The 104,834-nt window shown below is 39.6% G+C and overlaps 1 protein-coding gene across 4 annotated transcripts; it reads left to right on the forward strand.

The window, feature by feature from the left end:
• The first annotated feature begins 15,001 nt into the window (after positions 1-15,001).
• Positions 15,002-100,561, forward strand: FBXO34 (F-box protein 34). 4 transcript variants are annotated; one of them, XM_061180861.1, is made up of 3 exons: positions 15,068-15,150; positions 39,492-39,582; positions 97,332-100,561. In XM_061180861.1, the coding sequence occupies exon 3, from the start codon at positions 97,342-97,344 to the stop codon at positions 99,478-99,480; it is 2,139 nt and encodes a 712-aa protein (XP_061036844.1). In that variant the 5' UTR covers positions 15,068-15,150; positions 39,492-39,582; positions 97,332-97,341; the 3' UTR covers positions 99,481-100,561. The 4 variants fall into 4 exon arrangements, with proteins under 4 accessions (XP_061036843.1, XP_061036844.1, XP_061036845.1 ...); XM_061180862.1 differs by having other exon boundaries at positions 39,492-39,570; XM_061180863.1 differs by lacking the exon at positions 15,068-15,150 and adding an exon at positions 36,229-36,253.
• The last annotated feature ends 4,273 nt before the right edge of the window (positions 100,562-104,834 follow it).

The following is a 104,834-nucleotide window of genomic DNA, read 5'->3' on the forward strand; positions in this document are numbered from 1 at the left end:
GCTTTGTTTGTGTACAGCTCTAGAGGGCATGGAACTAACCAGAAAAGAAGCTGATAGGGACTTCCCTGGTGGCGCAGTGGTTAAGAATCCGCCTGCCAATGCAGGGGACACGGGTTCGAGCCCTGGTCTGGGAAGATCCCACATGCCGTAGAGCAACAAAGTCCATGCACCACAACTACTGAACCTGTGCTCTAGAGCCCCCGAGCCACAACTACTGAGCCCGTGTGCCGCAACTACTGAAGCCCACAGGCCTAGAGCCCATGCTCCACACAAAGGGAAGCCACTGCAATGAGAAGCCCACACACTGCGACGAAGTGTAGCCCCTCTTCGCCGCAACTAGAGAAAGCCCACGTGCAGCAACAAAGACCCAACACAGCCAAAATAAATAAATAAATAAATAAATTTTTAAAAATTAAAAAAAAAAAAAAAGAAGCTGATAGGAGGATGATTTAGGAATGAGAAGAGAACTTTGATACTCTGTCTCACTGCCAATTCTGTGTGTGCTTTTAAACCTCTTTACGGAAGCATTTGCCCCTAGAGTTCACATTCCAGGTGGCTTATAAATGCCTGAGATTTGTTATTGCCTTCTCACTGGAAAAATGAAGCAGTAATGCCAGGGTAAGTAAAGACAGAAATCTTAACTTCACTTCCTCCCCTTAACAAAGAAATATCATTTTTGTACAGTAAGACTTTTACATGTTTCACTAATAGTGTCATAAATACTTTGGGGGAAGAGGGGAAAAAAGAGGAATGAACTGAAGGTTTTTTGCTTTGCATCAATATTACCTATAGGTAATAAGTAAGTTAATTGGTTTTCTTCCCAAGGGTATTCTTCACATCACAACCTCTTCTAAAATTTTCAAGTGAAAATTTTTCATTTACTTGTTACATTTATGAAATACATCTAAGATGCAAAAGAAAAATTCAGAATAATTTTACAAATATCTATGTATTCACCATTTTGATTTTTGCAAATATTAATAGTGAACCACTCATATTTGGTTCAGATATTTTCTTTCTTAAATAAATTAAATGTTCTGATATGATCAAAGTCCCTCTTTGTGCCTCTTTCTAATAGTTTCTTCTCCCTTTCTTCTCAGAAGTAACTATTATTCTGAAGTTGTTTTGGACCCTTCTCATCCATGTCTTTATACTTTTATTGCGATTGTAGCTGTCCATAAACAATACTTAGCATTGTTGTGTGTGTGTTTTATTTGCATGTTTTTAAGATTTGTGTAAATGGTAACGTATAGTGTGTATCCATCTGCAACTTGCTTTTATCACTGAACCAAATGTTTTCTGAGAATTACCGTGTTGATACATATAGATCTAAATGATTTAATTCTAATACTGTTTCTTATTCCATTGTATGAATATATTCCCACATAGTCATCTATCCCCTGTTCATCCAGATCTCCTTTTCTTCTTTTTTTACACCTATAAATAAGAGCAAATTATATATACATGAAAATAATTTACTTTTTCTTAAGTATTTGAAAACAGCTTTCTTCTTCTTCATCCTCGTCTTCTTCTTCCTCCTCCTCCTCCTCTTCCTCCTCTTCCTTTTTCATTAGGTGCTAGTCATTCCTGCCCTGGATTTAAACTTGACTGACTGTTTTATAAAAATGACAAGGGAAAAAGAGAAGGGGGAGCCCAACTGGAATAAAATTTAAAGTTGGCAGGCTCAATTACTGCCTAAATGAATATTAAATTGTGCTTTTAAAACAAATAAGAAAACAACACTTGCCACAAATTCATTAAATTGTAATTTAATAATTTTTTAAAAGATTCAAATAACTCATCTTTGACAACAATGCACAAATTATAGTCCAATACAGGATAAAACCCAATGTTAATTTATAGCATCAGTGTCTCTGGAGAGAACATGTAAGTCATTTTACCTTTGAGAAGGCACTGAGGAAAAATGTGAGCCTTTGGAAGGCCAACAAGCAGCACTTCAGGCATGAAGACAAGTAACCACTCGGGGAAGGATAACAAAGCTATGACCATTGGAGAGGGTCACGTTCTTTAGTTTGGTTCCATTTAGGTAAAATTGACAAGTTTGGCAATTTAAAAAGCATTGCACTTAATGAAAAGATATTTTTACCTCTGAATATTTTGATATAGTCAATAAAAGTGTTCTCGTAGCTCATTCATTCACTGATTCAACAAATCAGTTTATGTCTTTAAAGAGTTCACAGAGGAGAAGGCAAGCTCTATACATAATAAAGTACACTGAAATGTTTTAAGTGAAGTAGCAAAAGTGGAACAAGTTACCATGAAACATAGATTGGGAGGATGACAAATTTTGCTTAGGGATTCAGGGAATGAGTCATCGGAGTCGTGATATTGTAGTAGGTAAATAACATGTTTGTATGAACCACAGCACTTGTGTCTTCTCTGGGCAGCTGGATAGCCACCCTAATGTAAGAGCAATGGCAAAAAGGTAAAAGATGAAGAACACCAGTTTTATTCGTTTTATGCCTCTTAAATGAAGAGTGGCTTAACCAATAATTTTAGAGCTTGAGAAAAAATTTTATTTTCCTGTGATGTTCCAACAAGGCTTTTATCATCAGAGTACAACTTCCTCCGCAAAGCAGGAAATTAAGAATCAGATGTGCCAACATACAGAATGACACATATGTGGAAATATATTTAGGACATTTCAGAGAAGTATTTAATGAACTTAAGAATGAGATTCTTACCACACACATTAACCACACATTGATTTTATTCAGAGAGTGGAGCTCTAGAGCTTTGCCAATACTGGAAATGTGAAAAAAATAATGCATGCAGCCATGCAAAAGTAGCCCCTGAGTAGCAGGGAATGAAGGAAATCACTGAGAAAGAGAGAGGATTCAAACTTACACTCAATATGTAGAGACTCGCATGGTATCATGTATGGACCAACAGGAGTCTTCGTCTCGACTAGCAATGATTATAAAAGTCAAGTCATTTGGTAAGAAAGCCGAGAAATATGGGAGGTATAGTAAGGGCAGAGGCAGAAGAGAGAAGGACAACATACAGAAAGCTGGAGAAGTGCAGCAGTAGTCAAAGGAACAGATGGCAAAGCCACAGGAGCAATGAACGGGGCCTTAAGGAGCACATAATCTGAGTGTGAAAATGGGGGCTCCGAGATAAGAAAGCCAGAGTGGCTCTGAATGAGAGAGATCAGTCAGATGCTCCCACTCTTTTATAAGGTCATTATGCCACTTTGAAGGCACGCTTTGGCTTTGTTGAGAGGAGGGGCACTTAAGAAAGGACAAAACAGGCTCAATTTGCTTTAACAATACATGTATGTATTGTTGATCACATGTGTCTTGCTGAAGGCACACCAAAGCATTACATATAACCCAGCAGTCTTAAGAAGGGGCAAGGAGTGAGGGGTGAAAAATTGGTGGGATTCTCTTAGAGTTAACGGTAAACTCTAATACAGTAGTGTGATGGGGTCCATGTGGTGGTGCATTCAAAAGAAGCCAACCACTGTATACTTTTCCAAGGAAAATATCTAGTTGATTACTTTAATATTAGTACATTATTCATTGATAAAACAAATGATTTAGCAAGGAAATGCTGGTAACTGAGCTCTGTACTTTTTGCAAAGTATCTTTGGTATTTCAAAGTAAGACTTGGCACTAAGAGCATAGTTATGCCTGGTAGAAAATGTCAGCAAAGTCTAAAATTGCAGAATATGTTGGTGGCTTTTTTTTAAAGAACTCACTTTTGAGCAAAATCTATGCCCTGGACCATTTTAGCAAGCTGATGTAACTACGTTACTTTAACCAGGCAGCCTTTCCTTTGCTATAGCAGGTGCCTGTGAATTAGGTGTGCTAGAGCTGAGGAAGAATAAGGACAGGCTGGCTAGTTTTGTGCTAATGCCACAGGCTCCCCCAGATTAAATTTCAATGATTCGAAAATATCATTTTCTTAAAGATTTCAAAGTGTCACGAGTTCCTACTCATTTATTTAAAGAACACAAACGGGGCTTCCCTGGTGGCGCAGTGGTTAAGAATCCACCTGCCAATGCAGGGGACACAGGTTCGATCCCTGGTCCGGGAAGATCCTACATGCCGTGGAGCAACTAAGCCGGTGCACCACAGCTACTGAGCCCACGTGCCACAACTAGTGAAGCCCGCGTGCCTGGAGCCCGTGCTCCTCAAGAAGACAAGCCACTGCAATGAGAAGCCCACGCACTGCAATGAAGAGTTACCCCTGCTCTCCACAACTAGAGAAAGCCCACGCTCAGCAACGAAGACCCAATGCAACCAAAAATAAATAAATAAAATTAATTAATTAAAAAAATAAAAATAAAGAACACAAACATGCATTGACAGACAGAGATTCTTTTCCCACTGGTTTTATCAACTTCTAGTATCATTAGTTTAAGATTATTCCAGAAGCATAGCAAAACAAAATTATTTTATTATTAGGTTATGGTAGCACTTGTACCCAAAGATATAGGTTAGTGTCTCTCCCCACTGATTTATTTTCTATATGACAAACTCCCGCCCACAAATATATATTATATGTATCAGGATGTTTTCAGCTACTTTCAAATTTTTTAGGAAGTCCTATAAATGCCTTAAATAGTAATATAATTTATTATTTCATATAAAAAGAAGTCTCAAGGACTGTTTTAATCAGAAGTTCAACGATGTCATCAAGGATGCAAGTTACTTCCATCTTTCTGCTTTGCCATTCTCTCATGTTCTCTGCAGCTAACAACTCTCATGGTCCCAAGATGGCAGTCATAGCACCAGGCACCGCATGCAGACACAATGACATCTAGCAGCAGATGAGGGACTTTTTCTTCTTGTGTGCTTCTCTCTCTGTCTTATTGTCCCTAAATATAATTTTATTTAGGAAAGTAATGCATTTCAGCCAAAAATGAATGTTTTTTAATTAAGGGTAAGAAAAACCATTTCCAGAAGTATCTCAGTAAACTACCCATTGCATTTTATTAGCTAGATTTGCATCACACACCTGTGCCTGAACCAAACCCTGACAAAGAGTTTGGGACCACACCGATTACTTAAGTGCAGTGTGTCTCAAGCTTAGCACCTTTGGCCTTTGGGGAGGGATAATTCTTTGTGGTGGCAGAGCTGAACTGTACATTGTAGGCTGTTGAGCAGCATCCCTGGCCTCTCCTACTAGATGCCAATAGTACTTCCCCCCGAGTTGTGACAATCAGAAATATCTCCAGGCATTGCTGAATGTCCCTTGGAGGACAAAATCAGTCACCCCACTGAGAACCACTGGCTTAGGTCAATCATTATTCATCCCATGGATCTGGGCCCAGCTCCCCTGAAGCACACAGAAGGTGCCCAAAACCAGGATCCTGTTAGCAAGGAAGAAAAAGGAAATTGCTATTTTATAGACAGTGACTCCCTGCCCCCACCATTTTCTTTCTTGTCATTTTTCAACAAACAGATCAGAGCCTTATTAAAAATATGAAAGATATAAGAATGAGTTACCTGGTATTACCCAGCAAACACTAGTTCCCGTCTAAATGCCAAGTAGATAGTATAAATATACTTACAATCAGTTGGTGAACCAGAAGATTTGATCAAGCGTAATTTGTGTTGAAGCACTAAAATCATGACTGGTTGGTTGGGTTCTGCAGGGTTCAGATGTTCCTACTTTTGGTCATTTTCTTGTACCAATACCTTAGATTCCGACTTTATTCAGGTTCTATTTCTTTTCTTTTTTTTTTTTTTAAAGTATTATTTATTTATTTTTGGCTGTGTTGGGTCTTCGTTTCTGTGCGAGGGCTTTCTCCAGTTGCGGCGAGCGGGGACCACTCTTCATCGCGGTGCGCGGGCCTCTCACTATCGCGGCCTCTCTTGTTGCGGAGCACAGGCTCCAGACGCGCAGGCTCAGTAGTTGTGGCTCACGGTCCCAGTTGCTCCGTGGCATGTGGGATCTTCCCAGACCAGGGCTCGAACCCGTGTCCCCTGCATTGGCAGGCAGATTCTCAACCATGGCGCCACCAGGGAAGCCCTCAGGTTCTATTTCTAATGTACAAGACCTTCTACTCTTGTTGCTTTTATTAGTCATCCATTGGTGATGAACATATGCATCCCGGATTAAGTTGTTTGGTGTGAAAAAGTATGAACATTTAAAATAATTCAACAGATATTTACTGGGCGCCCATTATGTGTCAGGCATGGATACTGTGAAGGAAAGTGACAAGGCTGAAATACTCCATAGGAGAGTTAGAGAAAGCTCTCTGAGGAGGTAACATTTCAGCCAAGACAAGGGGCAGAATGGAGAGAGATTGAGGAAGGGGACATGTCTAATTATAATGTGCTGTAGTAAAGAGTTCCAATTTTATGCTAAGAGCAGGAAGAAGGATTGATGGGCTTGGGGATGGGGTGTGTGTGTGTGTGTGTGTGTGTGTGTGTGTGTGTGTGTGTGTGTGATGAGCTGCTTTCCTTTTGCCTGTTGTATGTTTGATAGAATGCAGCATGATTCTTGAGTGGGTTTAATTTCCTTTGTGCTATAATAATTAGCAGGATATGCAAACCTGCTTTCTCCTTTTTAAAAAAAAATATCTATCTATCTATCTATCTATTCATTTTTGGCTGCGCTGAGTCTTAGTTGTGTCACATGGGATCTTTATTTGCAGCATTTGGGCTAAGAAGCGGCATACGAACGCTTAGTTGCAGCATGCATGTGGGATCTAGTTCCCTGACCAGGGATCGAACCTGGGCCCCCTGCATTGGGAGAGCAGAGTCTTACCCACTTGACCACCAGGGAAGTCCCTGTATTCTCCTTTCGTGATTTTCTTTTCCTTCTGTTTCTTTAGACAGCATTGCGGCTTGGTTTCTAGTCTCTTCCCCGCCCCCCACCCACCATGTGGCATGCAGAACTTCCCCGACTAGGGATCGAACCCATGCCCATTGCATTGGAAGCATAGAGTCTTAACCATGGGGCCACCAGGGAAGTCCAGGCTTCTAGTCTCTTAAGCACAACTGTTCTCCTGGTTCTGTAAGAAGCACCATCTAGCTTCAGACTTGGTGTTCTCACATCAGTGGCTACAGGCTACTGAGTCTATGGTCTTATCTGGACCATCACTTTTGATCTTATTCCACTAGCTGTGGAGAGAATATCTCCTGGGGAAAATCCCACTAGGAAGATTCTTCTAGGAGCAGGAAGATCCTTCTATTTTTTCTACCTCCCTTCAAAAATTTCTACCTCTCATAACTGCAGGAGTTAAGCCATTCTGAATATAGATCACTGCTGTCCTTGCAGAAAAATCTTTCTAGCATTTAAAAAGAAGTCACTCAAACATTACTCACTGAGTACCTTCTAAGTCTCAGACACTGGACTTGGCATTGAGATAGAGCAATGAATAAAACTCAGTCCCTCTACAGGGAGTTATAATAAATAAAAAAGTAGTGTAATTAGTATTATGAAGTTTTGTGAAACAATTTTGTGAAAGAGGGTAATTTGGGAGATGTTACTGAACTCAAGTTCAGTTCCTCACCACTCGAAAGCCAATATTTGAGAGACAAGTGCTGGTAGGAAGAGAGAGGTTACTTTATTCAGGAGGCCAGCAAGGTGGAGAAGGTAGACTCATGTCCCAAAACCAACTCTGAAGATTCTGCTCAACTGTGAAAGTTTTTAAAGGGAGAACCAAAAAAAAAAAAAGGGAGAACCATTTGGGGAAAGGGTAAGGGTCTTTGTTATTTTCCTTATCTTCCATTGTGTGCAGACTTTCTTCTGATTGGTTGGTGGTGAGGTAATAGGGCGGTGCTCCAAGAATCTTGTGCTCAGCCTGAAGTTACCATCCTCCACCTGGGTGGGGCCTTAGCTCCTACAGAAGAACTCAAAGGTATTGTTAATGTACATTCCTTGAAGAGGAACCAGGACCCTGCCCCTTGGCTGCCCTATTGTTTCTTTGTTTTTTTTTTTTTTGGTCATGGGATCTTAGTTCCCAGGGATCTAACCTGTGCCCCCTGCAGTGGAAGCATGGGGTCTTAACCACTGGACCGCCAGGGAAGTCCTGCACTATTGTTTCTTGACTGCTCCTCCTTGTTTCTGCATTCCCTCCCTTCCCTGATAAGCAATTGTTTGAACTTGCACTTTGGAACTCAGGGTAGGTCAAGGAGGCTGAATGAAGCCTATTTCCTACAAACCAGAAAGGGGGTGGGGGGATGGGGGGAGACACAGAAAGGATTTGTACCTGGGAGGGCCCCACAGGGTACTGCTCTCCTTCAGAGAGACTAGATAGGATGGCTAGGGAAGTCATGGCTTGAAGAGGCTATAGCTACCTCCCCATGTGACCCCAAATCAAAATAAAACCTAGGGGAGGGAAGGACTGGGAGATTGGGATTAGCAGATGCAAACTATTATATATAGGATGGATAAACAACAAGGTCCTGCTGTATAGCACAGGGAACTATATTCAATACCCTGTGATAAACCATAATGGAAAAGAATATGAAAAAGAATATATACATGTATAACTGAATCACTTTGCTGTACAGCAGAAAGTTTTCTACAGCACAACATTGTAAATCAACTATACATCAATAAAGTTTAAAAAATATATAAAATCTAAGTAAAAACTGGATTTGCTAGGCAAATGTACTTTAAGCCAAGTTCGCCAGTTCACCTTCCTCTCCCTCCAAGGTCCCTCTTAAATATATAGTGGCACTTCCAATGCTCTGAAGAGCTTTTAAGCCAACATGTAAAGTAGTGTCAGAGCTAACCAGGTGCTGAGAGGGGAAAAGGAGCCCTCCAGGCTGAGGGATGTGTAGTCCCAAAGGCCTTGAGGTGGAACAGAGATTACCTGATTTGATAAAGGAGCTAACAAAATGTTTCTTGCTGAACTACTCTTAGATTTCATTGACAATACAGAGATTTAGAATATAGGAACATCAGGAATGCAGATTGTTGCTTATGCCTTTATTTCTGGTAAAAAGTCAGACATTAGGGAGGGAGACCATTGTGGCAGGGTATCAAATCTACCCAAGTGTTAATTATGATGATAAGAATGTGAAGATTTCTGGAGGGATTCCCTTTTTTTTATGTTATCAAGAAGTGGGATACATATGGAAATTGCTGTGGTGTTGCAATTTGTGTTGCAATTTGTGTTGGTGTTGTAGAAGCCATCATCTGAATGTTGCTGAAAGGTCAAAGGGCACTGACAACAATGGGATCTGTTTTTTTTTAATTTATTTATTTTTGGCTGCTTTGGGTCTTCGTTGCTGTGCAGGCTTTCTCTAGTTGTGGTGAGTGGGAGCTACTCTTTGTTGCAGTGCGCAGGCTTCTCATTGTAGTGGCTTCTCTTGTTGCGGAGCACGGGCTCTAGGCACGCGGGCTTCAGTAGTTGTGGCATGTGGGCTCAGTAGTTGTGGCTCGCGGGCTCTAGAGCACAGGCTCAGTAGTTGTGGTGCATGGGCTTAGTTGCTCCGCGGCATGTGGGATCTTCCTGGGCCAGGGCTCGAACACGTGTCCCCTGCATTGGCAGGTGGATTCTTAACCACTGTGCCACCAGGGAAGCCCAACAATGGGATCTTTTAAGGGCAATACCTTGGAGAAAAGAAGTCCTGAGACCTTGATTTGGTTTTGCCTTGGCATTTCCCTGGAGGAGGCTGTTGTCTTTTACTTCCCTTTATAAGTGTGCAGGTCACCATAAAGCAAGTTGATCTAAGGGACTTTTTTTTTTTAATTTCTTAATTCATTTTTGGCTGTGTTGGGTCTTTGTTGATGAGCACGGGCTTTCTCTCTAGTTGTGGTGAGCCAGGGCTACTCTTCATTGTGGTTCGTGAGCATCTCATTGCAGTGGCTTCTCTTGTCATGGAGCACAGGCTCTAGGCAAGGGCTTCAGTAGTTGTGGCGCAGGGCTCAGTTTCTCCGCGGCATGTGGGATCTTCCCGGACCAGGGCTTGAACCCATGTCCCCTACATTGGCAGGCAGATTCTTAACCACTGCGCCACCAGGGAAGTCCCTTAAGGGACTTAGTTTTTGAATAAATTAAATTTATTTTCAAAATGATTTGTGCATATATCAGTTTTTGTTTTTGTTTTCTCCTGAGAAGACTCCTGGTTGTTAACTTTTATCAGATTTTCACAGGGGCACAAGATCCAAAAAGAAAGATAAGAACTATGATTTTCTGGTATTTTTCTGGTTTCAATACTTATTCAGCTTTCTATCCCTCACAATCCACATCTCAGTTACGAGATATACTCTTCTCTCTTGGCAGTTTGCTGCCTGGTTCTTCTATTTCTCTTTAGTTGCTCTTTTATTTACTGTGAATGAAGCTCTTTCTTGTGGCTGCGTAGCCTCTACCGTCTCCATTCACCACCACCACGTTTCATCCATGCACAGGCCGGGCATAAGCTCAGCGCTTCACACATGCTCCAACGACTTCATTCCAGGCGAAGTTAAGTGCGTGCCTTTGTAAACTTTAAATTTTGGAAAGCACGTTCACTTTTCTCATTTATTTGAGCTTCATGGTAATACAGTTAGTAGGTAGGGAAAGGCATGATCACACCCAGGGCTGTAGTTCTGTAGTAAAGAGACCTAGAGGCAAAGTCCAGTGGAGCCTGCCTCTTGGTTTCCTCTGTCCTGCAGTGGAGGGAGTAGGTTGGGTTAAGGATGAAGAGTTTGGGGGTGGGGAGGAAGATGAGATGGTGTTTTTCCTTTGGAGGTAGGAGTGAGCTATTGAGGAGCAAGTGGTAGGTTCTTAGTTTTTTTCTGAGCTGAGAGTCCCGGTCTATACAAATAAGCCCATTGCACTGGGTTTTAATTTAATGTGATGTTTGCTGGTTTGAGATGACTAAGTTCCAATCATTGATGAAATAACCAAAGTTATATACTATGTATATTTAGAACTTCTCTGTGGCTGTGCCATCTCAGGCCACCTTAATCTGTTCTTCTGTCAGCACCTTATCAGTCCCATGACCTCACCACGCCAGCCACACTGATGCCCAACCCCACCCAAGAGCTCCCTCCCAGGCCTGAGGCACTGCACTGGCTCTACTGGCTTGTTTCAAGGATTATTCCCATTGTACAAATGGAGAAATAGAATCAAAGGAAGGACTTGCCTCAAGTGGTTTCACTGCCTCCAAGTCTGATCCTTCTCCTAGACCAGTGCTATTCGAAGTGTGGCCCACTGGCCAGCTTTAGAGCCAGCCTGTGATAAGAGCAGAAATGAGAGGAAGAGTTTCAGAAACCTTACTAGCAATTTGACTAACTTTCTGTGTGCTGAGTTTAATAATCAAGAATTTGAGCTTTTATTTTTTTTCAAACAATTTCATATTTCTAGTAGTTTCAGTTTTACTATATTTTACAAAATAATCAGTTCGCAATGTATTAAATATTAAAAAAAAACCCACAACTGGCCCTTAACCAGAGATAGTTTGAGAAACACTGCATTAGACCACACAGACTCTTTTTTTTTTTTTAATTTATCTTTTATTTATTTTTGGCTGCGTTGGGTCTACGTTGCTGCACACGGGTTTTCTCTAACTGTGGTGTGTGGGCTTCTCATTGCGGTGGCTTCTCTTGTTGCAGAGCATGGGCTCTAGACGCGCGGGCTTCAGTAGTTGCAGCATGAGGGCTCAGTAGTTGTGGCTCGTGGACTCTAGAGCACAGGCCCAGTAGCTGCGGAGCACGTGCATATTTGCTCTGGGGCATGTGGGATCTTCCCGGGCCAGGGTTCAAACCTGTGTCCCCTGCATTGGCAAGCAGATTCTTAACCACTGTGCCACCAGGGAAGCCCCGTAGACCACACAGACTCTAATGGAACTCTTACAATGAAGATGTGCTGGCCACATGGAAACTATTGTCATTTCATTTTGATGATATTTGTGTTGTGTTTTGTAGTTTCAGTGTCTTTCATCCCTCTGAAATTCCCAGTAACAATACAGTGAGTGATATGGTAAGAATTCTGGGGTCTTTGCTAACTTTGGCTCTAATAATACCTGTTTAATCTTGGTCAAATGGTTTAACTCGTCAAGCCTGGGTTTCCTCATCTGTATGAAAATTTTATATTCCATACATATATACGTATTTTATATTCCATACACATATATATATTCCATACATTCATACTGTGTGGAATTTTATATGGAAAATTTAATATTATATTTTGCTTAAACTGCAGAATATTCATAAGCTCTCAGTAGGTATACTTAGCTTTAAGGTTATACATTTGAAACGAGAGGCAAGGCACAGTACATTTTTTATTCTGCATTGGTTAATGTACAGAATATCCCCACTTCACTTGAGAAACAGTATCATTTCTAAAACACACTTTGATGAACACTGAATATTGAAACATTATATAGTTGTCCCACAGATTCTGAGGGTGATTGGTCCCAGGACCCCTGGTGGGTATCAAAATATACGGATGCTCAAGTACCTTATATAAAATGGTATGGTTATGAAGGACCAACTGTACTTATCTCATAGAGGTGTTTTCTGATTTAATGAGATAATGTATACAAAACAGTTAACATAGAGTCTGGATTATACGTTGTAAATGCAATAAATGGTGGCTATTAACCAACTTCAGAAAATACTGAAAATGCAGATCATATTCATCTATTGTCATGAGAAAAGTGCAGATGATTAACATGGATTTAATTATTAAATGTTTAAGCAATATCAACTGCAAGATGCTTTGGTGGCTACTAGGGTATAATCCTTATTCTCCAGCAGTTTAGAATCTAGTAGGGTGTATTAAATACACATATGCAAGATGTGCATGGAGTAAAATAAGGGCCATAAGGGAAGAGGAATCAATTATTGATTCATTGAAATAATCAGGAGGTTTTGAGGACAGTGTTTGAGATGAACCTGAGAGGATGGATTGAACTTTGAGTCAAATATTGACATAAAGAAGGTTCAAGTGATCATGATACATTGAGCTAATATTGATCATATATTAAATAAGACATATGGTTTAATTCCAGTATGTACAATATGACCCCCTCCAACTTTGATTAAAATTATCTATACAGATAAAAGTCTAGATGGAGGTGTTACGTGGTTATTTCTTGGTGGTGAGATCATAGGAAATATTTATTTTATTTAATTTTTTGATATTTAAGGTTTTATAATATATATTTTAAGAGTAGTTATAGGGCTTCCCTGGTGGCGCAGTGGTTACGAATCCGCCTGCCAATGCAGGGGACACGGGTTTGAGCCCTGGTCTGAGAAGGTCCTATATGCCACGGAGCAACTAAGCCCGTGTGCCACAACTACTGAGCCTGTGCTCTAGAGCCCGTGAGCCACAACTACTGAAGCCCGCGCACCTAGAGCCCGTGCTCTGCAACAAGAGAAGCCACCGCAATGAGAAGCCCGCGCAAGCAACGAAGAGTAGCCCCCGCTCGCCGCATCTAGAGAAGGCCCGCGCACAGCAATGAAGACCCAGTGCAGTCAAAAGATAAATAAATAAGTAAATTTTTAAAAAAAAGAGTAGTTTTATAACTGAACAAAACTACTTTTTAAAAGGGCTGGCTAAAATCAAAGCTGCAGATTTAAATGAAACTTGGTACAACCTTTTAAAATGCATTTTGGCAGTTTGTATTAGTAACTATAAAAGTGGTGATACTCTTCCAACTAGAAATTTCATTTCTGGGTATTTATCTTTAAAAATTTACATTCATGAGAATGTCCTATGGTTTCTTTTCTTTTTTTTTTTTTTTTAAAGAGCTATTCTTTTTTTTTAAATTAATTAATTTTTTTTTTTGGTTGTGTTGGGTCTTCGTTTCTGTGCGAGGGCTTTCTCTAGTTATGGCAAGCAGGGGCCACTCTTCATCGCGGTGCGCGGGCCTCTCACTATCGCGGCCTCTCTTGTTGCGGAGCACAGGCTCCAGACGCGCAGGCTCAGTAGTTGTGGCTCACGGGCCTAGTTGCTCCGCGGCATGTGGGATCTTCCCAGAACCAGGGCTCGAACCCGTGTCCCCTGCATTGGCAGGCAGATTCTCAACCACTGCACCACCAGGGAAGCCCCTATGGTTTCTTTATAACGGCATAAAGGGAAGGAAATAAGTAAGTCCAAGAATAAAGAATTTGGTAAATTTTGTATGTCCGCTTAATATAATTTTATGCAGCTGTTAAAGTGTTTATGAAGCTTATGTAGAAATAGGAGAAATAGTTATGGAAGAAAAAAAAAACCCCTAAAAACCAAAAAAACCCAAAACCCACCAGGATCCAAAATTTTGTGTACACTATGATCACAACATTGTAAAATAAATATGCATGAGAAAAAAGGTCTGAAAGAAAATAAGCTGAATGCTGAGTGGCTGTGTTAGGGTGAAGGATTTTTTTTTCTTTATTGTCCTTATGTTTTATGATGTGGTTAAAATTATTTTTACAGTGAAAGCAATTAGCATTTTACAGGCTGAGTGTAAAAGGGTCCTCACTGGCACTCTGATTTGAAAGTATTAAGTAAAATACTAAAAACTTCTTATACTCATCATTTACAATCTCTTAAACTTCTAAAGATCACATTTTGAGACTGTCAACCTCAAAGTTTATCAGCTTGCTGGTAGATATTCCTGCCATGATTTGCATAGAAAAGAATAACATAAAGGACTCTTTCAACCCCTTCATTTTACAAATGAGAACTCTGAAGCCCAGCCTCCCCAGACAGTAGCAGAAGCAAAATTTGAACCCAGTTCTACTAGGTTATCTAACAGTAATCTAACACCATTTATAGCTCCACATCCACCCATGAGTATTAGTAGACTTGTCATGTCTATTGGCTGTTGAACACTGGCGTTACTACCATTCTGGCTAGCCTGAGGGGTTGATTCCTTTCTCTGCAGGTCTTGCTCGAGCTTTCACTCTTCACCACTTGGGGGCCCGAAGATGCCTCACCCGGTTCTCCCTTTTTAAGTCCCCCACTCTTCGCACCCCCAGCGTCCGAAGTGCCGCAGAATCCCGGCAGGGGCGCTGCGACTCCCTAGCTCCGCAGCCCCTCCCCTGGCCAACCGTCGATTGGGCCGGCGCGTGACGTCACGCCGTTTTAGCCAAACAAATGGGTTTCGGGGCGAGCGTTGGGCTCCGCCGCGCCGCGCTGGGCGCTCGGTACGCCTCAGCGGTGGGGAGCGAGTCAGGCCAACCGCCGCCGCCGCTGTATCGCGGTGTGCAGCCCCGGGCCAGGCCCCGGCCGGGGCAGGAGCACAGGTGGGTCTGGGCCGGGGTGGGGCGTGGCGCGAGAGCGGCGCGGTCGGGGTCTGGCGGCGGCCACCGTGGCCGCTCCCCGCCCCCTCCCGCCGGCCGCCTGCGCTCTCGGGGCGCCGGGCGGGTGGGGGCGGGGGCGCCGCCCGCCGGTCCGGGGCTCGGTCTGGGGCAGGGACCCGGCGGCCCGCACCTCGTCCGGGGGCGTTCTCTGCCCGCACACGGGCCGGGCGCTGAGCGCCCCCGCGGGGCACGGAGGGTCGGGCGGGCCGGCGGGCGGGAGTGGGGTCCCGGGTCAGGGCTGAAGCGGAGGAGATCCGGGATAGGCCGTGGGGAGGCTCCAGGTCGGCTCTCCCACCCCCGGGACCGGCGGCCGGTGAGGAAGTCGGGCCGTGGGTGGGGGTAGCCTCGCCCGGTCGCGCCCGCCGGGGCTCGACCGCTCCGTCCTTCCCCGTCCCAGCGCAGGTGAGCTGCCGCCTGTCCTTAACGTTCTTCGGGGACCTGGCAGGACCGAGGCTCGGAAGCTTCTCTAGCCTCCGGGCTGGCGCAAGTCGACTGCGGTTCCGCCCCAGTCCCGATGAAGTCATAGTGCTGTGGTTCAGTGTGTCTGTGACGTCAGGGGTTTCCAAGAGATGGGCTGTGATGTCACTGCAGACCCCGGCGGGGAGCTTGACACGCGGAAGGGCCGGGAGGACCCGGAGGGGAGAAAAAGGAAGTTAAAGCTTCTGTCAACGCCTAGCATAGCAGAGATTTTGAATCGAAAGTTGTTCGATATCAGCATTTTACAATTTTAATGTAATAGTTGTTAAGTTCTTTAACTTCCATTTCGAACATTGTTAGTACAGTTCAATAAGACCCATTTGATTTAGGAAAATCTCAATCAGGAGGGTTTTTTTTTTTGTGGGGGGTGGATGGGTGGGTGTTTAATGTAAATGCATTTCAGAAAGCTAAACTCATAGTTTGATGGCTTGTGATTGGAATTGCTGGAAAAAATAGAACCAATTCGAGTGCTGATAATTATTTGCCTTACTCTTTTTTGCTAGACAATTTTGAAATCATTTATCTGCCTATTTGCTTTTTTTGTTAGTGGTCTGGAAGAGAGAGGGGATTTTAAGTCAACTTTTTCTTTTATAAAGAGGGGAGGAGGAGTTCTGAATTAATCCAACATTCTTCTTAAATAATAATTACCTGGGGATTTAATTTATCCAGGTTGTCCCTGTCCATGGATAATTGAGGGTTTCCTACGGTTATAGCTCAACAACAAGGATTTTCCTTGTTTTCTTACTAAGACTGGGCTGTAACAGTATAATAACATATACCAGGACTGCTTGCCTGGACAAGTAACTAATATTTCGTCTGTAATGCTTTCACATATGAAACTACAGAATTTTTAAAAATGCCCTGCCTATGAATATTGCTTTTCTTCCAAAAGAGATCAGGCCAGAAGAGAAGCTAGTCACCTGCCATTAATGACTCTCTTCAGGTATTGCAGCATATCAGTACTTTTGCTCATCATTTCTTCCTCTCTATAAAATCATTTAAATAGGATCTAGTTTGAGAGGTAGATGGCTTAAAATTGAAGCATAATTACAATTTAGTGTCTTCAGCAGGAAGCTTGGGTAGGAGTCCTCAGCCCGTCCCCACTGACCTTGACTTGTAATGTTAGGGGTTTTTTGTTGTTAATACTTATTTCTCTCATTTGCTCTTTAAAGGTGATTGATAAGGTATTGTCTGTCTAGATTCTGCATCAACATGCTGGTGGAAGTCATGCTCTGTTACTACGTTTTTTGTAGAAAATGAAAGCAAAAATTTACCCTTGTTAATTACCATTAGATTTGACTGGGAGTTTACAAAACAAGGTGTTCCTGTAAATCTCATTTTAATGCTCACCGTACTTTGGAAATTCTATAGCATTGTGTGCAGTACTTGAAAATTATTTTATATATATATTTATTTTAAGAAATTAGGAATCGTGTGGTGACAGTGTTAAGGCTCTAAAGACAAAATTTGGGTTTTTGGATCCTCAAGATAAGTACCAAATTAACATGAAATTGCTGATTTTGAGGGTGTTAATCAACCTACTCTTTAAAGTGAAAGGATCATGACAAGATATTATGTAATGAAGTTGAAGGAGGTACAGAAAGGACACTTGCATGTGTCTTTTCCAGGGAGCCTTTCTGGGGGAGGCTACGTGGATCTGTGTAAATTAAATGTACTAGGGTATATGGTGAAAGTCAAACTACATGTGAGTTGAAAGACATATAAATGCTGATAATAAAATAGCTTCGCCTTGGCGGTACATCTTTTCCTCCTCTGTGGTGTTTAGCAGTTATGATTTTTTTGTATGAAAAAATGAGTTGATAGGGGCTTCCCTAGTGGTGCAGTGGTTGAGAATCCACCTGCCAATGCAGGGGACACGGGTTTGATCTCTGGTCCGGGAAGATCCCCCATGCCGTGGAGCGACTAAGCCCGTGCACCACAACTGCTGAGCCCGTGTGCCACAGCTACTGAAGCCCATGTGCCTAGAACCCGTGCTCCACAACGAGAGAAGAGAGAAGCCACCGCAGTGAGAAGCCTTCGCACTGCATCGAAGAGTAGCTCCCGCTTGCCGCAACTAGAGAAAGCCCGCGCGCAGCAACGAAGACCCAACACAGCCAAAAAATAAATAAATAAAATAAATAAATTTATTTAAAAAAAATGAGTTGATAGGTGGAGAATAAATGTCTTCATGTATTCTGATATGACCTAGGAACAATGACAGGTGTAAAAAAAACCAGCTTCTTTGTTTAGTTGTATAACCGTTTAACCAGCCGTAACACATAACACTCTGAAACATTTTTACAGTTTGTTTCTACTTTTGGCAGGTTATTTTTCACCCAGGCCTAGCAGTTTTGGGTCTAGGAAGCAGCTTTTACTTCTTATAAATGGAAATTTATTTGAGATCAGTATTATTTTGAAATATTTTGTCATTTTATCCAGTTACAGCATTTAAGGGACTGTATCAGCCAGTCATTAGTGATACAGCATCTTTCTGACAGATAAAAGCAAATGTGAACAATGAAAGTGCTGTATTTTAGAAATTCTTTAGGATATGTTTATTGGATCAATTCTATTAACATAACATCTAGAATTTAAATTCTTGTACAAATTTTCTACTTTATTTTCTAATAAATTTATGCTCAGCCAGTTTAATTTGCACAGTTTTGATACTCTAGTAAACCTTAATCTTGTTTTCATATTTGTTGGGGAGAGAACGTACTAATGGTTAGAAACATCATTCAGTGTTATCTTCCAAAATTTGCAGCTGTTTAGAACCAGATACTTGAGAGAAGCTACTATGGTAGAATGAATGCCTTCCTTGTTAGGTCATGTGTGACAAAGGCAAAATTCAGCAAGTGCATAATCTGCAGTCCTTTGGAAGCTACAGTAACAAAAAGCAAATTAACTCCCAAGTGCATTTAGGTCATTGGAAATTGAATTCATATCAATTCTTACTGTTGCATAATTTATCTTTCCCCCTGTAGTTATGTTTATGGCACTTTGAAGCTGATGAACGTACTGTATTATCTGGGAAAAGCATTAATAATTTAAATGTAGGTGTTTCTTAATGTCAGTTGAAAGAGTTTGTCAACCTTCCGTTTCCAGCTCTGTCTTCTGGTTTGCTCTCCACGGAAGAGGCTCCAGATCTTCCCTTTTTAAATGTTCAACTTCAGAAACTTAGCACACACATTTTCAACCCTCAGCACAATGTAGATTTAAATGTGAAACTAAGCTCTATTTATGTGTGTATTATATTATTATCAGGCATGGGTTTTATTCATCTAACAAACATGTTTTGAGTACCTCTCTGCCTGGTCCTCAGCCAGGGACTGTGTGACCTTTGTTTTAACATTCCCTTGCTGTGGGGGCCATGGGTCTGAAGGGCAAGAATTGGACCAAGAGGATGAACCATTTATGTTATGCAGATTGGCCAGAGGTTTTGTCTAAAGGTCAGTTAAGGAGGTATTAGAAGCTCAGGTGAAAAGAATAGGGAACAGATTATCATAGCCCAAGACAGACAAAGGGGTCAGGCTCCACAGGTTTGGATTGTGCTAGAATGAAGGGAGCTTAGTGAGTGAGCATTTTCTCTCAGGCAAGAGCAAGCATTCAAGGCCAGAACTAGTCTGTATAGGCAGTCTAAGACTAGAGGTAGAGAGAAGAGGAACAATCCAGACATCCCTCTCTCAGAGGCATGTATATATACCTTCCTTTTCTTCTCTAAGGTCAATCCTTTAATTGACAAACTTCTGAAATAATGTGAGCCTCACATTATTTCCACTCTGCTTTTTTCCCCTAACATTTTATCATGAAAATTTCAATCACAGAAAAGTTGCAAGAACTGTTTATACATTGAATATGAATATCTAAATATCCACAATGTAGATTCTGTAATTCTTATTTTGCTCTATTTGCTTATCTATTTATCCATCCATTCTACCCTCTATGTATTTATCAATCCATCTTATATTTTGGTTGTATTTCAAAGTAAGTATACTTTACCAGTAAATACTTTTGCATGCCTATCATGAACTATTTGTTTACTTATTAAATAAGTAAACAAATAGTTTAACTTGTCCCTTAGTTTGGACAAGTTCATACATCTATTTAACCCATAACCCTGTCAAGATACAGAACATTACCATTTCTACGGAAGGTTTCTTTGTTCACCTTCCAAGTCAATTTAATAAAATTTTTAATCTCCTGCAATCTTACTTCCACCCTTCTGAAACTACCTGTTGAAAGGGCCTAGCTGTTAGCAGTGCATTTGGGTGGCATTATGCTGGGTGTTCAGAATATAAAGAAATGAAGAACATAGCCCCTGCTCTCTTTAAGCTTATAATTTAGTTTGGATTTTAATTAGGTGTCTGATAAATAAATGTTACATGAATTCAGAGGAGGCAACTGGGACTGCCAGACAAAGCTTCTTAGGTGTGGGCCTTGGATTGGACGTTTATTTTGGGATCTGGAGAAGAGGTTTTATTTATTTATTTATTTAAAAAAGACTGATTAAAAGTATGGTATTAAAAAAAACAAAAGAAAAAGAAAAAGTTATGGTATGAAGCTGCAGCAGCAGACAAGGGACCCAATTATGGAGGGAGTTTGAGCATTATTTTTTACTCAGAACAATCTTTGAGAAAGGAAGTAATGTGAAAAACGGATCTTTTAGTTAAATTCTTAGCCTATTTGTCATCTTTGGTATTTAGTTGTACAGAAGACATCTTCATTTTTTGAATTCTCTCCTCTCGGTTCTTTGCCTATCTCTGATTTCTTCTGATTTATCAGCTTGGCTGGCAATTCTTTCTCTTCCAGATCCAAACTATCTAAAGCTCTGTTCTCTTTTTTTTTTTTAATTGAAGTATAGTTGCTGTACAATATTATATGTTAACAGGTGTACAATATAGTGATTCACAATTTTTAAAGGTTATAGTCCATTTATAGTTATTATAAAATATTGGCTATATTCCCCACATTGTACAATATATCCTTGTAGCTCATTTTATACCTAATAGTTTACACCTCTTACTCCCCCACCCCCAGTTGGTAGCCACTAGTTTGTTCTCTATATCTTGAGTCTGTCTAAGCTCTGTTCTTGACTCTTTGTTGTGCTCCTTGTAATCTGGCCCTTAGCTCTTAGGGCTTCTCAATTATGATGCTTTCCAGGTCAAGCCTATATCTGTATCCATAAGCTGTTAACTCTTGTTAGGTTTCTAACTGCCAATAGGATACTACTTTTTTTTTTTTTTTGAATTTTTGAAATTTATTTATTATACAGCAGGTTCTTAATTAGTTATCCATTTTATACATATTAGTGTATATATGTCAATCCCAATCTCCAAGTTCATCACACGGATGCTGCTTTTTTTTACATCCATGTTTACTTTGTATTTATTTTTCAAGAATCTGTAGCAAGAGCATTTGCTCTAAGTGGTTGTAGCAAATGGGATTTATTAAGAAAGAGATAGGTAAATGTTGAGTAGGCTGAATGAACAGATTAGACTGAACTTCTAGAACAAACACCACAGAGACACTGTAGAACTTGCCTGATAAGGGAGCTACTGCCATTACGGGCCACCATATGTGGCAGAAATTTTAACTTCCTTGGGCAGTAACATCATTACATGTTACTTTCTGCTCTCTGTATCTTAAGTGGTCTGCTTGGCCACACTTAGGTCTTATGTGAAACCTTAGCTTCAAAGGCATCTGGAAAATGTAGTGTTTAGCTATACAGCTTCTGTAAAATAGGAAGTCCATGTGAGAGTAGATTGGAGTGAGTATTGAGTGAGTCTTCAGCACACTTAGTTTGTGAAAAACTAAACTCATTTTCCCCAGATTCCCTAATGGTGGTAAAGTGAATCCTTTTGTAATTTTGCTGTTGCTATGCCAAGAAATGGGTATTGCTCTGGTTTCCTGAGATAGAAACTATTGCAATCAGCTGTACCATTTAGATATTGAGTGTAGTGAGTATAACAGAACCGAATCAAATTTACTGGCTTGTAGTACTAAAAAGACCAAAGATGAAGGTTGATCCACTTGTACTTAGGTGGTAGAATCTCATCATCTTCTTATTTCCTTTATTTAATAAGCTCTGCTTCCATGGTGTTGTCCCTTTGTGGTTACAGTGTGTTTGTCAGCACCTCAAGCTCTACATCCTTATGCCATCAAATCCAGAGGTGGGGAAGGAGAGTGCTTTTATAGAAGCTGTAGGGCAGGGCTCTTGACAGTTTTTGCTCCATAGACACCTTTGGCAGTCTGAAGCCTATAGGACCCATTTTCTGAGTAGTATTTTTAAATTACATAGGATTACAAAGAAAACCAGTTACATTAAAATACAGTTATCAAAATATTTTTTTAAATTATGAGATAGTAACATGTGCTTCTGTATTAAATAATAAGATTTAGCGTGGGTCTAATAATTTCCAAGTAATGATGAACATTATCACTGTTTGGAGGTGTCTGCAACTTACGATTGTGTGATAGGAAAATATCTATGATTTCTATTACTGACAGTGGCAGATACTGTTAATATTATTGTGGTCTGACTGAATTCCCAATAGAAGGAAATGCTAAATTTCAGTTGGAGGTTACTGAAAGTAAAGATAATTTCCCCCCTCATCTGAGTTTATAGACATCCCAAATTGAGTACTTAGCCACTTAGCACTTTAACACTTCATTGTATACCATTATTTATTACTCTTTGTTTCATGTGTATCAGTCTTCTCTACTAAATTCTAAGCTTTCATATCTTATATCCCAAAATTGTAGACACATAATTGAAGGCTTAGCTTTTTCCCCTTATCTTTAAGGACATACCTGGGCTATTTAAATTTGTGCCTTTAAATTTAAAAAAAATTTTTTTTTTCTATTTTTCTGTTTAACTTAGACACCTTCTAGCAGATTCAGTTATAGGACTTTGTGTATTAAAGTGTTCATTTGCTTCTTGAAAATTAAAAAATTTAAAAATAATGTATTTTAAATAATTAATAATATAAAAATAGTCTAGCTGAAGCTCTGAAATCACTCTTGGAACTACTGTAGGGAATTATTGATTAAGCTGGAGTTTCTGAAGATGAAATTTGAGTTTGGTAAGGAAGTCTCAAAGGATACATTTGGTCTATTGTCCAGGAACCAGGAGAGGCAAGCTTGTTTCCAAAGTAGGGCAAGAGATTTGATTTCAAGTTCAGTCATCAGGATTGTTCTCTGGAGGTTCTAGGTACTTTCTACATACCACTTCAGCCCTTGGGGATAGGTTTCTCTGGTTCAGGCTGTATTCTAGTTGAAGAGCTATACCATCATCACAGTAGTGAAGCTTATTTGGGATACTGCAAGGACTATGAAAAGGGATCCTGAAAAGTCCATAGAAGGTCTATAGCTTTATGCTTTAGGAATCCTATCTTTCATTTGACATTTTCTTTGCCTATGTTTTATTTAACATGCTATGTAGTTAGCTTGATAAAATGGTTATATACCACCATTTTTAACTTGTGGAATTTCAAGGCCTGTGTATTTATTCATCTACTGAAAAAAAGGGTAGCATGTTTTATACTCCAGGCATTACGCTCAGTGCATTAGTTAACCTCTGTCACTTTTTCTCTTAGCACTGTTTACAGATCTATGTATTCTTTGGCAAGTACCAGTCTTAAATTTAAGAATTTATTCTTTTGTCTTTTTATTGTTTCTCTTAACACCTTGTGGGTTCCCCTGCCGTATGGCAGATATCATTAATAGAATTGATTATTAAAGTCCAGATAAATACTAACTTTTCTGGAAAATCCACATTTTTGTTTGTATTAGTAGGAGGTTGTATATTAAAGCATAATTTTACATTCTAGTTGCATATATTTTAAGACTATATAGTATAACATATTTTTGCACTTAAAAATGACAGTATAACACATTTTAAAACTACTGATGATGAAAAAAAAAAAAAAAAACTACTGATGTTTAAAAATTTCATGGCTTTGGAATTTAAGTGAAAACTTTAGCCATGTTAGTTATTGTTTTGTTTCTTTTTTTTTTTTTTTTTTTTTTTTTTGGCATGATGCAAGCTTTTATTTGGTCACCATGGGCAAGTTTTCTGCATTTATTGGTATGTAATACATAATTCAGGTTTATTGTAGTAAAATAGGACACAACAGATAACAAATTGATAAACAAAACAAAACAACAAACAAACCACCTGTAACACCCCTATCTAAAGATTGGGATTGTTAACATTTTGGTATACATATTTCTGAGGTGTATGTGTGGGCCTTTGTGTGTAAAATGTGTATATTAAACATGCATACTATTTTGGAGCTTCCTTTTTTTTACTTAGAACTATATAGAGTTCATTATTATAAGGTAATTATATCAAATAACCATAGAAATTCAGCTTTTTAGTACCGAATCTCAATTGTGTGTTTTTTTAATTGTTTAATAATACTTCCCTAATTCCCTGAGTAAAAAGAAACCTCTCCATCATACATACCTTTCTTGTGGCATTATCTCTTTTTAAATTTAAGTAGATCCCTCTTAGTAACTGTGGTCTCTTAGAGGAGATCTGTACATGATTTATTCTTATGTTTCTTAAATTTTAGCTGCATAATATTTAATAAATGAATAACTGAAATTTAGCAATGGGAATTGAAATCCTGAAACTTTGTGTTTTGATCTTAGAGTTCTGCCTCTGCTTTTAGTTGGTAATTCAGTTTACTCAGGGACAGAAAGAAAATAAAGCAATTTCTCACTTAGCTGGTATGAAGTATGCTGCAGAAGGCAAGACCACATGGCTGAAAACAGTTTCTTAATATTAACCTTTTTGGATGAAGCTCTTTCTGATATACTACAAAGCTTTATTACTTTTTTTAACAAGTGAAACCTTAGAGTAAATGTTTAGAAAATACAAAAAAAGAAAAAACAACCAACCTATAATTCTACTACCCAGAAATAAACCTTATTATTATTTCAAGGCATGCCCTTCTAACTTTCTTCTCTGTGTATTCTTTTTTTTTTTTTTTTTTCACACACACTGTATTTTATTTTTACAAGAGATAAATAGACTGACACCAAGCATTGTACATGGATGACCACAACAAAAGCAACAATGATTGCAATTACCAAACATGAAACACACTCATACTATGTCATAATATTGACATTCAGTCCAGTAATCCTCCACTGCAACAGCTCCTTTACTTTGCAGTGAAAATTGATTTGTATATTCTTTGCCTCTGAGTTCTTGTGGGATTTTTTCTTTTTTTAAATTCAACCAGAAAGTCACAAAAATTATACTCATCCTCATCAGTTCACTCAGTCCCATGTAATTAATTTTTTTTTTTTTCATCTTGATCTTTTGTTAGCACTTTTATGAGCTCATCAGTTTTTCATTAGAGTTCTGAAAATGCTTATTCATTCAGTTCAGCAGTACAATCAGGTACCAGAAACCTGTACTTGTCAGAGTCTTTTCCATGAATTTCCTGAAGATGAAACCCTTTTATAGGAACATATTAACAAAAGCATCAGAGTACACCCAGAACTGTCTGTAAATGACAAAAGACTTAAAAATGACCACGGTTAAAGATTTGATGAAAGTTCATAATAATGCAGTTGACAAGAAAATTAGTTATTTCTGAGATATACATTTTAAAGTAATAACTAGGATTATGACTTACAACATTATACCAGAACATATAAGATTTTTAGAAATTTCGTGTAATGTCTGAAACATTTATATTAACATATTTCCATACAAATAACCCAATGAAAGTTTAGTATTAGTTGTTTTGTTTGTTTGTTTATACTGCAGGTTCTTATTAGTCATCAGTTTTATACACATCAGTGTATACATGTCAATCCCAATCGCCCAGTTCAGCACACCACTATCCCCACCCCACTATTGTTTTGTTTCTGAATCTAACGAATTATTTCCTCTCTTCTTTATTTGATCTAGGGGCTTAGCCTCTGTATTAAAAATGTTCTCAGTTACCTAATATTTTTGTGTATGTTACCAAAAAGTTACTTGATTTTTACTGTAGTTGTTACCTTGTTTTATTTTGTGAATCAACCTTGACTACCTTGTCTATACTGCTTGAATTTTTTTTTTTTTTTTTTTTGGCTGTGCCATGCAGCTTGAAGGATCTTAGTTCCCCGACCAGGGATGGAACCCATGCCCCCTGCAGTGGAAACGCGGAGTTCTAATCACTGGATGGCCAGGGAATTCCCTATTCTGCTTGAATTTTAATTGTTCTATTTTAGTAGAGAATGAGGAGTTGTAAAGCCTTTTTAAAGAATTGTTCCTTTATTAAAATGTCATGGGTTTTCCCTTTTTAGGGGACATGGAAAGAAGGGGACTATGCCTCTTTAAAAGATATGATTAATTTTGGAGATTAAAATTTGCTTGCCAACTCATTTGTTGGGTTACTTAAATATTATGGTTTCATTTTATTAAAGGTCTTTTCATGTGTTCCCAGTGTTTCCAGGCATTTCTTTTACCAAACACCTGTTGAGTCTTTCTCTTGTTAAATGGCTCTGTGGTTACCTCTTGACCACAGTTGATAGTCCAATGGAATTCTTAAGATTTTGGCTTTTTGAGTAAGTCCCTTAAGGACTGGTCTGACAATTACTGATCATTGTTTCCTATAGAATCAAGTAATAATTTGTTAGAATTGAATCTGAGTAACCCCTATCCTTGTGTTTATGCTGTTTATTTCGTATTCTTTGAGAATATTATATGAAATTAATTTGATTGGTCCATTTTTCTTTCCTCCAAATTGATAGTTCAGGAGAAGTTAGGAGGAAATTAGTCTTTACCTTTTCCCTTTCCAATTTTTCAAAAACAATGAGCATAACTTCTCACCTTTCTACTTGTAAAGGATATTAGTGTTACTGGTTTACTAAGGTAATAGCAGTACCACTTTTGAAGATTTCAATTTAATGTTCTTGGCAGATAGCAGATCTGTATTTTCCCCCTTTGGAAAAAGTCAAACCTTCATTAATGAACCTCAGTATAATTACTCAGTTTTTAAGAAATTTGTCATTTGTATGCTTTTAGTGTAGATATCTTATTCAGAGAAGTAAAGCTTAATTTCATTTCCATTTGCATTGTCTTTGTTTCTAAACTGTTAGTGTTCAGTTCACCAAATGTTAATTCTATGCCTACTTTGAGCCTTCTACATTTGAATGTTCATTTAGTCTATGTTGCTGAAATCTTTATAGGATAATACACAGTACTGTATTGGAAAATATAGTCTTTGCCTTCAGAAGGATTTACTTTGAAGGGCTTAATGATTATTGTCTATGCCTACTTGTGTTCCAGAGGCCCCAAGAAATTTCCATAGTAGCTACTAGGAATTTCTAAAGGGTTAGAGATTTTGTTTGTGACCATCCAACCCTGTTAGAAACAATTTAATGTTTTTACTATTATCAACAAGAGCATGTAAATGATGCCTCCTTTTTCTGGGTTTATTTGTATGTATTTGTCACTTAAGAGGTTGTTGGTAATTGGGATCATCAGTAAATGGTTGGTGGCCTCTGACTTAGGATCTGAATAGTCATCTTCTGGAATTAGAGCAAGAGATAGGACTGTCTTACTGAGTTACCTTTTAAAAATAAAATTCCAAAATTTTATGGATTTATAAAGTGAATATTTTTTATTTCATTCAACTTAATTATCATTACATAGAAATAAGTATGTGAAAATGGTATATAAAATATATATACTATCATACACAAAAATACATGAATGTATAGGCCAAGGCTTGGGCAACTGACAAAATTAAATGGTCTATTTAAGAGTAGTAGATTTTCAGTAACTTTTTTTTTTTAAATAAATAATTTATTTATTTAATTTATTTTTGGCTGCGTTGGGTGTTTGTGGCTGCGCACAGACTTTCTCCAGTTGCGGAGAGCGGGCAACCAAGCTACTCTTGGTTGCGGTGCGTGGGCTTCTCATTGCGGTGGCTTCTCTTGTTGCGGAGCACGGGCTCTAGGCGCCCGGGCTTCAGTAGTTGTGGCTCGCGGGCTCTAGAGTGCAGGCTCAGTAGTTGTGGCGCATGGGCTTAGTTGCTCTGCGGCATGTGGGATCTTCCCGGACCAGGGCTCGAACCCGTGTCCCCTGCATTGGCAGGCGGATTCTTAACCACTGCGCCCCCAGGGAAGTCCGAGTAACTCTTTTGTTATTCTGTTTACACCATAAAAACTTAACAGGGTTTATATATACACATTACAAAATAGTGTTGAGAACAGAAAACCACCTGTGGTCAATTTGATAAATTTCTCAGAAATCCTCATTTTATTTCAATTTCTAATCTGATATGGAGACTTTCACATTACTATTTGTAACTCTTCAGAATCTATACTCCTAACAAGAAAGAACCTTTTGTTTGATTCCTTCAGCTAATCAGAGAAAAGCCTTGTTGGCCTTTTTGATTTAGCTAGCTGCTTTTGTTTGTTTTTCATTAAAAGCAGATAATGAGAAATTAAAAGATATATCGTATATATTTCCAGCAGTAGAATGACCCCAGTGCTTCTCTTTTTGGTTAAAATGTTTTCTTGCCGTTTTCCTCAAAAGAAGAGTTCTCAGCACTCTTCTTCCCTTTTTACCCCTTCCAACACTTTTTGTTCTTTTGTCATTTTTGTATCTAGGAGTCTCAGTAATTAAGTTCAGTGTGGGATCATCTTGAAACTAAAGTCAATGTAAGTCTTCAAATCATTAAAATCTGCATATACCAAAATTTCAAAAAAATTAAACGAAATACTTAATTTTGTTTAATAGGATTAAAGAACATTTATTTTTTAAATAGGTAATGTGTTTGCATGGTTCAAAATGTGAAAGGTGCAAAAAGTGAGATATTTTCTTTTCTATTCTGTGCCTTGGGTATACTTTTCCCTCACTAGGGCAACCACTGTTACTAGTTTCTTACATAGTCTTCTGGTGTATAGTCTATTTTCCCTACCTTTAAAAACATAAATGGTAGCATAGGGCTTCCCTGGTGGTGCAGTGGTTAAGAACCCGCCTGCCAATGCAGGGGACACGGGCTCGAGCCCTGGTCCGGGAAGATCCCACATGCCGCGGAGCAACTAAGCCCGTGCGCCACAACTACTGAGCCTGTGCTCTGGAGACCGTGAGCCGCAGCTACTGAAGCCCACCTGCCTAGAGCCTGTGCTCCGCAACAAGAGAAGCCACCGCAATGAGAAGCCCGCGCACCGCAACGAAGAGTAGCCCCCGCTCGCTACAACTAGAGAAAGCCCATGCGCAGCAACAAAGACCCAACGCAGCCAAAAATAATAGATAAATAAAAAATTAAAAAATTTATTTAAAAAAAAATAAATAAATGGTAGCATATTCTACGTAACGTTATCTTGCCTTTTTCACTTGATTTTTTCATTCTTTACATATTGGCATATGAAGAGTGTATTAGTAATACAAAAGCTAAACTAACAGTGGGTTAAACAATGAAGTATTTCTTTCTCTTATGAAAGTTCAGGTAAGTGTTCTAGGGCTGGTATAGCACTCATGGCATTGCTCTTTTCTCTTTCTCTCTTTTTGAGGCATAATAATTACAGTAAAATTCACAGAAACACGTGGATAGTTCGATAAGTTTTGACAGTTGGATGTACCTATGTAAGCAAATGCTGCAGTCAAGATAGCCCTTTAGTCTATTCTCATTCCCCTTGTCCCCTGCCCGTCAGCCCCACCCCCACCCCCGCAGTGATTGCCTGGATTCTTTCTATGCTCTTACTGCTCTGCTGCATGTTGCCCTTGTCCTCATTGACCTAGCTGGATCTCCAACTACTGCAGCCCATTCTGAGCAGCAGGATGCAAGAAAGGGCAAAGGTTTACATGCCAGCCTTTTTACAGGGAGGTTTCTAGAAGCTGCTACGTCAGGACACTTCCAATCATGTTTTGTTAGCCAGAACTTAGTTCACAGCCACATCTGAATGCAAGGGAGGTTGAGAAATGGAGTCTTGCTATCTTTTCCTATTAGAAACAATGTTGTAGCGAATAATTTTCTTCATGGGTTGTCTTTTGGGATAAATTCCCAGAAGTGGAACTGCTGGGTCAAAGAGTATTTGCAGTTTGAGAGTACACCTATTTTTTCATATCCTTGCTGACAGTTTTCATATTTGCTAATCTCATTGGTAAAACATGATGACAGGGTAGCTCTAATATGCCTGATAGGCCATTTAAGTAGAAAGAGACAAAGTACTTCTGCTCTATGTACGATACCTTGAAAACATGGACTACACAGCCAGCTAATGTAATGCTAAGTTGGGTGAAGCATATAACAGCATGTTACCATTTTATTTAGGCCAGTCCTAAGAGGAGACTGATGGTTGAGGTTAGAAGAGAAACGCTTCTAGCCATAAATACTTCAGGAGTGTTTTTCAGGATTTGTGCACTTAATTAAAAAGTAGATTAGGGCATGAGGTTAAAGTGTGCTATTCTTTTTTCTTTTGGTCCTCTGTTTTCTCTTGCATACATGCCTTAATATGTAGAAACATGTTTTCAACTGATCTTAAAATATCTGTTAACATAATTGGGGAAAAATAAAGTAATCAATAAATATATTCCATTTGGTTCCTTTTATATGATATTTCTTGTTGTGGGTCTCTTAACTTTCTACGCTTTTACTCTCTAGTTGCTAAGTGGATCAGATAAATGATATAAAATATATTCTGCTAAGATTGTAATTTTTTATAGTGTAAGGGTTTGTAAAATGTGTTTTCAACTCTGTAAATATAACCTTTTGGTTGGGATTTGAGGGAAAAAAATTCATAGTATTTTTCTTTGCAACTAAGTGGTATTATGAGCTATACTTACTTTTGAAGTAGTAAATAGCATAAAAGATATATAATGCATATGTTTTTCCATACCACATGATGAGGTCTTGGAGAGCAGAGACCTCTTACTTAGCTACCATGGTGCATGGCATATAGCACCTTGTACTTGGTAGATCACGTTTTTTCTATAATTGAAGTGGATCTTGGAAAAGTGTTAGAAAAATTATTAGACTCCCAGTAGCAATGTTTTGGCCTGTTGGAGGCAGGGGGAGAAGATGTTAATATAATATCATTGTTAGTACTTTTGAAATTATCAACTCTTTAGGTGAAGAAACTTAAGGGACCAATATCTATGCTTTAAAGAATAGAGACTTGGAGATACTTTCAGTGTAGGTAGTATCATCCCACCTTATCTGGAGGACAGATTTCTGTAAATCTGCCTTTTTTTTTTTTTTTGAAAAGCAGTGAAGTGAAGGCCCAATAAGCTAAATAACAGAAAAAAAACATATTTCTTACACTTCAGAACTTTGTAGTCAACGTCAGTCCCCTTGCTGAGGTCTTTATAGTTTAGAATAGAAAGTGGTGCATATCATGTGCTCTTCTGTGCCCTTAGCTAAACATTTGTTGAATGAATTAATATAATTTTTTTTTTTTTTTTGGTTTTGCTAGGACAGGTTTTTCTTGGGAGAAGGTGATATTATTAAGAGACAACATTTTTGCTTATTTGTTAGATCGTGGTGATGGTGCTTGCCTTAGGCTGTTACCTGTGCCTAGGTGAATCTTCATGCCTAACTTCCTTACCTCTTCCAAATCTCTTCTTAAGTAGCACCTTCTCAAGGAAGCCTACGCTGACCACCCTGTTTAAAATGGCAACCGCCACTCTCCTCCTGCACTTCCAAGTTCCCTTACCCTAGTCTGTTTTTCCCCCATAATAGTTACCTCCTTGAAACATATACTATAAAATTTACTTATTATGATTATTTATTGTCTTTCTCACCACCAAATGTTAGTTTCTTGAGGGCTTTGATCGTTTGTTCACTGTATTCCAAGAGACTCATAGATGCTCAACAAACGTTTGTTGAATGAATGAAGGTCAGAAAGAAAGTAATGTGAGAAAGCTAGCTATAAAATAATTTACATTAAAATTATTTATTTATTTATTTATTTATTTATTTATTTTTGGGTGTGTTGGGTCTTCGTTTCTGTGCGAGGGTTTTCTCCAGTTCTGGCGAGCGGGGGGCCACTCTTCATCGTGGTGCGCGGGCCTCTCACTATCGCGGCCTCTCTTGTTGCGGAGCACAGGCTCCAGACGCACAGGCTCAGTAGTTGTGGCTCACGGGCCCAGTTGCTCCGCGGCATGTGGGATCTTCCCAGACCAGGGCTTGAACCCGTGTCCCCTGCATTGGCAGGCGGATTCTCAACCACTGCGCCACCAGGGAAGCCCTTCCCTTTCTTTCTTCCTTCTTTTCTTTATTTCTTTTTTTTTTAAATTTTATTTAATTAATTAATTAATTTTTGGCTGCGTTGGGTCTTCGTTGCTGCACGCGGGCTTTCTCTAGTTGCGGCGAGCGGGGGCTACTCTTTGTTGTGGTGCGCGGGTTTCTCATTGCAGTGGCTTCTCTTGTTGTGGAGCACGGGCCCTAGGCGCGCTGGCTTCAGAAGTTGTGGCATGTGGGCTCAGTAGTTGTGGCTTGCGGGCTCTAGAGCGCAGGCTCAGTAGTTGTGGCACACGGGCTAAGTTGCTCCACAGCATGTGGGATCTTCCCGGACCAGGGATTGAACCCGTGTCCCCTGCATTGGCAGGTGGATTCTTAACCACTGCGCCACCAGGGAAGCCCTCTTTATTTCTTTTGACTAGGTCTTATGCCAAACATTTTATGTGTATTTTTCTTTTTTTAATGTGTATTTTTAAAAAAATCTTGGTAACAACTGTATGAGGAAAGTATTTGTGTCCCTTTATTCTTGCAGAAAACTGAGTCTTAACCTGCTGTATAAAAAAATAAATAAAATAAAATTCAAAAATTCCAAAAAAAGAAAACTGAGTCTTAGAGGTTAAGCAGCTTGCCTAGGCAGTATGTTGGAGCTGGATTTCAAACCCACGCAGTCTGACTATAGAGGAACTTCACTACACAAAAAGCCTTCCTAGTGAAGAGCACCTAGGAGTGAAAAAGAAATTAGCAACACCTTAGTGAAACTCTAACTTCACAGAGATCTTTTATTTGCTCCAGCTTCTCAAGAGTTAAGTAGATTGACTGAGACCACTGTGATTGAAGCAGTAATGTTAGGTTAAAGTTAACCAATGCTAATTTAAATAAAGTGTATTTTAAATAAAACCAGAGATAGCTCCTAACCAGATCCTATTTTACTTAGACTTATAGTTTAGCTCAAGAACACTTTAGCTTATCTCTGGGGCAGAATTTGTATGCTCTTCCTTCATTTTCCCTAAAAATTAGATTCAGCAGGAGGGCAAAAGTTATAATGTGGCTGTATAGGAAGTATAATTTAGTGGAGGAGTAGAGGGGTAGACAGTGGGTAGGCTTTGCTGTTCTGGATTTTTAAGAAAAAACTTCCCTGTAATTTGTATAAAATTATACTAAATGGAAATAGTCATGTACTACCTACCTTACAAAATAATTTGTAATTTCAAATTTTGATTAGAAAATTCTGATTCTTTAATGTGAATTACTTTTAGAACCTTAATTAACTGTTTCTCTGTCTTTTTTTTCTTGTAAGATGGCATATTTTATTCCCTTTGCCATAAGAATATTTCTTCTTTGTTCCCATAAATTAATTTTAATTTCACTTTTAAAACACTAGTGATTTAAGGGTAACCTAGAATCTATAATTGCAGGAAATTATGCTTAAGGATACATATTTATATGCTGAAGCCAGTAATGTGCTTTCCATAGAAGTTGTAGGACACTATTGTGTACATAGCTAGTAGAATCATTTTATTGAACAAAACCTCTCCAAAGCAAGACGTGACATACTTTTTTGGAGATACATTAAGACTGTTTTCTGGCTTGAGATGATCATTGGTGAGAGAGTTTCCCTTTTAGGTTTCCAGAACTATGATGAGAGCATTATACTTAATTAGGTACTTTTCTTGATGCTACCATTCAATTTTAGTGGGATGAAAGTACTGAAAAGATTTTTTTCTTGTACACTTCTTTTTTTCCCCTTTAAAGGAGCCAAGAAAGGCTTCTTTCTCAAATGCATGATGGTGGGGGGAAAATGTAATGGTTCAGAAGTGTTTATGGTGAAAACAGTAATCCTCTTGTCCTGTGCCTCCCCAGTTCCTTTCCTGAGGGAACTACTTCAATTGTTTCTCTATTAGATTCTTTTAGTGATAATCCCCCATATTAATGTGCTTTTACTTCCATTTCTTTTTTTAAATTAATTAATTAATTAATTAATTTTGGCTGCGTTGGGTCTTCGTTGCTGCTCATGGGCTTTCTCTAGTTGTGGTGAGCAGGGGCTACTCTTCATTGTGGTGCGCAGGCTTCTCATTGTGGTGGCTTCTCTTGTTGCGGAGCATGGGCTCTAGGCGCATGGGCTTCAGTAGTTGTGGCACTCAGGCTTCAGTAGTTGTGGCGCACGGGCTTAGTTGCTCTGCGGCATGTGGGATCTTCCCGGCCCAGGGCTCGAACCCGTGTCCCCCGCATTGGCAGGCGGATTCTTAACCACTGCGCCACCATGGAAGCCCTACTTCCATTTCTTGATTTGTCAATTTTAAGCATTATCTATTGACTTTCTGGAGTGATAGTCAAGATTTAGCTCCCATTTACCATCTGTCAAGAATTACAAAGGGAACTTCCCTGGTGGCGCAGTGGTTAAGAATCTGCCTGCCAATGTAGGAGACACTGGTTCGAACCCTGGTCCGGGAAGATCCCACATGCCGCGGAGCAGCTAAGCCCGTGTGCCACAACTACTGAACCTGTACTCTAGAGCCCGTGTGCCACAACTACTGAAGCCTGTGCAGCTAGAGCCTGTGCTCCCAACAAGAGAAGCCACCACAATGAGAATCCTGTGCACCACAACGAAGAGTAGCCCCCACTCGCCGCAACCAGGGAAAAGCCCGCGTGCAGCAACGAAGACCCAATGCAGACAAAAAAAAATTAAATAAATAAATAAAATAAAATAAAATAAATAAATTAAAAAACAAAAGAATCCACCCGCCAATGCAGGGGACACGGGTTCGATTCCTGGTCCAGGAAGATCCCACATGCTGCAGAACAACTAAGCCCTGTGCCACAACTACTGAGCTCATGCGCCACAACTACTCAGCCTGTGCTCTAGGGCACAGCTACTGAGCCCGTGTGCTGCAACTACTGAAGCCCGCGCCTGGAGCCCATGCTCTGCAAAAGAGAAGCCACTGTGATGAGAAGCCTGCGCACCGCAGCGAAGAGTAGCCCCTACTCGCCACAACTAGAGAAAGCCCGCACGCAGCAACAAAGACCAAACGCAGCCAAAAAAAAAAGGAATTAGAAAGGATCTGAGGGTTTACTCTACTTGAAGCTAACAAATTAGCCTGCCACAGTTTCATGGATGCTGGTGGAAGGTAAAGACTCCTATTCTGGTAGGAGGCAGAGTCAGAGATGAAGTAGAGTTTATTACTCACAGCTATAGCTGTAGCTAAGGTATCAACATTCATTTGTGCCAGTGTCCTGAGCCACAGTTCCCACAGGGCACTGAGGGGAGGGCCAGATAATACCTGTTCACGTAATGAGTTTTGTTACTGGAGAAAAACTCTGAGTTTAGGGATTGCAAATATTTTATAATGGGCAGTAAGCATGCCTGCTCTTTGCTCCAGAGGGAGACAGTAGTATGCTGGCTCTTTGCTCTGGAGGAAGAGTTTCTGACTTCTAAGGTGGTTTGATATATGAACATCCTTGAGATTATATTCCAGAACAAAGAGCAGACAGCGCCTCGCTTGCAAGACATAGAAACCCATGAAGAATTATATCCCAATGCCACTACCCAATTCCCTACCTTCTTTTTGAAATAGTTATATATCATCATTTTTAGCTCTGGTCACCTTAGTAAATACTGTATGTTTATTTTTATTTCATTAACAATAGGTGGTGTCTTTTGACTTCTGGCTTTGAAAGAGGAGTGTTTTGGTTAAGGATCCTTATAAGTGTTAGAAAACCAGTTCAGTTAGAACTTAAGTGAGAAAGGAAATTGGTTTCCAGAACTGAGAGTCCAGGGGGATAGAATACGATTGGATCCACGTGCTCAAATGTTACTTTGAAGAACTGGTCTCTCACTGTATCTGTGTGCTTTCCTCCTTTGGCTTTATTTTCAGTAACCTCCTACTTCACCTCTCTCCCCCACCAGTACTGATTCTCGGCTCTGTGCTTATTTCTGAACAAGTTGCTATGGCAAGGTGGAGAGAATAGATTAGAGTAGTTAGAGCCTGGTCACATGGCCAGATGGAGATGGGTGTGGAGTCCGCCCCATTTAAAGCACATGTGTTGGGGTGGGGAGAAGGTAGTTCTACAAAGATAAAACAGGGCACCACGACCTCTCCACATCAGAGTTCTCTGTTGTATATTTTTGGAGGGGGGTATTGTTAGCTTTTATAACTGACCTTAATTTTTTCATTTTCTGTAAGATAGAATGAAATTTCTGGTATCTTCCTTTTTCATAGTTACCCCTCTCTTGATGTCCTGTATCTTCTGCTCCAATCTGTTTTATTTAGAACTGCTGCTCAGTGAACGTCCTGTGACTTGCCTTCATTATGCTCATTTCGCATAGAGTCGTCTTTCTTGGTTTATTGCCTTGTTTTGCTGGGGTACATACTAAGGTAAGATGTGTGGGAGGTAAATATTGAGTAATTCCTTGTCTGAAAATGTTTTTATTTTATTCTAAAAATGGAATGTTAGTGTGGCTGGGAGTAGAATTCTAGGTTGAACATAATTTTCTGTCAGAACTTCGAAGGCATTGCTTCATTATTCACTAGTATTCTTCAATATTGATAAGTCTTAGGCCAGTTTGATCCTTTTTTTAAAAATTTATTTTATTGAAATATAGTTGATTTACAGTGTTGTGTTAATTTCTGCTGTACAGCAAAGTGATTCAGTTATACCTATCTGTACATTCTTTTTCATATTCTTTTCCATTATGGTTTATCCAAGGGTATTGAATATAGTTCCCTGTGCTATACAGTAGGACCTTGTTGTCTATCCATTCTATATATAATAGTTTGCATCGGCTAATCACAAATTCCCAACCTCTCCCCCATCCTTGGCAACCACAAGTCTGTTCTCTATGTCTGCGAGTTGGTTTCTGTTTCATAGATAAGTTCATTTGTGTCATATTTTAGATTCCACATATAAGTGATATCATATGGTATTCGTCTTTCTCTTTCTTTTTTTAAATTTAATTTTTATTTTATATTGGAGTATAGTTTATTTACAATGCTGTGTTAGTTTCAGGTGTACAGCAAAGTGATTCAGTTTTACATATACATATATCCATTCTTTTTCAGATTCTTTTCCCATTTAGGTTATCACAGAATATTGAGTAGAGTTCCCTGTGCTATACAGTAGGTCCTTGTTGATTATTTTATTTTATTTTATTTGTTTTTTAAATAAATTTATTTATTTATTTTTGGCTGCATTGGGTCTTTGTTGTTGCGCACAGGCTTTTCTGTAGTTGCGGTGAGTGGGGGCTACTCTTGGTTGCGGTGCACAGGTTTCTCATTGCAGTGGGTTCTCGTTGCAGAGCACGGGCTCTAGGCGCACAGGCTTCTGTAGTTGTGGCACATGGGCTCAGTAGTTGTGGCTCGTGGGCTCTAGAGCACAGGCTCAGTAGCTGTGGCACACGGGCTCAGTTGCTCCATGGCATGTGGGATCTTCCCGGACCAGGGCTCGAACCCATGTCTCCTGCACTGGCAGGCGGATTCTTAATCACTGCGCCACCAGGGAAGTCCCGATTATTTTATATATAGTAGTGTGTGTATGTTCATCCCAAACTCCTAATTTATCCCTCCCCCCCACCTTTCCCCTTTGGTAACCATAGGTTTCTTTTCTATGTCTGTGAGTCTGTTTCTGTTATGTAAATAAGTTCATTTGTATCATTTTTTTTTAGATTCCACATCAAACTGATATCGTATGGTATTTGTCTTTCTCTGTCTGACTTACTTCACTTATTATGATAATCTCTAGGTCCATCCTTTTTTTTTGCCCACGCCATGCAGCATGCGGGATCTTAGTTCCCCGACCAGGGATCAAACCCACACCCCCGGAAGTGGGAGTGCAGAGTCTTAACCACTGGACTGCCAGGGAAGTCCCTAGGTCCATCCACGTTGCTGCAAATGGCATTATTTCATATTTCATTCTTTTTAATGGCTGAGTAATATTTCATTTGTGTGTGTGTGTGTGTGTGTGTGTGTGTGTGTCTAGACACACACACACCCTACATCTTCTTTATCCATTCCTCTGTTGATGGACATTTAGGTTGTTTCCATGTCTTGGCTATTCTAAATAGTGCTGCTGTTAACATTGGGGTGCATGTATCTTTTCAAATTATAGTTCTGTCTGGATATCTGCCCAGGAGTGGAATTGCTGGATCATATGGCAACTCTATTTTTAGTTTTTTGAGGAACCTCCATACTGTTTTCCATAGTGGCTGCACCAATTTACATTCTCACCAACAGTGCAAGGCGTGTTCCCTTTTCTCCACACCTTCTCCAGCATTTGTTATTTGTAGACTTTTTAGTGCTGGCCTTTCTAACCGGTGTGAGGTGGAACCTCATTGTAGTTTTGATTTGCATTTCTCTAATAATTAGCGATCATGAGCATCTTTTCATGTGCTTGTTGGCCATCTGTAAGTCTTTTTTGGAGAAATGTCTATTTAGGTCTTCTGTCCATTTTTCTTTTTTTTTTTTAATTAATTAATTTTATTTTATTTTATTTATTTTTGGCTGTGTTGGGTCTTTGATGCTGTGCATGGGCTTTCTCTAGTTGCGGCGAGGGGGGGGCTACTCTTCGTTACGGTGCACGGGCTTCTCGTTGCGGTGGCTTCTTATTGCAGAGAACAGGCTGTAGGTGTGCAGGCTTCAGTAGTTATGGCTCACAGGCTCAGTAGTTGTGGCTCGTGGGCTCTAGAGAGCAGGCTCAGTAGTTGTGGCACACGGGCTTAGTTGCTCCGCGGCATGTGGGATCTTCCCGGACCAGGGCTCGAACCCGTGTCCCCTGCTTTGGCAGGTGGATTCTTAACCACTGCACCACCAGGGAAGCCCTTCTGCCCATTTTTCGATTGGGTTGTTTGTTTGTTATTGAGTTGTGTGAGCTGTTTGTATTTTTGGAAATTAAGCCCTTGTCAGTTGCATCATTTGCAAGTATTTTCTCCAGTCCGTAGGTTGTCTTTTTGTTTTATTTATGGTTTCCTTTGCTGTATAAAAACTTGTAAGTTTGATTAGGTGCCATTTGTTTATTTTTGGTTTTATTTCTATTGCCGTGGGAGAAGGCCAGTTTGATTCTTGTTCCTCTGCAGATGAGCTGCCTTTTCTCTGGAGGCTTTTTTGTCTTTGTTGTCTGAAATTTCCCAGTGATATAACTTGGTGTGGGTCTTTATTCATTTGAGCACTGAGTGCCCCCTATTAATTGGAAGACTCTATAAATCTATTAGTTTATTAAATCTTTTAGTTGTGGAAAATTTATATTTCTCTGAAAATTTCCTCTCCAAGTTTTTTTTCTTTTCATTCTGGAATTTTTGTTAGTTAAATACTGACCTCCTGGACTGATGCTGTGTGTCGTTCGGTTAATTTCTTGTCTCTGTTTCCTGTTTCTACTTTCTAGGTTTTGTCGCCACCATATGAAACCTTATACTGCCTTTTAAAAAATTTTTTTTTCAGGAGTCTTTTCTTGTACTCTTTTGCCTTTTCACAGCTTCCTGTCTTGCTTTATGAATGCAACATCTTGCCTTTCTGAGGATCTCAGTTAGAGAGCTTTTCACAAGTTCTGTTCTGTTTTATGAATTGTTTATTCCTTTGTGGCATTTCTTTAACTTTTTGTTTCCTTGTCTCTTTCATGTTACAGATGTTTGATTCTGATTTAACCAATCAAATGGAAGAATGAAGCAATATGAAACTGATTGGGATCTCTGTATCTAGACAGGGTTCGTCAGCTGGTGAGCTTTGCATTAGGGTGGGCAGTTAGGGGGCCCTATTAGCCTTGGTCAGTGGTTCTAATGTAATAGCTGCCGTTAATTCTCTCCAGACTCTTTAATTTCATTAAAGAAGGACCTGCCAGAGTTTTTTGGTTTTGTTAGTTTCCTTTGTTTATTTTGTTTTTTTAATAATGTAAAATCTCAAAGGTAACCAGGAATGTGAAGAGGGTCAATGATCAAGGGTCTAGAAATGTTCAAGTGGTCATCTTTCCTGCGCTTCAGGGTGAAAAGTTAGGGTACAGAGTAGTATAGCAGAGAGTAGCCCAAATGTTGGAGCCGGACTGTTTGGGTTCAAGTCTGGTTCTGCCACTTAGTTATAGGAAGCTACTTAACAAGTTACTTAACCTTTCAGTGCCCCACTTTTCTCATTTGTAATTTTTGGACAATAATAGTACCTACCTATTAGGTTGTTAAGAGGACTTAATTAAAAATGCATATTAAATAGTGGCATTTAGTAAAATCTCAGAAAGCGTTAATTTCTTTTTCTCCCTTCCAGTAATAACAATTATGGTGGTGATTGCCCACAGCAGAAATTTTGGGGGGATTAGGTAATTTTAGATTGTGTTTTTCTCTTTAGAACCTCAAAGTAGTATCATTGGTATCATTACTTGAAGTGCTGAGATGTATATGGGCAAATGTTTTCATAAAAGTCTTTCAAAGGTCCTCCTCTTCCCTCCAAAAAAGGATCTCACTCAAGATAACTTGATAAAAGTAGTTTTGGAGCCAGAAAACTAGCAATGAAAAAATACCATTTTCACACCCAGAAACTCTATGTACAATCAGAATCATATGTGCTCAGGGTGTTAGGAAGCTTTGTTTCCATACAAAACACTCACTGACAATCCTACTTCTTGAACTTGAGAAACATTGAAAGTTTCTATATAAATGGATATCTAGGGCAAGACTGGCAGGAGGAAATAATTCTTGAAAAAAAATTTTTTTTTTTCTTTGCTTCGAGTGTTGCCCCAATTATGGTGGAATACTGTGAGATTTTCCTTACCATACCCTCTGCTATTTGTAAAATTCAGGTGAGTTGAAGGAGTAAAACTTCTTTTTTTTTTTGGCTGCGTTGGGTCTTCGTTGCTGTGTTCAGGCTTTCTCTAGCTGCGGAGAGCAGGGGCTACTCTTTGTTGTGGTACGCAGGCTTCTCATCACGATGGCGTCTCTTGTTTCGGAACACCAGCTCTAGGCACGCAGGCTTCAGTAGTTGTGGCACGTGGGCTCAGTTGTGGGCTCACGTGGGCTCTAGAGCTCAGGCTCAGTAGTTGTGGCGCATGGGCTTAACTGCTCTGCGGCATGTGGGATCTTTCCGGGCCACAGGTTCCCGAACCCGTGTCCATTGCATTGGCAGGCAGATTCTTAACCACTGTGCCACCAGGGAAGCCCGGCAGGTGGATTCTTAACCACTGCGCCACCAGGGAAGTCCCAGTAAAACTCTTGTGTAGTGGTTCTTGCCCTCCTCCCCCCAAACTTGACCCTTATCTGAACTAAGATGTTTTAGTTTGGGTTATTTATCTTGTTTTTTTCCTTCTCCCACATAGTGGAGGAAGTTCTTAGAATCTATTATTGTTACTGTTATTATAATCATATTATTTACGTTTTAAAATGGAAATACACACAAAGGTAGAGTCACTGAGCCCCTGTATATGTACCAGTTAGTTTCAATATTTTGCCATACTTGTTTATTCTTGTCCCAATTAAATTTTTTAAAGCAAATTCTAGATATCATGTCATTTTAGCCCTAAATACATCAATATGTGTCTTTAAAAAATGCATTTTCCCCCATAACCACAATACCATTATCCTACCTAACAAAATTAACAGATTGATCTGACACCTAGCTTCTGAATTTTACTCTCCATCTTAGTATCGTAAGATTCCTTTATGTCATCTGAAACCCAGATATGTTCAAGTTATATGTGGTATCATTTTTAAATGACTTGGTTTTCATTTATATAAAAATATTTGCATCTTGCAAATATTTGACTTTCTAACTTGCTATGGAAAATTTTAATCACATAAAAGTAGATGAAATGCATTAGTAAAGCCCCATGTACCGATCACCCAGCTTTGACAGTAATCAAATCATGCCTAATTTTGTTTCATTTATTCCCCCTCTTCTTCCTCCTGGATTATTTTCAAGCACATCCCAGGTATCATTTCATTTGGAGTCTAGTGCATCTTTAAAAGATAAGGACTCTTTAAAAAAAAAAAATCTATCTATCTATCTATCTATCTATCTATCTCACCCCCCTTAAGTTCCTTAATATCATCAGATATCCAGTGTTCAAATGTCTGGTTGTCTCAGATATCATAGTTTGAATCAGTATCCATATAAAGTCCCTAATTTGCAGTTGGTTGGTAATGACTTTTAAGTCCCTTTTAATCTAGAGGTTCCCCGTGCTGCCTCTCTCATTTTCTCTCTCCCTTGAAATCTGTTTATTAAAGAAATCAGGTTTTATGTCCTTTAGAGTTTCTCAGAGTCTGGATTTTAATGACTCTATCCCTGGGGCTTAGCTTAATTAACATGTTCTTATGTCCTCTGTATCTCCTGTAAATTGGTGATTGAATCTGGAGGCATACTTCCTTATAGAATATATAATACATGCAAATGATAAAGGTTTAAAATGGTACAAAAGGGTATATATTGAAAAGTCAGTCATTTTCTCACAGTGTACCTTTAGGTGTCTTCCCCAGAAGCAATTATTGTGTGTAGAGTGAATGATATGTTTTTATTAAGCAGTTATATCACCAGTAAGCATACTAAATATACTAGTAATTCTGAAGATATAAAGATTACTAATTTGTACATTTTAGAATTTGATTTTTTTTAAATTTATTTTTAATTTTGTTGTTGTTGTTTGTTTTATTTGGCTGCATTGGGTCTTAGTTGCGATACGTGGGATCTTCGTTGCGGCATGCGGGATCTTTTGTTGTAGTGTGTGGGCTCCAGAGCACGCGGGCTCAGTAGTTGCGGTGCGCGGGCTTAGTTGCCCTGCGACATGTGGGATCTTAGTTCCCCGACCAGGGATCGAACCCGCGTCCCCTGCATTGGAAGGCGGATTCTTAACCACTGGACCACCGGGGAAGTCCCTAAAATTTTTTTATATTTTATTGAAGTATAGTTGATTTACAATGTTGTGTTAGTTTCTGGTGTACAGCAAAGTGATTCAGTTATACGTATATATTCTTTTTTATATTCTTTTCCATTTTAGGTTATTGCAAGATATTGAACATAGTTTCCTGTACTATACAGTAGGACCTCTTTGTTTCTCTATTTTATATGTAGTGGTTTGTATCTGCTAATCCCAAACTCCTAATTTATCCCTCTCCCCTTTCCCCTTTGGTAACCATAAATTTGTTTTCTGTGTCTGTGAGTCTATTTCTGTTTTGTAAATAAGTTTATTTGTATCATATTTTAGAGCCCACATATAAGTGATATCATATGATATTTGTCTTTCTCTGTCTGACTTACTTCACTTAGTATAATAATCTCTGGGTCTATCCACATTGCTGCAGATGGCATTATTTCATTCTTTTTTATGGCTCAGTAGTATTCCATTGTGTGTGTGGGGGGTGTGTGTGCATGTACCACATCTTCTTTATCCATCTGTGGATGGACATTTAGGTTGCTTCCATGTCTTGGCTATTGTTAATAGCGCTGCTGTGAACATTGAGGTACATGTATGTTTTTGAATTATTATTTTCTCCGGATATATGCCCAGGAGTAGGATTGCTGAATCACATGGTAACTCTAGTTTTTTAAGGAACCTCCATACTGTTTTCCATAGTGGCTGCACCAATTTACATTTCCACCAACCGTGTAGGAGGGTTCCCTTTTCTCCACACCCTCTCCAGCATTTATTGTTTGTGGAGTTTTTAATGATGGCTATTCTGACTGGTGTGAGGTGATGCCTTGATTTGCATTTCTCTAATAATTAGTGATGTTGAGCATCTTTTCATGTGCCTGTTGGCCATCTGTAAGTCTTCTTCAGAGAAATGTCTTTTTATTTTTAAAGAATCCATGATAAACTTTATTTTTAAAAATTTGTTTATTTATTTATTTTTGGCTGTATTGGGTCTTTGTTGCTGCGCGTGGGCTTTCTCTAGTTGGCAGCGAGCGGGGGCTCCTCTTCGTTGTGCTGTGTGTGCTCCTTGTTGCAGTGGCTTCTCTTGCTGTGGACCATGGGCTCTAGGCACGTGGGCTTCAGTAGTTGTGGCTTGCAGGCTCAGTAGTTGTGGCTTGCGGGCTCTAGAGCACAGGCTCAGTAGTTGTGGTGCATGGGCTTAGATGCTCTGCGGCATGTGGGATCTTCCCAGACCAGGGCTCGAACCCATGTCCCCTGCATTGGCAGGCGGATTCTTAACCACTGCACCACCAGGGACGTCCTAGAAATGTAATTTTTTGATTGGGTTGTTTGTTTTTTTGTTATCGAGTTGTATGAGCTGTTTGTATATTTTGGAAATTAGGCCCTTGTCAGTCGCATCACTTGCAAATATTTTCTTCCAATCTGTAGGTTGTCTTTTTGTTTTGTTTATGGATTCCTTTGATGTGCAAAAGCTTGTAAGTTTGATTAGGTCCCATTTGTTTATTTTTGCTTTTATTTCTATTGCCTTGGGAGAGTGAGCTAAGAAAATATTGCTATGATTTGTGTCAGAGAATGTTTTGCCTGTGGTCTCTTCTAGTTTTATGGTGTCCTATCTTATATTTAAGTCTTTAAGCCATTGTGAGTTTGTGTATGGTGTGAGGAATTGTTCTAATTTCATTGATTTACATGCAGCTGTCTAGCTTTCCCAACACAACTTGCTGAAGAGACTGTCTTTTCTCCACTGTATAGTCTTGCCTCCTTTGTCAAAAATAATTGACCATAGGTGTGTGGGTTTATTTCTGGACTCTATTCTGTTCCATTGATCCATATGTCTGTTTTCATGCCAATACCACACTGTTTTGATTACTGTAGCTTTGTAGTATTGTCTGAAGTCTGGGAGGTTTATGCCTTCAGCTTTGTTCTTTTTCTTCAGGATTGCTTTGGCAATTCTGGGTCTTTTGTAGTTCCATATAAATTTTAGGATTATTTGTTCTAGTTATTTGAAAAATGTCACGGGTAATTTGATAGGGATCACATTAAATCTGTAGATTGCTTTGGGTAGTGTGGCCATTAGAATTTAATTTAAATAGTGTATAAGTATATGATGCCGTTTAAGATGTGGCATTTTCTTTTTGGCGAAGCAGAATTTTTAAGGTGAGGTGGTAGCTAATTAGAAATTGTTTAAGCTAGATTCCTTGGCACTGCAGTGGACTACTCTTCACACAGTGAACAACATGAAAAGTAACCCCGTTAAGGGAAACATTAAAAAGAATCTTTATTAACATTATTCAATATCTGATACAGTTAGCTTTATTTTCTTAAATATGAAGATAGTGGAGTTCTGTGGTTTCTTCATGTAAAATGAGGGCAATATTTATATCAATGGGCTTTGGTGGGTCTTGAGGAGAAAGCTCCTAGCACAGTACCAAGTGTGGAAGAGATACTTGAATGTTAGCTTCCTTTTCTATAAGCATGGCCATAATTAACCATGAGACTCTTCTGCTTAAGTAGAATATTTTGGGTACGAGATGGGTGGCCAGGGAAACCATACCCAGTTTAAAGGGTTAGGTTGGGTCAAGAACAGGTCTGCTAGAGTGAGCCAGGGTGTACAATCTGAGTCACTTGGTCAGGACAGGTTGTGGAACTGCTGGTTAGAACAGGTGAGTTATGCCACATGTACCCATAGTCCACTACTATTTCTTGTGGTCTCTCCCCCCCACCTCAGCTCCCTCCCCAGTGGTTTTGCTGTCTGACAGACAGTACAGTTCAGAAGATAGGCATTAGATCAGTTTTAGGTGTACAGGAAGAACAGTGATTGGATTACTGGGGAGACAAGCAGCAGGGGGGGCCATGGGAAGCCAGGGACCAAGCAAGCTGACTGGCCAGAAGATGTAGATGTAGCTCTAGCTGCACAAGAGCAAGCTGGTTACAAAGTTATATGCAGAAAGTCTAATGAGAACAAAAATAGGGGAACACTTTCTGGCTCCTTAAATGATAGTTTCTTTCATGAGACCAACCTAAAAACAATTTACTGGTAAGAGTATTCCAACTAAGCTTCTAGGTTTGAATTGTGGGACATCAGCTGGAGATGACTTTTGGATTTTATTTCTGTTTACCAGCTAGATCAGACATTTGGACCTGGGATAATGACCATCTGTTAATTTGCCTCTGCTTGATCATGTAGGAAATTTGTGTGATGTTAGGCTAGTTAATAGGATAGAAATGTAAATGCCTTTGCTCACATCAAGTGATTCCGTAGTATTTTGTTTGGGAGAAAGTATAGAGATAGCGGAGTGTTCTCAAGGAAACTCCCTTTAGTTGTTTTTTCTCATAGCTAGACGTTAGTCTGAATACTCTGTGACTAGAGTAGGCTTTATAATTAGAAAGTAGTGCAGGGACTTCCCTGGTGGTGCAGTGGTTAAGAATTCGCTTGCCAATGCAGGGGACACGGGTTCGAGCCCTGATCCAGGAAGATCCCACATGCCGCAGAGCAACTAAGCCCGTGTGCCACAACTACTGAGCCTGTGCTCTAGAGCCTGTGCTCCGCCACAAGAGAAGCCACTGCAATGAGAAGCCCGTGCACCACAACGAAGAGTAGCCCCCGCTCGCCGCAACTAGAGAGAAAGCCTGCGCACGGCAACGAAGACCCAACGCAGCCAAAAATAAATAAATAAATAAATTTTTAAAAAAAGAAAGTAGGGCTAAGTGGTTACTTACTAGATATGGGAAACAAATTGTATGGTGTTTCCTGGGTTTAGAGAAGAATTGATTAAAGGATAAGAAATTGTTTTCCCTTGGTTGGCAAGGTTCTTTCTAAATCCAATCTAATAGTCTTTGGGCAAATATGTCCAAGTATAAGGGACTTGCCTGTGATTTGAACTAAATCTGTTTCCTTTTTCTGGTGAATAATGAAATAGTAAAGGGGCTAATAGTTGTCAGCTTGTGAAGGGATTCTGAGGCAAGTAAATCTTGCCACCACTGTTTGCTCCTAGTGTTCCTTAATTTAAGCAGGTAGTTTTATGTTCCTGTTCTAGAACAACTCTGAAAACAAATATATTGGATCAGAGTGGAGTGTAAGAAATAGTCAAGGACATTGTGCATTCATTGACTGGAGTAGAAGGTACCCACATGGCCTACATTATTCTCATACAATAGAACAACCTAGTTAAAACAGATAGATAACAAATATTTTAATACGTATTAATTTCTAGAGTTCTTTAAGACCCTCCCCCTCTTTTAAGCACAGGCTGTTCATTCTTTTCGATAAAATTTATGTGTTATCATCATTACAGGAATTGCTCCAGCTGTTGAAAAATAATTATACTAGAGTGAACACTTGTTTTGGTTTGCTTTGAACAAAGTAGACAACACCTATCTGCATGATTATAGTATCAACTGGGTATTGTGCTGAGTGATCTAATCCTCACCACAACTCTGAAATATCAGAAGTAGTGACTTGCCAAGGCCATAGAACTAAGAAATGGTTATTCTTAGAGTAGAATCCAGGCTTTACTAGAAGTGAGGTGATATTTTGCTTAAAAATTTGTGTGTGGGGGGTGTTATTTAAGTAATTTACTGTATCTAAGGCTATGATATCATAATTTACTAACTTTTACCAGGTTTTACAAATTAGAATTTGATAGCTGGGACAACACCCCCCTGTGCCCCCCAACATGGAGATAAACTAGGATTGGAGTCTCTAGTTTCGTAGGCGTTAGCCTGTGGGGAGCTGTTGGGAAGGGAAGAATTTGAATCTCCTTTCTATTTCGTAGTTGTAAAGTTTCTGGAAGTTTTGGAGCCATGGGAACATGTTTTGTTTTTTCCTTATCCCCTTAATTTCCTTCTCCCTCATCTTTCCACTCCCACTCCCCAATAAAAATAAACATATTTGTGAAAGAGGGCTAAGGGTATTGTGAATCCAGCAGGTTCAGACAAGTGTTGTAAGTGTGAAGGGCAGGAAGCCATGTTTGCTAGGACCAAGTTACTGCCTGAGAAGAAATGTGTCCTTAGAGAAGAGAAAGCCTGGGTACAAGGGTAGTAAAGAGGGAGACAATTTCAGTTCCTCTTGAAGACTGTCATTCATGTGGATCCTATAGGGCTAATGTAAAGAGGAGTTGTCTCACTAGACTGATGGAAGCCCCTCGTTGTTCTGTGTCTAAGTGGATCAGAGGTATTTTCTTTCTGAACTATAGTGAGTGGTCTGTTGAGCACATAGGAGCTGAGTGTGGAGTCTTAAGTAATAGTCAAGCACATTGTGCATTCATTGCCTGGAGTAGAAGGTACCCACAGTGGCCTGGGTTGTTCTAACACTATAGAATAGACAGAAGAGAACAACAAAAATGAAACAGTTCTCAGTTCCTTAAATTTTAGCAGTTTGTTTTGCGATCCATTTATAATAGTAAATAAATTTATAAGTGAGTTGAATCAACAAGTTTTTGCTGGGTTGCTATTGCAACTCTAATGGTTCCTTTCCCTACTGGGAATCCAGGTGGACATTTTTAGAGAGGGAGAGGAATTCCTCAGGTCCACACAGGGCGTGGCAGAGTGGAACTGGAAGCTCACTTCCAGATGCTTCCTCAGACAAAACTTGTTCCCTTTGGGAGGCTGCTGGGTGATGCCCACTATTCGGAACAACTAACAGTCCTGAGAACCCATAGCAGTACGTAGTAGGCGCTGAGTTGACAGACTTTGTTAATTGAGTAAATGATTCTATTGGGACACAAAAAGCAAGCCTTGAGGCTGGGAGGGGATCCTCAATCTTGTCTTCAAACAGGAGGTCTTGCTCCTTTTTGGTGTGGGTGGGTGAAATGGGGCTTGGGAAGGGAAGAGGTGCATCATGAATTCTTTTGTAAACAGAGGACAACGGGGTGTTGGGAAGAGGATGTGAGCAGGCACATCCCAGAAATTGAGCACAGGGGACTCAGTGGCTGGACCCTCACCTCTGCTCTCTCCGTATCACACTGTCTCCCACCCAGGACACAGGGCGAACAGCTCACCCAGGTGGACTCTTGAGAAAAGTACTTGATTATGGCACCTGGCATAAGTGTTCACCTGGCATTGGTGATCTGCTGAAAAACATTTGAGATGTATCTCATATACCCCCATGAACTTGGGACTATGAATGTACCAGGGTCTAATACTACGATGGTATGAAATAAATAAACTTCCTCATTTTGCATTTAGGTTTTTCAAACTTTAAGTTTGAAAAGCATGCTGTTAGTCCTTTGGCAAAGCTCTCTGCAGTTGAACAATCTTTGCTCATGGAATGACTTCCCTACCACTGGAAAGGTTCAGGCTGTGTGATCTCTTAGGGGATGGGTTATAAAAATATATTGGTACACCTGAAACTTACATAATAATTGTATATCAACTATACCTCAATTAAAAAAAACACTATAGCTGTATGAAAGGCTGTTTTAAAAAGGCACCCCAAATGATTACATCCTAATGTTAAAGCTGACTGTGCAAAAAGTAAATTAAAAGAAATAATAAAAGGGACTAATTTTTCCCCACTGATTGAACCCAACAGTTCTTTTTTTTTTTTTTTTTTAATAAATCATTTATTTATTTATTTATTTATGGCTGTGTTGGGTCTTTGTTGCTGTGCGCGGGCTTTCTCTAGTTGCGGTGAGCGGGGAGCTCTTTGTTGCGGTGTGAGGGCTTCTCATGGTCGTGGCTTCTCTTGTTGCAGAGCACGGGCTCTAGGAGCGCAGGCTTCAGTAGTTGTGGCACGTGGGCTCAGTAGTTGTGGCTTGCGGGCTCTAGAGCTCAGGCTCAGTAGTTGTGGCGCACGGGCTTAGTTGCTCCGCGGCATGTGGGATCTCTCCGGGCCAGGGCTCGAACCCGTGTCCCTTGCATTGGCAGGCAGATTCTTAACCACTGCACCACCAGGGAATCCCCCAACAGTTCTTAAGAATGAGGCTGACATTAAAATCTCAGAGGGGAAAAAATATCATATTGAAAATAGGTAACCTTTAGATTATATACACATTTTGTTCATTTATAAAATGTAAAAATTAAAGATTTTCCCAAATCTAGGAAAATAAAACTGGGAAAAAGCCTTTAAATTTCTTCTTTTCTCATTCCTCACCCACATTAGGTTTTCATAATCTAATCAATACCTGTGTTTCCCTCCTATTTGGAAATGTGGTTACTTCGTACATAGAGTTTTTATTAAAAAAGGGGGTTCAAACCTCCTCTGCTTCCACCATCCAAATGTAAATAAAGCTTATTTCCATTGATTCCATTTCAGTTAACAACTTTTAAGTCCCTCTCCACTTACCAGGCAGTGAATTTTTTTTGAAAAGGATGGTTTTTTAGTGTGTTTATATACTCTGGTGGTATTTGCATACGCATTTTATTTTTAAAATATATAGCTTAATTCTAATTCATTTGTAACACAGATGTACTGCTGATTTGTTCAGCTAAAGCAAACAACAGTCAAAGGAAAAAAACCCTTACCCTTTATTCCAGTCGAAATTTTTGGTAGCTTTTATTCTTTGGTTTTCTGTCATATTCCAGGCTATTTGTGAGCTCTCCTGTTATTGCTAAAGTTATAAGAAACTGGCTATCTTGGGTGAAAGTGGCAGAATTTTGCAGCCTTAAATGAACTTACTGACTTACCATTTGCCCATTCCTGCACATCTTTTCAAGAAAAAGTAGATTTGCTAACATCATTGGACAAGGGGCACAAACAAAACATTATACTTTGGAAGATAGCGGCTGTGTTAAATCTTCGTCATTCTCTTTTGAAAATACTCAAAATACAAAGTAACACCAAAGAGGAGCTTTGATATCACTGTGGAGTTGAATGTCTCATTTGCAAACACTTTTAAGTAACCTTGTATTGTATATAATGGGCTTCTCCTATTAGCTTGTTTGAATATATTGGTGTCTCTTTTTTTCCCCGTTTATAGGGAAAATAAGTGTCTGTGTGAATGGCTCTATGAACAATAGACTTCTCTCACTGTTTTGTGTTGTCTCTTATCCATGGGCCAAATTTTAACTAGAAATCTATGATTCAGGTGATATAATTAACAACTTTTACTCTTCCGTTTATAAATCAACTATAAGGATCTGTATACCAAAGGATATTTGAAAAAAGTAGGAATATGAATTTGAACCTAGGTTTTTAAAGTTTACCTTAGAGGGGCTTATAAACAAATTTTTTCATTTGTTTTTTTTTTGTTAATGAAACAGCTTAAACAAATGTTGATTCTGATCAGAAACTTAAGAAGAGACTTCAGAAGAGCTGAAATTTAAAGTGTTTACAAAGATAGCTCCCTTTTCCTGAGTGCTCACAAGCATTTTTTGCTAGGCACTTTACATGCATGTGTGTTAAGGACATAGAACAGGATTATTGTTGTCATATTATTACTAGACCCATGAGTGAGGTTTTTTTTTTTAAGCTCTTTGGGAAGTTCTAATATGCTGCTAAGGTGAGAATGATTGCTCTAGGAAGATTCACAGATTTCTGGCTTGGGCCTCTGGGTGGATAGTTGTGCTTTTTGAAGAGATAATATGGAAAGAAAGAGGCTTAGTTTGTAAATATGTGGTTGGGTTGGCAGTTGGAAATAGGATCTGAAGCCCAGAGGCAAAGTCAGTTCTAAAGATGAGGTGTGGGAGAATTATTGGCAGCTAGCTGGTACTCAAAGTTAGGGGATTAGGTGAAACTGCCTTGGGAGAGCTTGCATGTAGAAGAGAAGACCCAGAATTCTGGGGAACCTTGAGATGTTTTGAGTGGGCGGAAGGAGAGGAACCAGAGAACAAGTGTTCAAAAAAGAAGTAGCAACAAGGGAGTGAGTGATATTTCGGAAGCCAAGGGAGAAGATAGGGTCAAGTTATAGGGGACAGACTTGCGTAGCATATGGTAGGTGCTCCATACATTTTTGTTGCAAGTAGAATTGAATTAGTTTTAAGGAGTCATAGGTTTCCACTGGATTATCAGTTAGGAGGCTGCTGGAGACCTTGGTAAAAATAATTTAATTGGAGTAGTATTTCTCCTACCTTACTGTGGCCTCTTCTTGGTCTCTTTTGTAAGTTTCCTATCCTAACAGAGTTTCGTAGGGCTTTACTGTAGGTCATTGGTTCTCCAAGTGTGGTTCCCCAGACTTGCAACATCAACATCAACTTGTTAGAAATGAAAATTCTCAGGTCCCACCCAGACCTACTGAGTCAGAAACTCTGGGGATGGGATCCAGCCATCTGTGTTTTAACAAGCCCTCCAGGTGATTGTGATGCTCATGAAATTTGAAAACCAATATTTTAAGACCTTTTCTCTGTCTGTGCTTTCTCCTTAGGTATTTAGTCTATTATCATGGCTTGAGTTACCATGCTGTATGCCCAAACTTCCAAATTTATCTCCTTGGTCCAGTTCTTCTGAGGACCAGGTCCACAGATCCAGCTGCATGTTAATTCATTTTGACTTTGCTATCTCATAGTCATAGGGACTATTGTCCACGCAGATGTTCACACTAGAAACCTAAGCCTGATCTACTTTCTTACACAAATACTAACAAGTTCTAACCACATTCTACTTTACTGGTTTATACACATAAATGAAATAGTGATAATATTAATAATATAATGAATAAATGCCTCCTAAGTTGTGTGAAACACGTCTTTCAGGAAGTCTTAATTCTCAGAGCTGCTAATAAGTGATCAACCTGTCTTGCTGAGTGTGACTCCAGAGTTTAAAGGTTAAAAGTGTTATAAAACATGGTCTCTAAACCCAAGTTGAGTACTTCACCTAGTGCTCAACCAAAGAAACTTGTGTATAAATGTATAATATATCTGCTTACTGTACAGGATTGAATATATAAAACTAGGTCAGTTGTAATTAATTGATAGGCAATTTCCAGGAAAGGGTAGGTTTTTAAGTGTTAGAGTGTGGGGGGCTTTGGGGCCAGAATGCTTTGGTTCAAGTCATGATAGCACCACTTGCTGTGACCTTGGGCAAGTTACTTTCCTCCACTATGCCTCAGTTTCCTTATCTGTAAAATGAGGATAGTAACTGTCCATACCTCAAAGAGTTGTTAGGATTAAATATAATAATTAAGGGTTTGGAGTAAGAAGTGCCTGGCACATAGGTAAAGGTTCAGTAAATGCAAGCTACATTATTACTATCTCTTCCACTTATTCACTGTACTCCAGCCATTCTTAAATTCTCTTAGCTACTAGTAGCCATTCAGACGTGCCATGCACTTTTATGTTTTAAAACGTTTATGCATCCAGGTCTTCACTAAACTCTCCTGATTCTCCAGATTAGGTTAGGATTCCTTTTATATGTTTCCTTAATACCCTGTTTTTTAAAAGTAACAGCTTTATTGAAACATAATTCACATACCACACAATTAACCCATATAGAGTGTACAGTTCAGTGCTATTCACAGAGTTGTAATCATCACCAAAATCAATTTTAGAACATTTGATTCAAGTCATGAGAGTACTACCTGCTATCATGAAGATACCAAAAAGAATCCCTATACTCATTAGCAGTCACACGCATTTCCCCCATCCCTCCAGCTACTAGCAACCACTAAATCTACTTTCTGTCTCTCTAGATTTGCTTATTCTGGACATTTCTTCTAAATAGAATCGTACATTATGTGGTCTTTTGTGTCTGGCTTCTTTCACTTACTGTAATGTTTTCAAGGTTCATCCATGTAGCACATATCAGTACTTCATTCCTTTTTATGGCTGAATAGTATTTCACTACGTGAATATACACTATTTATTTATTCATCAATTGATGGACATTTAGGTTATTTCTACTTTTTGGCTATTATGAATAATGCTGTTATGAACATCCATGTACAAGTTTTGTGTAGATACATGTTTTCATTTCTCTAGAGTACATAACTAAGAGTGGAATTGCTGGATCATGTGGTAACTCTCTCTGTTTAGTCTTTTGAAGAACTGCCAAACTGTTCTCCATGGCTGCTGCATATTTTACATTTCCAACCCGAGTGTATGACAGTTCCAGCTTCGCCATATTCTTGCCAACAATTATTATCTCTTTTTGATTCTAGCCATCCTTAAGTGGGTGTGAAGTGGTTTTGATTTGCATTTCCCGGATGACTAATTATGTTGAGCATCTTTTCATATGTTTATTGCCATTAGTATATCTTCTTTGGAGAATGTCCTTTCCTCATTTTAAATTGAGTTATCTCTTTGTATTATTATTTCTTTGTATTATTTGTATTTCTTTGTATTTTATTGAGTTACAAGGATTCATTATATTCTAGATACAAATCCTTTATCAGACATATTATTTGCTGCAAGTATTTTCTCCCATTCTGGGAGGTTATGTTTTTACTTTCTTGATAGTTAAAATTAAAAGTTCTAAATTTTGGTGGAGTCTATTTTTTCTTCTGTTGCTTATACTTTTTGTGTCATATCTAAGAAACCATTGCCTAATCCAAGGTAATGAACACTTAAAAGTTTTATAGTTTAAGCTCTTATTTGTTTTATAACTATTTTTCTGTCTTCCCTGTTAGAATGTCAGCACCACAGGAGGGCTTGGATGATGCTTATCTAATTTATTTGTTGTTTGGAGCTCGTTTAAGTCTTGGAAAATACTAAGTGTTCAATAATGATTGTTAGTTATTTTGGAAAGGCAGACTTTAAGGAGCTATTATCAAAATGTATTTAAACACCCTAACTTGAAACACTTTTCTATTTTTTCTTTAAAAGCTAGGAACTGAAATATTGTATTTTGTTGGTGTTGCCAGGAGTTGTATTTATACTGCAGAGGTTTAGGAGACTTAAAATAAGTGTGTTTATTATGATTGCCTTCCTTAGTTCTCAGAACTTGTCTCTCTTTAGCTTACAAAACTGAGCTTTGTATCTGTACAAAATTGGGCAAATTGCATTTGCTTTTAGCCTTGGAGAGTTTTGTTTATTACTCTGGTCTCCATCAGTGATTCTAGAATAAACCAATGAGCAAGTCCCATGTTTCTAAACTTCTCTGTTTCCTTGTGATAAACAAAACTTTCATGCCGCTTTCCAGGAGTCTGATAAACACCCGCAGTAGGTGTTGAAAGACAGATTCTCTTTACTGATTATTTCTACCAGCACAGAGAATTTTGTGGGGGTTTGCTACCACAGATTGTTACTCCCTCCTGTCATACTAGATATGGGGTTAGGGTAGCATCTGAAATGAGGGCTTTGGCATATATTAAATTCAACTGTTGTGACTTTCTTTCGAGGTTAATGTATACTTTGTCATTATAAAACTGCATACTTAATCTTTTTTTTTTAATACATTTATTTTATTTATTTATCTATTTATTTTGGCTGCATTGGGTCTTTGTTGCTGCGCGCAGGCTTTCTCTAGTTGCGGTGAGCGGGGGCTACTCTTCGTTGCGGCACGCGGGGGCTATTCTTCGTTGCGGCACGCGGGCTTCTCATTGCGGTGGCTTCTCTTGTTGCGGAGCACGGGTTCTAGGCACACGGGCTTCAGTAGCTATGGCACTCGGGCTCAGTAGTTGTGGCACACGGGTCCTAGAGCACAGGCTCAGTAGTTGTGGTGCCCGGGCTTAGTTGCTCCACGGCATGTGGGATCTTCCCGGACCAGGGCTTGAACCTGTGTCCCCTGCATTGGCAGGAGGATCCTTAACCACTGCACCACCAGGGAAGCCCCTGCATACTTAATCTTTTGAGGAGGGAGAACTGACACTTTGATAATGAGTGATTTTATACCTTAGACTATAAAATCCGTTTTTAGTTTCTGTTTTTTAGTGGATTGGTGTTATAAAGTAACTTTAAAATGAAAAGTATCTTGAACTGGTGCATTAACCAAATGTAGGTATATTGCTAGATTTTGGACAGAATCCTGGAGGAATATTCTTAGGATTAAGCTAAATCATGGACGGAAATACCATCTCTTCTAACTTTTCTTTTTTTAATGTGGGTTTAAGAAGGTCTCAGTAGTGAGTGTTTATAAAAAATGTGTATGTGTTTGTATGCATTAAACAAATTTAGGATTTTACATCAGAAAATAAATCAAGCCATCTGATACCTTCTAAGGGTGCACAAAGGAAAGAATAGTATTTGGATTTATTGCTTAGTTACAGTGACATGTCTGCTGGTAAAGTGATGAAATTGTTTAATGAGTTAGTATAATATGTCTCAATTCTAATAAAATTGGCTATGGGTTTATGTTTATGCTTGTGATTTTAGCTTTTACTATGGTAACCTCCTTTCTACCATTTAAAAATTTAAAAAGACTTTCCAGAATTGAGTGCTGTACTTTTTATATTGGGAATAGCAGATCATCTCTAATTCTTGAAACACCAGCCCTGAGTTTCCTTAATACCATCACTGTCATTCTCATCCATGAAAATATCTTTCAGAATATATAAGTTTGGGTATTAATTAGACATAATTTCAAGTCATTTTGGGGGGTGGGGCTGGAATCTTTCAATGAATTCTTCTGTATTTCAATTTCCTTATACTCTCCCACCACTTTATTTTATTGTGAACTTGAATAATTTTATGTTTTCATATGATTTTTCTTTGATCCATAGCAGTCAGTTTTATTGCAAAACAAAAGCACAAAACAAAATACCCCAAACTGAAGCTTCCACAAATGTCAAGCGATTAGCAGAGTTCCTGTACTTCAAAGTAGTGAGGGTGAGGTGAGGGTTTGATTGAAATGAATGATTTATTAGTTTTCTATGTTCTGTTCAATTAAGCTGTTTTTTTCTTTTGACCTTTAAGTAGGTTCCAAATACATAAAACAGATTGAATTCATTTATATTTTCTTATTTTGCTTTAAAAATAATTTATTATTTATAATAAATAATTCAGAAAAGATTTACAGCATTATACTTGCTTTGGGCAGTTTTTTGGAATGCCATTTGGAGACATGAGATGTACCTCTGTTTTGCTTTTTGCAGTGCTTTGGGTAACTGCTAAACTTCTTGCATCGTTCTCACCAAATTTACAGGATAAGTTTAAAAGTATGGCCTCAGTCTTAACGATAAATGATTTTGCCTAAAGTCACTGTAAATAACAAATAATTTAGGTGGCCAACCTTTTATTTATTTATTTATTTAGTTGCACCAGGTCTTATTTGCGGCAGGCAGGCTCCTTAGTTGTGGCAGGTGGGCTCCTTAGCTGCAGCATGTGGGCTCCTAAGTTGCAGCTCCAGGGCTCCTTTAGTTGTGGCTCGCCAGCTCCTTAGTTGTGGCATGTGAACTCGTAGTTGTGGCATGCATGTGGGATCTAGTTCCCTGACCAGGGATTGAACCCAGGCCCCCTGAATTGAGAGTGCAGAGTCTTATCCACTGCACTGCCAGGGAAGTCCCGGTGGCCAACATTTTTTTTTTCTTTTTTTAAAATTTTTATTTATTTTCTTTTTTGGCCATGTCGGGCGGCATACGGGATCTTAGTTTCCCGACTAGGGATCGGACCGGTGCCCCCTGCAGTGGAAGCGCAGAGTCTTAACCACTGGACCACCAGGGAAGTCCCCAACCTTTTTTTAAAAAAATATTTATTTATTTAGCTGTGCCAGGTCTCAGTTGAGGCACATGGGATCTTTGTTGCGGCATGTGGGATCTTTTACTTGCGGCATGCGGGATCTAGTTCCCTGACCAGGGATCGAACCTGGGCCCCCTGTGTTGGGAGCGTGGAGTCTTAACCACTGGACCACCAGGGAAGTACCATCCCAACCTATTTTTATTGTAATCTTTTTTCTAGGTTTGGAGCTCTGTGTGAGGCTGGTTTTCAAAATACACATTTTAAAAAGATTTGTTAAAAATATGGGTTTTATCTACCTTGTGTTTTTGGCAGAAATTTTCATAAATGGTTCCTATTCTTAGAGCAAAATAGGGCAGTAGATACTGAACCTACTGAGGAGCTGCCCAAGAAGAGCTTAAACTCTGTGGGGTCTTTTAAAAACAGCGTGTCTGAGAAGACACTCCCCTTTCAGTTTAGTTTGAGCAGTAGCTCTCTCATACTAGCTATTAGCCTAAAACAGAAGTTCTAATTAATGCATTAGAATTGTATCTGAACATAATATTTCATAAATATGGGTCTTAAAAGCAACCTATTAAAATTGTTGTATAAAAGTTTTCACTGAATTTTATCCCTCATTTTCTTTCCATTTTACTACTAATAGTACTATGTTTGTGTATAAAGTTATGTTGATGTAATTATGGTCATATCATTGTTTAAGCTCTTTTTTGTCCCTTTTCTGATTTTTGCCTTGAAGCCAGTTAACAGAGCGTCAACTATTGTAATTAATTTAGATTGAATACATTGCTTAAAATATTGCCATGCCGCAATGACAGATAAAGTGCCGCATTTTAAACCTGTGTAGTCTAGTAGTACAGAGTAGCTCATTGTTTTATCAGATAAACTTTACGTTCTAGCTGAAAGGCCTACTTAAATATGTGTGCATGTATAGAATACATAGTCCTCTTCCCAATCATTTAAAAACAATTAGCTTATACTGTGCTTGAAAGTAAGCCATGAAGTTATGTGATTACCAGATTTTCAAAAACAATTGCTTAATGTTTTGAACTTCATTATGGTTAGGAAAACGGAGTCAGGAAAACCAGTGGGAGAATAATTTGTTTCCTGAGGAATAGAGCAGTAGAATAACCACAACAAACCAAGCATTAGGTTTTATGTTACTCATTGCCTTCATTCAGTTTCCATTTTCATTAAATGTTTGTGAAACACCTGGTTTTCTCTAGTGTTGCAGTGCCTATGTTTAAAGCTTTCTACTATAGTTGTTTCTACATAGTATCCTTTTGAAAATTATATGTCAAATCTAGTATCCCGTGCATATATTTTAAGTTTACAGATTATACAAGGAAATAATAAGCATCTTTGTGCCTAAAAAAAGGCCATATTTACATCTTAGTAAATGGAACCTTTCTCGACTAGTGCTTTTCAAATAGTAAAAATTTTTATTGTGTAAAGGAGGAAGGGAACTTAAGCATCGGCATTATGATCATTTTTTCCCATATCCTATTAGCTAATTCCAAGATTGTTTAATATGGTATCCACCCATTTCATTTGGCTGCAACCTTTGCTCTTATGAAAGTAAGACTGATTGTTCTGAATTGCTCTGTATATGTGCTTTGGCACAGCATGAAGGTGCCCTTAATAACATTGCCATTGTCTTTAAAACAGCTTGCAGCTATGACTACAAATAAACGGGTGTGACAGGAGGGCATGACAGATAATGGTTCTTTTTTCCGCCCCTAGTGTTTAACAAATCTGCTTTGGACTGTGAGCCTTTTGTGTTTCCAGGACTACCTACTGTATTTTCTGTATATTGTTCCTAGTCAACTAAAATGTTTGCATATAACTTTGACATGTCTACAGTCGACCACTTTGAATTCTTTTTGTGGAGGCAAGCAAAACAAAATGTGTGGGAAGAAGTTGAGTAGCCTTGCCTCTATTGGCATTTTTTCCCCCCACTTGCATACTTAAATATGAGCTTAAATTATTTTGTGTGACTGTTGTCTTCCAAATGTTTGTTTGCTTTTGTCTGGTTTAGAAATTTGGGAATGGCCTTTGGTTTTAATTCCCTTCCTTTTTCAAAGCACAGTAATACTATCTTTACTGTGCAATTTCTTTTTAAACATGGAAAAAAATTGCTGGCTATTTGATTGGCTTTCTTTTAGATTGCTGAGAGATTCTGCACTGACCATGAATTGAGGATATTATTTGTGTCATACTTTATTCTATTTTAAATAATTTTATCAAGTGACATTGAAACAGGAGGGAAGGGGGCAGGGCACAACCTTTAAAAGAATGACATAGCTATAATACATGGCGAAAACTAATAAGAACCGACTAGGTCCAAGATGGCAGAAGGTTCGACTTCCAGTAGACCTTGAGCCTCATTATACACTCATTGTAATACATTAGCATGCTAAATGACACACCCACCAGCACCATGACAGTTCTAAGGCTAACCATAAAAGGCCAAAAAGTGGGCGGTGGCCCAATTCCTGGAAATCTCTGCCCCTTCGCCAAAATAATTGGAATAATCCTCCCACTCATTAGCCTATGAAATTATCCAGCCTATAAAAACTAACCACACCATATTTCAAAGCTTCTTGCCTCTTGACTTCCAAGATGGCCCACACTCTGTCTGTAGACTGTGTTTCTCTCTAAATAATTCCACTTCTTACCTATCACTTCTTCTCCAAATTCTTCTGTGACGAAGCAAGAACCTCAAATTCACCAGGAACAATATGGGGGAGAAAGTAAATATCCATAATGCATAAATCAGAAAAGCTTCCTTACTGCTTTATGAGGTTATCTGAATCCTATATTCCTCACTGACCCTTTTAAGAGAAAGGGATTGACGTTTAATTATGGCAGTCTCATATGGTTGTTAGCATTTATTCCTATTTTACTGATTGAAAAACGGAAGATCAGATAAAACAAGCAGTTTGCATAGAATTACAGGCACATAGCTTGTAAGAGTCTGACTCCAAAGCCAATACTTTTAGTTCTAAACATATTTTCTACTTGAAGTTGAACCAGGAGGGAAGGGAGCAGGGCACAACCTTTGAAAGAATGACATAGCCCGAGGACATGACATAAACTGATTAGAACCAAATTGGTCCAAGATGGCGGACAAGTCGACTTTCACTAGACCTTGAGCCTCAGTATATGTTCACTGTAACACGTCAGCAAGCTAAATGACACACCCACAGGCGCCATGACAGTTCCAAGGCCGACCATAAGGATCAAAAAGTGGGCAGTGCCTGAATTCCTGGAAATCCCCACCCCTTCCCGAAATAGCTGGAATACTCCTCCCACTCATTAGCCTATGAAATTACCCACCCCTATAAAAACTGACAACCGCATACCCTGGTGCCACTCTCACCTTCTGAGATGGCCCACACTCTGTCTGTGGAGTGTGTTTCTCTCTAAATGAATCCACTTCTTACCTATCACTTTGTCTCTCACTGAATTCTTTCTGTGATGAGACATCAAGAACCCGAGCTTCATTAAGTCCAGGTCCAGGTGTGTGATCTCAGTTGGAAGACTGTGGGTTTTGGCTGGGTTTGAGTCCCAATCTGAGGTGCACGGTTTCAAAGTGGCTTATTTCTAGGGTCAGTTTGTCTTTTGGGAAATCCACTTGATAGCATAAAATATTTAATGTTGTAAATAAATCAGAATTTGATGATATTTAAGGTGTACTAAGGAACAAGAATAACTTGCCTTTGATTTCTCATGGAATTAATTGATAATTAGCCTTACCTTTAAAGGTACTGCTATAGTATTTTAACATGGATTTTTAAATTTGGTTTTCACATTAAGATTCTTCCAAAGTTGGATTATTATCTTTATTTTACAGATGATGAAACTGAGATGCAAGTTTGAAGTAAGTGCTAAGTATGTCTAGATGTGAGATTCAGGTTTTCAGGAGAAAACAGTGGTTTAAATAGAACTCGGTGATTTGGAACGAAGATACTTCAGGCAAGCAGTGTCATCAATTCCTCCTTAGTTCCTTTATCTTTTAAATGAAGAGGTTGAACCAAGTGATCTCTAAATGACTCTTTTTCAGGGGCGTGGGGTGGGGGGAGCAGCCCCACACTGCGCGCGACATGTGGGATCTTAGTTCCCTGACCAGGGATCCGACCTGCACTCCCTGCATTGAAAGGGCAAAGTGTTAACCGCCAGGGAAGTCCCTAAATGCCTCTTTAAATGCTCCAGAATGAGCATACTTTAAAAGCCTCAGCGATCCATGAGCTTGAATGAGAAAAATGTTAGATTCTTGTTTTCACTAATCTCTAACTGAAATGTACCATTTGCTTCAAACCACAGCAAGTCAGCAGTCCCTGTGACTTTGTCATCAATTGACAGTCATATTTTTATACTACATTGTAGTTGTTATAGATACCTTGAAAATATCATTTATATTGGTCATAATTTGGAAATTATGGTAGTTAATAGACTTGTCATTAGAGCTCACTATTTTATATATTAAACAAGAAGTGTATTGAATACTATATGAGTTTTAAATATTTTGATAACCATATAATCGGTTTTCTCAGTGTATGTATTTTTGCTTTAAAAAATAATTCCAGAGTCTATAGTGTTTGCATACTGCCAAAGAAGTTTGTGGCACGAAAAAGGTTATATACCCCTGAGCCACACGTTCTCCACTGTGACTACAAAATGGCCCATGTTGATTCTGGTCGATGTGAAAGAACTTTTGGACATTGGTTTTTCGGGGGGCTGTGTGTGGTTGGGGGAATCATCTCTGCATTGCTCTCTCACGTTTCCAGAATGAATGGACTATGATTATGTAACTTTCCATGAATACTGAGCAAGCTAGATAGACGCAAAATGGTGATGATAGAAATACATGATCATCTCTGTTTTGGATATCTTTTTTTGCAAGAATTAAGTTTCTAAATAGTTGTTTCATTTGAGGGATATAGGAAAAGACCTTTTATTTTAGGTTATCTGCTGTTGATTTTCCAAGCCAGGAGGACTAGCTTGCCAAAAAACAAAAGTTACCCGCACAACACATGTACTGCACAAAATATTTCTGAAACAGATGATCAGTTGGAAGGCTGTATCACCTTAAAAACATTCGGGCATTTGCTGCTGAGTTTTTGTGTTGAGAGTGTGTGGTGATTTTTTTTTTCCCATTTTTCTTTTGTGCTTGCTTGACTCTTAGTAATTTACGTATTAATTGGTTATGAGGAAGGAAATAGTAAATTCTTCATATTAGTAAGAATTAGGATTATACACAAAACTCAATAGCTTAATTGGAACACAAAGACTGCTAGAGTTCTGTCCTGTGGTGAGTCGTTATTCCATTTGTAATACATTTATCTTTAGATTGGGTAGGGTGGGATTTGCATTCCTGAAGTTACAAAGAGTTTCCAGATTCTTATCAGTCAGTATTAGGAGTGACTGTTTTCAATGGTGATAATGAGGCTATTCCCAGGAGGAGACTTAGTCACTGGCAGAATTGTCAGAACCCTGAAATAGTTTGGGAAAACTTAGAATGGAAAAAACAAACGTTTCAGAAAACAAAATGTGACAAAAAAAGCTGCTCTTGGGGGGAGGGTTAGATGGGGATGGATGGAGGTGGCAAGAAACCAGATGAACTTTCCTAAGGCCGAGAGCTATCTAGAAGCTGGAAGAGATGAGTATTATTTACTTAAAGCACTCTAGTGTGAACATGAAGTTTTGAGTGTCCTAAGATTAAGCTGGTTAACAGCCACTAATCTGGAAGTAGGTTGTGTATATTGGCAAAGTTTAATTTCACTTTGACAAAAAAAGAAATTCTTCTGGTAGCAGCTTGTTTTTGTTGCCAGTTTGAGAAAAATTTAAGACTTTTTTTTTTTTTTTTAATGTCAGAGGCATATTTTATTGGCATTAGATATACGTGTGTAAGGAGTGTTCATGATCCTACAGGCCACATTACCTAGGCTAGGGTTTACTAATTAATAATGAAGACAAAATAATCTTTGCCATGATTAGGCAGAATGAAGATGAGAAATGTAGACCATGCCTTCAGGTATGTCTGTCCCACCTCAATTTTAAGTGCAAAAGGAATCTTTTTTAGATTAGGATTTCTTCATGGCTACCTGCCTGCCAACATAACAAGCTGTAAAACCTTGTTTAGTTTACCTTAAATCCAGAAATGATTCTATACCAAATCCAAACAAATCAAATCACTCTTAAAGGAATAAGTGAAAACATGTGTAGCTGCTTGAGCTGGACTACATCTGTCTACAGATAGGCTCAGTTCTCTGTGCTAAGCAAATTCCTCCTTAAATATCCTATGCTGACCATGACCACCATCATCGTTCAATCTGGAGGTGCACAGAGGATGTGACAGCATTTACTTATCTGAACTGTGTTTTGTAAACTGACTATAATAACTTTACTAGCTAGATAAGAGTCAACCTGACAGCTATAGAATAAAAACAAATGCTAAATGCTATCCAGTTGTGTTTAAATAAGGTATCTTGTAATTTACATGTACTGAAAGCTTTTAATTTAGTGTCTGGAATAATAAAGATGTGAAAGAAATTGAATTTGTTGCCCTTAAAGGCACACTCTAGAGTTTGTTGTGTTTATTATTTGAATTTCTCACAGGGTTAAATGGAAAGTCTTTTTTATAGTGTTTTGAAAGAATGTAGGCTTGCAGAGGGAAACCCATTGTGAGATAGGGAGTCATTTGGTGTGAACTGCTGTGGTAACTCCTGGGAGGTAAGCTACCACCTTTTCCCGAGCTGGGCCAGGTTGGGTATCATATGATACAGGAATATCCCTAAATAATAGTTGGAGTATCTGTAAGATGATTATTAACTTTTTATTGTGCAAGTAGTAAATGTTGTAGAAAAATTGGAAATACAACAAATGAAAGGAGAAAAATTTCTTGTTGGGAAAACTTGTAATCTGAAAAAGGAATCATGAACTAAATCAAACTGAACTTCTGCTAGTTTTTCTCATGTTTTTATTTTGTATTTTTTTCTATCAAAGTGTTAAATGTGCATAGTTTAAAGATTCAATAGCTCTGTAACACTTGTTTTGAAAAGCAACAGTTCTCCCACTTCATCCCCCACTTCTCCCTCTCTAGAGGCAAACACTTTAATTTCTTATAGCTGATTCTTACCTCTTTGTTCTTGCAGGGGAGTAAAAATTATTCTTCCTACTCTACTCCTAGGTTCTCTAGCTAGGGCCCTGTAAATGGACTGACAAGAGACATACTAACAAAGGAAAAGCATACAAATTTATTTAATATAGGTTTTGTGTAACATGGGAGTCTTCATGAGGAAATGTAGACCTGAAGAAGTGGTTTAGCTTGAGCACTTTTATATTGGGTTTGAAAGAGTAGAAAGTCATGGAAGAATGTGATAGGACAAAATAACATGAGCTAACGTTAGTAAACTGGGGAAACAAGGCCAGTTACTTTGAATTTCTTTCTTTGTCCTTCCAGCTTCAGAAATGAGGATCCTCCCTTCCTCCAGGTATAGGGAGGGCATCTCTCACATGAGGGTCTTAGGATCTGCTTCAGGGTAGAAGAGAAGGTCAGAGAGTCCCTCCTGCACCTGTCCTTTCTCAGATTTCTGCAGCTTAAAATATTCACTATGCCAAGGCACCGTTATTTTGGGGTAGCAAGTTCTGAACCTTGTCATTCTTAATAGCATTCTTGTATTCTGATTTCTTAATTTCTCAGCTTCAGGTATTATCTCTTGATTTCCCATCATGGCAGATGAGGATTTAGTTCTTCTTCCACATCCTCAGGTACCGTTTTTGTTTTTCTGTCCTGGTATAGGTGTTCATAACTGCTTAGATCAGTATTCAGTGTTTACACTGAATACTGGAGGTGGTCCAGTGGTCCAGTGGTTAAGACTCTGCGCTTGGTGGTTCAGTGGTTAAGACTCTGTGCTCCCAATGCAGGGGGCTCGGGTTCGATCCCTGGTCAGGGAACTAGATCCTACATGTGGCAACAAAGACCTTGTGTGCCACAACTAAGACCTGGCACAGCCAAAAAAAAAGTATATATATATATATATATATATATATATATATATACACACACACACACACACACACACACACACACACCTTTTAAAAAAAAAAAGAGTGAATGTGCTATTCACAGTTAAGCCATGTAGTAATCTGTGAACACTTCTACTTTTCTATACAACTTTTGGTTTTCCCTGGAATTTATATTTTTCTTTGTTGCCTACTTTTATATTAACTCCTTTTATAGTTCAAATTGCAACTTGCCCAACTTTCCTTTCAGGATTCTGACACTTCAGGTGTTCCATTAGCTTTCCATCTTCCTGAAGGTGTGCTCCCATCTGGACTGGTTGCCCACTGTTTTTATGCACACTTCTTATCCTGGGACTTCCCTTCACCAGCATCTTGGGGTTACTCTTTGCCTCTGTGTGTTGGATTTCTTGTTTTCTAGATCTCATATCTTCCTGTGTCTTACTTTGTCAGAATGTATTCTCCAGTAGCTGCCTGAGAAAAATTTATGGGAGTTTAATTTTTAGTCACCTCTGAGACCTTGAATGACTGAATATGTCTTACTCTGTCCTTACTCTTAATTGTTTGTTTGGCTGGCTATAGAATTCTAGCTTGCAGATCTTCAAGGCATGACTTCATTGTTTTCTAATTTCTTCCATGTTTACTGCATTGCTCTTGAAGCTGAAAGCCATTAAGTTCGTGATTATATGATCAGTTCTTTTATTTCTAAGTGTTTAAAATTGCACAATAATGTACCTTAGTGTGAGTTTGGTTCCCTCCATTGTGCTGAGCACTTGATGAACCCTTTCAATCTGGGAACTGTTTTGTTGATGACTTTCTCCCTTTTTTCCTTTTTATCCCCTCTTGAACTCTTATTTTTCAGATATTGGACCTCCTGGACTAATCTTCCAGAATTCTTATGCTATTCTATTGAGTTTTTCATTTCAGCTATTACATTTTTAATTACCAAGAAAGCATGCTTGTGATCACTTTCTGACTCTCTCTGTTTTGTCTTTTTTTTTTTTTAGCATACTCTTCTGGCTTCATGTTTGTAATGTTTTGTCTTATGTTTCTGAAAATATTAATGGTGTTTTTCTCCCCAGAATTTTCTTCTGCCTACATAGTCTCTATCAGGACTAGCTATGTAATTTGTAGGGCTGAGTACAGAGTGAAAATGTGGGACCCCTTGTTTAACATTATTAAAGCATTCCAAGACAGTAAGAGCATAGCGTCAAACCTAACATGGAGCTCTTCCAAGTACAGGGTGTTATGTGACTGCCCGGGTCACACGCCTATGAAGCTGACCCTAGTCTCTCTCTCAGCTTTCTTTTTCTGTTTCCGTTTCTATTTTTCATACTAGAGATGTCTAACAACTCTTGGCTGTTTGCTAATATTTAAAAGTGGGATCCTAAGAAGCTGACTGCGAGCTCTGAACATGCAAGTAGGAGTTACCAATTGTGAGCTTTGAGGTAGGATGATCTGTCTGGTCAAATTTAGTTTGGGAACTTTTCAGTATCTTTGTATTTTTCCTTGTAGACTAATCGCTGGTCAAATTCCCCAGAGACATCTCTTCTAATCTCCATTGCTTGGAAGTGTTTTAATTAGAGAGTTTTCCCCCCTCTGTTTATGAGATACAGGTCAGACACTTTGTATGTGCTAATGGCTGGGGGGTTTTTTTGGTTGTTATTTGTTAGTTTTTGTTTTTTAAATTCGTTGTAATTTCTGGTGATCTCCTGCCTGGGAAGAAATGCTTCTTTTTCTCAGGATGGCTCAGGGGGATTAGGCCAGGTTTTTTCCATATGATTATATGCTCTCTACAGAGAGTCTGAAAAGACTTTTTTTCTGGGCTTTGAACTTTATTCTTTTGTTTTTTAAATAAATTTATTTATTTATTCATTTATTTATCTATTTTTTTGTCTGAGTTGGGTCTTTGTTGCTGCGCTAGGGCTTTCTCTAGTTGCGGCGAGCGGGGGCTACTCTTAGTTCGGGTGTGCAGGCTTCTCATTGCGGTGGCTTCTCTTGACGCAGAGCACGGGCTCTAGGCGCGTGGGCTTCAGTAGTTGTGGCTCACAGTCTCTAGAGCACAGGCTCAGTAGTTGGCGCACGGGCTTAGCTGCTCCGCGGCATGTGGGATCTTCCCGGACCAGGGCTCGAACCCGTGTCCCCTGCATTGGCAGGCGGATTCTTAACCACTGCGCCACCAGGGAAGCCCTGAACTTTATTCTTATTAAAAAATCTTTCATGAGTACGACTATTAAATCATCTTGAATAACATATTTAACAAGGCATCTTATGTGAAAACAATAAAATACTATGAAATTGGGACTGTCTTTGGGTGTGCAGGTCCTAACTGTCATGCTTGCCATAATCTCTTCCTCAGAAACTGACCTCCATTTTCCTTGGCATTGCCCACAGCATGCATTTGAAATAGGAAATCTAAAAATGAGGGACTTTGTTGGTATGGTTTGGGGAGAATAGTGGTAGCATTATGGTACCTTTAATAAAAGCTCATTCAGGCGGTGGACTTTGTCTAGGTGATAGTGATTGCCTGCTTAACCAGCAACCTCAGAGGAGCTCCTTTTCTCAGCCCTGATGATAAAGCAGTTAACCCTAAGGTAGTGGTATAACCTGGAGCTGCTGCTACACCTCTCACATCTTTGAAATGCCCCTAAGCTAAATGGTAGGGTGAATTGTTTGCCAAAGTTACCAGCAGGGTTTTTTTTTATTTTTCCTGCCTCCCTTCACTTAGTGGACACTTTTAAAAAATGAGTTTTAAGATGAGAAAGCTTAAAAAATTTTTATGTATAGTCATGGTCTTTAACTTTTGCTAAAACTGGGTTGCTGTTGAAATAGCAGATGGGTGTGATAAAAATGGGAACATGTCAACTGTAAAAAGAAACCAGTGCAGATTAAATCACAATTAAAAATATCTCTAATATGATTCACTAAAATGTTTTTCCTTTGGGTTAACTATTAATATTGTGTCCTCTTTTTAGTCATCTTTTGTCAAAACCAAGGAATGAAAAAAAAAATGGACACAGAGAAAATGACCAAAGGTGGCTTTGAAATTTCTTCGTTCAAAGATTTTTAGGACATGGGGTTTCCACGGTCAAAGAATCTTGAAAACAAGACTTGTAAGAACAGGCTGATATGGGCTTTTTGCTTTTTCTATTCAAGTTGTCAAAAAATGGATTATACTTATTAGCAGTATCTGGTCCTCTTGTAATATAAGGAGTATCAGAAGGATATTATCCACAGAGGCCTTAAAAATGATGCCTTATGTCCCTTGTACCAGTCCCCAAAGTATTGTATACCTAGTATACTTGACCTTTTGCTGAGACAGCTTGCAACATTTCTAATTGGTCCCAATGCTTAGCTCAGTGCCGAGCCCCAGTAGGTGTTCAGCATTTGTTGAATACAGAAATGAATCAGTACCTGTTTCCAAACTGGTGCTTTTCATAGCCCTTCTTTGTAAAGCTGCTCCAGAGATCTGTCAAGAACACTAATCCAACCAGGCTACTTCCCTTTGAAAAATCCTTCAGTGGCCCTCATCTACTTGAAGTTTTGCGTCTCAGACTTTTTTCCTTCTAAAATTATTTTTGATATTATAAAGTTAACATACTGTGGTCAGAAATACAAACAGTGTTGAAAATAGATGTGAAAAAATACATGTCCCTAACTCACCTTCCAAAATATCCAGTTTGCTGGGCATTATATATCTTTCTATGTATTGGGCAAACTGTATATAGTCTTTTCAGTTTTGTTTGTTTTACACCAGTAGAATTATGCTAAAATATTGACACTCAGCTCCTTCCCCATTGGCTAGGGTGAACTATTTAATGTCATGGAAATTAATCTTTGTGTATGTTGCAAATATTCTCCCAGTCTTTTGCTTGTCTTTTAACTTTATGGTGTCTTTTCCCCAAATTTTTAAAATTTGTATTTAGTCAGATATGTCAATATTTTGTGTCTTTTGCTTAGGAAAGGATTTACTTCCCACTAAGATTTTAAAATCATATTCTCATAATTGACAGTATTGAATTTTACAGTTTACTCAATATGGCACTTTCAAGTTTTTATGGTATAGTAGGCATCTACCTTTTCGCTCAGATATTTGGTTTTCTCAATTTATTCAAACATTCTGCTTTTCCCACTAACTATGCATCTCTAATATTGAGGATGCTGTTATCTTGAACTCCTTACCTGTTTCTGCTCTACTGCCATACTGTTTTGGTTACTATAGTTTTAGCATATGTTTTGGAGTTTTTATGTTTTTCCCACCTCAAATCTTATTGACTGTTCTCTTCCATTTACTTTTTAAACTTAGATGTAAATCACATACTGTAAGATTCACCTTTTTTTCTTTTAATTTTTTTTTTTTTTTCTTTTTTTTTTGGCTGTGACACGTGGCATGCAGGATCTTAGTTCCCCAACCAAGGATCAAACCCTCACCTCCTGCAGTGGAAGCATGGAGTCTTAACCACTGGACCACCAGGGAAGTCACCTTTTTAAGGTGTATAGTTCACTGGTGTTTAGTGTAGTTACAGAGTTGTGCAACCATCACCTCTAATTCTAGGACATTTTCTTTCTTTCTTTTTTTTTTTTTTTTGGCTGCTCTGTGTGGCTTGTGGGATCTTAGTTACCTGACCAGGGATTGAACCTGGGGCCACGGCAGCAAAAGTGCTGACTCCTAACCACTGGATTGCCAGGGAAGTTCCTCTGGGATATTTTATCACTCCAAAAAGAAATTCTATGCCCATTAGCAGTCATTTCCTATCTCTCTGTGCTCTCTCCCCTCCCACTGCCAACCAGCCCTAGGCAACCACTAATCTACTTTCTGTCTCTATAGGTTTGCCTATTCTGGACACTTCCTACAGATGAAACCATATAATGTGTGACCTTGTTATCTGAACTATGAGTCTTTCACTTAGCATTAATATGTTCAAGGTTCATCCATGTTGTAGTACATATCAGTACTTCATTCCTTTTTATGGCTAAATAATAATCCATTGTATGTATATACCACAATTTATCTATTCATCCACTGGTGGAAATCTGGGTTGTTTTCCCCTTTGGCTATTCTAAGTAGCTCTGCTATAAACTTTTGCATACAAGTATTTGTTTAAGTACCTGTTTTAGGTACATACTTAGTAGAATTGCTGGGTCATGTGGTAATTCTTTTTAAGATTTGTTTTGTTTTGTTTTTAATTTTGATCTTTTATCTGATAAGTTTTTGTACTATTAAACCAAATAGTTTTTAATTTGATTGTTTAACTTGAAAGCCCCATAACATATAGTTTGCAAATAATGACAGATTTTTGTCTTTTCCCTCAATGTTTTAATCTTTTTTCGTAATATGATGGCTGGCATCTTTATTCTTGGTTCTAAGAGGAAATATTTTTAATATTTTGCTGTTGTGTATGCTATTTCCTATAAATTTCGGGTAGAGTGCTTTTATTAAGGTAAAGTTTTACTCTATCTCTAGTTTGCTAAGAACTTTTTAAAATCAGGAATAGACGCTGAATATTATTTTCTTTTAAGAATTTATTGAGGGCTTCCCTGGTGGCGCAGTGGTTGAGAATCTGCCTGCTAATGCAGGGGACACGGGTTCGAGCCCTGGTCTGGGAAGATCCCACATGCCGCGGAGCAACTAGGCCCGTGAGCCACAACTACTGAGCCTGCGCGTCTGGAGCCTGTGCTCCGCAACAAGAGAGGCTGCGATAGTGAGAGGCCCGCGCACCGCGATGAAGAGTGGCCCCCACTTGCCGCAACTAGAGAAAGCCCTCGCACAGAAACGAAGACCCAACACAGCCAAAAATTAAAATTAATTAATTAATTAATTAATTAAAAAAAAAAGAATTTATTGAGATGTGGCATCTCTCCTTTAAACTGTTAATGTTTTGGGAGCATTGGGCTTGGTACCACTATTTGCTTTGGTTGATTTCCTGGTTACTTCAATGGATTTTTCTTCCCATCCAGACCAATCTGAAAACCAATCTGAGAACCTCTGTTCTGGAAAATCTGTAGTGCCAGGTTCAGTGATGGTGTAGAGCTATACGTGTTAGAATACACTCCAGCATGTTTATTTTCTTCAGTTCTCTTATTCCCTTCATTTTTTTTCTTGTAAACTAAACAATTTAAAATCTTGTTATTCAGGGGCTTCCCTGGTGGCGCAGTGGTTGAGAATCTGCCTGCTAATGCAGGGGACACGGGTTCGAGCCCTGGTCTGGGAAGATCCCACATGCCGCGGGGCAACTAGGCCCGTGAGCCACAACTACTGAGCCTGCGCGTCTGGAGCCTGTGCTCTGCAACAAGAGAGGCCGTGATAGTGAGAGGCCCGCGCACCGCGATGAAGAGTGGCCCCCGCTTGCCGCAACTAGAGAAAGCCCTCGCACAGAAACGAAAACCCAACATAGCAATCAATCAATCAATAAATAAATCTTTAAAAAAAAAAAAAAAATCTTGTTATTCAGAGTTAAGAAACACACTCCTTTACATGTTTATAAATACACTCCGTAATTGCTTCTGCTGCTCCTCCTACCTTATTCCTGATAAAAAACAAAGCTACCGAATGCTTTGAATTTTCAGTGGGAAATTACATCTGTTCCTAGGGCCCTCATCACCATAGTAACAAGGAGCCAACTCCATTGCTTTTCAAAAGGACCTAAGACAATCCAAATACCTTTTCATAGATTAGACCGCAGGCCTGCTCAAGGGGTTGTCTAAATATCCTCAGCATACACAAAATACAACTGAGATAGTTTGTAGAGGAGAGGAAGTAAAATCTAAAATCCCCTGAGTTGAGGTTCCATCACATTACAAAGACTCCAAACAGATCCTGATGGGCTTTACTTTCTGCCTGGTGATGATCAAGTAGCTTCCTATTAAGGCTCATTAATATGACCACCCCACTCCACCCCCAATCTACATTGAAGATAACTGGTAGAGAAGGTCTGGGACCAGAGAATCAAATGAGGCAAAGGTTAAAAGTGATATTTATTTAGTTTTTGGCCACACCGTGTGGCATGCAGGGTCTTAGTTCCCTGACCAGTGATCGAACCCACACCCCCTGCAGTGGAAGCTCAGAGTCTTAACCACTGAATCACCAAGGAAGTCCCCAAAAAGTGATTTTTATTTTTGGGCCAAATTGTGTAGGTGGGGCCCACAGGTAATCTTTGGTTTAAACATGTTGTGGTTAGATTTTTATTTTTGGCTGCGTTGGGTCTTAGTTGCTGCACACGGGCTTTTCTCTAGTTGCGGTGAGCGGGGGCTACTCTTCATTGCGGGCTTCTCATTGTGGTGGTTTCTGTTGTTGGAGAGCACGGGCTCTAGGCGCACGGTCTTCAGTAGTTGTGGCTCTCTGGCTCTAGAGTGCAGGCTCAGTAGTTGTGGCACATGGGCTTAGTTGCTCCGCGGCATGTGGGATCTTCCCGGACCAGGGCTCGAACCAGTGTCTCCTACATTGGCAGGCAGAATCATAACCATTGCGCCACCAGGGAAGTCCTGTGGTTAGATTTTGAAGTGCCTTGCCACCTGAAACATCTACCCTGATTTTATCTAATCTTTTAGCTTATGAATAGAATTAAAGAGCTTAGGAAAATCAAAGTATAATTCATTGTGGACTAGCCAAATAATTTTCTGTGTGGATAATGATGGCCAAAAAAAGCATAAGTTTAATTATTATCAGGAAAACAGGGGAGTTTGAGATGCAGGATAGAAAAACTCCCAATAATACAAACTCTGGGGAGTATGTTGATATTAAGTAAAACATCCTAAAGCAATTGGTATAATTTTTATTCAACAGTATTGAGTGTCTGTAACATATGGTTTGGGGCCTGGTAGATATAACAGTGAACAAAATTAAGTCTTTTCCTAGAGCTGATGTTCTAGCAGAGGAAAGATGCACCAATATAGACACATCAGGAGGGAAGGAGAAAGTGCTGCAGAGAATGTAAAGAAGGGGTAAAGGGAATAGGGAATGCAGGGGAGTAATACTCCTTTATGTGGATGGTCACAGAGTGTCTCTTGAGAAGATGACGTTTGAGCAAAAATGTGGAAGAAGTCAGAGTGACACAGATAAGTATCTGGGGGAAGAAGCAGAGGGAACAACAGCAAGTGTAAAGGCTCTGAGGTGGGATTGTGCTTTGAGTGTTTGACAAAGAGCAAGAAGGCCAGTCGCGTTGGAACAGAGTAAGCAAAGGGGGGAGAGACAAGTAAGGAATGAGAGATGGTGGGGTGTCATCGTAGGGGAAACCATTGAAGGGTTTGGCATTGAAGATGATATTGTTGAATTTCCCTTTTTCCTTATAGGATCACTCTGGCTGCTGAGTTTGAGAGTAGACCATATGGGGAGTAAGAGTAGAATTGAGAGAGACCAATAGGAGACTCATGCAGGTGAAAAATGCTAGTGGTTTAGCAGGGTAGTAGCAGTGGAGGTGGTGAACAGTAGTTGCATTTTGATTATATTTTGAAGGTAGAGCCAATGGGATTTGCTGATGTGGTTGTGAGAGGAAAAAGGGTGTCAAGGATGATTCAAGGGTTTTTGGCTTTAGCAATTGGAAAAAGGATTGATGTTTACTAAAATGGGGAAGATTTTGGAAGGGTGGTTGTGGAACGTGCACAGGGAATCAGGATTTTGTTTTGGACATTTTGAGTTTCAGATGCTCATTAGATATACAAGTGGAGATTTAGAAAAGTCAGTTTACAGACCCGGAGCCCTGGAGAGAGGTTGGGAGCTGGCCACTTTGTGCACTGTGTAGGTTATTTTTAGAAATGTTAGACTGGGGGTGGGGCACTTAAGGTGCCAGTTCCCAAACTGTTTGAGGCGCCCTGAGGCATCATAGCCAACTTGGGTTGCCGCAGGTTATTTTCAGATTTCCAGGAAAACATTACAGATGGTGCATGTGCTTGACGTGTGTTTTTTTAAAGTTTTAAAAAAGATGTTTGAGTTATGTGCATGTGTGTGTCCTGTGCTGCTGGGATCAACTGAGTGCAGTTTTGTATGTGCACCTAGTGTTTCTCACAGAAGAAATCCTACGTAAGCAAACACGAAATTCATAGTTTACTCAAATTGTTCCCCAGTATATCAGTCAATCCCGTATAGCAGAACTGATTTTACTTATTTAGAAGTTCTTGGAGGGTGGGGTAGAGACTCTGTCCTGAAAGGTAGAGAACCACTGCCTGGAGGGCCAGGAAAGGGCTGATGGGTATTTGTGCAAAATGTCTTTAAAAAGCAGTTTATTTAAAAAATTCTTGCATATTTTGCATTCTTTCTCTAATGTATTATCCCATTCTTAAACCTTAAAAATGGTTCAAATTAATGCCATGGAGTAACATTTGTGGCAAGAATGAATGGTTAAGTAGGCTCTTCTCTTTCAAGTTAGTATACTATTCAACTTTGAGATAAGATGACTCTCAGAAAATTAGGGAGAGTTGAGTAGTAGTGGATGCAATCAGACATCTTTAGAAGGAACATAATCTAGCAAATGAGCAGTTAGATTTAGAACCGTCAACGGAACTAGTTCAAACTCAGAAGAGTAGGAACACCTAGGAAGTTAAAATCCATTTAGTTAATCAGCTGAAGAAAGTATGTAATAAATGGAAGTTGATTAGGCCTTAAGGAGGAGCTTAAAAACAAAAATTTAAGCCATGTTTGTCCAGCCTTTAGGAGAGAGAGGGGTGGGGGAAGAGGCTGAATCTTCCTGTGTTGAGTGAGCTCTTTGCCGGGGGCGGGGTGGTATATAGAAATTGATTATATCTTGGTTGAATTCTTCCTTAGATTCTTCTTTCTTTATTTTTTTCATGTATAACCCAAACCTCCTGGTTTAATATCAGAAAGAGGGGACAGTATGAATGGAGGACTCAGATGTTCCAATTTCTGAAATTGGAATTTTGATCCCCATTACGACTTAATAAATTGACACACTGATTTATAGTATGAGCTAGCCTTGGGAGCCTTGCCAACTCAGAGCACAGTGATAAAAGTGGGTTTCTGGTCCTCCATCAGTGTGTGAAGTTATGGCTAGGTGGTCATCTCATGATTCCTTTGTGATTCTCAGGATTTATAATTCTAGCACTAAGGAGGTACTATTCAGGAAACCAAATAAATATCACACAGTTTTTTGTTTTGAGCATGAAATAAAAGAATTGCATGATCTTAAAGGATATTTAACCAAGTTTTATGTTTCTTGAAATTTTTGAAACACTCCATTTCTTTCTATTCAGTATTGTTTTGGAGAGTCACTGAATTTTCTTTGTTTCTGGGCTTTGTGGGATGTGGGTAGACATGTGACGGTGGGATAGAATTAAAATACCTGTGTAACTTTTTTAAAAAGGCATTTGGGATTTAAAAAAGAAAATTTCACAATAATTTGATTTTTCTAATAAAATTTGCCTTTTTTTTTTTTTTTTTAAATCTTAAATATTTATTTCCTTTTTTTTTTTGCAAGGGCTTTCTCTAGTTGTGGCAAGTGGGGGCCACTCTTCATCACAGTGCGCGGGCCTCTCACTATTGCGGCCTCTCTTGTTGCGGAGCACAGGCTCCAGATGCGCAGGCTCAGTAGTTGTGGCTCACGGGCCTAGTTGCTCCGCGGCATGTGGGATCTTCCCAGACCAGGGCTCGAACCCGTGTCCCCTGCATTGGCAGGCAGATTCTCAACCACTGCGCCACCAGGGAAGCCCAAATTTGCCTATTTTAAGAGGATTTTCTCTTAGCCTCTTGAGCCTTCACATTTCCTCTAGTCCTAGTTTTATGCTAGGAAAAATGTTAATTTCAGTGCTTTTTTTTTTAACCTTATGACTAGCCTTTGTTTTCATGTTGAGTTCAATCAAAGATAATTGTTTTCTTCTTTGATTAGCCTGTTCTTTGTTCCTCTAACTACTGATGACCCTCCCTTCCCTTCCCCATCTTCCCAAATAAGAGCCTGTGGAAGGCATTTATCTATAGTTTTGATTTGCGTGTTTTCTGTAACCATTAAAGAAATTTAGAGCTGAGTGGCATCAGATAGCCATGATGTCACTTTTCTCTTTCTATCCAAATTAGTTTTTCGTATTGAAATTTGAGGAAATACTGTGCACTTAGGCTAACAGTGAGTGACCTACAGAATAATCTACCTATTTTTAACTTAATTCCTGGGTATTCTTCCTTTCCCTGTATTATCTCAATCTCTCCTTTATTTTTTTGTGTGTGTGTCTCCATAAATATCCTTCTAAAATTTGTTTCAAATCTATTTAGAGTATTTCAGAAATGGTTTGAGCACATACCAGGATCAGAGTCAGTGTTCAAAAAGACCTTGCTTTTTGTGCCATTTTGCTTCTGTGTGTTATCCTGATAGTCTCATCTCATTTCTGGATTTGTCATATAAATGGGCACTCATATTCTTTCTAATGGGTTTTATTTATTACATTTTTGTTTCATGATACAGTGACTAAACATAGCTTTCTGAAATCTTATGCCTATATATTATCATTAGTACATGATGCATATACTTCTTGCTTCCCTTTCCCTCCATAGATAACTTTATGTATCATATGCTTTATTCATCTGTCTCCCACCTAGAACACAGGTTTGATGAGAATGGGGATTTTTGTACTTGCCCACTGCTGTATCCCCAATTTCTGGAAAAGTTCCTGGTACTATCTACTGTAGATGCTCAATAATACTAAGTGAATGAATGAAAGATCTGTTCGATAACTTAGCTGTCTAACTGTGAGATTTGAATAAAAGGAGAAATAATTGCTTGAACATTCAAATTAGAGACTAGAAATTGTTTTATACTTGTGATGTGAAATGGAAGAAAATTCACCAAGGTTTAGGATTGGTGAAAATTCCCAAAGGTAAAGGGCCTGATCTCTTTACGCCCCTCCAGATGGTAGCAATTTGAGTGCAACTACCAGTGTTGCCGATCTGAATGAGGATGGGCCTACCTTTTTTGTAGTTTTAATCAAATCACTGTAGTATACACTTATATATTAATAGTTTTTCCTATGCGGCTCTTATCCTCTCTTTTACTGAATAACTTCTGGTCTTGGAGCAGTGTTTTGTAAATTTGAGGAACATGTGAATCCCATCCTAAGGAAGAAATTTACTGAGGCCCTTCAATATGAGTAGAATTGAAATTTTTGTAGGGAATTCCCTGGTGGTCCAGTGGTTAGAATTCCACGTTTCCACTGCTGAGGGCCCGGGTTCAATCCCTGGTCAGGGAACTAAGATCCCGCAAGCTGCGTGGCGCAGCCAAAAAAGAAAAAAATAAATTTTTTTTACATTACATTATAATGTAGTTAAATATATAATGAACAAAACTAGTAAACCTTGTATGCTTCTAGATCTTAGGCAACTATAAAGAGCAAATAGGTACATAATATATACAATACTTCAATATTATTTTGATGTTAGTTTGAATAAAGTTTGAAAAACTAAATTGATACATGCAATATAAATGCTGACATTCAATCTGCATATTCTTATGTGTTTGTCGTGTTTTAAAGATATGTGACTGTGATAACTCACTCTCAACTTTTTCTCCATTTGAACTGCTGCTGAAACCTTTGCTCACATTGTTTGGCTTTCATTTTGTCCTCATTAAATTAGGGTTTCAAGCATATGGCAGCATATCTGTAGGTATTAAATAATTATTTTCTAAGCGAATTCAGAAACTGAAGAATATCCTATATGATTATGCTTTGGTGTTTAATATTTTTCTTACCTAAACATTCCACTCAGTAGAAGTAAGAATTATAGTGAATGTTACTCTCCATGAGGGCATTGTTATGTGCAACACTGAATAGACTGATTTAAAGGGTCTATTTGTATGGGAACCTGGGTCTAGCACTATCACCTCTCCATAAGTTCCCAGGTAATGCAGGTTAGCTTCTGGTTTGCCCCTGGGTAATTTTTAGTTCTTTGCTAATCACTGTAGAATATTTTTCAGATACCAAGCTCTTTCTCAGATTGTCTTTTACTACGCTTTTTAAAACTGGGAGGGAAGTGTTTAATACAAGATGAGACTGAATGTCAGTTCCTGAAATAAAACATATTGTAGAATGTTTTCATAAGGAGAACTTGGTGAACTTCTTTATTTAAATCTTTTATAACTTAAAATGTGTGTTTAAAATTTTTAGCGTGTCAGAAAATGTTGACCTCTGAAGTAATGACTACATCACTACTGTGATCTTGAGCAAGTTTCAGTTTCTGGGCTTTTATCTCCTTTTTCAGCACAGTGTTTGCAGGCTGTGAACTACAAAAACACTGAGGAATATGAAGTTTGTGGTGACGTGAGGGCCACAAGGGGATAGGTGGGCATGCAGAGATTGGGGAGAAAGAAGGAGCAGCTGGTACAAAGGCCCCAAGATGCAGATGAGCTGAGGAACAGAAAGAGGGCCAAGTGAGATGTTTGTAAAAGTGCTTTGTAGATACAAAACATTCCTTACAGCTCAGGTGCTGTTATGTTTAGGGAAGATGTTTGTTTTCTTTTTCCAGTGGGCTATGTTTGTTAGCTACAGGGCCATCTTGCCTAGGGAGTAGGATCCTGCTTTGAGGATGGAAAGCAAGAGTTGGACCCATGAGTCACAAATTCTAGCAGTTTGTGAATTAGGATTTCTGTTAGTTTATTTGTGCTAATAATCTTTTATATAAGATTGGGCAGTAGGAAAGAGGAATAAGCTTATTACTAGAAATTTTGGGGGAAGGAGTTTTGTATCATTTCTAACTCTTACCATGTTTGGCTTTGCTTGCTGTGTATAGTTTTGCATCTATTATAAATCTGATCTTGGGTGTCAGTTTTTCCTTTGTGGTTTGGTTTGTTAACAATTGAAGTACCTAAGGTTCTGGGTGTGAACTCTGCATGCTTTATAACTAATTTAGAACCAGGGAAGTTAGGGTTTTCTATTGAAGTAATTAAAGCATTGTGATATATATATATATATACACACACACACACACACATACACATATAAACTTTATATATATATATATATAAACTTACACAGAAATAACCAAAACATGATAATAGGACATAATTTATGTTTTTATATACCTTAAAGATGGAAGTTTTAAAAATTTCTTGGTGTCTTCTTTTCTAGTTTGGAAATTTATTATACATTTATTATACATTATACATTTTGTTAATGCTGTTTATTATACATTTTGTTAATGCTGATGTTGGTTTGGCTTTTTTTTTTTTAATCTATATGTAAACATGACCTTAGACAGCTGTGTTTAATATAGTAAAGAGTCATGGGGAGACTTTACAGTGTTTCTTGTTGGGACTTAGTGTCTATGTATTTTAGTATTTAAAGGATGTGGTTTGGGGCATTGAAAATGAGGAGGAGGTTGCCTAACTCATAGCTGAATGCCTGCATATCTAGGTTGTTCTGTCCTGGAGGTTATTAGTGACATGAAAGTTTTGTTTTTTGTTTTTTTTTAAATTTCTTTTTATTTGTCTGGTGTGAAAAAAATGAAAGTTGTTTTTATTCTAGTTAAAGTGACAGTATTAAGTATTGTGGCTCTGTGTGTTTGCGCATGGCTGAGAGTAGGATTTTCTTTAAAATCTGATGTTGCATAGGAATGTTTTAGGTAACTAGAGTGCTGGAAAAGAGCTGCTGCTCAAGCCAGACTAATTTTTGCTTTGCAGAAAAGTGGCTTGGAGAGTCTCTGTGTCTCCACCTCATGAACCTCCCATCTCTGAGAGAGCAGGGTGCTAGATCAGGAAATGATGGGTGGAGTTGCTTAATCGCATCAACTTCCTGGGCTGCCCAAGCATTGATTAGTCAGACACTCATAATGTTCCATTTAAGAGGTTCTTGCTGATTGGCTGGTTTCTTTTAAGTCCTTAGGTTTGACATTCATGCTTACAAAAACCCTTGCCATGTGCAAGGCACTTTGCTGCATGCTCTATGAGAGATACAGAAAGGAGTAAGAGTATTCTTACCTTTCAGGAGCTTACAGTATAGTAGGGGAGATGAAGACAAGATAGACCATGGTAAGTGTCCCAAGGGAGTAGTTCTGGGAATTCAAGCAAGGCTTATAGTAACCATTGATGGGTGTGGGTGGGGCTGTGGATGAGACCTGTGCAGGGAAGGGCCCAGTTGGGTTTCAGTAGTTCCTGTAGGTAAAGAGTGACAAAGATGTTGTTAGGTAGGGAAGAAAGGTCAAATGGCTACTGTGAAGGTGAAGGAAAAAGTAGGAGGAGGCAGAAGCTATTAATCATAAGCACTGAGATTTCCCCAAAATTCTGTCCAAAATTGTTTATGTGCGTACTCTGGCATTTTTCTGGGCCAGAGAACTCAGACCTTTTCTCAGATTCTGAAAAGGATCCAGGGTCCAAGAAGATTGAGAACCACTGTGCTGAGTTATCAACCTTAGATGACTGAGAGGATGTTGAGGCTTTGTAGAGAAACAAGGAGGTCATGTGGAACAGTTTTCCTTGTGGGAGGTAGGGTGGGATTTGGGGGAACTGAGCTTTTGAAATGGTCCCCCTAGGGGGGCAGGTTGCCTTGTCAAACTGGGTGTCCCACCTAGCAAGTTAGGTGGGTCCATTAATAACCCTGTATGACCCTGAAGGGCAGGTGTTTTCAGGAGCTCCTTAACATTATTTCCCCCTTTATTTGGAGTTCAGATTGATGAAGATGTGGGAGACGAGGATGCTATTGTAGAATAGTTCTGGCATTTACTTTTCATGGAGCTCTTGCTGTGGGTAAAGGGTTCCGTGCTTGATCCAATGGGGTATTTATAAAATATCAGACAGGGAATTGCCCTTAAGGAGTTGATGGTATTGTAATGCTTTTCCTTTGGCTTTTTGTTCAGCTTGGATCTGTGTTCAGTTATCTTCAGGTCTTTGACCATTTCCTGGGCAAAGAGAAACATTTCTATTAAAATAAACTTGAAGTGACTTTGGTCTGTGACAGTTATAAATATACTGTACTTATAATTAGGAACCTCTGTACAGCTGATTTAGTGACTTCTGGACAAATCATTTGACTCGTCTGTTAATTGTTATATAAATGTATGTGTTTGTATACACACACATGGCCTCGTTTAAAATACTATGAAGCACATTTTAAAAATGACCTATTGGGAATTCCCTGGCCGTCCAGTGGTTAGGGCTCCACGCTTCCACTGCAGGGGGCACGGGTTCGATTCCTGGTTGGGGAACTAAGATCCCACATGCTGCGTGGCATGGCCATAAAAGACCTAGCACGTAGTATTCATTACACTTAGTTGGTCAGCTTCCACATTTGTGAAATGGGAATAATAAATAATAATAATAATTTTATGTATCTCATAGAATTGTCCTGAAGATGAAACTAATACATATACATACATAATCAAGTTCTTTAGAATAGTGTACAGCTTAAGTACTCAATAAATATCAACGGCTACATTATTAATAATAACATTTTAATATTAATACTATCATTTCCCCTGCCCCATGAGTGAATGTGGGGCGACTATTGTTGTAAAAGAATTTGCAGTAAGATGTCTTTAAATAGTAAAATTCCCTATGTATTTATTTAAAAATTTATGTTTATCTTTAAAGTTGTGGAAGTTAAGTGCACTTATACAAGGCAGAGTCAGGTATTAATTAGGCTGCGCATTTAGGTTACAGCATGAGGGATTGAAAGCCATATTTGTTTATTAAGAAATGGGTTGATTGGCCTTGACCACTGTTGTCTTTCAGTTCTTTTTTATTTGACTGCCTGTGTGTTTGTCTCCCTTTTCTTAGCTTTTTTGTGCCTTCTGGTTTATTTCCTGTTCAGTTTTCAGTAAAGGGTGTGGAGTAGGGCAGGAAGAACTTATGCTGGTTGGTGCCCTGGGTCTGAACCAGGAAGGAGTGCTGCGTCAGACAGCCTGGGGCTTAGTGGGGATGGACTTAACAATGATCCCTGCAGAGCTGCCCTACCCAGGGAACCTGTGAATTCCACAGTTTCTCGCTCCAGATCAGATGGTATGTAGCTCCAACTGTGTGTGCATAATGAACATTTCTGGGCTCATTCATCCATTGTTTCCAAATGCTTCCATTTATTTATTTCCCCTTTTAATTATGAGAAATTTTAGTTGTGTAACAAAAGTACAGAGCTAGAATGATAAAACCCCACTTTGCCATTGCCCAGCTTCAACAATTTATCACCTCATGGCCAATCTTGCTTGATTTATACTCTGAATGTCTTCTTCTCCCCCATATTGTTTTGAAGACATCATATCATTTAAGCTAAAAAGATTTTAGGATGTATATCTAAGGGATGAGGACTTCAAAATACATACATACATATATGTTAATTTTTATGGTATGTCTGTTTGACTGAGAATCCACATATTTGGCTGATTGGTTGGTTAAATATCTTAATGTATAGGCTCCCCTCTCTTTCTTTCTCCCCCCAGCCCCCCTCCCATCTTGGAATTTGCTTGAAGAAACCAGTCTTATTTTGTTCTATAGTTTCCCCTCAATCTAGATTTTGCTATTTTGTATTCCTCAAGTTTTTAGCATATTTCTCTGTCTCCTGCATTTCGTCTGAGGCTGGCTTTAAAGGATTAACCAGATTAGAATAGATTTTTCTTTTTTAAATGTCTTTTCCCCCCCATCAGGAGCATGTAAATGTCTGGTTGTGTTTCAGTTTTGTGATGTTAGCAGCTACTGATGATCATTGCCTAGGTCTGTTAATTCAATAAAGTTTGGAAAATGGTGATGTCTATTTCTATCATTCCTTCTATTTATTTTGAATCAAAACCTGTCGGGAAATAAAATTTAAGGCATTTAATGGCTTTAAGTGTATTTTATTTTGAATAAATATTTATTTGAATTAATATTCTCTCTCTCTCTGACTTTGTAGCAGTGGTTAAAATATAGTACATGATTTGGTGTTGAGATGTGCAATATGCTATATTGGGTAGCTGATAACTTCAGAATGACTTCAAACCCATGTAGTTCACCTAGTTAGGAAATTACCTTAGAGTGCTTAAAATATGTCTGCTTAGTATAGTTAACTTTGGTATCACTTACTGAAGACCTTGGTTTCAAAATTGTGCAGTTTTTTTGTAAAATTGTAGAAGGGAGGCTTGGAAGATGATCTGATTTTGTTGAGTTTTTTAGTCCTATTTCATAACTGTCACGTTTTACATTTGAGTATTTGTTTGTTTTGTTTTTATTTGTTTACTATTTATTTATTTTTTGGCTGCATTGGTCTTCGTTGCTGTGCATGGGCTTTCTCTAGTTGTGACGAGCGGGGGCTACTCTTCATTGGATTGCGGTGACTTGTTGCAGAGCACGGGCTCTAGGTGCGTGGGCTTCAGTAGTTGTGGCGCACAGGCTTAGTTGCTCTGCGGCATGTGGGATCTTCCCGGACCAGGGCTCGAACCCATGTCCTCTGCATTGGCAGGCGGATTCTTAACCACCGCGCCACCAGGGAAGCCCTACATTTGAGTATTATTCACTGGTTTGTGGGGCCCACTTGGTATCTTTGATGACCTTCCAAATATTCCTATTAATATTTATAATATGACAGTATTTTTGTTTATGGAAAGAATTAATTTGTTTATTAGAAAAAAACCAGTCACCTCATTTGTATTTCATTTAAAGCAAGCAGCTGAAGCTGGGGACTAGAGAGTGATCTAAGGCCTAGTGGTCTGAGCAGCTCAGTGAAGCTCATAAGAATATCTGTGGTGGGGTTAATAGGGGAGGTTTTCTTCAGTAAATCTAAAAGTGACCAGATAATTAACTTCTTTCCTCTCATACATTCTTACTGACTTTCTTCTGTACTCTCTTCACATCTTGTTGTCAAGCTCAGTGCTCCTGAGGTGAGCCAATTTACCTTACTATTCATAGCTAGTAAGTGTGGTTGAATTTTTTCTTCAGATACATCTGCAATGGAATAAACCTGATTTTTTCAGTAGTTTGCCAGATGGATCTTCAGCAAGTTAATTACCTAACTCTAAAGAGTTACCTAACTCTTTAGAAAATAATGGTATCCCTTTAACAAATAGTTTTGTTTTCTGAGGCTTCATCTTGCCACTAATACCTTGTTGGATCCAACAGGCTATAGCCATCCAGTTGAGGTGCTTGTACAGTAGAGATGGATGTTACATTCTCACTGTTTTCCAGATTCAGGCTGTCTCATTTAGAATACATCATTCACTCAAATTCAACAAACATTTTTTTGAGTAAAACTCTGGGCAGCAGTGGTAAACCAGGCAGATTAAGGGTCCCTGTCCTTGGGAGGTTACATCTTAGTGAAATTATCCACAGAGTTCCCCAGGTCAAATTCTACATAAATTTCTCTTTTGCCCAATTGTCTGAACATGTCCAAAGCTGCTTTTTGAGGAAAGTCAAAGAGAGTACCTTTGCATAGAGAGAGTAGAATACAAGCCAGGTTTTAAAATTTCACAACACAATGTTATCTTTGCTGGCTATGAGTTTGGTATGTAGAAAATAATGGAGCTTCTTTCACTAAACGAGACTTGCTAGTGATTTCTGCCTATTGTTATTTTCTTTTTATTCTAAGATTTTGTGCTGAATTGCAATAGGTTTTCTTAGTTTAGATTTTCTGAAATAATATTTCTTCTCTCTTCTCCCCTCTGCCCACTTTTAGTGTTGGCTAGTAAGATTAAAATTTATTCTGATATTATTTGGTTGATCATTAGCTACTTCCAGGCCTTTGGGAAGTAGCTAAATGTAAATGATTATCACATATCCTGTATTTTTCAAGATAACTTCAACTATTTTGTTCCATTTTTGGACAAATTTGGTTTTTAATTTAGACAGTAAGTGGTCCTTTAGGACAGTCCTCTTTAACCTGAATCCATGGACCCTGATGAACCTCAGGGAGGTGTGGTTTGTAAATCTCCTGAAACAGTGATGCCAAACTTTGTAGATAAGTGCCCTTTACTCAGGAGAGGCCTCTTTATTTTCATCAGAATTTCAAAGTGCTTATGGGGACTGCAAAATGGCTAATAACCACTGTATTCTGTATAAAAGAGATTTTAATTAATAGGAATGATGACATTTTTTCCCTTCCAGACATATTTTGCAGAAAGTTAGAAGACTGTCCAGCTGTTTACTATTGGAGCAGTGAGCTCTTGAATCATTTGAATTGTTCTTTAGAGCCACCTTAGGTTATACAGAGATCAAATTGAAATAGTTTTCTTGTTATTTTTATTTCTTGTTATTTTTCTTTCATGTGTTCTTAAAACGTCACACTTTAACCTGTGAGTCCTTACACTTACCCCATTGTTACGGGCTGAATTGTGCACTCCTCCCACCTGCATATTTTGAAGCCTAACACCCCCCACCACCACCCCCGCAGTACTTCATAATGTGACTGAATTTGGAGAGGGGCTTTTAAAGAGGTAATTAAGGTAAAATGAGGTAGATAGGGTGGTCCCTAATGTAATCTAACTGGTGCCCTTAGAAGAAGAGGAAATTGGAACACAGAAGAGAGACACCGGGGGCATTTGTGCACAGAGGAAAGTCTGTGTGAGGCTACAATGAGAAGCCGACCATTGGCAAGCCAAGGAGAAAGGCCTCAGAACAAAGCCAAACCTGCCCGTACCTTGATCTTGGACTCCTAGCCTCCAGAACTGTGAGGAGTAACTGTTCTGTTGTTTAAGCCACCTAGTCTGTGGTATTTTGTATGGTAGCCCTAGCAAACTAATACACTTATGATGAAGTAGCAGTTGAGTGACAATGAAAACTATAGCAAGGCAACTATTTCTCTTTGTCCCAGTGCATTTTGGGACAAATGATGAAGTGTTGTGTATAGCTTCACATAATCTAGTGCCTGAAAGAGATGGTACGACCTATGAAATCTCAATAGAACATATTAATTTCTATTCTTATTGGTCTTATTCTTTATTGATTTGTTTTATCCTTTTACAATTTCCCGTTTGCCCATGGTTATATCTTAATGTCAGTCTCTTTTATTCTCTAGCATTTCTCATTTTATGGAACTAATTTTTATAAGTACGTCTATTTTAAATCAACACCAGAACAGTATCTTTGTGTATTCTTCTGTGTGTGTTGTGTATAGTCATTCCAGCCCAGCCTTATTCAGTAATGTCATCTGTCCTTAGGCCTCTGTTCCAGGCCACCATACTTACATTCAATTTTTGAAGTTTCTCTTTGTCAGAAATAAATTTAAATATTTCTAATGATGTCTGCTTCTACTGCTAACTTGATTTGATACATTGGAAATGTTTAGATTTGGAAATGAATGAAAGGCTAAGGGAACAATGTGTGTTTCTCAAATTTGCCATGAGGGCAGGAATTCCATCAGTTTTGTTTAGGCTGAAGCCTCATGGTCTAGCACACCACCTGGTTTCAAGGAAAATTAAATATTTGATAAATGAGTAGATTAATTTTAAGTAAGGGATCAAACCCAAGTATCCAAAATCGAACCCATAGCCCAGATTCTGCTGTTTCACAGACTTCTCAGTCTTTATTCATGACACTGAGAATAAGCTTGTTAAGGAGTACCTACTCCATCCATGTGTTCCTCATCTGCTCTCTTCCTCGTTGCATGGTGTGGTAGGTAAGAGCCTGGCCTTTGGCTCCTGACTGAGTGCACATCCATGCTCCTTGATGTGCTTATGTGATCTTGGCAAGTCCTTAATCTCCACACCTCTACTTTGGGTTCTTCATCAGCAATTGGAGATAATCAGAGTATACAATAAGAGTATACAATTTCCAAGTTTTTTTTGGAAATTATGAGCTTAGAACAATGCCTGGCACATGGTAAACATTTTAAAGCTGTTAGAGCTAGTATTATCCTAGAGTAGAAACAGATTATTCTCACATATTTGTATCTTTTATCTCTAGTTCTACATTGATTTCTTTCTCTAGGCACAAAACCAATTCACTTCAAATAACCAAATCTTTGTCATCAAACTGGCATGGTTGGGACTTTCCTGGTGGCGCAGTGGTTAAGAATCCACCTGCCAACGCAGGGGACACGGGTTCGATCCCTGGTCCGGGAAGATCCCACATGCAGCGGAGCAACTAAGCCCATGAGCCACAACTACTGAGCCTGCGCTCAAGAGTCCGCAAGCCACAACTACTGAGCCCACGTGCCATAACTACTGAAGCCTGTGTGCCTAGAGCCTGTGCTCTGCAACAAGAGAAGCCATGACAATGAGAAGCCTGCACACTGCCACGAAGAGTAGCCCCCGCTCACTGCAACTAGAGAAAGCCCGTGTACAGCAATGACGACCTAACACAGCCCAAAATAAAAACAAACAAATAAATAAATTTATTTAAAAAAAAAACAACTGGGGGCTTCCCTCGTGGCACAGTGGTTAAGAATCTGCCTGCCAATGCAGGGGACGCGGGTTCGAGCCCTGGTCCAGGAAGCTCCCACATGTCGTGGAGCAACTAAGCCCGTGAGCCACAACTACTGAGCCTGTGTGCCTAGAGCCCATGAGCCACAACTACTGAGCCCGTGTGCCACAACTACTGAAGCCCGCACGCCTAGAGCCCGTGCTCCGCAACAAGAGAAGCCACCGCAGTGAGAAGCCCATGCACCACAACTAGAGAAAAGCCCACACGTAGCAACGAAGACCCAACGCAGCCAAAAATAAATAAATAAAACAAATAAATGGCATGGTTTTCGTGGTGGTAGCAATGTAAATTAGCGTTAACCTGTTTGGAGATGGTTGGGCAAGATATATCCAGTCATAAAAATAGTGACACTCTGATTCATGAATTCCACTTCTGAGAACCTTCTAAGGACATACCCTTAAATGCTTAAGAGATTGTATCCATGAAGATGTTATGTTATAATGTCCAGGGCTGGAGGGAATGGTTTAATATATTCTGGCACTTACACATTTACAGTTGATGGGTCTGAAGACCGTGTAATAACATGGAAAATATTTGTGATGAAAAGTAAAACATTGTAGGTACAATATGATTACAACCATGTTAAATAAATACATACATCCAGGAATTTCCAGAGGATAAGGCTTGTAAGGGCTCTTTTAACCCCCTGACTTCTTTTCAGATTCTGGATTTATATAAAGCTGGTTCTAAAGGCCCAAAGTTAACCCTGAAATTGAGTTCTTTATATCTTGTTATAAACCATTACCTTTCTTCCTATTTGGTTTGGGAGCTCCAGGTTTAGTTACATTCTGCAGAATGTGATTGGCCGTGGGGTTGCAAAGATGAACAGACCCTGTGTGTATTCAAGGAATAGTTTTCTATGAGATGTCATATACAAGTACATAAAACCCAGTATGTAGTTTTTGTCCAATAACGTGACAGTTTGGGCTCCTCGGTGCCTAATGGTTGGTTGGTTTTCTGTAGTGTAGATTTCTCACTTTTACCCCTGGAAAAATACTCATTTTTAACTTCAATATTAAACTGGCTTTAGTAAGCTCTAATAACAGCCTCAAAGCAACAACTTTTTCAGTTTTCTATTGACCATAAACTTCTTTTCTCTACAAGTGGTGATTCTTAACAAAGGGTACTTTAACCACGCAGTGCAGACTGCTACTTCAGTCTTGGTTCAGCAGATTCTAGAGGGATGTGGTAGAAGGAACAGTAATTACTAAACAGCCGGGCACAGTCAGGACTGTGATTGAGGCTTATTTCTTTGATGAACACTGTGGGTCCTATTTCTGAAGTAATCCCCCACCCCTTCCACCGCCACCCAGGATTGCTGACAAAAATCTTAACTTGCCAGCTCATTTGTCTGCATTGATAATGCAAGCAAACTGTTTTTGCTTGATGCCTTAATGTTTGTTACCCTGAAGTTTTACTTTTTTACCTTTTCCCTTCCTGAGGGGGTAAGCCATTTTAAAATTCAGATGTCTAGTATATAAAATAGATAACTAATAAGGACCTACTGTATAGCACAGGGAACTCTTAATACTCTGTAATGACCTATATGGGAAAAGAATCTAAAAAAGAGTGGATATATGTATATGTATAACCAATACACTTTGCTGTACAGCAGAAACTAATGCAACATTGTAAATCAACTATACTCTAATAAAAATTAAAAATAAAATAAAATTTAGTTGTCTATAACAGTGTTAATGGGCCAGCTTGTGCCCAGTGGGCTATGTTAGGTGCTTGGCTCAAGATCGAGGCCCGAGACTGAGTGGTGTGAGTACATTGGCAGTCAAGCACAGTGTGGTGCTGCATTTATTTATACTCGAGAATTAGTTGCTATTCTCTGATTTTTTTTCATATGAAATGTTATTTGGCACCTAATGGATTTTTGAACTGCATTCACGGTTGGCCTTAGACTCTTTAACATTTATTCCCTAAAGGGGATGACATCCTTATGTCTGACTTACATTTTGATCAAATAGGGCATATGTTAAAGCTCTGATTAGTTCTTTGAAAGTACTGCATGTGCAAATGATATCAAAAATTGTTGCCTTAAAAATATATAAATTCTATAAAAATATGTATGGAGGGAATTCCCTGGTGGCGCAGTGGATAAGACTGCACGCTCCCAATGCAGGGGGTCTGGGTTCGGTCCCTGGTCAGGGAACTAGATCCCACATTCATGCTGCAACTAAGAGTTCGCATGCCACAACTAAGGAGCCCACGTGCTGCAACTAAGACCCGGCGCAACCAAATAAATAAATATATTTTAAAAAATGTATGGAAGAATGATTGGTTTCAAAGTTTAAAAAAAGCATCAGCACACTCAAGGAGGTAACAGCTTTCTATGCGAAAGAGTAGAGGTTTTCTTTTCCTTTGTTTTCTGTAAGAAATATTAGAATAGGAAAAATAAGTGTAAACAAAGAATGCTGCTCCAGTTCCCCTTCTACAAGGATCAAGCCATTAGCAACTGCAGTCCAGCCTGAGGGGAATTCAGGATGGAGAAAAACAGGAGGCATTTTGTGCTTTGGACACATGGACCTAGATAGTTAAGATGCGTAGCTAAGTAATAATTTCAATGAACCCAGCTTCTTATATCTTCCCATACATAGAAAAGCACTGAAAGCATCCCCTTGAGACGTGTGTTCTTTGTGATTGGCAGTAATCTTTTGCTTAACTGCACGGCTTCTCCCCCCCCCCCCGCCCCCCCCCCCCCGCCGCCCCCATGCTGGTAAACCACATATATGCATCTTGGTTCCTCCCTTTCCTTTCTGGAGCAGTTCCTCGGAGCTATCTGAGAGGCTGTCTCCTGGGCTATAGTCCTCAGTGAGGTCCCCTAATAAAACTTAATTCACAACTTTTACATGGTGCATTTTTTTTTAAGTCGACGTAAGCAGTAGGGTTTTAACAGAAATGCTGAATATCTGAAAATTTGTGGAAGCAAAATTTTCTTGGTAATGCTCAGTGTACTTTTCAAAATACGTTAATGATTTTGGGGGAACTAAACTTTTTATTAGGTTTCATTTGTTTTGATGTTCATTCTAGCAGGGACCACCAAATAGTAGATGTCTCATCAGCTTAGATAGCAGTAAATTGTGATATGCCAGAGTTTTGTGAGTATTTGGCATTATGTCACAGGAGCAATAGGAAATAATTTTGTGAACTACTGTTCACAACATGGTAAATTTAACAAAACCTAATACTTCCATTTGTCTCTATTCCCAATTGGTATTTAATAATTGATAAGAGCTGTAGTGAGTGTTTTGTCCTCCAGGCCCTTCCCTTTCCTCCTTACTTTAAGAAAAGGGGGGAGGGGTCCCATGTAAACTTGGATGATATCACTAAATCAGTATTTTGCAATACAATTAAAATGTGTTAGGTGTTGCTTCTGTTGCAGTCATAGTAGAAGAGCAAAGTAGTGGCTACGCTTCTTAATTTGTAACCTTTTCAGGATGTTTTAGATACTTTGTTGTCCCATCAAGTTCATCATAAACCTTGATTTTCTGGAAGTTTTAAATCATATAGAATCTATGTTGCAGATAACTATGAAGCAGGTATGTCTTATATTTAAATACCATTGTGAATTCTGAGATTGATGAAAGCTATGAGCAGTGAGTTCTTGGAAACCATGCATGTGTGTTTCCAAAGGCTATTTTCTGTATTCAGTATCTATTAACAGACAGTAAAGGATTTTCCCATTAAATTGTGCACTACTAACCATCTAATCCTCCTGAGGCAAAGTTCAAAGTTCCCATGAAATGGTTTTAGGTAATATTACTTTAAAAAAAGGAGTGAACTCCCTCTCGGAAAAAAGCCAGTCCCCAATATTTTGGAACTCAGTTTGAGAAATACCGTCTTTTCTGGCTTAGAGTTTGTTCTGTTTTATTGTTAAGGTACTCTGAGAGTTGGGTGCATTCCGTCAGTGCTTAGAGGTTAATGGGAGTCTTTTCTTATGTCTCCGCCTGTATTCACACCCTCCCGGTCTTGGCATTTTTTTCTCCTTTAATAGCCATAGGAGCAGTTTCTACATACTTTTAAATTGGTGTGGCTTCTTACGTTATATGATATGTCTGCTTTACATCATCACAGTACTGTGTAGAGGTTTTATGTGGCGCTTAAGAAAAACTGACCCCAGTTTGAAAGATAGAAGCTCTTTGAATAGATGCTGTCAGAATTATTTAATTCTATTTGTGTCATGATTGAACCTAGGATTTTAATTTTTATTTATTTATTTTTGTAAGCAAGGAAAATATAGATCCGGGAGACTTATCTGATTCTAATCTTAATTCTTCTACTATCTACCTGTGGGGCTTCAAAAGTCATATTAGCTCTGTCACCTCATTTGCAAAAAACAAGGATTTTGTTTATATACGTGGAGTACTTTGTTGAAATTGCTTATCGTTTCTATAATGGTCCAGTGAAGAAGGCGGTCATAAGATGTTCTCTGGAAGCTTTTATGTTTTTAAGAAACAGTGATTTATTTACTGTACACTTTTTTCCCCCTCTGAAGGTACCATGGGAGGGATCTTTCAGGGACTATTCTATGTTTATTCCTCTAACCTTTTGTAAATAAAGAGTAGCTCCTGTTATACTAATAAATGACTCCTCTTTGGAATTAGCATTCCTGAAGCTTTAATAAAGTAGAAAGAAAAAGGAAACACCTTATCTTCTAGCCTGTTTAGATGGGCAAGGCTGTGGACTAAGAGTGACAAGTTAGGAAACAGGCCTTCAATGTTAGGCTTCCTATTAGCACTAAGTCTGTTAGCACTAAGAGAAATCTTGTCCTTTCCCGTATTCTGATCCCATATTGCCATTTGATTCCTCATTGATCAAGTTCAGTCCTCTATAGACTAGAGTTAGTGTGATTCTTTAGACTTTAGCATTTATCTAGGCCTTTTTGCAAAGTTAAATTCTCTTCCATGGCTTAATTTTTGGATAGTACAATATGTTTAGGTTAGAGTTTTTCCAGCTTTTTTGAGCTGAAATCAGAAATTAAGAGTCAATAAAGAATACTAGAATTATTTGAAAGCAAGATTTTGGTCTTTACTGGAGGAAAGTTGTTCAAGTTTTAATTGATTCATTATTATATCTCAGTTTATTCCTGGAAAGGATTTAAGGTGACAGGTATGTACAAAGACTTTCTCCTTTATAGCCAAACTTCGTGAAAAAGTTGCTAACGTTCACTTTTTCACCTTCCATTCACTCCTTCACCATGAATTTTTGGCTCTGCCCTACTCGCCCACTGCAGTTCCTCACAGCAGAGTCACCACGGGTCTCCATCACTAACTGGACACAACTCTTTTTTTCTTTCCTTTTTTTTTGCCACGCCGCGTGACTTGTGGGATCTTAGTTCCCCAACCAGGGATTGAACTTGGGCCCTCGGCAATGACAGTGTGGAGTCCTAACCACTGGACTGCCAGGGGATTCCCCCAGACAGAATTCTTTATATGACCTTGCTGTAGGGTGTGTGATTGCTCTTTATTTTTATGTACATTTTTTCTTATTATAACGGTAATATATGCAATATATGTTCATTGTGAAAATTTTGGAAAAAGACATACGTAATCTCTGTCCAGAAAACTTTTTCATCATTGAATTTCTGTCACAACTGTCTTGTTTCTTTCCTCCTATTTCTCTTGGCCAGATTTGTGTCAGTCTGCCTACTAGATATCTCTAGCTTGCATGCAGCATTTTTAAAAAACTGAACTTACCTTTTCCCCTGCTCCAAATCTGCTCAGCTACCTTTGTCACCATCTCACTAAAAGGTACCACTCTTCATCCAGTTGCTGTAGCCTTGAGGACCCATCCTTGACTCCTCTCCCTCAACCTCCATTTACAATCAGTAGCTAAAATCCTGCCTGTTCTTCCTTTCTAACCCATTTACTTCTGTCTGTCCACCTGAGCTGGGACTTTATTTCTCACCTACCTCACCTACCTTTTGAATTTTTAGGACTTTATCTTCCTTCAGGGCTTTTCTGACCTGTTTCTGTACCCTCAAGACTAAGCTTGGTGCTGGTAGTCTCCTCTCTTCCTTTCATACACTCCTTCCTTCTCTGTCCTCTCCTTCCCCCTTCCTCCCCTCGTGGACTCCCAGCACCTGTACTATCCTTATAACACATATCACATGCTGTCGTAATTGCCTATTTGATTTTCTGTCTCCTTAAGGGCAGTAACTATGTCTTATTCATAATTGCACCACTAATATCCAGCCCAGAGTGTTTAGTAAATTTCAGATAATAAATGGATAGAAAGAAATGGGTGGCAGTTAGTATGAAAAAAGTTTGAAGCTATTCCGTTAGTTTTATGGCTCTGCCTGCCTTAAAATTTGTGCATTAGGTGATATGATTGGCCTTCATCTACTTGGTCCTGTGGTAATGGTCTGTGAACAAGCTTCCAAAGTGTGAATTATGGTAGGGCAGGAGTGAAGCTGTGATAGGTTGGCTGGGGTGGGCTCCATGACCTTGTATTTCATTGATAAAGAGGTTAGGCTTTCCTGTAGCTAACAACAGTGTAGCAGAGGTAAGATATGACAGCTAAAACTAGGGCAGTTGTGCTAGGGATGAACAAGAAGGGAGGGTGACTTGGTGATTGGATGGGAGGAGGAATCGAAGTGACTCAGCTTTCTGGCTTGGTTGATCAGGTACTTGGTGCTGTCATTGAATAGTCATTTTGATTTTTGAGATTCTTTTTGACATCCAGGTGAGTATGTCTGTTAGGCATGTCATAGGATATGAAGTTTGGGAGAGCATACCACTGGGGAGTCATGAATCTGTGGTCATTAAAACTATGAGGTCACTTAGATATATAGCTTAAGAGTAATAATGGTCTAGAAAAAGAAAGAACTCTGAGGAATACATCAGTGCTTAAAGGCTGGAGAAGAAGAGAGCTGGGAAAGCAGTGTCAAAGAAACTGAGGAGTTGCAGTTGGAGAGGAAATTTGGCAATAAAATGGCCATTGACTTTTTTGGTGTTTTAAAGAGAATAACAGGTAAGAAGATGGGTCTGTCTCTACGCATCTTTTAGAGTAGACGCTTCAGTATGGACTGTCCGATTGGCTTTTTGTTGGGCAGTTCCACCTCACCCCTGTCAGTAGCCCAGCCCCCCAGCCCCAATCCAGAACCCCCCTGACACGCTTAGATCTAACACATGACCTTTAAGTTCCCTTCCAAATTAAATCTAAGGTTAAAAACAGATTGTTGGCCCAGTCCCAGAAATTCTGATTCAATGGGCCCAGGGATCTTAACTTTTTACAAGGACATTTCTGAGTGTCTAATGAACACTCATGTGTGGGTAGGTGCTATAAACCCTGCATTAAAGCAGGACTTTAATAAAGCAGGACTTTATCGTGGCGAACTTTTAAAATACTTTTGTGCGAAGAGATTGGCAACCATGGAAACCTGGCTGGAGCTTTCTGCAGTGCCTGTCTGTATTTGAGGGGGTGAGTTGGGGGGGTGGGGAAAGCACCACCATCTGATGTAATCTGTTAGAGATGTAAAGTTTTTATTTTATGAATTTTTGCAGTAGATGCCCTTGATGCTCTGCATCATATCCTTATGGTCCACCACTGATTTCAACCCAGACTCAGATTTTTGCCGTTTCTTTGAGTCTTGCCAGCACTTTTCTGTCTCAGGGCCTTCAAGCCCAGCACAGGAAGGGGGAGAGGTTAATACTCCAGCCATCCTTCAGCCATTGGAGGACATGAGCCTGTGCCTAAAGGTTCTGCTTCCTTTGGGGGTCCCACAGAATCACCACCCACCCTCCAGCAGCCACCCTGGTTGCATCGAATGACCTTATTGGCTTTTTTCATTCGCTGTTGTACCTTTCTTCACTTTTGTTCCATGGGATCATCTCCTGTTTTAATCCCGCTGAAACCTTGTCTATTAGTAATGTATCAGTTGAGCTGACTTTACAGGTTAATATACGCAAACAGAAGCCATCTGCAATCACATTAGTTTCTTCCAAATGTTGCTGTCTATCAATAATGGCACCTAAAATAATTTGCGGGGGAGGAATGCGAAGAGAACATATTGTGTGATGCAGAATTGCACACACATTGCTGAAGTTTAAATTTATTCACAGACATTCTGTAATGAGATCATTATGTGAGAATTAATTGGATTTTTCAACAACCTCCATTTCTTAGATTTCACTTAGAGAGGGATTGAAGGGATATGAAAAACCAGAAAATTGTTGACACAGAGAGATGGCACTAGATGTGCCTCTTTTATTCATTTATTTTATTCATATATCTTTATCTTGTTCTTGAAGAATTCTGGGTGGCTCTTTTTATAAGACTAAATTATAGATATAGAATATAATGTTTCTATAATTCTATAAAATATAAAGCTATTAAAAATGCTGTAGTGCACAAAGGGGGGAGATCTCAACAGATGTAGGATATAATTGCTAAAGATAAGAAACAAATCAATCTGATCTATTTCAGGGGTATCTTTTAAAAGGTACTTTGTGTGCCTTAAAAGTAAGATTTCTCTTTACCTAGCTAGAAGATATTCATATCCATATTTCTTCTTTTAGCTGAGACTGGACTCTAGGAATTAAATTTGAAGTGAAAGGTAAATTTGTTCTGGATGATCACTTTCATTCTTGATGAATAAAACTGATACCTGAAAGCAGTTCCCATGGAGGCTGCCGCATTGCAGGCACTGGGTAAATGTTATGGAGCGAATGAGAAAGTGATATGCTGGATTGCCCCATGTGTATGTCTCAGACTTTGTCCCCAGGAGCGAGAGTGGGTGCGAGCCCATGTGCTTAGGCCTGTGGAAGCTCTTGCTCTTGCTCCACATCTGTGACTGCAGGTGTTTATTTTGGTCTGTAGGCTTACTTTGTAGGAGACCAGGCATCCCTACAAGACACTTTTTCCTCAATCCAGGGTGTTCTGTGTAGCAATGGGATATTTTGACATACAAATTGACAAAATCATTAAATAATCTAGTATTCCAACCCCTCAGTTAACATTTCAACTCAAACCCAGAGAGGAAGTGACTTACCCAGGCAAAATCACCCTGTCTAGCTAATTAGTGATATGACAAGGACTAGAACACATATCTCTGCATGTAATCATCTCTATAATTTCTAAAATGGTTACCATCTCCACCCCTAGCCAGGGAACAAAACAGGCACTGTTTTTCTGAACTAGTGAATTAATAAAGATTGTGGGCTTTGTATTTAATTTGCAGAAAATTTAACAGTTAAGAGCTTACACAAGTAGATTGTTTAGAAAATCAACACTAATAGATGGGCAAAGCAACATAAGCAGACAAGTGAAAATACAGATATCTAAAATATTCAACAGTATGGGAATAGCTTAGAAAGCAATATAACAATTTTGATAGACTGTTTTGCAATCAATAAAATGCTAGTTGTGATGACTTAGAAAGAAATAGTGTTACTATACTAGAGATTCTGGATGGGTTCCTTTTATACTTTCCTTTCTTCTTTACTGTGCCTTGTACTGACCCTTGAGTGTTTTTAGTAAGTTCAAATTTCTTTACATTTAAAGTACTAATTTTATGTATGGAATGTTAACTAATGTCAGTCTGAAATTCACGTAGTCTAGTCAGTCTGAAATTCACCCATTTATTTTCTGGCCTGTATACCACGGAAAGTAGTTATTTTTGCTTTTGTTGTTCTTGATTTGTACGTTAAAAACTAGCTGAAATGAGAGTTGGTAAAGATTTAGTGAACTGATAGAAAATGTTTCTATTACTTGCTAGAACCATCTGAGTGTAAGTTTAAAAAAAAAAAAGCTTTTCTAAAAATGAAATCAGTATCTTAATCAAATGTGTATTTCCTCCTTGTAGAGCCTCTGTTATGCACCTAAAGCCATACTGGAAACTCCAGAAGAAAGTGCGACCTTTGGAAATCAGCAAGGAAACTCTGAGAACTCCTATGAGCCACCAACAGGCTATAAATGATGAAAAATGCAAAGCTAGCTGTATGAAACCAAGTGTCTTTCCTTCAGCCTCTCTTGGTAAAGCATCATCTCGAAAGCCTTTTGGAATCCTTTCTCCAAATGTTCTGTGCAGTATGAGTGGGAAGAGTCCTGAAGAGAGCAGCTTGAATGTTAAAACCAAGAAGAATGCATCATCTGCAACAATCCACCAGGGTGAAGAAGGGGAAGGGCCGCTTGATATCTGGGCTGTTGTGAAACCGGGAAATACCAAGGAAAAGATTGCATTCTTTGCAGCCCACCAGTGTAGTAATAGAATAGGATCTATGAAAATAAAAAGCTCCTGGGATATTGATGGGAGAGCTACTAAAAGAAGGAAAAAATCAGGGGATCTTAAAAAAGCCAAGATACAGTTGGAAAGGATGAAGGAAGTCAACAGCAGATGCTACCAACCTGAGCCTTTTGCGTGTGGCATCGAGCACTGTTCTGTGCATTACGTGAGTGACAATGGGGACGGAGTCTATGCCGGGAGGCCTTTGTCGGTCATACAAATGGTTGCCTTCCTCGAGCAAAGAGCCAGTGCTCTGCTAGCCAGTTGTGCAAAAAACTGCACTAACTCACCTGCTGTGGTGCGGTTTTCCGGGCAATCCAGAGGTGTGCCCCCAGCCCCCGAGCCCTTGTCTGCCCCAGGAGCATGTGAAGAACCCATGGAAAGGAGAAATCCTGAGGTTGGTGAACCACAGAGTGAGCCAGTCCGTGTCCTTGACATGGTAGCCAGGCTGGAGTCCGAGTGCCTGAAGCGGCAGAGCCAGCGTGAGCCTGGGAGCCTCTCGAGGAATAACAGCTTCCGTCGCAATGTGGGCCGCGTGTTGCTTGTGAATGGCACCCAGGCTGAGGAAAGCAAAACAAACAAAGGCGCCTTGGAGGTACCTGACACTCAGGTGAAAACTGTGGGGTCTGTATCTGTGGACTGTGGCCCCTTAAGGGCTGACCATTGTTCTCCTAAGGGGGACCAGGCCTGGGACGGCGCTCCTCGGGGCTGTCCCTCATTGCCAGCAGGCGTGAGTTTGCACACGGACAGTGCAGAATTAGAGCCAGACCAGCAGACTGCCATGAAAAACAGCAATAGACATGATGTGGAAATGACAGAGGAACTTGTTGGGTCACCTTTTCCTCCTCGCACCTGTCCCCAAGCCATTGAATTGCCCCCAGATGCTATTGATGGTATGAATGAAGAGCTTGTGCCTCTTGCTAGCCAAAATCCTGATCAGAGAAGAAAAGAATCTTTGTGCATTAGTATCACTGTGTCCAAGGTAGAGAAAGACCAGCCTTCCAGTTCAAAGTCCTGCGAAGACCCACTTCCAGGGATGTTGTTTTTTTTGCCATCTGGTCAGCACCAGTCGGGCTGTTCCCAGCTGAATGAAAGCACAACAGAAGAGTCTTCTGAGGCCAGTCAGCTTGAAGATGCTGCTGAGGGTGACTGTGCATCTGAGGAAAAAAGTGTCTCGGCTGATTCATTTGTCCCGCTGGCTTCTGTGGAAAGTACATTACCAGTGCTTGAGGCATCCAGTTGGAAGAAGCAGGTGTCGCATGACTTTCTGGAGACCAGGTTTAAAATCCAGCAGCTTTTGGAGCCTCAGCAGTACATGGCTTTTCTGCCCCACCACATTATGGTGAAAATCTTCAGGTTACTTCCCACTAAGAGTTTAGTGGCTCTTAAATGTACCTGCTGCTATTTCAAGTTTATCATTGAATATTACAATATCAGGCCAGCAGATTCTCGCTGGGTTCGGGATCCACGCTATAGAGAGGATCCGTGCAAGCAGTGCAAGAAAAAATATGTGAAAGGGGATGTGTCCCTGTGCCGGTGGCACCCCAAGCCCTATTGCCAGGCATTGCCCTATGGGCCGGGATACTGGATGTGCTGCCACCGGTCTCAGAAGGGCTTCCCTGGCTGTAAGCTGGGGCTTCATGACAATCACTGGGTCCCTGCTTGCCATAGCTTTAATCGGGCAATCCATAAGAAAGCAAAAGGGACTGAAACTGAAGAGGAGTACTAAAGTTTATGTGCGAGGCAACGGACTGATTTTTAAAACTGCAAACCACCACCGAGATACGCCGTTCCAGTGAGTGTTGCTTGCCTCTCAGTCTTCGTTCCAGGAGAATCTCTGCTACTCCATCAGGACCGCCATTGCTCAGGCATCTTAAATCTCTGAATTTACGAGCTGTACAAGAAAATCGGTCTCATCGTTTTCTAGTGGTGCCTCATGTTTGATCCAGGGTTGTATCCCACAGTTTGATCCACTTGGCTGTGAATAACTATGCCTGTTTTCCCAAACCAAATCCTTCTTCAAAGGATTGTTCAAAGAAGACTTGCCACCGTCAAGAATGTTCAGCAGAGTTCATCGCAGACTATGCAGGCAATCCCCAAAAAGGGGTTCTGGGCATGTTTTGAGCACTGGCACCATATCTGAAATAAGTGAATAGTGTCCTATGAAAAGAATAGCAGTACTCTTGGGTGAAAAGTATGCTTACAAAGAAAAGTTAGGCACCTTACCTTAGACCTTGTATGCTTGATCTGTGAGATTGATGTTTGTGGTTGGAGATGGATTTCATGCCCTGTGGTGTTTACAGTGTATATAATGGTTGTGTTTTCATAGGGCTATGAAAGTGCACATTAAACCCGAGCGCCTTTACTTTAGATGAGTGCTTTTGGCCCCTCTGTAAATAACACTATTAAAATCCAGTTGTAAATAGCGGACAGCTGACTGAACATAATCACCACAATGCAGCTAGGATAGTGTTGCAGCTACAATTGTGTGGGTTTTTTTTGGTTTTTTGTTCTTTTGGTCTCGTCTCAAATTTGTATAAAATATGAATGTTTCCCAAATAAACTATGAATGTTTTCTGTATAATATATGAATGTTTCTGAGAAGAAACTCTAAATAGTTAAGAGGTTAACCTGTTGAAAGGATACCAAATGATGGTTTAACTGGACAACCTTAAAAAATTAGCATAGAGAACAATCCTTTGTTATATTTTAGTGATTCACCAAGAATGAGAGAATATTATATAGTCAGATTATAACATTCTTGTCTATTTTATTCTTTCTGTCTGGTTACAAATTTTTTTTAACTTCAATAAAAACATGCATCTTAAATGGGACCTGAGTTTTGCAGATGTGTTTTCTTTTTTTGAGGTAATATTGATGAGGGATATTGTGAACTGAATCCTAAGAATTAAAAAAAAAAATTTTGAGTTGTTGGAAGGGGAGAGAGAATTCTTTTCTACCACTGGAAAGAGACCATCTTCACTTAACATTATGAGCTTACATTTTTGCAACCCTTTAACACTTAGTTTGAATTTGTTGTCTGCCCAGCACCCTCTGTATTTCCTGTTGGATGAGGTATTATTATCTATGCATAATGAGTTAATTGTTTAGAAGTCATGGAGAATATATTCAGACCTATGGTCATGTAACGCTTGGCAGGGCCGGAAGGTATCTGGCCCCAGAAAGCTGCTGTGGAGGACCTAGAAGCTAGGTTGGCTTGAAATTGAGTACCCACCAAAAAAGCCTTGGAGCTGCATCAGCTCTGGGCTGTGGAGAAGCGATGGTAAATGTGCCAGGGGTGGGGCTGACGTGAAAGGGATGGGTGAAGGCTCTGGTGGTCCCACAGGAGAAAGATGGAAAGGTGGAGTATGCTTTGGCCAGGGCTTCCAAGCAGAGTGGGGCAGGGCTGGAGTCCGGGAGCCAGGTTCACCTGTGGCTGAGGTGGTATGTGGCCACAGAGCAGCTTCTTTCTTACCTTATCCTTAGGCAGTAGCTGCTCCTGCCTGAAGAGGGGGGACTGAAACTGAAAAGTGTCTCTGGATGCTGAACAAGTCTGCCCTGCAGGCACATCGCGATGATACCTGCGACATGCTCGGCTGGAGCCTGTCTGTGACACAGGACCAGGAGAGGCTGCGAAGGCTGACTTCCCCTTCAGGGTGTCGGGGTCCTTCCTCACGACTCACCCCAGCCGAGGTACATGAGAATGCTTTCCATCCCCTGGGCTGAAGTTTCCAGCGCTTGTCATCCTCCCCTGCGGTTTGCTCTAAACTGGCAATCTCTGTGTGTACCTTCCTAATAGGTTTGTTGTGACTCCTAATTTAGGATTAAAGGAGATGTGCACATGCAGGACAGCTTGGTGTGTGGAATGTTAGCTTTCATTGTTATTGGCTCTTGGTTCTTCTACATGTGCCCAGGTGGTTTTCCCAAGTCAGCCGTTCTAGATGTGGTTTTCACGTGGGACACAAGCTGTGAGTCTGCGAGGGCCTGAACTGACCAAGAGCAGCAGACAGGAAGAATGATGCCCTAACCCCATCTTGGCATGCAGTTCTCGGGGTTCTCAGAATCACTGATGATCCCTTTTGAACCGTGATGTAAGACCCACTTCCCAGGGGTGTCTGTGTGAATGACAAGAGGATTTTGGCAGGTGGGGCCCGAGGGCACCCTGGTCTTCATTTCTAGGCAAGTGTAGCTTTTCCCCTTAGGAGAAAGATGCTGTGCTTCAGAGCCCCCTAGTGCCAAGCTGGGGAAACCAGCTCACGTTTTACTTCTGCAACAGTGCAGTGCTACCTGCCTTCCTGCGTGGCTGCAGAATCCTAGACTCACAAGAAAGGAAGTAAGAATGTGGGCTCGAAGACCCTAGGCTCAGCCCAACTCCACCCCCGTGGGGACCCAAAGATTCTTACCCCTCCAGCTTTTGCTCAGAGGGTCTGATACACCTGGTCTAGATTCTCTCCCACCCCTCACTTTACCATTTGAAAGAAAATGCAGAACCAGAGAAAATCTGGAAGAGTCAGCAGCTCCCTGCCCCCAATCCCTGGGGCAGTTTGGCTTTGTTCCCTGCTCAGTGGATGAGACCAGATACAGGCAGGGATGAACTGGAAAGGGAAAAAGGGCCAAGATTAGAACTTTTTCTTCAGCCCTTGTCAAAACAACTCTGGCATTAAAATGGCCATGTGAAAGGATCATTCACAACTGGCCACATTCCCTGCCCTAACAAACACACAGCCTGTGCACAGGAGGCATGTCCTTCGCAGCCCCTGCCCGGTCCTGTTCACCTTGGTTGGCTCCACGGTGCCTCCAGGTACCTCTCTACCGCCACCGCCCCTTTGGTGTATGGAGCCCCCTCCACTTGGGGCTCACGCAGGGCAGCTTGGTCATGCCACCCCTCAGTGCCTCACACCCAGTACACACCCTCCATAAAATGTTTATATTCCTCTCCAGTCGTCATCTGGATGTGAGGGGTGCTGGCAGGTTCTGATTGCTCTGGGCTCTGCTGTAACTCCTTCTAGTATGAGAAACCTGAAGGGGGATGAGGGGATCTGGGAGGATCTTTTCCTCTGGCCACAGCTGGTCCCATGGGAGCTTTCTTGGTTCGGGTCACTTCCACAGTAGCCCTAGGAGTTTTGCTGGGTTACTGTCAGTTGTGCACTTGATATGATCTGGGCTTTGTCGTGGCTTCCCCGGCAGCAGTTGCTTTGGGCTTTCTGACTGCAGAAGGCTGTGAACTGATGGTTAAGCTTGATCTAGGAGTCCCCTTCCTGGACTCTGTCCAACCACCCTTCTAACTTGGACTTGTCAGAGCCTCCCTGCCAACCTTTACGGACTGGCCTCAGACACTATTCTTATCATGTGGGTCTTCCCGGGCATTTTTCCATGGCTCCAATAGCCTCTGTTCCTTCTTTACTCAGCAGACTGGCTACTCCTCCTCTCCTGCATCCCACAGCGTACCTCAAAAACAGAATAAAGCCAGTCTGCGCTAAAACGCCGCCATACACCGTAGACTGCACCACTAACCGGAGCTGATGTTATCTAGCTCTTACTGTCAGGGGCCACGCTGCATTTACGTAAAGGCGTTCTCTGCTGTGCACAGCAACTGGCACTCAGGGAATCTGACAGTTTCTATCCCGGGTTTTCCTTTGGGTTCAAACAAGCTAGAGCTGCAATGTCCAAGACTGGTGAAAGTATCTTTGTGGGAAATGTGCACTACCTTCTATCGACACGCACCTAAGTGTGTGGCCATAGCTGGTGTTTGCATAACCTCACGGGAAAAGCAAACATCACCGTGGTTATGAACCCTTTGGGGACTTCCAGTGTATTTACACCTAACTGGTTTGAGCAAAACCCCCAGTTAGGCAGCAACCCTCTTCTAGGTGGTTTGTTTGACCTGGGTGTTATTTTAGAGGAGCAGGACCACTGAAGTTGATAGTTGAGAAGGGAGTGGCAGCAGAGAGATGGCCATCTCTGACACCACAGCTCTGGTGAGACGTGGTGTTCCTCTGTTTAAAAAGCAAAATGAAACTTTCCCCTCTCAAAGGCCCCCATCCCCTCTTCAGTTTGCAGAGAACAGGCCTCAGAACAAATTAATTTTGGGATCCGTTGTTTCAAATTCTTTTTGGATTAAGATTCTTTTGGGGCTATAAAAGTTTAAAATTAGAAAGCCCTACTTAAATGTTTTGCTTTTCTCTTTGGAATGATAAAACCCAGCAGGGATTAGGTTCTAAAGTTAGCATTTAGGGGGAAAATGGCACAAAGCTGAACTTACTTTTGGAAGTCCTGTGTGTCCATCACCCACCCAGCAGAGAATGATATACACCAGGTACAGTGGTGGGAAATGCGTTAAGTCCTGTAAGAGGACTTGTTGTTGCTGAATGATGAGCAGTGTACAGACACCAAGACTCAGGGAATAGCAGATCCCATCATCTAGTTAATTGGGGCAGAATCACTTGTGCTATTTAAATTATTTCCCTCCTTTATGTCCACCCTCTGCCCCCGATCAGAAAATCAAATAGCTGCTTTACCAACTGGTATTTTCAGATGTCTATTAAGTAGTATGAAGAGGTTGATACAGATTCAAAATCAATTAGTTGCCAATCAGTAAAATGTAGAGCAAAGTTGTATTTAATTGTGTTGGTCCCCTGTCCATTACAAGGGGAAATGGCCCGTTTGTATAACTGAGTGTTTGCAGTCCAGTGGGAGGATAGGGATGGAGCCAAGCCTGGGCACGCCCAGCTTCCGTATTCTGGGACTGAGCTGTTGGCCTTCTCTGCTCTACCTCACCAAGCCTCCTGTATGGGCAGCCAAGCACGATTCTGCTGCAAGGTGCGTGGCCTGCCACAAACCTCCTTCCACCCCAGCCCTGATTGATTCTTCGTCTAAGCAGAGATGGTGCTTTGGCTGCCCTGGCATCTAAGCTGGGACCTCTTGCATGATCTTATCCTTTTCCAAGGCCAGGAGCCTCGCTTTCAGGCTTCCAGTGTGTGCTCTGCAGAGGCTCTTTATTGTGTACCTTCTCAACAGGAAACTACTGACACACCCAAAAAGAGTGAATTCAAGGAGGGTTTATTACAAGTGTGTAGATACAGG

The sequence above is a fragment of the Eubalaena glacialis genome, chromosome 2, assembly GCF_028564815.1.
Source record: "Eubalaena glacialis isolate mEubGla1 chromosome 2, mEubGla1.1.hap2.+ XY, whole genome shotgun sequence".
Taxonomy (NCBI): domain Eukaryota; kingdom Metazoa; phylum Chordata; class Mammalia; order Artiodactyla; family Balaenidae; genus Eubalaena; species Eubalaena glacialis.

Bases quoted from the DNA above. Each gene is read 5' to 3' on its own strand.
- FBXO34 (XM_061180860.1), top strand. From the start codon at position 15,002: ATGGGTTTCGGGGCGAGCGTTGGGCTCCGCCGCGCCGCGCTGGGCGCT. The intron at 15,151-97,331 runs GTGGGTCTGGGC...TCCTCCTTGTAG, and splicing joins CGGCCGGGGCAGGAGCACAG to AGCCTCTGTTATGCACCTAA.